The sequence below is a fragment of the Lepeophtheirus salmonis genome, chromosome 5 (assembly GCF_016086655.4).
Source record: "Lepeophtheirus salmonis chromosome 5, UVic_Lsal_1.4, whole genome shotgun sequence".
Lineage (NCBI taxonomy): Eukaryota > Metazoa > Arthropoda > Copepoda > Siphonostomatoida > Caligidae > Lepeophtheirus > Lepeophtheirus salmonis.
This window is the reverse complement of record NC_052135.2, coordinates 38,936,430-39,080,608: the sequence shown is the minus strand read 5'-3', so window position 1 is coordinate 39,080,608 and position 144,179 is coordinate 38,936,430. Positions and strand designations below refer to the sequence as shown.

Here is a 144,179-nt window from a genome sequence, read left to right as displayed (position 1 = left end):
AAAACAAATTATATTTATTTATGTATGAAGAAAACAAAAAAAACTTGGACCTTATAGCCAAATACTCGTAAATCCATGTAGTCTATGTGTAATATAAATTAACATGGGAGAGCTCCTCAACAAATCATGCAAGCTGGCTTTTCCCTCCTTTTCCTTGCTATTATAAATTGTAGTCTAGTTGTATCAACTGTCAATTCCTACTTCTCGCTTGATACGTCATGGTTATTTCCTAATTTATTATATTTGATAAGTAAAAAAAGTAATAAGTTATTTTATACTTATGTTCCGTTTTCAAAAGGTCACGAATACAATTTCTTGTGAATCCTTCGTCCTCTATATAATACAGGGCTCGGAAGGAAAACATGAACAACAACAGGTGGTGTTGGGTCCTTTTTTAAGAGGACAGTGCCAAGTCTTCCTTCACAGTCCATCTGATTGTCCCCTCGTCTACGTCAAACTTATTAGAGAGGGGATTTATAGATTTTGTGGGGTCATCCTTGATCTTCCTCTTCAGGTCCCCCAAAAACTCAGAATCCCTTTTTAAGTTGTATCCCCTCCCCCCTTCTTTCCTTAAGAAATCTTTCCTCTTTTTTATCTTGCCCCCCCCCTGAAAATGACATTCACAATGTCCATAATGTCTACCACTTCAATTTTTGCATCCAGAAGGTCTGAGATCCTTTGCCTTTTTGCTTCCGAACCCTGTATATACTGGCCATTTCATTATTTTTAGGAAGAACTTTGGACCATAATACACAAATACTAATGTAACACTACTCTTTTAATAAAATATTATAATACAGTATCGAATAAAATACTATGTAGATTTTAGTAATATATAATTCATAAAAATGGTGAAGAAGTCATATAACAGTAACAGTCTGGGAGTACATAGGATATAAATGGTACATGGTATGATTCACTTATTTTGCTAACTACCAAATGATTTCGGGGCCTCTTTCTGTTTCTTTATGGAAGAAAGGTTGGGTGATACAATACAGGTAACGACGTGCTATGTATAGGTCCTTGCTGGAAAAGAAAAGGAAAACCTTAGCATTTTTAAGCAGCAAGTTTTGTTGTTGTTGGCAACATGAACAATGTTTTTTTATTTTCTCGAGCTGTTATCATTACTATTTCATTCTTAAGGAAGAAATGTCTAAATATTGAGTAACTACATATGTATGAGTGTAATCAAGAAAAAACGTAGTGTATCAGTTAGGATTTCTTGGGGAGTTATCTTCTATATTATTAAAGCAAAATGTGTCTGTGCATTGACACCTAATAACTACGGGGAATGCTGGTTATTACCGCCAGTCTAAGTATAATCGCTTGTGTATGAAAGACCAATCATTTGTTGCTGAGTTACAAGTGTAAGTCTTTTTTTAAATCAGAGTATAATTGGGGATCAAAATTGGAGTAATTCATTTCTATGCCCTTCCTTCAACAGACTTGGACTTGTGTTTATTTCCTTCCTATCAGGGCTCCTTGTAGTTGATTAAATAAAACGTCATGACAGCTAAGCTACTCTCCTTCCAAACATTTTCAAGTTGTCAGGGTTACCACGTTCCTTTCTGTTTCTGTTTTCTTTACAAAACGGTAAGTCATATTTTTTTTACAACTTTGAGAATATTAATAATACATATTATGTACAGTAACTGGTAACAGATGATCAGCGTACTGTACACAGGTATTGCAAATTGCTAAGGCTTAATATCTCTTTTAAAATCATTTTTATTTGAATTTTATACTATAATAATTATTATCCGATTTAATATTCTTAGACAAGTATTTCTTTACACTTATTCAAAAGCAAGGCACTTATTTCTATCGAAAATGCACATTTATCTTTGATTTAAGATTCCCTAACAAGGGCAATGTCTATCGTCTGTTTTTGGATAACGCTTTCCGAAGGGTTGTGAAAATTATTGTGGCACCATGGTAGGTAGAATTATAAAATACTATTTTATTTCCGCCACTTTTTCTGAAGATGCACAATACTAGTATTCCGGCAAAACTCCATTAGATTTTAAACGATAATAGAGAGAAATAAGAGATAAAAACAAAGACAAAGAAGAAGAAAAGAGATAGAAACAAAGAGAGAGAAAAAGAAAAAATATATAATACAATTTGTTATAACATTAAGACTCATGTCTCAAACTGTATAAATAAATTGTTTCAAGCTTCGTGGACACATACCCATAGTATGTGAGGGGTTCCAAAAAACGGATATTCAAGGTAGTCATCCGAGCGCATAATTTTTCTTTCTCTCTCTCCTTTGTTTCTATCTCTTTTCTTCTTTTCTGTCTTTGTATCTATCTCTTGTATTTGGGGGATACGAATACTTATGCACCTTTATTATGAGATCCATTCAAAAATGTGTTTTTTCCTTGAAATTTTGTCGTGTCCTTATCTCAAATTGACAACGATATAGAGCGTTTTTGGGAAGGCTCTTTTAAAAAAATTAATGTTCATACTTTTAGCTATTCAATGCAATACTTTTAAACTTTTTGAATCTATTCGTCTTGAAGCTATGAGCCTCTGATAAAAAAACCCCTATTTTCCACTTTAAACAAAAATAACTTGAGTTATAAGTATGATTCAGACATTTTAAAATTTTTTAACATTCGGCTTTAAAATATATTCATATAATTTATATCTATCTCCAACACCAAGGGCTTAAAACAGCTTTGAACCTTAAAAATAGCCAAAAGCAACAAAAAAAATATATGTCCTTTTTCTGCAGACCACGAGACTATGAGAGAAAAAATAAGGCCAGATTTGGAGTCAGGGGATCAAATTGTACTAAGTTGAGTATAAGCTGTTCTTGTGCATACAACAAATTTTGATTTTGTTGGATAGCGTTATTATAGAAACCACTATGAATTGTAAAAACATAAAAGATAAATGACCTTTTCTAAAAAATAAATGTTATTTAAGAAAGTAGAAGAGGATAGTTTATAAAAAAAACGTTCTTTAATGAAATATGAACACAATTGATAGAAAAGGGACATAAAAAGGATTGGCCTTTACATGGATTACATGTTAAGTAATCCATGGCCTTTAAAAACTGTTGTTCGATGAAATATACATAACATATAAAAAAGGTCACTTAAATAAGAGAGGACTCACGTGTATTTTCTAAAAAGACTTGAATTATTTAAAAGAAATATCAAAAAATGAAAGGAAAAAAAAGTAAGTTTGCTCCGAGCTCCGTTCTACCAAACCTTATAGTAGGAGCAGTGCTTGAATTTTAGGAGGTTGGGGGGATATCATTCTCCCTCAATAAAAAAGGTTCAAAATCAACCTCTCTAAAATAGGCATCCCTTCACCCAGCATTTTGTATAATTTAAACAAAAAATATGAACTCTGCTTCTATATTAAAACTTCGTCAAATTTTCTTAGGGGAGAAACCCCTGAATCCCCCAATAATCCAAATTCATCACTGACCATTCCCTTGGTTTGATTTTACAACTCGACCAACAGATTAAGATATATATTGAAGAAACCTTGACCTATTATACTACATCCCTTCTTTCTTACTGCTATTAAATGTAAACAATATTATATATAATTCCATTGATTATTATGACATATGTATTTAATGAAGCGTAATGTGTAGCCACAAATCACGTGATGTTAATTTTGGATGGAAAACTTATATTAAAATGGCTTTTAAAGAGCAACAAAGAATAGTGATATTTTTATTATTGTATTTACAAAGATTTTTTAATAAAAAAGATCACATTCAAAGGTCAAATATGCCTTATGATTATGAAGAACCACGCACAGACAATAAGAAAAAAATTTATGGAAACAATTTTAAGATATGAACTACTTTGAATTTAAAAATGATTGAAAATGTATCACAGCTATTGAAAGTTGACCCAATTATTAATTATTATTTATTTCATGTAAAATAGAACTCTGATAGTTTATAAATTTATGTGGACCTATTGGAAATTAGTTCAAGCTTATTTCGTTATATAATGGATCTTTGAAAGCAGCAGGCATTAAAAGTATTAGGATAATACGACGTTATCTCATTTCCATAGATTTTTATACATATTATTGTGGCCCCACAAACGTAATACAATTACTTATATAAACAAGTTTATTTTATATATCTACATACAGAGGGTGTTCACGTTGCAGGTCTGAATAGAGGGGAATTTTTCAAATTTTTTTCTATAAATGTTAATTATTTAATATTTTTTCAAAAAATTTAATTTTGGGATACTATTTTTTTAATTCCAAAAAGCAAGGCCTTCCCAACCTGATAATAGTTCCATTGTTGGAATTAATTGACCAACGAACAACTGATTGTGTCTCTCTATTTTTGTTTCAATTTTGAGGAATGGTTGCGTAATATATTAAAGATCACATGTGTACAGACCGTATAACCGGGTAGAGGAGAACATAGATCCACAGTGGTAAACCAAAAAATTAGATCCACATTATAGATTGAAATATCACCCCAAATCAGAATTAATCACCCAACCGAAAAAAAACCTGTATCAGAGCAAGTTTCAAGCCTAGTACTATTGTCCAATGGCTTGGTCGATAAAATTATCTGAGAATTACAAGAAGTTTGATAATAATTGGTAATCGGGCAATTATTATTTTCCCATTATTTTTAGCTATATTTTAATACTTAAAATTTAATAAAGATTTGTATTATGGAGAAAAATTCTAGCAATAGTGACGTCATAGACCATAAGTGGTTGCGTGTTTTGTCAAAATCTGCCTGCCTTACCCAGCAGTCGGTACAATACATCAAATTGAAAATTCTAGCAAGTCCGATTACATGATGGTCTAACCTTATATTTCTATTAACCTTGTATACGTGTAATTGTTTAATTGTAAACTGATCTATACGATCATTTTGGATTCCATGTGTGATAACACCAAAAACAGACTTATAAATATATACACTATATGGTTTTTTTTTCTGTAGGGGGATGGGGGGGGGAGTTCAGAACCTTTTAAGGGGGCTCAAGATCCCCTCCTCCCCTAGAAAGGGATAACGACTCTAGTGTATATTATATTTTTTGTGATAGGTAGATTAATCTACAATTCGTTCCTCTTATTAGTATTCTAAACTTTGATTCTTTCAATTTGAATTAACTATAATTAAGCTGTGATCAATTCTTTACTATTAAATGAAGAATAATCATAAAGTAATTACCAACTTATTTTAGGCTATTTTTATTTAGGTTTCCACTTGGAGGAAAGGTTGCAATATACAATAAAGAACACATCAAGTACTCCTGTTTGATGTTCAAGAACAGTCACTAAGGCCCCCTATATCCAATCAAAACATGGCAGGATCTCAAATTTTAAACACAAAGAAAAAGTCGAATTTCGGTCAAAAAATTCAAATTACTCCTGGTCATCATTTTTTATGATCTAAACTTTTCTTTTGCTTAGATTTTTCACATTTCATAATAAGTATCTTTTAAAACCCTATTGATTTTTCCCACAATACTTGTGCCTTGCATGTGTAGATAAGTCTTTCCGGACGTCAGACAGTCCTTAAAGATAAGTTTATATTACTTCAGGGTACTAGGTGCGGCCTAAGATGCCATCAACTGCTGTATGGCCCCACCTTAGGATATACTTTTTATTATTATATATTATTTGGAAATCAAGTAATAAAGATGAGATAATCTTTTTTGTATAGATTATACAAGAATGAATACCCCAACAATTAGTGTTGTGTCGGTCCATTGTCGGTATAATTCGATCGCATGATCGACTCACTCGGTCGGTCTAAAAAAATGAACCAATAATAAAGGCCTAGTCACGGTACTTGATCCTGCATCGGTCGGTGTATTGAATACGTAGAATACACGAAAAAATAAACTTTTAAAATTATACACCGGCCTTCAGAGACATAGGAATGAATGTCTTATTTGAAATAGAAACGAAATCAATGATCATAATTCATTTATATTATTTTTAAAAGGGTATGTAACGTCACATGTTTTCTAATTTGTATCGGTTCAGACGGCGACCCATCGATTCATTCAGTTTACGCTAATGGATAGTTGGTCCGGTTCATTTAGTCCAAACCGACCCAACACTACCGACAACAGATGATGTCATCTCGAGTGGATAACAACCTCCTCAATAAAAACTTTGTCACTTTATCTATATATTCTCATTAATTCTTGCCTTTATTAGGGTTTTAAACGTTGATTTGTTGAACTTGAATTAACTCTTGTTAAACTGTGAGCATTTAATTATTTACCATTAAATGCCTAACTCACTTCTGATTTTGGGTCTTATTTCCTTTCTTTCTTTGGAGGGAAATTTAATAGATCAATGATCATATATGACTTTTTGGAACCAGTGGCACTAGAACTGGACCATTGGTACTTCCTTTTAAAAAAATAGTCAAAATGATAAGTTGGGTGATTCTGATATAATCAATAAGTGAAGTCATTTTTATTAGTATATTACGTATGAATTAGAACTAAAGAGAATAAGTAACATAATGTTTCAACATATTTCAAAATAAACTTTACACATATTTATAACCATAGACAATCATACATACAATGTACAAATACAAAAATAAGCTCATACAATGAATATTCAACTTTTTGTTGAATGTTAAGCTCTAGAAAAGGTCATCATAATAAGGGTAATCCTTTGAACGTTTCCTAATTCTGAGGACTTGACCTTTTATTTTTAGAGATCAAATGCGTGTTTGACAAACTCATCAATGCTAAGCTACAAAATATCACATTTATTTTGGTCTAATCATCTATATTAATAAAGCCAAGTTTCTCCAAACGTATGAATACAGGAAAATGAATCACTGGGTGCACTGGGTATAACACTCCATGATATAAATCAAATAAACATATTTTGATCTAAGAAATAACAATGAAGCCGTTTAATGAAATATTGTAGGCATGTGGATGTATAAGGAAAGCACTGTTTCTGCTTGTTTTTTGTGGTCTCTTATGTATAGTAATGCAATTCACGTGCCTTTTCAGTAAAAGTTAAATTAATTTTGTCTGTTTTTATTCGAAAACGTTCTATAAATTAAAAGTACTCATTTAATCATCCCAAATATCAATTTTTTTTTCTCAAACACATATTGTTATTCTTTCATTCTTGAGGAGAGAACACGTCATATGAATGGATATATGTATTGATTAGTTACGTGTGGAGGTACTCATGACAAACGAAGATTACATTGAGGATTTATGGGGGAGATATCTTCTATATTATTAAAGCAAAATTAGTCTTTTAGCCGAGCCTAAACTATTTCGGGCTATGTTGAGTACTACCGCTAGTAATTTAATAAATACATTTCAGCTTGTTTCTGTACAGGAATACAAAGTATGTATATACATATTACTACTCAGTGTTATCAATTGATATTGAGACTTGAACTGTGAAATTATTTCAAACTATCCTTACACATTTAACCAAAGCTATTATATTAGAAGTGGAGGTCGGCCAAATAAACAAACCAAGCTATCCTAATATTATAAATTTTGGTCTTTTGATAAAACTATTTCAAGCATTATTAATACAATTCATTGACGTATATTTATTAATGTATGCCCATAGCAGGAGGCTCTGCATACTGATTTTGAATGAGGGGGATAGGATGGAGGGGGGAACACGGGAGGTTTTTTTTGGAATTTATAAAACCCGCCTCCATGATGTTTAATTAGATAAGCTACAATCAGCTTTGACGAGGAGGAAGAGGGAAAATAAAATAAACAGGGACATGAAAAATAATTACTTCGATGCGGATCCTCAAATCTGCTCTGAGTCCAAAAAGGAATTATAATCATAACTCTGCAACGAATTCACAGGGTTACTCTTTGTTTTTTGGTAGGTATAATAAATGTTTCATCTGGCTTTGTATATATCAATGATAGCTTGTATAATGTATTTAGTAGAAAATAAAGCTTACGCATAAAGAATGAAATTATATTTAGAGTGGCTTAGAAAAAGAAAATTTACTCCTCAATAGAGTTGAGTAGTTGGTTATGAAAAAAATACCTTTAAAAATTAGAAAAGGAGAACAGTCGTTGCGTGTGCTCTTTTTTTTAATTATTATTATTCATTATTTAATTGGTCCTCGTGTGGTTAACTTTTCCCTCGGAAGTTTGCATTCTTGACTATCTTTGGTGTAAATTGTTTTAAAAATGCATAATACAATAAATATATCCTACATAGTATGAAAATAATGTATGTGTGCAATGTACGTTCCACTTAGAAAAACAATGATAGAAACGCATTTATTTCAAAAACAGAGACAAATTAAGACTTTAGACATATATATAATAAAAGTTGTTCCGAATTATAAGTCATTTACGTAAAGCCATGTTTTATTCTGATCAGACCAGATTCCTTGCCTCTGGAGGGCAAGTTTAATTTTTTACGAATAAATTGATTTTTTTTTATTAAACAAGATCGATTCCCCGTTTCTCAAAGTTTTTTGAAGGTATGGATTTTCGATTTGAAAATGCACCAAAAAAAATTAAAAATCCAAAAAGTAATTAGTGTATTAGTGTACACACACTCACAGCATGACCATCACCGATTTTGATGATCTTTGGTGAGCTGGCTTTTCTATATGAAATAAAAGAGTGTGTGAAATATTAGGGTTCTGTGACTCATCTGGGGCGTTCTAGGCCAACTTGAAGTTGGGCCTAATGTGTTGGACCAGCGTGGCTTAGAAGGTCATAATTCCGCTCATAGTGGCTCGATTTTAACATAAATTACGTCAAAAGATGCACAAGAACACAAACTTTTACTTAAATTTACTCATAAGCTTATTTTAATCAAAAATAAAAGTTTGGGGCTCTGGTACACCCTTCAAAATGGCGCCCCTGTCAAGCAGCAAAATCGATTTTATTTTAACTTTCGTAGAACATGTATCAGTACATGTTTTCAAACATATCTAAGATTCATAGTAGGATCTTAATGGGATCACATTCAACAAGAGCATTATGTGGAGTATATAGAGCTGCTTTTATAGGATATTGGTATGATGATTCTATATTTAAACTCGTATTATATATAATATACATATTTTCTGATGATTAATAAGTAAAATATGATTCTTATTTAAGTATAACATGATTGAAAATTTATATATTTTATAAAATAACAATAAAAATAACACTATGATATTGATAAAATCAATAAGTTAGTATTCATAACATAGAAATTACGTACTCAAAGTACTTAGTTTTATTGCGCATTAAATAATTGAAACATTGAAATGCATTATTTTACTTTAATTGATGCGTGTATTTTGAAGAAAACTATTAAGTAAAGAAGTATTATGGAACAGATCTTGGGGATGTTTCAAAGCCCCTTTTATTGGAGTTTTCTTCTTTATTAAAGGCAGGTGATATACTTTGCACTGGATGCAGGAAAACACTCCATAAAACAGATTCTCCTATATCAACAACAGAAATCAGTGTTTCTCCAATAGCAACAAAAATTGATAACATATTTACTGAGGATAAATTTTGGAGTGAAATATTAAAATGGATACCTTAAATCAGCCACTGAGCTCTTCCTTGAAAAAGCAGTCAAGCTAGCAAAACACGACTTTATTGCCAAGGTCCAACGCCATTTTTTAACAAAGAAAAAATTAAGGGGAAGAAGTTGTGGTAATTGGTGACTTTTCAGAAAATGACAGTTTTATTGTCCTGGATGCGGCTCAAGGATTTCATTGGAATAAAGCACAGGCAACAATACACCCTTGGGTATACTATTATAAGAATAATGGTAAGCTATGTCACCACTCTTGCACTATTATATCTGATAACAACCATCCCGATGTTGTAGTCGCACATTTATACCAGAAACGACCTGCAGATCATTTAAAGGAAAAATTGAGTCATATAAAAGAAAAAAACATTTCACTTTTCCGACGGTTGTGGGGGCCAATATAAAAACTGTAAAGCCTTTTTGAACCTCACGTTCCACCAAGAGGACCTTCAATTGTTTGCTGAGTGTCATTTCTTTGCCACAAGTCTCGGGTAGGAACCTTCAGATGGTGAAGGTGGCACTATGAAAAGAGAAGCTACGAAAGAGAGCCTCTGACGTCCTCATAAAAATAAAATTACAAAGACGAATGATTTATTCGAATATGCACGGGACAATATGAAAATATATTTTTGCACAGAAGAAGATTATGAAAAAGAAAAAACTATTTCAAAACAAAGGTTGCAAAAAGTACACAAAAACTTAGTTCATTTATTCACATTAGACCCATCACTAAGAGTTCGCTTGTATAGTGAATCAGAGAAGTCAAAAGTTGAATCTGTTATATAATTTAAGTTTAAAATGAAAATGATTGACTCAATCATATTTTTAATTTATAATATATATAAATTTTCAATTATATAATTCTTAAATAAGAATCATATCTTAATTTATTGATCAACAGAATATATTTTGACGTAATTTGTGTTAAAATCGAGCCACTATGAGCGGAACTATTGCTTTCTAAACAACACTGATCCAACACATTAGACCCAACTTGGAGTGGGCCTAGAACGTCCCAGGTGAGTCACAGAACCCTAATATTTCACACACTCTCTTATTTAATATAGAAAACCCAGCTCACCAAAAATCCTCAAAATCAGTGATGATGGTGCCATAAATTGCAAAAAAGTGTGTACACTTGACGTGGAATGACCCATTAACAGAAAGCATATTAAATAGGAATTAAAAAAGGGAATAGGTGAGAGGATAAACGAGTTAATCTTAGTATGTATCTTCAATCTTCATAATGGCTGAAAAAGGAACATGGCAAGTTAACAATGACAATGGCTATAAATAAATCACTGGGTAAAATATTTAATGACAATCCTCGATTCTACTCCGAGTCCAATAAGTACTTACAGTAAAACCTCGCCAGCCAAACGCTAGTATTACTCTCATGATAACTAGTAACTCGTATTACTTTATACTAAGATATTCTCTCTTCATGAATTAAATAACAGTTACTTAGATTACCAACTAAAACCAAGCGACTCCTTTCTATTCATGTCTTATACACCTTCACTTTTAACTAAGTAGCGAAACGCGACCGTTAGCTTGAGGATATATAATGGTTATTATTTTTAATACATTTCTGCAAGATGTCGCTTTTTCTAGGTTTAGTCCAAGAACATGAGAAAAGGCCGCAAAGTATCTAAAACCTGATGTTGTTCCAACAATTGTCTCTTAGTTTAAACCGGAACCTGAACATAGATATGACAAGAAATCAAAGGCCAGGGCATGCTTGAGAGGATTGTAGGATGTTGTTGAATCAAAGAGAAGGACATGGTTAGGAATAGGAAACAGGAGATGAGCCCTGGCAACAAAGCTAAACTAGGACTGCAAGGCCAGTCCTAACTTCCAAAATCGATTGTATAATGTAAGTAGGAGGCTACTTGATTTTTTATAAGTTAATCCGGATAAGGTAATCTCACATGAATAAGTTGAAGCAAATGGTGTAAGTAAATCTAAAGCTGTTTTAGCCAACAGTGGCTACTCATTCATAACAAAAAACCCAGAATTTGTCAAGTGTTAGAAATCAAAATCAGTTTTTAGTGTTTGGCCACATGAAAGTTCGGTATGTACATCTTCCAGGATGAGGTAAAATAATAAATAATGTGGTATGTCCTGCCACCCTCACTTTGGGAACCACTAAGTTAAACTATACTTAATCTCTGTTTTCAAATTGGACAGGAGCACAATTTCTTGTATATCCCTTGTAGTCGTCGTATATGTATTTATATATATATATATTGGTAATTTTATTATTTCTATAAAGAAATTTTGGCTATGATGGTATCATTGGCTTTTGGTATAGAATACAAATGTGTAGCTACACTTTTCCTAAAATATTACTAGCATTATTATAGTACAATATCGAATAAAATACTATGTAAAAATTATGAGAGATAATTCATTTTAAAAAAATGTGGAGAAATAATATGACAATGCTAGTCTAGGAGTACTTGAGAGTAATAGGTTTGGTTGCCTTATTTGTGTAACTTCCATATGATTTTGAGTCTTTTTTTTAAAGGAAAGGGATTCCGTGATTCAATAAAAGTAACGAACTGACTTATGTACATTGTACAAAGAGTACAATTATGAAATCCATGAATATTGTATATTGACGAATTAAAAACAACAACTTATGAAGTTCCATCAAATCCATATTTAAAAGTTTAAAATACAATCTCAGAGAATATGTATTTATGTAAATACGAGTATGATATAACAATATTTCAATAATTTAAATATTTATTTGATAAGGAAACATATATTGCTTTTTTCAAATCGATATTTACACGAAAATGTCATTTTTTAAGACATTTTTGGTATTATATGAATGCCATGGATAATTGGGATGGGTCATTAATTAATGAGGAGGGTGTTTCATGTACCGTATCCAACTTAGTATATTATTGGTTATAATGCGTCAGTACCCTGGTATTACTAGACAGCGTGAACCAGGGAATTGTAAATGAAACTTTGGAAATATTTCATTGACTTACTTAATAATTTACCAATTTTTTTCCGTAATATCAATTCCTATAATAATAGTAACAGACAATTCTTGTAAAATAAATTTCTTCATTAGAGGAATGCCAACGGAGATGAAGGCCAAAATAAATCTTGTGTCAGCGCTTCTTGACGCGGGAATGTGTTATGTCAAGATATCTCGCATAATACTCTTTCCAAAGAGTCTCATTACGGAGAAGCTGAAGGACAACAACAAGATCATTGTGCAGAATCCTGGAAGTGGTGGGCAAAACTGGAAAAGGGGAGTATACTTCCTGGCCGGTATTTCCATTTCCATCAAGAATTCGACACCAACAAACATGAGGAACCTTGCAAAAGGGTTCAACGTTGGAAAAATCACATGAGAACATTTAAGAGATAAGTACAAAAATGCTTTTCATTAATCTAATGTGTATCAAAATTAAATTACCACCCGGTATACAGTGTACACGTTAAAATATGTATATTCCGTAAAGCTTAATGGACTTAAAAAGTAACATGGATGAAGTTATCTATCTCCATCACAATAATTGGATGCTTCCCTAATTATAAACTTAATTAATTTAACTTATTTTACTTTTAGTGTACAAAGATTTTGCTTGTTTATTTACATCTATTTTATTTTTCAAAGATAAAAAAATAAATAATGAAGATAAATTAATTTTGTTTTCTTGTTATTTGATAAGAAAATGTTCCATGTATTGTATAGATATATCAGTATGTATGGATGTGATATTTTTCTTTACATTGTTGAGTTTCTATGAAAGACCGTATTTTGCTGACAAGTTCTAAGAGAACAAATGAATTCAAAACTTTGTTAATTAAAAAAATATATATATCTTAGACTTATATACAATGTATATGGTATCTGTGTATAAAAAAAGTAAAAATCGGTCTCATAGACAGATTTTATTGATATATTTTTGATCATGTCATGTACTAGATATACACCTATAAAATGAGGCTTTCTGCTATTAGTCCCTAGATGTCACCAGTTAGACATTATAAGCCGGTCCAAAAATATATATGTGTCAACAATATTTAATTCATTGTTTGTATAGTTTCATTCAACAACGTACTTTTTTCGCTCGTAAATTTCTAATTTTGTGTTTTCAATCTACGATGTGCAGACATAATTGATTTTCTCTTAACAATTGAAGAAAAACACTTCTCAAGCCCAGCAAATGCTTGTAGAAGCTTACAGTGGACATATTCTAGGCAGAGCATAGTGCTTCAGGTGATTTGAAAAATTCCAAAGTGGTGATTTTGACGTGAGAAATGAAGAGTGCGGTAAGCCATCGAAAAAGTTTGAAGACGCCTAAATGCAAGCACTGCTCGATGAAGATGATGGCCCAATGCAGGAAAAGCTCGCAGAAAAATCGCTACCAACAATAATTGGCTGATTTGAACCATTTTATACGGCAAAAACGCCCAAAATATGAAGCCAGGCAACACAAGGTAATTTTTATTGATAACAACACACCACTGCATCGCTTTATGGCTACCTGCCAGCTTGTTGGATCATACAAATGGAACCTCTTGCTCATGCAACTTACTCACAAGACCTGATGCCTTCCAATTATCACTTGCTTGCATCGATGGGCAACGCAGTCAATGATTTACGCTTCGATTCTCACCCTCAACTCAATAAATGGACAGATAGTTATTTTGCAGACAAAGACCAACAACTTTTTTTGGAAAGGCATCCATAAATTGTCTGAAAGACGGTGAAAATGCTTGGCTGGCGAAGACGCATACCTTGAAAATTAAATTTGTAACCATTTTTTTACAATAAACGTTCAAATTTTTTAAATGTATCATTTCATAGGCGCATATATGGTATGTTTTCAGCAAAGAAAATGTCAGAAGAACTAGCAGGGCAAAGTGTCAGCTGAATTAAAGAAGCGAGAAACAGAAAAGAAGAAAAAATTTGATAGATCAAAGTAAAATGTGAACATAAATACAAGGTTATACTAAGGAGTTAAGAGTTGTTTTTTTCATTAAATGAGTTGTGTATCATAATTTTTGATATTTTTGGATAAAATAGAATCATATTTTATGAATAGATTAAAAAAAAAGAAGAAGAATTACTATTACATGGTACAAAATTCAGAGTTCCATTTCTAAATTAGTAAATATTTTATACTTTTTACTGATAACTTTGATCGTAATTTGGTGTAGATTTCTATAAATGACATCATTACCAACATCCTCCATTAATTTAATGATGGTTCTCGGGAAGGGACGGATTTACCCGTGTATTTCTCCATAAATTTTTTGAACGTATGATGATTAGCAATAGATAAGGCTATGTTACATGCAATAAGCATCTTTGTGAGATCAGAGTCAAAGTCTGACTTGATGTATTCGTCATTAACTTGATTTTTTAGAAGAATATCCATTCTCTTGATATGAGATGAGAATAATGAGTGGCGTGTAATTCTAGATAGGAGACCAAAGGCACATTTATGTCGACAAATCTGACAAGCCATTTTTTTCTTGTCCGGTATGTATTATCAAATTCCTGGGCCCCCATTTTCAGAAATCCAGACAGAAGGAAACGTTATTTCAGCCATTTTATTCAGTTCTTTGTCAACTATTACCATATAATATTATGTTAATATTGAATAATAAAGGCGGGAATTGATAATGTTCTAGATAGAGGAAGATGTTTATTATTTAATCTATGATGCCATAAGTATTTCTTCCCTCCTCCTCGCACGCTTTTTTATTCTTACCAAAATGATCAACCTCAACTATAACCAACCTCAACTATAACGCGTGTACGACTGATGTTTGACTTCCACCACGCTTATTAATATGACGTCATAGTGTTTCAGTGTTTTGTCCAAATCTATCTTTCTTGCCGAGCAGTCGTACGATAGATCAAATTGAAAATTATAGTAATATTGACGTCATAAGCTATGATTAGCTGCGTATTTTTTTTCAAACAATTTTATATTTGAAATTTAATTTCATTGTTCAATTTTTTTCCCCATAAAATTAAATTTTTGTGAATAGCTATGAATTTTTGATTTTTTTTTAAAACAATTTTATATTGGAAATAAAATTCCAAAAAGTTTGATTTTTAATGAACAGCTGTGAATATGTGAATTTTTTTCCATAAAATATAACTTTTTGAGAATAGCTATATATTTTGAATTTTTTATCCATAAAAGCTAATCTTTTAAATTCTTTTTGAAAAAGTTTCATTTTCCCGAATCACTGGATTTTAAAATTTAAAAAAAAAATTAAATATTTGATTTTTTTTTTTTTTGATTTAATATTTGAAATTTAATTTTTCAAATTTTTTTACATCAAATTTAATTTTTCAAATTTTTTTACATCAAATTTAATTTTTCAAATTTTTTTACATCAAATTTAATTTTTCAAATTTTTTTCTAAAAATGGTAATTATGTAATATTTTTTCAAAAAATTTAATTTTGGGATTCTTTTTTTTAATTCCAAAAAGCAAGGCCTTCCCAACCTGATAATAGTTCCATTGTTGGAATTAATTGACCAACGAACAACTGATTGTGTCTCTTTATTTTTGTTTCAATTTGGAGGAATAGTTGCGTAATATATTAAAGATCACATGTGTACAGACCGTATAACCGAGTAGAGGAGAACATAGATCCATAGTGTTTAACCAAAAAATTCGATCCACATTATCACCCAACCGAAAAAAACCTGTATTAGAGCAAGTTTCAATCCTAGTACTATTATCCAATTACAAAGGCTTGGTCGAAATAGTCGATAAAATTATCTGAGAATTACAAGGAGTTTGATGATAATTGGTAATCGGGCAATTATTATTTTCTTATTATTTTTAGCTATATTTTAACACTTAAAAAATAATAAAGATTTTTTGTATTATGGATAAATGATGAATAGAAAACAATGCGATTAAAATAAAAGAAGCCTAAAAAATAATATAGTTGTATCAGATATATTCTGGGTCCAGATAGTACTAATTGTGCTGTGGAATTTAAGGAATTTAATTTATACTAGGATTGCCTTGAGTTATTAGGTGTCGACGAACATACACACTTTGCTTTAATAAAATATAAGATAATTTCCCCATAAATTCTCAGTCTTACCCTCCATTTTTCATGAGCGCACTCTCACACGGGTACTCAATACTTAGATGTTCTCTCCTCAAGAATGAAAGAATAATAGTGAAAGTAAAACCTTTTTCCTTTCGAATTGCCGTAATTAGGGGTACCCTTGATCAATCTGTGGGTTGATAACTTTTTATTGATTCATAAGATTTCACGGGCAATAAACTACAATGCCTGCTACAGCTCAATATTTTTTGCATTCATATTTTTTTTTTCTCCTACCAACTGTAAATTGAGTAGTAAATAGTATTGTGTTGGTCCTTTTTTGTTCTGTCTAGTCCAGTCCAGTCTTAAGACCGCTCTTATCGGTCCTTGGAGTACTTCCTAAGAATATATATGGTTCATTAAGCCAAATAAGAAATATGAGATAGGTATTAAAATCCTATGTTAAACGTGCTTGATTTTGAACTTTTTCGAATTTCAATATCCGGTAGAGCGAAAAAGTTGCTTAGGGGTATATAAATTACCTATACAAAATTACATTATTCTACGAGGTCATCTTTACGTCTCGATCAAATTAAGAAAAAAACAAAAACTCTTAATTACATAATTTAGTTTTGATAGACATTTTTCTAACCTATAAAAAGTAATCAAATTTGGTTTTTTTTTCTAAAATTGTCGTATTGAGAAAAAAAAGTGAAAAAAGTTAAGGAAATTTTTATAGATTAGAATAATGTATATTATCATTTATAAATGTAAAATAAGGATTATTGCTAAATTTTATTATTTATTGACAAACTAAAGTACTTTTGTCTCGTTTCAAACCTTGAACTAGATGCCCTACTTAAACAGGATATCTTAAGAAAATGAAATTTTGTATAGGTCATTATTCCCTTACAAAATCTCCACATTGGCAAACTAGCCGTAATCCAAATTTGAAAGAAGTTGAAAACAAACGAGCCTATTGCACATATCTTGCAAAAAAAATACTCATATTTTCATTAAAATACAAACATATTATTTGTCTACTTAATTATATTATTTATTTTAGTATATAACGGAATAATTTATGAAGGGAAATAACACTCTCAATGACGTTACGAGAGATCGGTATAACATTCTTTCCGGACCAACAACTGGGACTGGACTGCTGTCTTTGGTCCTAAATAAGGGGTGAAACAACACTAGCGGTAAGTCTCCCTCTATTATCGTCCCAGTCTAGAGCAAGCAGTCTTTTATTTTGAAATGACTTTTATATTGAAATGACTATATTCTCTTTACTTGCGCGACAAAATTCATTTCCATACGAAAGGGAAAATACAAAGGGAAGAGAGATAAGAGCAACCAACGACTTCCAAGAAAAAACAATTTTTTAGCTGACAGTACCGGAGTCCTATATGAAGTATGGATTTATCGCAACAGGGGATTCCTACACACAAAATCCGCTCTGTATATTGTGCGGTGACCGACTCTCTAATGAAGTCTTCAAAACTGCGTTGCCACTTAGATACTATTGATTCACGTTTATTATTTCTGTTATTTCAAACTCCTTCCCCTGTTCCGCTGTAAAATTGCCAAGCGTTGACCTGTCTGCAGTTAGAGAATGGTTGGGGACCACTGCTCTAGAGCACTGGATATACAATTTTCATAAATAAGCAATAAAACTTATCTTTTGTTAACGCATAAAATACCAAGCAAGGCTTTGTTCAACCTACACAATATATAACAGATAAAAATAGGTGTAGTTCATACAAAATGTCTTCATTTTTGTACTTGTATAGACGATAAGGTCATAGCGTCAACCTATGTAGCTTATTGTTATTTAACAACTTTGATATTTAATTTTTTTTTATGATAAACTAATTCTGTGTGTGGATATTTTGACATTATTCGTATAGGACATACAATTAGAGTAGCTGTAAATTTTTTATTAGAAATGTTGAATGGGCCTTATTCAAAAATGTTTTTGTGTGAAAAAAAGGAGGAAATATAAAGTTTAAGCCATAATGAGCATTGTTTTAATGTTGCTGATCGCTCTTAAATTTTATGTAAATTTCATAATTTTATGAAAAAAATAGTATTTTTACTTAAATATATAGGTAGTATAAGTAAAAATACTGCAAATTCCTTAACTCAATAGACAACACGTTAGAGAAAAAAAATATTTTGGATTCAATGCTTATAGGTTCGATACTCGATCGTTACTAGAGAAGGAAATATACTTAATATAGAGGGGATTTAAAGAAAGTTCTACCAATGCTATTTTAAATGTAGAAGGTTCTCCTTTTTATAACAGTAATCTATTTAAAAAGTTATTTAAGAGTTCTCCCGTAAAATGATTATTTTTGAAAAATGAAATATTAAGTTTGTTTTACGAAGGGCTGTGGATTTGCTAAAATTTCAGGGGGAATTCGAGTCCTGAGTCCTACTTGAACTTACTAATAAGAAATAAAAGAATATTACCTATTATTTTGGGAGGTTATGCGGAAAGGAGACGTTGGTTGAATGGAGGAAAAAATCGCAAACTAACAAGTTAGATGTACAAACGTTTTTTTTGTTCTAAAGAAAAAAAAACAATATAGCATTTTTAGCTATTGTTTTTGTTTTCATAAATTTGATTGGATAATTTATTTCACTGACCTACACGGATAATTAATCAAGTTGAAAATATGAATTTTCGGCGTGTAAATAAAAATGAATGAGTCACAATACACTCCCAGGCAACAAAAATGTAGTTGCGTAAATAAAAAGGGATTATTCACCGCCAGACTGGTGAGAGCCTGAATAAACTTTTATGAATAATACCAAATGAAGGACCCTGGACTTTTACTAATTTTAGACAATTCCGAATTTTAAGAAAACATAGCCAACCCGTGAGTCCACAGCTCTACCTATGCGGCCTACTTTTTTTCAACTTTATTTATAGTATAAGATCTCAACTATTCTGAAAAAGTTTTTCAAAATAAAAAAGTACTTTACAAAAAATGTATCTCTTTTGACGTCCATCTTGCTGGGTGCATTGCTCCGGTGCAGTCTATACAGAAGTACCACTTTTTTACTTTTCAAAAAAGTTTAATCATTATGTTTTACATATGGATGGAGTTTTTGTTGAGAAAAAACTCAAGATTAGAAACGGGGAAAAATTAGTTGCGTGGGATCTTTTTTATTTTTGTCTGTTTCTTAATAGATCGTCGTAATGTTAACATCTCCATCTCTCTGTAAGACGAATTCCCGCTTACTTTAGGTGTATTAAAACAAAGGAAAAATAAAATAATATTTAAATATAAAGATTAAATTTTCCCTTCACTAATGCTAATTTAAATGTATAGTTTTTCTTCCTCCAAAATCGTCTTATAAAAAGTTGATGTTAACAAGGGTGTTAATTCAGTAGTACAATAAGTTTCGGTCTCCCCTTTTCCTCGCATCTACAAAAATACCATTTCTAATTCATAAAGGAAAAAAAGTGCACGACATTTACTTGTAATTTTTCTGTAAGAAATTATCATTTTTAGGGAGAAATCGTATTACAACTTTTTTATTCATAAGCATAGGACATTTTTTCTTTAGGATATTTTGCATTAATGTATACAGGGTTCGGAAGCAAAACGTGGACTGTTAATAAATACTAAATTTGTAATTAAAGAGGTTTTGTGATTTTTCATGTATATTCCGAATTTCTTGTCCTTTCAGCATCAGGAAACAATAGAAGCAAAAAGGCAGAGCATCTCAGACTTTCTGTATGCCAAAATAAAGGTAGTAGATATTATAGACATTATGAAGTGCTCCAGGAGCCTAATTTTAAAGGTGGCCAAGATGAAAAAAGATGGAAAAGATCTCTCAAGGAAAGAAGGAAGTGGGGGACACAACTTGAAAAGGGATTCTGACTTACTGGGAGAGCTAAAGAAGAAGATCAAGGAAGACTCTACAAAATCTATGAATCGCCTCTCTAACGAGTTTGACGTGGATGGGGGACAATCAAGAGGGCTGTGAAGAAGGACTTGGGGCTGTCCTCTTACACAAGGACCCCACGCCACCTGTTGACGCGAGGTGCAAGAAAGTTCGTGCATGGATCAAGGCAAATGGGTCCATAGTAAAATAATTCTCAGGCGAGAAGATTTTCACTGTGGACCTGGTCTACAACCGTCGCAACGACCGTTGGCTTGGGGGATCACCAGAGTAGGTAGAAAATCGGCACTGATGCCTCTTACAAGGTGCTGAGGTTCACCATACTGCCATGGTTTAAGGCCACCTACCCAGAGGACAAATATGTGTGGACTCAAGTTGGTGCACCCTCACACACATCGGCCAAATGCCAGAAGTTTTCTGCCGACAACATGGCTGATTTTTGACCCAAGGGCATGTGGCCATCATCTTGACCTGATTTGAACCCGTTGGACTTTGATATGTGTGGCACTTTGGAGAAGGAGACTAACCGGACATCCAAACGTGGACTCCCTGAAGGCCGCCATTGTGAAGGAGTGAAACAACTTTTTCGATAGTTCATCATCAGCTACCGCAAGGCTTTCCACCACCATGTGGAGGCTGTGATTGCTGCTAAGGATGGCCATATTGAGTAAAAATGGTCACAAAGGTGGTGTCTCAAAGTTTTGAGACACATATTTTTTCAATTTTATTCATCAAAAAATAAAATTATTGACATTTTTCTAAAATCAGTCATTCAGTCCATGTTTTGCTTCCGAACCCTCTATATAAATAACTGAGGTTTAAACATCTTTATTGTTTATTTTTATGAAATAATTTTTTCTTACTATAAAATGTATTAAGTTTTTTTTTTTCTGTCAGATTAATAATAGATTTATGGTCATGTCTCATATTATACTTGTTCGTCAATCCATGAGTATTTTGCAATATGAATTATCCATCATGTTTAATTATAATTGGTAGCGGAAAAGGGTTCAGCACTTCTTCCAGTCAAATCGGTGTCGTATTTGTATATTTTTCTTATTATACTAATTTTATTGCCTATTTACCTGGTTCGAACTAATACATAGTAATATTTCAATAGTTTGGTGCATTGAAATTTTGTGACATAATTTCATTACAGAAAAGAACTATTGAATGCGTTTTATAGTAATAAACATGACATATTTAGATTAAAACATTCAAAGAGAATATCAATTTTAATCAAATATATGCATTTTATTTATTTATACATATATAAAGGCAAAATGTCCCATGACAAAATGGTTACAGGGAAAACTTTCTCAAAGAAAAACATTGTTAACGGTCAAAGTATCTAGCAATAAGATGAAATCCCCATTTTTTTTACTTACATATATTGACTATTTTTATTGACTAAAAGTTCAATATTTTAAAAAATTGTGAAATTTCAAAAGGGTAAGGCATTAGCTCTCAACATTGATCAATATGGCTCTAACTCTGTAGTCCCTCCTTTAATACAAATCACTCAATTTCTTACTTTTGGAATATGTTTTTCCAACATTTTGCTATTTTTTTTAAGATACCACTCTAATATATATATTCCGAAAGGTGTACCAAAATATTTTGTATTTGACGAAGTTTTCTGACCAAAACCTACACCTCAAACCCACACTTTTTTCTCCCAAAATATGTATAAAATACGATAATATTGACATATCACAGTGCAATAACTTTTCATCAGTAGGGGAAAAAATAGTACACACCTATTAGAGTTGAGTGCGGTTAGGAAATCCTTGGACAGTCTTAGACCGTTATAATTTTGTATGACTGAACTAATTTTGTTTAAATTCGATCTGAACCAGTCTGGTTGTAAAAATTCGGTATACATAATTTTTTTTTTTATAAATGACTAGTTTGTGTCAGTCCTTATTTATTCGGTGCAGTCCAGTCTTAGAACAGGGCCTACTAGTTCTTAGGGGGCACTGTTTAAAACCGTAGGTTCTTCAAACTGTCAGTACTAGACCAGATTAAAAAAAGAAATAAATAAATGTAAATGGCGTCATCAAGGAACAAACTTAATAATTTTTAGGACTGAATCGGACTGGACTGAACTGGACTAGACTGAACTGTATTCTTCAATCCTAAATAAGGACTTACACTACATTATAAATGACTTTTTTTTTTTTTTGGAATGTAAATTTTGTCTACGACTTCAATTTCTACTCATAGTTTCAGACTTCGCAATGAACGAAAATACAGAGTCATATCGTTCTAGAAAAAGTCATTTTCAACCGCAAAAAATCCGTTTCAAAACGAGTGTCAATACATCAGTACCTACAGTTAAACTATCAAACACTCCAATATTGACATAATATTACATATTTATGTATTGTTTACACAATTGGAGGTGATGGAGTTTTATAACAGGTTTGAACAAGGACACAAGAGCCTGATTCAACATGTTTTTATTACTTAAATGTACATATCTTGTTTGAAATGATAAGGATGATCAATGCAGTTCGATGTGATGGAATGAATCAACTTCTGAGGAAAAAACGGAGATAATAGAGAAAAGCAAACACGTAGAGGAGTCAATTGACAGTTGGGTATTCCAGGTAAAAAGTAAGTTTATAATACCATGTTTGCACCATAGCTATATGCCAAGAAGCAAAACATGCCTTTTAGCTTGAGTAGACTCATTGTAGGGATGCTTCGGTCTCAAAATTTTGACGTCCCATCCTGTTTTGTCCAAATTATAGGGTCGAACTTTATCTTTTGTTTTCACCTGACTGATTGAATTAGAATGAGCTCTTGTTAAGCTGTGAATACTTCGCAACAATTATTGAATAATTGTACGATAGTTGGGAAGAAAACAACCAATTAATTTTGAGCTTTTCCCCCTTATTTGTTTTTGGTATGAAATGTTGAGTGCTACATAATATAAATAATTTGAAATTCCGTGTATATGTCATGCAGCAAAATATCCAAAAGGAAAAAAAGTATGTCACAAAATTATTGGCAAACTAAAATCTTCACTAGCAAATTACAGGTCACAATCGTAGATATCAACCAGTGGCGTCATCGTCAATCATTCTTCATCAATTTTTATAACCCTAAAAACAAAATTGAATTAGTCTTAAATTAAAAATAATAACAACTATGATGAATCAGAGATTTTCGGTCTTAAGTGATTTTTTCTAGACCAATTTGGACCAAACAATCTGTCCAGACAGTAAGTAACCTATTTTTTTCAGCCTTACACTATGAACTAATTTTTTTCGGTTTCATATATTGTGGGAGACCAAATTTCTTTTTTTTTTAGATCGACCGTCATTGATTTTTCCAAAAAAATCTCTAAAGTAAACAATATCTTCTTGAACAAATACTGTATAGGTATAGTATAAATTTATTCATTCGATTATACAAGCAAATCAGTCGGGTAATACGTAATAAGTCTTATTAGTAATAAGAATATCTAAGACTTGAAACTATTAAGGAATCTGTTTACTTATAGAATTAGATAAAAGGCTTTGGATGTGAAATATATAATAAATATATGCTAATTATGTATTACTACAATATGAAATTATAACCATACAACTAAAATATATGAAAATTTGAAATTTCTATATGCTTTTAATCTGACAATTGCTAAGGCCAAAGATTATTCTTAATTAATTAAGAGCGAAAGAAGGGGACTTCTATATTCTGCAAGAGTTAGGACCAAGGACAGTTAGATGGAATCGAAGGAAACTACTTTTAACTTAATAATCTATCTCGAATTTATAATTTTGTATTCCAAGAGAGACGAGGGGATTAAAATTCATCGGAGCTATCTCTGTTTAAACTTTCTATGACATCATATGAAAATATATATGATATCATATTATTACAATTTATTTGTAAAATCGGTCTAGACCAAATTTTTTCTTTGGACCGATCTACACCAAACTTTTCCTTTGGAACAATCTAGACCGATTTTTTCTATGAGACCGTTCTAGGCCGAGCTTTTTTTTTTGACCGAAATAATTCGGTCCAAAAAAAAAAATTCTAGTCTCAGACCGTGCTAGGATTTCAAGACCGAACCCCAACACAAGACTAACGACTTAGTAGAGGAAGATACGAAGAAGAGAAGAGGTAGAAAATAGAAGATAGTCACAGTATTAACGAGTTAATAAACAGAATAGAGAGTTAATTTTTGGGATATTTAAAACCCAATGATTGGGGTTAACGTTCAGTAGTCTAAACTTATTCTTCAAAACAAGGAAATCAATCCCTATCCAATCTTAATTATTCTACCCAAGTTTTATATTCAAAGGACGTCTACTTCACAATGTCAAACTCCCATCAAAAATAACTTGTCTTTTCTATATACTTCTTTCTTTTTGTTATGCGATACCATTTCGTTAATTAAACATTTTGATTGGTTGGAGTCGAATCAGTGTAATGACAAAGAATATTTATAATTCATTTGTAATCTAAAAAAAATTATAGGACATTTAAATACGTAATGAGTTGAATAGTTTTTTCCATGTACATATATAAAAGTTAATGGTATTAAAAATCGAACACGGATGATTGCTTAGGTTAAAAGTTTCATAATAAAAAAGAATATACAAAGTCCTAATATAATTTAAAAATAAAGACATAATGCCGCATAATAGAAGCGCCCCCAAAGTTGATTTTTTAAATAAATACACACATATATATATATATATTTATAAACATTAAAACAATGGACCATCATAGGGAAATTATATTATCAATTGAAGAGAACATTTGTATTTAGAAATAAATCTATGCGGTTAACTTTTTCAAATATAGAAGAAGCTTGATTTATGTATATTCTGTAATCAAAATAATTGTAGTTACATATTTTTTAATCTTATTGTATAGTTATAATAAATTAGAATAGACTTTCAAATTGTAATAATAAGGAATCCCTTTGTTACCTTTATCGTAAAATGCAACTTTCTTCTGAAAAGAAACAGAAAAAAACTCCAAAGTAAATTGATAGTTGGAGAGTGTCTCCCCACTATTGTATTATTATTGTTTAATAGTTGTTCAGAATTATCCAGAGCAATGACAAAAGCTGATTTGAGTTCAACCAATCAACGTTCAGAACATTGATTTATGAAATGAAATGAATTATTGTCAAAATAATCTACCAAATCAATCATTAATCATTTTAAAAATTGAAATAAAATGTTTACAGACATCTTTCAAAAATACTTCCTATTGCCTTTGTAAATACATATAATATATGAATAATTATATTATTATTACAATCAACATTTTAAAAAGTGATAGAAATGCATAATTAGTATTATTTATATCTTGAAATTTATAGACAAAAATATTTGAAGCGCCCTCTATGTTGTTAACATGCAAAAGCGGTACCTCGCTAAATCTAATAATTAACGTTTATTTTGTTGTCAGCTGTCGGTGTGTCTACTCGTAATGTATGTAAAGCTCTTTAAAAAGTTGAAATAAGCTGAAATAATAATTATCACGGGGTTACCTCAATAAAATGGGAACAGTACACCTAGCCCATGGCCGACTACTCCACATACTTTTAAGCGAGCGCCCCACATCATTTTACCCTCTATTATTCCATTTCCCGAATATTCGCCCGAATACTTTATGTCTTAATAATTGACAAGTACAGCTAGTAAACGATCGAGTGTCGAAGTCATTAGTGAATGTTATGGCTGCTAGGAGCAGTTGTTAAACAATGCTACAATTAGGTTCGAATGAGATAGTAATAACTAATTATGAGGAAAAAAATTATAAATAAATATTCGATTTATTTCTAATTTTTTTCCCCTCATAATTAGTTATTAGAAAGGCTCAGGCAAAATATATCAAATATTAATTTTTTGGAAAAAAAAGTTAAAAAACCGCAGTTATTCACAAAGAAAAAAAAAATTCAGCAATTGAGTTTCAAATATTGAATTTGTTGCTCTGCTGTATAATTTGCCCGAATGATTCAACGGCCGAAGGCTTGGAGACCAATGGAATCTTTACGGTCTCTTTACTATTTATTTATAAATTAATGAGAGAATATGTGAGCCTTATTTAAATATTTGGGTGTACCTCACGAAAGCCAACACTGCTTGTTACTCTTGCCTCCACAGAGGCAAACTTTTCCATACTTAAATAGATTAAAGCATGAAGAAAAAAAATACATTGTTTGTAGCATGAATTGGATCGAAGGCTTTCCAGATACTAGATTATATATTAATAAATATTAAATAAATTGCAATGACAAGTGATGAAAAGTCTGATACATCATTAACACCTACCTTATTATGTAGATGGAGCGTGAGTGAAATACCAGAGGGTAAAAGGATGGGGAGGACAGGGGTACTTACTCGGGGGAGGGGATCCAATGATGGGGTGGGGGTTGTCTTAGGAAGTAAGATCCATAGAATCAACTAGAATAATCATTAAAACTATTCCGATTTTAAACAACGTTTCAAAATACAATAAATGAAACGACCTGTTAAAAAAAAAGAAAAAAAAAGACACATAAATTAACTGCATAATATGTATGTATGTATTTGAAAATACTTCTATTGAATAGTACGGAATACAAGTATTGTTTTAAAATATTTATTGCTAAAGACCAAGGCTGAGTCAAAGAGTATACTTACAATGCACATATAGACTAGTCAAATCTATAACAAAAGGACTACCCCTAACTGTCCACCAAAAAATCGATCTCTCTATTGCCTAATTTTATTATATATGATCCTAAATGTATTAAAAATATTGTTTTGAAATCGGTCTGTCTTGCCCAGCAGTTGGTAAGATTCATCATATTGAAAATTCTAGCAAGCTAGATTACATGATGGTTTAACCTTGTATTTAAATGACCTTGAAGTATACTCAGTTTATTGAAATGATCAAAAATGTAGTGTATTTTCCTAACAGGCGTTTTAATTACTTTTTTAGGCGTGCTTTGTTATCAAAAAAGTCGTCACATAGCCAACTACGTATACAAATATTGATGACATGATTCTCGTTTCTCAACATGGTTTATAGCTGTAGGCTGTTTATATCTCCTCTGACATGGTCGAATTCCATAATAAGGATGTTACGTTAAAACGCTCAATCTTATCAAAATAATTCACGTTCCAACTAGTTATCCCCAGAATAATCAAAAAATTATAATTATTTGATATATTGATTTGAATCCTCTTTTTTTTTATTTATAGTTTCGATAAAGTTGAAATATTTTTTTACTTTGATGTAAACTTCAAGATCTCATCTACATCACTGTCCAAAAAAATAATCAACTCTGTGAGTTATTTTTGCTTTATTTTGTCATTAATATTCTATGTTGAAATTCTTGTTCCCAATAGGCTAGAAATTTTTCGACTTCCGAGCCTGTTTAGTTGATCTGAGAAATACTGGAATATATCGGAAGTACATTTTAGTTTTTTATCTATTAAATGGTCAAATTTCATAATAATGAATTAAGTATCCACAAAAGAAAATTAAATACAAAATGATAATCTGTCCAAGTGCAAAACAGGTGGGGGGCGCACGAGTGTTACAAGTGGAGGAAGTTGACCCTATATTTACCCCCAGTCCAATTGATGAAGAGCCTGATTATCATAATTTTTTAAGTTAAATCCATTGGATTATTTTTCCATTTCTGTACCTAGAGGTTAACCTCCAAGTTAAATTAATAAAAATTAGTTTACATTTTGCAAAATTTATGTTTGTTTCAAATATGTCCTTATATTTTATAAAGTGAACATCCAATCTTAAGAAAATGGAATCTAAAGGTTAAAAAAACCAATATATTTTAAAGGTTTGGTTTTAAAGCCTGGGTTTTTCAATGTTTTTTTTTTACGTAAAAGGAGTTTACTTGAAGCATAAATAACTAGGGTTTTATTTACAATAGAATTTGATTTTAACTATACTTTTAAATCATAATATTAAAAAAACAAAAACAAATGGACAAACCTATTGAGGTTGAATTTTAATCGTCATTTTTGTGTTCTACGAATTAAATAATAATGTAGGGTTTAACTAGCGGGTGTTCCAAGACCCGAATTTTGGTTGCATTCTGTGATTGAGGATAATGCATAAATTCGAATCAATTATTCATGTTGCATGCACATGCTTTTCATTAAACCTTTGCATACATTTTTATATGTAAAATAATGTATATTTCATTAAAAATGTGTATTATGGGATCCTCATTCCGAAATTTTTCTGCTTTATTTGTACCTTGAACTACTTTAAAAAAATGCTTACATACGTCGTGCTTACCAGAGGTGGAAAAGAGTTATTGTACTAATAGTCCAAGTTGGGTCTCATTTTAACTGTATACCAGTACAAGTCCCCACATCTATTACTTACCACTTTTGTAGTAATTAGATATAAATTAAGAGTGGATAAATATTGACTAATTGTTGGGTCTATAAATATGAGCTTCCCTAAATTTTATTTTATTTTATATTTTCATTTCGTCACAAATATTCATTTTTTTGTAACTTATTAATTGAAAAAATATTTTTGATTATAAAAAAATATTCGAAGACATCATACTCTCAGAAAATCAATCCTGTGGCAATCATTGAATGTGATAGATAGTGTCTAATATAAAACATTGATTTAAATAACAAGAAAATGAGTATAAATTTAAATAAATGTCTTCATAATATGAAATAGACTACTCAACTGCTATGAGCAAAGGTCCAGTTGGACAAGTTCCAATACATAAATAAATTCGGACATTTGTATTTCCTGGAATCACAAAAAATAAAATAACTTGAAGCCTGGAATCTAAGCTCAACACTCAGAAGGTCCGGATGCGGACTACAGGCCGCTATTTGAGTAGCTTTGATCTAGAGAAGTTATTCCCAACGGTCGCTCCACGAGGTTATGTTTTTTATACAAAAAAGTCATAAAAAAATGTTATAAAAAATACTAAGCTTAAATATTCCACCTACATAAGCTAATGGCCGAGTTAATGTTGTTGAAAAGGTTGAAAATCACTGATCTTGCGTTTAAATGCTTATTCTGTCATAGATATTAATCTTCATCATTTAAAAAACAAGCACCCATTTGAAGAAGAGGCATTGTTGTTGAAGAAAAAGTCTTTCGAAATTCGAATGCGCCGAGATCGTTAATGTTGAAGATTAAAATTCAAGTAAAGATTTAGGGTACTTTATTCGTTTTATTTAAAAAAACCAAGTGTCTTCTTAGATAATTTTGGAATCTATTCACATTTTTGGAATTTTTTAAATAACGAATAATTAAAAAAATGGATTGGTTATTAACATTCTGTGGATTAATTGAAATTGTATATATATTCGAGTTGCAATAATTTTTTTATATTATGGTTAAGATATCATAATAGAAAAATCGTGTATGCTATTATCTTCTATATATATACTTGGATGTACCTGTATTATATATTTTATTTCGAATTATTTAATTAATAGTTTAAGTAACTCCAAAATTTAGTAAAACTTGTCGATAGCACATACATTAGTCAATATAATTAGAATAATCAGAAATATGTTCCTCCTTCAACCATAATGAAGATACTTACTAAATTGCAAATCCTCTTTAATAGGTATATTGACATTATACATATATGCGATCTTTAAGATATTCTAGAGTATATTAAACCTACATACGGTAATTTATTAATTATATAGGTTTAAAAAAAACATAATCACGGAACTTTTTAAAAGGAGAAATATTGGCAACCTCTTCCAATGAATTTAACGACTATTCAAAAAAAGAGATAGAAACAATATACAGTAATATAATATATGTATAGTAATTATTAAAATTAATTTATAATTAAACTGGAAATGACACTTAAATTAGCAGAAAAGGCCTCCTCATAATGAAAACAGTTGAAATGGATAGATTCTATTTCTAAGACTATGTAGGGGGCGGGGGTCAAATTAAGTTTAATAAATTGAAGGAATGTTTAAAATTATTGCTTACATTTTTGTGTAGGATATCGAATGGTTCCAGAAATTTGATTGTAAATTCACTGCAATATGTCGATGAAATATCGGGGTTCTATTATGGATGTGTATTGTACATGCTGTGTACAAGTTGTAACTTGTACACAGCAAATTGTACATGTCGCAACGAACAAATGAGAGGATTACCTCTAAATGAAGGATTTATTTAGAAATATTTTTTTATTTTTATAGATGTATGCTTGATAAAATCATTAAAAGCTTACTAAAAATAGACAAAACAATATCAAAAGCTGGCTTAAAAAACTTAGCCATCATTGATAGTATTTGACTGATGAAGTTACTGCCGATGATGATATCGATCACGAAACTAAAGAAAAAATGGTCAAACATTTGAATAATGGGAATATTTTGACACATGGGAAAATATTCATTGCAACGAATGGAGCATTTGATGCTTCTTTGTTGCGTACGTGAATGTTTTTAAATCTAGTGATCACATTATGCTCTGAGACGTCCATTCTCGATGCACGATAATTCACGACTGAACAGGAAAAGCACAGTACTGTCCAAAAAACGCTTTTAGTATAAACTCACACCTTTACAATACGAATACGAAATTACTTTTCTCCACCTAATATTATAGCGACGTTGTTACTTAAACCAACTAGACCGTAGTGAATTTTGGCAAAAAAAAAAAAAAAAAAATCGACAGACATTACAAAATATGCTTATTTAAGATATATGAAGGATATATACATCAATCATCAATAAAAATTTAAAAACCTCGAAATAAAAATTACTAGATTAATAAATAGTTCCAAAATCCTGTTGTGAAGTTGAAATCAATAAATTTGTCATTTAATTCCAAAGGCCTGCATTGCAAATGGTGAAATCATTATAAAAGTAAATAAATTCCAAAGTCTTGTTTTGCAAAAGGTGTAAACAATTGAGTTGACAATTTGATTTGGGAAGTCCAATATCCTGTTTGTCAACTGATGCATATATATATCGATTATATTATTAGTATTAAAATCTTTATTTTTGATCAATATAGTCAAATAATTTAGATTATTTGCCTCTGGGTGTAGCTTTTTAGGGTGTATCTTTAAGTCATCTATTTGATTTCATGTTATATATTCATTTCTCAATTAGAAGTGTAAGAATCGCACATTGTCTAGTCATATTTTTTAGGGTAATACTCACAACTCAGAAAAGGTTCGGAACCACTGGTCTAGAGGTTTTTAAAACACTAAACCTTTGAGACACCATTTTCAAGGTGTATTCTTTGTACCAACATCTGGCATGACATAAAAATCAATAGAGCATTAGCAAACTTAAAAAAAAAAATGATCCCCGAGGTGGTGTGACAGTCTGCATACAGTATACTTGTTGCTTGAAAGAAATGCTGCATGCTGAAAAGAAATTTTACAACAACATCTATGTGAGTACAACGCAAGAATTATATTATTTATCATATAATAATGTCCTTTATAGAGTTTTATCATTTTGCCGCTAGACGGTGCCCCTCTCTGTCACTTTGTTTACAAACTGATATAAGGAAACGACGATCATGCCCCATTCGATATACTGTCCTTATACTGATTTGCTACCAGAGGTTTTTTTTAATACACTGAGGATTTCTTGGCGAGTTATAGATATAAGTGTAAGTCCTTGTTAGAGTCAGAGTAGAATTGTGAATCAACAACGTAGTAATCCCTGCCTATATCATTGCTAGATACGGAGTGGGGTTTGTGTTTATTTCCTTCATCTGATAGCTTCTAGGAGCTAATATAATAGAACGTCATGACAGCAAAGTTGTCTTTCTCACAAACACTATTCCTATAGTACGTGTTACCATGTCGTTTTTCAATTTCTTTTATTTTTTTCCATGGATGTCTCGAGCACCTGGACAACAGACTAGAAAACGCGTACTCCAAGGGGTGGCTTAAAAGAAGTTCAAGAATATGTTATTTACTTCATAATAGGACAAATAATAAGACTTCAAGACTAAATAAGCTGCAATAAATCATCAATATAATGTAAATTAATTATTTCAAAAATGGATGCAGACACCAAAAAATGTTTGGGAACCTTTCTAGATTTGAGCTTATTTTCAGATGATCTTTTTCCGTCGGATTTTGTCATTGAGTTGACAAACCAAATTCTTGCCATCCCGTTGAAGAGGATTTGTGCAATCTTACCAAGAATGCTTGCCCATTTGTAACTTTCATCACACACAGTATCAACTATTGCTTCGATTGTAGTTTCTGATCTCTTTCTTGACTCTTTCTGTTGGATTTCTTTGATATGAGCAAAGGTAGGGTGTAATGATTATTTAACTCCGGATGGTTCAGGGAAATGCTGAAGTATTCTCGCCTCGGAAGCAATTGTAAATATTTTTTATAATTGTGTACAGGGTCGAAGAGCAGATGAACTTTTCTATTGATGTTGTTTGGGTGAGTAATTGAAGTCTGGAGCTCACCCCCACAAAGAAAAAACTACCTGTTGACTGTGTGGTTATCAACTACTAGTCTCTAAGGTAACTGTAGAAGACAGAGTTCTAAGATACTTGGTACATGGAACTGTAAGGTAATTCGACTTGAAGATTTGATCATAGAGGGCCGTCCTAACCTTTTGCCACAGAATAGAAACAGAAAGAAGGCAAAAAAGAATATTCCCTTTTGTTGGGTTTCTTTAAGAGTTACGTCATCTGTTCTATGATGAAAAACAATTTGGAAGAATGAATTGGCTCCAAGTCTGGGTATGCAAGTAGTTTGTTCAAAAAGCCCATGATGATTTCATAAGTCTTTTCATTATTCAAGAACTCTTTTGATACTAAATACGCAGGAATGTTGATTACTTCAGTTGCTGATTTGATATAATTAGCCTTTGTGGTAAGATCGAACTATTGCTTAGCGTATGATGTCCATGAAAAATTCGAAAGGTAATATCTTCTTAGATTTTGAGGCTAGCCTTAATATCAAGCACCTAACATTCAGTTGCTTCCAGCTTAAAGGCCAATTTGGGGGATCTAATGAAGATAAATCCCGACGGTAATGATTTAAGTAACAACTTATTATGCAGCTCGTTAACGGTTAGCGCCTTCTCTACAAACATTTTGAGCTCCAAGGCTTCCGGAGGCTCGTTTTCGAGCTGGAGTCGTAGGATACTAGTGGATGCTCGGGTGGGTATAGGAAGAGGCGAGGAGAAGAGAGGTAGAACTGAAGGTTTGGCTACACTCAAGGCATAGCATCTTTTTTCAGTTTCCTGAAAAGTTAAGTAATTCAATTAAGTGCATATTTGTCCTATATTTTCATTTTAAAATAACTTAGCCTTTTACCCGAAGCTAGAACCTGTTTTTGAGCTTCTTTCCATGAGAGCCCTACCTCTGTTCGAGTTGCCGATTAAGTTGACAACCACTACCCTGTCTTTGGTCTACGGAAAGGTAATATAATCCCATTTCATGAAATGGGGGTTGCACAGTTGAATATATTTTTGAATTCACTTTGAGATCCACTTTCTGTCTTTGAACAGTCCTTTACCATTTTGATTCAAGTTCCAGTTAGAAGGCACATTAAAACCAAAAAAAACAATGGTATAGGATCTTAGGAGTCTTGTAGGTGACGTCATAACCTTGACGACATCCGGGATCACAGCACTTCCATCCCATCACCTTAAACTTAATAGTAAAGATCGGAATCTTGAAGCTTTAAATATTAAGTATAGGATATTTTGCTACTGAAAAAAAGGAGTAATCAATTTTAAAAGTAAGCCATGTCTTGGAGCTTGTGCGTTTTTTTATTCATCGGCACATAGTCCATATAGATCTAAATGTCCATAATTTTTACATACCATTAAAGATGTGAAATATTGACATAAATAATTAATAGTCAACTTTTTAAATTACTTTTTCCCCCCCCATATTTTTGATAAATAAAATAGCTCAATAAGTTTTAGTTAATCATTATTAAAATGCTCATGTAGTTTGTATTCTCAAAAAATGTAATCTAGATTATATTCATTCGTCAAAATTGCATAAGAAAATCCAGCAAAAAATATTGATTAACAAAAATATACTGATTACATAACGATTACATTCAAAAGAAAAAGGAAAAAATATAATTACTGATTTAGTAGCTTTTTTTTATGAGTAACAATTATGGATGTACGGATACCAAATTTTAAGCCAATTCAAATACCGATTCCTTATTATGTATAAAGGAATTTCATAATTAAATCACTTTTTTTAATGTTTAACTTTTTACTCATTACGGACCGGAAAAAAATACATATTAATTGATCAGTCAAAATTAGTTGTTAATAAAGTCAAATTTTAAAAATTTACTTACTCTCCGTGCTCAGGAGTCAGTTAATTTCTAGTCGGCTCATATTTGAGAGTTTGACGCCCCTCTTTTGTTAGATATTTAAAGTCAGCCTTGGTCTAATTTCAACTGCTTCACCGCTAGAAAAAAATAAAAATACTTGCGACACTAACAAGTGGCTCCCGGAACAGAAATTGATGACTCGAACTTGACTCAGGAATATGTACTCTACTTCAGTTCTACTATAAACAATATCATTCAACAAACATACAAAAAAAAAGTATATATTTAGTAAAAAAGTTACTTAATGGTTTCAATGTAAACTACTCAACCCAACTCCTACGGCAACATAATTTTTTTAAGTATCATGATACAGTTAAAATGTATGGGGTACTAAAAAGGGATTATTTTCATTGTTGTAATTTGGTCTCCAAAAATTAGCTCAAATAAGTCATATGATAAATAATTAATAATTATATAGGTGGTATCTTCATTATTGAGAAAATTCCAATGACCAATTCCAATACAACAAAAAAGGCCCATTTTTACTGATTCTGATGCATTGGTACACCCTTAGTAACAATGCAATAAGTATAAATCTTATGCAGTTACCTACAAAATATATATTTTGTGATGTGTCCATAATTGTTCTTTATTCATCAGTCCTTAAGGGGGATTGGTCAAAAAAGGAATAAGCTTTATACGGATTAGCTATTCTAAAATTTTGACTTCTGGTTCGGCCCCGTCCTAAATCAAAAGGAGGCGTCCGAATTAGGCGTAAAAATTGTCACAGATAGGGTCAACGCAATGGGAGGAGAATTGAATGGCTCACGCAACCTCCTGAAGGTGAGTTCTGTTTTCTTAAGGCCTATCTACATTCAATAGATAGAAGTGAAGTTGAGAAAATATTATTCAATTATTCGGACATCAATTAATTATAACTTACTAATCCGAATTGAAGAATCGGACGTTGGTTGTTCTTAGCTCTTATTAATTTGTGACTTTCAATTCCGCAAGGACTCGATTTGAAATAGAAGAAATAAATTTCAGATTTGACTAGGACTCAATGTGAATATGAAAAACTCATAGCTCGACTAAAATTTGTCAACAACTCACGTACTCAAAAACTCACAACTTTACTTGGACTCGTATTTGGAGATATTGGACTTTACTTTTGAGACTACATTCGAGCTTATATCTCAATAATTGATATTCGACTAGTGGACATAAAAATTACTTTTGATCCTCAGAAAGTTTGTAAACATAATTTTAATATAATACTGTTTGCTTGATTTTAAGCGAATAGTATCAGCATATTTAGAAAATACTTATAATTTTACAATAAAATTATTAATCAATTAATCCAAACAATATTGTGGTTTATGAACAGTGAATGGATAATGACGATAATTAATCAATAGAATAGGTAATAATTAATGATTAGGTAATATATCATAGATATAAGTTATAACAGTAGTCTTTTAGTAACTACTAATAAGAAGATGAATAGTACATAGTTCTAAAAAAATACACGCTTGTTTTTAGCGTTCAATCCCTGTAGTAAAAGATGTCTTTGGGTTGGGACATATATTCATTAAAATGACATAGTTTTGAAATAGTCAGTAATGGCTCTAAAAAAATTCTTCAAAATAAAATATTATGCAAAATAAAAAGTCATTCGATTAAATAATTACATAGTTTAGGCAGACCTTTATCAAAAATAGTCATTATATAAAATATTATTTTCTTAACAAATTGTATTATGTTCTAAAAATATTAATAAAAGCTCTTTATTTTTGGATGAGACATTGAAATGGCCCACATTTTATATTTTAAAAAAAGGTCATTTTATAGTAGAAACGAAAAAAAGATAAAAATCCTAGGACCCGCTTGGGTCACAGAAAATAGTCTTAACGAAATATGCCATATCAGCTTGTTATGTGATCATCAATCAAATTTCATTACTTTATATCAAATTAATATATACTATACATAATTAGACATAAATAATGAATAATGGCATACTACTCTCGTGCGATTTTCTCAAGTTTTGAAGTTGATACTAAAGTTTTCGAAACATTTTTAAAACTGGGCCTTTTTCTATATCTTTTATCTCATAAATACACAAAAAGAAACATATCTATCTGCCTCCTCCGTTTTTTCTGCATAGCACCAGTTTTAGTTTTCTTCCAGTTTAAAAATAAGAAGTGAAGGGAAGGTTGTATTAGCCAGTTAATTCGTCTTCGATTGTTGCAATTCAAATGAACACTTATGAAAATTTAATACGTTCAATTAATCTATTCAATAAAGACAGTGATAGTGACATTGAATGACTAATATTTTGAAGAAATTTACGTCTCCTTTTTTGGAGAATTGTCCCTGGAACGTAAAAAGTCTCTCCTGCTTCACTGTGCTGGACCAGAGGTCCAACAATGGTTCAACACCCTACAGATTGTTGCATTGCCTGAGGAAGACGTCTTCATCTCGACGGTAAGGGCAATTCGGGATGCTTTCTCCCCAACGGAAAGTCTGTTGTTTGAACGCTTCCGGGTCTCTGAGATGAAACAGGGAGTCGGGGAGCCTGTAGATGATTACGTGACTCGGTTGCCTGGCCAGGCAAAGTTTGGTCGCTTTGCGTGTGGGAGCTGCAAAGTTTCGTTCGAAGACGAAATTATTCTCGACGTGGTAGTTAAGAACACGTCGTCCCCACAGCTCCGCCAAACTGTCTTCGAGAGAGGTAGCACAAAATTGACAGACGTGTTGCCATTAGCCAGAGCATTGGAAACCTCCATCAGCCACGCCAAAGAAATGGGATCGAGTGAAACTGTAATGGCATCCGAGTATAAGGGGTCAAAAGGTCTCCGTCGCTCCAAAGGGACGTGGTCGACGCAAAAGGCTAATCCAAAGATGGACAGAGAGAACTGCAAGTTTTGTGGAAGAAACCATGTTTTCCAGAAGACAAAATGCCCTGCGTTTGGCAAGGAGTGTTCCCGGTGTGGGAAGATGGGCCATTTTAGAGTATGCTGTCCGTCATCTGCGCCGTCTAGTTCTTCCATCTCTTTCCAGTTGAATGATGGAGTAGGGGATAGGGCCTATGCCTTCCTGAGGATAAATGGGAGAAGAGTTAAAATGTTACTCGACCTTGGATCGAACGTAAATATTTTACCGAAACATCTGGTGGATATGTCAAAGTTAATCAAGAATACGGGTCCAATAGAGGTTTTTGGTGGGGGAAAGGTCAAGACTCTGGGCTCTATCAGGTTGTTGGTTTCATTAAATGGTTCTGACCCGGTGGTTCGTAGGTTTATTGTATCTCCTATTGGGCAGCCAATCCTGGGTTTTCGTGATTGCCTAGATTTCGGGTTGGTGAAATTGAGCAATTCCATCAACGCATGTACGGCTGGCGCTTCTACAGAATCCCGTGTGGAAATTCTAAAGAAAAGTATAATATTATATTCGACGACTCCAAAGGAAGTACAATGAAACATACACAAGCAGTGATCCACCTGCAAGATAATGCTCGTCCCCGTTACATCAGAGCACGTTAAGTGCCATTCACACTCCGTGAGAAGGTCGCTGTGGAGATCCGAGAGATGGAGAAGTGCAGTACCATTTCCAAGATTGATTCGTCAGAATGGGCCTCTCCAATCGTTTCAGTCCTCAAACCAGATGGAAGTGTTCGGGTTTGTGCCGACTTTACTCAAACCATATCTCCAGTTGTCAACAAGATGTTGCACCCACTCCCTCATCCAGATGAATTGTTTGCGGACCTTGCTCAGGCCCGGTTCTTCTCCAAATTGGATTTTTCGAGGTGTTATGAACAATATGAATTGGAAGAAAAATCAAAAGAGTTTTTGGTTATAAATACACAGTTAGGACTTTATAGATATAACGTCTTACCTTATGGTCTGGCCTCGGCTCCTGCTATTGTGCAGGCAGCTCAAGAGAGGCTATTAAGTGGTATTCGGGGTGTCAAGATTTATATAGATGATGTCCTCATATTCTCCAGAAGTAAGGAGGAACACTTTCGTATTTTAAATAAAGTGTTCAGTCGAATCTCGAATGCTGGAGGTCGTCTGAAGCCCGGCAAGTGTATCCTGATGGGTGAGGAGTTAACTTATTTAGGGTTTCGCATATCCCAAAGTGGCCGATCCCTGGATCCAGAGTTGATTCGACCGGTCCTGGACTTTCCTGTTCCTGCATCGTGTACTGAGGTGAAATCGTTCTTGGGTCTTGTACAATACTATGGTCATTTTATACCACATCTATCAGAGGAAGCTTCTCCCCTCCACGAACTGTTGAAGAAGGACATTGTCTTCTCGTGGTCTGAAAAAAGACAGGTGAGTTTTCAAAATATAAAGTCTGCTATAGCTAACTCACCTGTTCTCACTCATTATGACCCGTCTCTGCCGTTGGTGTTGTCGACGGATGCCTCCCCTATTGGTCTTGGGGCCGTTCTAGCACAGTTGGAAAATGGTATGGAGCGCCCGGTGGTGTTTGCTTCAAGAAAGCTATCAAAGAGCGAAGCTAACTACTCGCAAATTGACAAAGAAGCAACAGGAATTATTTATGGGTTGAAGAAATTTGAAAGATATTTGATTGGTCGTCATTTCAAGATCAAGACGGACCACAAACCACTCCAATATATTCTCAACCCATGTAAAGACTTGCCAAGTGTTGTCTCCGCCCGTCTCGCTAGATTTTCAATGTTGTTGTCGACGTTTGATTACTCAATCGAACATGTGAGAGGCATCGACCATTCCCACGCGGATGCTTTTTCCCGCGTACCAGTCGACGATCCTCCGTGTCTGGATGATCCCACAGAATTATTACAATGTAGAGCTATCTCTAGCTCATGCTCTTCTGAATCGTCCCTCCTGTCCGCGTTACAGGAGGATCAAGAGCTTTGCAGTGCTGTGGAGGCTGCTAGAACAGGTGTATGGGACAGTACCACCCTCAGGGCCTACTCCCAAAGGAAGAATTGTTTGTCCCTCAAGAATGGCTTGTTGTTTTGGGGTATCCGCCTCATCGTCCCTCTTCCCTTGAGAAGAAAGTTTATGCAAGAGTTGCATTTGACGCATCGAGGCGTTGTTAAGATGAAATCTGTTGCTCGAAGTGTGATTTGGTGGCCCGGCTTCGATAATGATGTCGAGGATTTTGTATCGGCGTGTCGCACATGTCAGGAGAGTGCTCCAGCCCCGGCGTCACAATTCACTCCCTTTTCGCCTGCAAATGTATGGGAAAGAGTCCACGTGGATTATGGAAAGATAAAGGGCAAAGATTTTTTAATACTAATGGATGCTGGGTCCAAGTGGATAGAAGCGGCGTACATGTCAAATACTTCGTCAGAGGCTACGCTTAGGCAACTTTTTGCGTGGTTTTCGCGTTTTGGATTCCCGAAGAAAATACATTCGGACAATGGCTCACAATTCGCTAGTGATCTTTTCAAAACAAAGATGTCCGAATGGGGGGTAGCCCATTCCTTCTCTCCCCCATATCATCCGCAGTCCAATGGGCAAGCTGAAAGAGGAGTAAGAATGATTAAAAATGGAATAAAGAAGAACATAGGAGCTTCACTTGAGGAAATCTTGTTTGCCTACAGGGCAACGCCGTTAGAATGTGGGAGCACGCCGGCTGAGCTGTTGGGCGCACGCCGTATTCGTACGCGTTTGGATGGATACCTTCCGTCTCCTCCAACTCCTCCTCATCCTTCTTCTCCTTCTCCTCCTTCATCACGAAAGAAAGAATTTAAAATCAAAATGACCGTGTGGTGCCGTTGGTACGGCCTTCGCCAGCCCAAGTGGGTAGCTGGAGTGTTACAAAGAAGATTGGGGATGTGCTGTGGTCTGTTCAGACCCCTCAAGGAATGGTTAAAAGACACATTAATCAACTTCGTCCTCGAGTACAAGTTGAATGAGGGGTGGTGTTATGTATTGTCTTTTATTTACTTTTAAATCATGACGTAGGGATTTGTTTTAAATAGATAGGTAGGTACCTTGTGTTTTTACGAGTTTGTATATTTTAATAGTCATAGTATGTACATCCTTTTAAATGTAATCCCTTACAGAATATATGTTTTAGTGTATGATTGTACCCCCAATCCAAAGGTGTTCTTATTGACTTTACTCCGGTCCGTTGCTTCCGTCTGTGGGTGGTGTTCGTAGAACAAGCTACATACTGTTAGGATTGTTAGGTAGCTGATTGTTTACTATTACTGATTATTTGGATATCTTTGCAATTTTTTTTTTTTGTCTTTCTTGGGTTTTCCAATTATTGTTCTAAAATAAATTAGGTACTTTAACATTCGATTCAAATAAACAATCATAAGTTATGAATAACATTATTTATTTGATTTTTTTTGTTATTTGACCAGGTCAGCATTTTGTTTCCAAAGTCCAAATGGTTCACCGATGATATGATCTATGATCTCAATACATAGACGTTCTCTACTGAATAATTAAAAAATAGTAATAATAGCTGGAGAAAAAAAGTGACATTATGACCAATGAGCCAGGGAGTACTTTAGTCTATAGCGTTACCTGGCTGACCCATAGCTACATATACTCGATGATATGTTCATGCAAAACGTCTTCAAATTTTGTCAATGAGATTACTTTTTCATTTCTTACATCAAAATATGAATATGATATACCTCAGGGATCACTATATACAGTTCATCCTGTATACACGCTCGATGCTACATGTAAGACTCCAACAAGATTTAATCAGTATTACTACATTGTTATTCCTTAGATCAAAAATATGTATATGATATACAGCAGTGAGCACAATATACAGTGCATCCTGTATGCACACTTCACACTAAATGCACACCCTGGAATATTTAATTAATAAGACTACATTCTTATTTGGTAGATCAAAAATATATTTTCAAACATTAATACATTATTTTTTACAGTCTAGATGTGTCTTAAGTTGAATCAATGTTACTTTTTAAAGACTTTTTCACGGCAAAATAACTCAATTCAGTCAGATTGTATCAACTCAAAGAGGTCTCCAATTGTATCTCATAATTTCCTTAATATAATATCCTTTTAGATTGAAGAGAGCAAGAGTTGATGTTATTAAATATATCTAGGAGTGAAACTTTGTTTCATTAATTTAGATGGGACAACAAATTGAGAATATTAATTATTTATCATGGTAGGATCTTTATAATTCTAATCGTTTATTGCAACCTTCCACTAACTAGAGAATGAAATATAGGATCCTTAATCAGTTCTTCTTAAATGTTTAACCTTTTCATTTCATAATAGGAAATTTTACGATTCTTAATCAGACCTAATTTGAGTTCAACTAATTTATCTGTACAAAACACTAATAGGCGCACATGTGACCAATTTGCAATGTGCAAGTCACAGGTATTTGATGGTTTAAAAAAAAAGTATTATTTTAGTTTCAAGTAGTAGAGTGTTAAAATCTCAAATCCAAGTCAAGTCTGAAGTCATAAAAAACGTATCAAATCAACGTTAGTGTACTTGAGTTTCCTTTTCTGCTAATAGGGTACAAATACAGTCGAAAAATCGACCATTAACATGATAATGGAATGTAAATTTTCCTATTAGTGGAATAACACCGTGCAAATACTTAATTCAAGAACCCTTTTGACTACGTTATTTCACTAAAGTAGTTCAATCTCGTCATAAATGATTTAATTGGTTTTGGGGTTTAATTTTAATATGAATTATTATAATTAATTAATGGAAATCGTAAACGACTTAATTGTCATTTTTGATGATGAACTCTTTATTTTTCTTCATCCAAATTAACAAATGAAGTGACTATGCACATATGTACTTTCATCTGGGCTGTTAAGGTAAATACTCATCCATATTCTGGGGTTAAGTTTTTTTGAATATTTTGAATACAATATTTCAAAGACATGATATTAAAAGTAAAGGACTTTCATTATTTAAAATGAGCCAAATGATCAAATGGGATTTGAGATATATACAAGGTGGTCCAGTTCATTGAAGCTCGTAAAATTAAGAGTATTGTGCTTAGATATTTTGTTACACAATCAAAAATATTACGACAGCGTTTTGTGAAAAAAATAATTAAGATGTGCAAGAATGGTAAAAAGACAATTATGAACACTTTTGGCCTCTCTTTTCACCTGTGAATTGAGAACGTAGGGTATGGTTGAGGGGTTTTCAGTAGTAATGGGAGGATTAATCAGAATCTGGTGCTTTTCATGGGATCAGACACGGCATCGGGAAAAAATCGACTTGGAAAAAGCTCCCCGGGCAGAGGAATTGACGAAAACCGCGGAGACCATTGGCATTTCACTCCGGAGTGCTTACAACCTCAACATTAGAGTTCCATACAGACTAGAAGAACAAAAACTTATGCAGAAACAGTATGGCTGACACACTTATAGCCCTGACCTCGTAATTTAGTCATGCTACCGCTAGTTTAGACTCCCCACAATGTATATTGTGTACGTTGTAACTTGCATAAACAAATTTGTACAAGGTACTGCCTCATTACACTTTATTTAATTACAGCATTAGTCATTTTAATAACCAATTACTAATTGTACTTCGTCTTAAGTTACTGAAATGACTGGGTTATGATGCAATTATGAGTAATATAATTCCTGGGATTTGTACTTTATAATGTGCCATGGAAGATTTATCCAATAGTATTTTTTTATCCAAATGTTCAAAAATTACTCCATCAATATATATAAAGCATCCAGGGATATTTAATTATCATAAGTACCCTAAATTATTCACCTCATTTGTAGGTTGTAACTTGTACTAGTTGCTTATACTCGTACAAGTTACAACTTGTACACTACATATATAACAATCATTACTGTTTACTTCGTAGAATTAATTCAATTAGGTAATAAACTGCAGGATATTGAATTTAAATTACAGAGACGTCGGAGAAAATTAAAAAGTGGGGAGAACAGTTATGTATATAAAATGACGTCATATATTGATGACACCATAATTACATAACTTAGCAATAGTAATGTTTTGCCTCAAAAAGTGGGTAAATCAATGTTCCCCTTGTTCTAGTGCCTCTTTGAAATTTAGATCCCTTTATTTTCTAAAGTAAATGTATTTATGTTGACTGATTTGGAGAATAGTGTCGGTGTTAGGGTCCTGCGATTAATTATAAAAAAAAAAGGCTCTGTAGTTGGTTGATTTTGGAAAAAAAAATGAAGAAAACTTCCGGTTACTATATCTATTCTTAATAAAGGTCATCAAAACATTCAGGTACCTAAAAATAATAATTTGAAATATCAAAAATTAACATAAATGTCACCTTTATTAAAAGAGTCCTGCATTTATTTTCGAAAAAGGAAGGATTTGAATTTTGTTTGCTGCTAAAGAAAAACAAAATTCGTAAATAAATTTTTAGATAAAAAAGTAAAACCTGCATATTTATGTTCTAGTGTATATTCTCGGGCAAAATCAACTTTACTAGGAATACATACTCAGGGCTATCGTATTAAGAGAAGACCTAACCTGACCTGAAGCCCATGAGTCTGCCATGTTTAGAATTCTACTGATGAGTTACAACTTTATATGTTTGCCCTGATAGAGCATGCAAATCTTCTCAAACCGAAAACCTATCGTTGGGGTCATACTTCTATAGTTCCAGCGACTTTTTTTTTTTTTTTTTTTTTAATTCGGACTATCATCAAGTTCATTTTATCTGTTTCTAACGTTTGTTTTATCATTGAACATTATCATTAGATCTTATTCTTCAAATGAAAAAGAAATGGATATATGTATAATCTATTGTTTGCAAGGTGGTGGATAATAAAGGTGTATCGCTTACGACTTTTATAATTTGACAGAAGTAAGCAAGCCCAATTTCATGACGCAACAAATATATTGAAAACTCTGAGCTGTACTTGTATTTTACTCTAAGATTAAAAGGAATCTAACTCAAAATTTAAGATATGCTAAATGTAAACTGTGTATAAGGAATTTGTCCATATCTATACAAATATATCTAGGACACAATTTTATACAGAGGTCAAATTCAGTAGGGGTATGACTTTAAAATCAATTCAAAATCATACCTATGAACTTATTCAAATAAATAATCATACAACCGATTTTTCTGAACAATATTTTTGTACATATTTTTTGCATATTGTATAGACACGTATACACATTTTACATTTAAGTGCATTATGGTTGTTTTGTTTTGTTTTTTATCGGAGTTTTGATTAATTTTATGACTGTCCGAGATGTTTTAAACTCCTAATTTCCTTATTGGTCTTCAATTTAATGTTCAGAGCTTTGATTGGAATTATTATACGAGTCTTTGCATAACATTGGAAAATTTCTAAGGATATTTGACTCCAAACTTGGGATTTAGAGCTAGGCGATTTTTTAAACTACAAATGTTTAACTCATTTCTTGAGATTTGATGTCCCCACTTAGACCATTTTAGATCTTCCTGCACTGTCAAATTTTTTCTTTCCAGGATAGTGTTTTGTCTTTCAGGGAGAACATGTCACATTTAACACCAGTTCTGACATTAGAAAGTTGAACTTGAGGAATTTTACAACTTGAGGGATCATTTCACTAGAATCTAGATACTCCACTGCTACTAAGGGTTGAATAGTTTTGTAGATCCCCCTTTTCAATACCTTTTTGTTCAATCAGAAGGTATAGTCAAGCTTGAAATGCTGGAGGGGTATAATTGAGCAGATGGAACAAATCCTTTCTTAAGCCACTTTTGTGATGCTAACCCAAGTAACTCATTGCGGTGGTCCCTTTTATATCCGTCTTGGCTGAAATGGTTGCTTCAGTTTTTATATTGAACACACATCATATGCACGCATACGTGTACACACATGATAGATGTGGTAGCTCCCCTTTAGAGAGTTTTAATGGTGCTGTAAGCGTCCAACTCGCGACCTTTCTCGAGACCAACAACATTCATTGCTACATTTTCCAAAAAACCTCCATGATTATAAATCACTCTTTGAATCTAAAGGGTTATAGAGTGAGTAGTTGCTTGTATTAATATAGAAAATTAAAGCATATCTTTTTGGACAAAGGTATTTGAATCTTATGGCACCATTTTAAAGTGTGATGCATAGATTTACATAAAATAAACATTATGGCAATACACAATTGGTTTGTTAAGTCTTGCATGACACTTTCAAGTATTTTACATGAAAAGGACGACATTTTAAATATTTGAGTAGTTCAAGTTTTATGGGCAAATGTAAATATTCAAATTATATATGTGTATTTATATCTATGGTCACTACGGATCGTTATTTAATACCTTAGTTACACTCATCGTTACTTTATTTTATCACGCAATCTTTCTCCTAGAAGAAACAGAAAAAATGAAGTCAATCATAGTAAATGATTTATCACTTAAGTACTCCTTGGCTCTGATTCTTATAATATTTATCTAAAAATTTTAAAATGAATTATATATTTATAAATGCAATACTTTTTTAAAAGGCAAATCTTTTTCCTTTTTGTTGTTATTTGTCTAAAGAAACTCATCAAGGGTTGAAGCCTCTGGATCGAATAAAGCATGTGATCCATAGCAAAATCCTCCTCAACAAGCTGAATAAGAAACCACGTAATGTTGTCATCTTGTTTTCGGATGAGACCCCTTCCAGTCTTGGGGAAATTGTTATTAATGACATTGGTTATTAACAGGGTGCGTTCAGGGGTGCTCGGATAATGATGTTGTCCATGTCAGTAAGGAGAGACACTTTGAAAAACGCCAGGTGCTTCTTGTCGTTAGATCTGATGGACAGAAGTGCGACCTAATCTTTTTGAGTCCAATGAGAGGCTTAATTGTGATACGTTTAGCATGTATCTGTATGAGAAAATGTTTCCATGGGTTCGTCATACCTATGGAATGTCTTGATGGCAGCAGCAGGATGGTGCCATCTGTCGCACTTCTAACCAGACCCAGGATTTCCCCCTTGTTGAGACTCCAGGTTTTTATGACAAATACTGTTGGCCTCCACACAGTTAGGTATTTTTGGACAAATAAGAGGAAGCCTTCAGGAGTCCGATACACAGCAAAGAACCAACTGGAAGCTTACATCATCGCTGCTTGAGTCAACCTAAACCTGAGCTTTGTAAAGAACTACTGTTTAATGGTTTACACCAGGCTGGAACTGGTCATTCAGGCAAAAGAGGCCTATATTTGATTGTGAATGTAAATAAGTTGTTGCATTTTAGACTGAGAAGCCTATAGTATATATACAGTGTATATTATACACGCTTGTAAAAACATCAATTTCAGTTAAAATAGTTTCCAAAACTTTTGAAAGCTGTTTAGTGTTTCTTGATGTCAATATATATTTATCGATTCTGTAAATTAAAAAAAAAAAGTATCGGGCCGTTTTTGAGAAAATCGATATCTAATGTCGATTTTTCCAATTTTTTTATTGCCTCAACAAAAATAAGTTTGAACTTTGATCAGTCCTTAACAATTCAAAGTTATAGGAATATTTTTCAATTAAAAATGTAGTATAGCATTATTGCTAATAGATTGTAAAGTTTCAATAAAAAATATATGGAAGTGTAAATTTCATTTAAGTATGTATTTTCAAGATGATTATTTTTATAAAGTACAAGGAAGTCAAGTGAACCTTTTGAAAAAAATAAGTTATATAGAACCTCACATAATCTCTCATTAATATATTTATGTTATTCGTCAAAAATGGGTGATTACTATTCAGAAAAGGATAATAACTATGTAAGGTAGACACTGTACGTGTAGAGCGTATAGCGCGCCCATTTCTGTAGATTTCCTTACCGGAATTTTTCGAATTATAAAAAAATAAATGTGAAAGTTATTGTATTAATATAAAGTTTATACTCATTTGTGTAAAAGTATAGATATTTTCAACCTAATTTGTATTAATTTTTCAAACTTTTTCATACTTTTTCTCTCCCTTTTTGAGAATGGACCAATCTATTTCAAATTGATTTTTTTCACCAGTTCCGTTTGATACTGTGTTTTAAATTATATTTTATATCAATTGATAATATTTTTTATCACAACATCCTTTATTTTAATATACAATTATTTATTAGAGAAGCAAGGAAATTATCCTGATGAATTTTTTAATAAATACTTTTTTAATATAATGATAAATATAGCATATTTATTTATATAAATGCAAAGCATTATAGATAATTAAGAAACCCAAAAAAACTTTTCACTTTTTCAGGAAACTTTGGAACATTTATTTGTTATTAAAATTCAGTCAAATCTTTACCAAAAGATTAAAATGCTTGCTCTGAGCACAGTCCCCATGGTCCATACTCATTGCAAAAAATCAATTAGATGATACATAATGATGTGACGATTTGAAGTATTTTTTGTGTTTGTTAGAGAAGTTTTACAAGTCCTCAAGGGCATTCTCCCTCTTTATGACTACACACAAATCTCCAATCAGGTTATAAATATAAGTTTACTATTCAGGGGTGAAATAATAATGATATAAGTTGAAGAAAAGAATATTCATTCTTCAGATTACCGATTTCAAACAAAATGTATACATACCATTACATCTTTTTATACACTAGGGTTTTTCATTTCCCAGAAATTTTCTTTTAGGAGGATCACATTAAATAAATTTTCAAATTTTAGGATGACAGGAAATATCGGCATACCCTTACGGAAAAAAGGAACTAGAAATACAAGATTGTCACAGTAAATCCCGGAAAAATAGGATCTCTTGACTGAAATTCTAGTTTACAACATGGTAACCTTGATGTACAGTTTATGTAGATATTTAATATGGAAATCACTAATTCTTCCAGTCCCTAGGTAGTTTTAAACACTATAATAATTAATGATTATCTACCTCACGAAAAACAAAGATAGTAATTACATGCTTTAAATTCTCTGATCTCTTTATTGCTCTCAATGCCCTTACTCTAAAAGAATATGTGGACACACACTCCCTGAAAATCCCTATTCAATTTAAAATAAGCCACTCCTCCTTTCATTGCACAACAAAATTTAATCCTTATTATAATTATTGTGTTAAAACACCCCTTAAAGAGTCGGTCCTAAAAAGGTATACAAAATATTTATATTGTAGAAAATCTTTGAACTAACAATTCCATTTTAAATCAGACGTGAGCAATCGGCAATATGGTGTGACTCTATTCAGGTTGTTGTTTAAATAAATAGTGCATTCTGTGAGCGCACTTCTATGTGAGTAACATACATCTGTTTATTTTATAATAAATAATATTGTCATTGAAGGAGTTGTGTTAATTCCTTCCAAGACTGTATTGCTCTCTCTCTCGCTTTGTTTAATATTAGTAAACAACGCATGCATTGGAATGAAAAGCAGTGGCTAACAGTTTTTTCTGGTCATCCTTGTAAAAATGCAAGCTCCATTTGCCAACTGAAAGTACACTGATGCAAGAACAGTTTCCATTCAAACATTTCTCTGAAACGGATCAAACTTGATGAGTTAGATTAAAATTAGTTGAAAAAAAGAAAAAAATTGTATTTAATAAACTATATTAGATTCCATGCTTTCCTTTCATTTTTGAGTATGTAAACGGTAAAAAACAAAAAAAAAAAGAACAATTAACGGGAAGAAATATTTGAATTGCACTCATTTCTCCATTCCTTTTTTATTCTTCTCCAAAAACATATTTTACCCTAGGAACAAAGCTAAAACTAAGTGGGGAAATTTCGTCCACATGGTCAATTTTTCTCCAAATTTAATTTTCGGCAAGAATACCTTGCATCAATACATGGAGCGTTGAGTGTTTCATGAACTACTCTATAAGTAACTAAGTAACCCACCAAATAATCAAAAAGTTAGTTCTTGGGGTATAAATAACAAACGTTACGAGGAAAAATGATTAAGTAACGTTGTCTATGCTACCTCAAAATTGATACCATGCAAAGAAAAAAGTGATTTCCCACCCAAAAATTGGTTAAGTAGTCTCCGTTTCGTTTTTAAGAAATAAATGAAAGGAAAGAAATTAACAAATGAGCGACTAAACATTTTTTTTTTTAAATAAATGGATGAATGAACGGGAAAAGTTTGAACGGGTCCACACTTGATCCTATCTTCATCCAGATTTTTATTTTTATCCACAGGAAAAATTATTGAAACCTTTTTACTCTGGATTTCCCGAGATGTATTTATTTTTTCTTATATATTTATATACTAGCGATAGTAGACGGCATTACACGGGGTTATTAGTCGTCGTTTAAGATGTAAAAACTTATAAAATTTCCATGAAAAATATAGAAGATAACCAAGAAATATCCAAATTTCCAAGAAATCTTCATTGTTATTCACCATTTTTCATGAGCACATTACTACGTAATTATTCAATAAATAGATGCTAGATGTTATCTCCTCAAGAATGAAATAATAATAACTTGCCAAAAAAAAATAAGAATATGACATTATGACTCATGAGCCAGGAAGTACTTTAGTTTCTATAGATCTACCTGGTTGAGCTGTAGCTACACACGTCCTTTCATACATACTGCACAAAACGCCTACGAGATTTCATTAAAATGACTTATATGAATTGCTATTTCTTAGATCAAAAATATGTATAAGAATGTGATATATTTTCAATCAATCAAACACTATTTAATACGCTCAAGATGGTTCATAAGTGTAATCAATTTGTTACTTTTTAAAAGGCTTTTAAAGGACAATTGGCAAGATTTTTTTTTGTTGTTGCAAAAGAACAAATATTTGACTCAGTTCAGTCAAATTGGATCAACTCACCGAGTACTCAAATTTTATCTCATGTTGACATTATGAAAAGCCATAATTCCCTTAATGGAACATCCTTTTAGATTGAAGGAAGTAAAAGTTAATTAATTAATCAAGAAAAAGATTCACTTGATCAAATTATCAATATAGAAGGAATCTTTAAAGATTGAAATAGACAAGCCTTAAAAACCACCATAAATATATGATGATAAAAACCAATTCATGTTTTGTCACAAATACTTGATGACTCAGCCAAGCTCATCCTACTTTTGTAATGCTACAATTTTCCGATTTAATGCATGTATGCCCTGTTTTGTTTGATAACTTGTTGGCATCGATAATTCAACTATATAATGTCCTTCTTGTAGGAACCTCTGTCCCATTGGCAAAACACCCGGACAACCAATTTTCATATACCTTGATTTTATCGACTTCCTCATTCACCTCCACAACACCAGAACGGAAACCATGATGGGAAATACTAAATTAAATTCACCCAACCTATTACATAGCAGAGTACAACACTTAGTGCCATTGTATTTTATAAATTGTGCAAAACCACAAAGAAAAACCGATTGAATTGGGAGTTTCAGTATGTAAAATGTACGTACATATAACTGGAATTCTAATGATTTTTTTAGATTACTCATAGTCAAGGAACTCCTGTAAAAATAGGTATCTTAATCATTATTTTATTTAAATAAATTAATGATTTTGAAGGCAAAGTTATAGAGAGAAGTAAGGGAGACTTGGGCAGTTTCAAGACTATTTTTACTCAACTACTCCAAGCGGGTTTGACTAAGACTTGCCAAATTTTAACACACCATACTCTCATAATATGTCTAGTAGTGCTTTTATTGATTTTAATATTATACCAGGAAATAGTTTTTTTCACAAATTGCAAATGCTGGAACTGTTCATAAATATCGAATTTGAGTCAGAAATTAACTGCAACTGCCAAAGTCTCTCTTACCTACATTAGCCAAAAGGATAATATATTGTATACCGTTATTCTTATAGAACCTACAAAGAAGATTCTTAATTAAATATTTAGAATTTATTTTGATAAATTATCAATTAAGGAAACATTTAACGACGTCTTCGCCCATCATTCAAACACAAAAACTAGTTATAAGTATCGTTTTTTTGCAATTTTAATCATTTTGGACTAACCAGCAATTGACAGCAGCAATTACTTACTTTTCAAAAATATAGCTTGTCCAAACTTCATCTGTCAAAAGATATAAAACAATTGACGAATCTCCCTGTTAGCTTGAGTAGATTCTTTGTCTCTGTGAAATCTTTTACGTATTCCCAAAAATGTCAATATTTATGAAATCACAGATGACGACACTTCATTATCATTTTCCTTCTTGACGTATGCAATTTTTTATTACCTTTGCAGAATTAATATTATTAGTATGAAGTTTAATTGGTTAGTGATGATAATAGATTAATATTCAAGTATACTCGACATCCACAGCAGACAAAAAAGATTCACATACTCCCTTACTTTAGACGTATAGTGATCGCGTAGTCTTTGTTTCACTACTTGGTTTATGACGGCATTATCTCACTAACATAAAAATGTACATTATATTTTGTTGTCAGCTGTCCATTTTTTTATTTATCTTTCCCTTATCAGTGTTGTTCTGTACGTTGAATTCAAATTAACTTTTGTTAAGATATTACAAAACATGGTTTGTCAATAATTATACAATTGACAGTTAGCTACCTACTGACAACTGATTTTCGACCTTTTTTCCCGTTTAATCGATAAGAGTCTGTGAGATACAATAAATGTAACGAGTTGACATTATTGCAGGGAAAAACTACGTTCAGAAATTAGAAAATTAAGAACGTCTGTTGCATGTCTTCTTTTTTGTACTCTGTACTTAGTAAGTCACCGTGATGTTAACTTTTCACTCTGAAGTAAGCATTCTCGCCTCTCTTTGGTGTCAATTGTTTTAAAAATGCATTATGAAATAAACATTCTTGAATTTAAATATAGTTATGGTATTTCCCCTTCATTAATGTCATACTCTGAATGGCACTATTTCATTTTCTCTCCCCCGAAACAAACCAGAACAACATGTAATAGGCAGTTGATATAGACCAAGTTCTTAATTCAGTAGTTTTATATGCATCACTCCTGCCTTCATCTTGCGCTTTATTTTACAGAAATGTCACCTCTACTCATGCAATCACGGCCCCAAAATCAATCATAATTGCCTGTTTTTAATTTCTTAAGACCAGTAACACCGTTTGGTATAAATATTTTGTTCATATCCTTCACAAATATCCAATTTCGTAAGGATTTGTGTCTCTTATCACAAGCATTTGAATAAAATATATTGAAAGTATCGCTCAAAAGGTTCTCAAAAAACAAGAAAAACAACTTATTACATATAGAGTCAGTGGATTTGCTTGAGGTAAAAACAATGGTTGAAATTTTATATAGTACCATTTTTCTTTTCTTATGATCCTACTATGTGGGAATCCCTAAGCTTAGTCTTACATATCTATTTATGTACATTATTTGCATATGTTTAATTATGTAATACATTCGGAGGGAGTACAATTTGCAATCCGTACATCATCATATGGTTGCAAATCATTTTAAGTACTCAACAATGTTGTTGAACAGGAAGTACGGAGGCTGGAAACATATGCCCTGTTATTCTTTTTTAGTTTATTTACTGACTCAATTATCATATAAACAACTAATCTCATCAACGATTCACATACCTTTGAATCTCTACGACAGAGCTTGAGTCAGCACGTTAACTCCCAAAAGAATTTGCTAGTTGAAATATTCCTATTAATATAAATAAGTCAAGGGGTTTTTTTTAGAATTCCGTTCTTTTCATACTCAGCCATTGAACATTACATTGATATAATTATTCAATCAATATAAACTGTCTCCACGAACCCTTGTTAAAAAAGAAAAATATGTTTTTTAATGCTATAAGTCAGGTAAATGATTCCCAAAGTGGAGATTGCAGCCCCTATGGGAGTGACAGGAAATAACGAAAGGGTCGCAAGATTATTTCCAAAAAAAGAAGGATATCATTGAAATTGCCATTACTTTTAATGGCATCAAAATTTAAATAACTTATTTTTTATTAGTATCTTCTGAATTTTTTTATAAAGTATTTTCCAGAAGATAGAACTCCAAGAAAACATACCTGGAAACGCCCTTATACCACCACAGCTGTCGTCTGAAATGGAAGATGCGCTTTTCAAACTTTCATGAGACCAAATACTAAAAGTAGAATTCTATTCTAAAACATTTGACGATTTCTGGAATTCTGTGATGAATGGGCACCGACTACTGTGGTCTACTGTAGTTTTCTACATAATAGGTTCGGGGAAAAGTAATTTCGTATTTTTTGCTTCATAATAAGTGTTACAATCATCCAATTTAATCCAAGTATCCCATCTGTTCTATAACTTGTTGCCAACGAGAATCCAACTTCATAATGCCCTCTTTGTAGAAGGGCTTGTCCCTATTAGTAAAGACATCGGACAACCAATTTTTACAGGCTTCTATTGAGGCAAAATTTATAATCCCATTTGCGATGGACATAGGCAGGAAAAGGTGTTAGTCACCTAGTGACAGGTTCGAACTGTAGGGTGGATGTCTAAGAATTTCCCATTCGAGCTCTTGGAGCTTCTGGCGCGTCATCAAAGATGTATAAGGCCTGGTGTTGTCTTATTGTCTCAAAATTCACCAATCTACCCACTTCTGTAAGATCGCCAGCTTTCACCATTCCCATTTGTTCGCAGTAGGAGACAGAATTTAGCGTAAAAAACCGCTCGAGCCACTTTTTTTGCAACATATGCCAAAAGAGTATCGTCACTGTATACTTTAAAAAAATTGGTCGTTTTTGACCTTATTTTCCCTTTCAAGTGATACAAATGTAAAATATGGGGAATTTCTTCCTTCGAGATCTCCATAAAAAGGCGATTAATACGAAATTACTTTTTCTCCAACCTATTTTTATAGCGACTTTGTTTCGTAAACCAACTAGATCGGAGTGAACTTTGGCAAAAAGAAAAGAAATCGGAAGACATTACAAAATATGCTTATTTAATGTGCCCTTTTTAAAAGAAATGAAGATATAGGAAGTATATATACCCGGATAATCAATCAATATTTAAGAGCCTCGAAATATTACTTAACAAGTTGAATAAATAATTAATAATTCCAAGATCCTGATGTAAAGGTGAAATCAATACAATTGCCAATTAATTCCAAAGTTCTGTTTTGCAAAGGTGTAAATAATTGAAGTTGGCAATTTGATATGGGGAATTCCAATATCCTGCTTGTCAACGGATGTATATTTATGTCGATGATATTATTAGAATTAAAATCTCTATTTTTGATCAATATAGTCAAATAATTTATATTATTTGTCTCTGGGTTTAACTTTATAAGGTTGATATATGGTCTTTAAGTCATCTATTTGCATAAAATTAACTCCAAAATTTATATTCCTTTCTCAATTAGAAGTGTAAGAATCTCACGTTGTCTAGCCTCATATTTTCATGGTCAAACTCCAAAAAGTTTAGGAACCACTGAGTTTGGTGACCAACCGCTCTCATTTTTCCTGGAAATCCTGTTCAGAGTGTCCGGATGACTTTTTTATACATTCATGAAATAGTCTGGTTTTTTTATGGATTAAGTTAATTTTCTGGATGTTAAAAATTTTCGTGCAAAAGGGACATTTAATTAAAAGTTAATGAAAAAATAAAGACGAATCAAATTTCAGATATCTTTTAATTAAACAAGAATCAAAATTAAATCTTAAGTTCTACTAACATGTACTTTTTTGAGAATGCAAAATATGGACACCCTATCTTTATCATAATAGTACATTCTTAAAAAGTGAGGTGGCCATTGTCCCCTGTTGCGTAGCCCCTGGTAAAAAATAATTACTAGTTGGAAAAAACAAACACTATTGGCGTTGATATATCATCAAATAATCAGAAGAAGCTGCTGTGTACTCTAACTAGAGCCCAAAATTTCTATACTTATTTCATACCAGCTTAGAAAAATGAGCAATATCCACATAAAAAAGTGCAAATGAGGATTTTTTCCAAAAAAAGGTCAAATTGAGCAATTTTTGTCCGATCGCTAACAAATCCTTAGTCTACTCATAAGTAATTTAAGTCAAATAATCTGTGCTTATGATGGCTATTTTTAATTAATGGAGGCTTGGACATTGAGCGGAAAAGGTGCACCGTTTCTTTCTTTTCGTTCATTTTTGAAGGCCCAAAAATAAAAAAATGGAAAGATGCATAAAAAAATTTTTTTGACAGCATTCATTTTTTCTTTTCTTCAAAAATTTGTATTATCCCGGATCAAATGTAAAACCAAGTGACAAAACGAGGATCACGTGTTCAATTTTTGTTTCAATTGGAATACTTTTTGTGCATTAAGAGCGCTTAGGGTATTAAAAAAATGGAGCATAGCAAATGATTAAGTGACGTCATCTGTTTTACGTTAAAATTGGGATTTCAGAACATACTTTTTATTGTAACCAAAACTAAATTTGGACAAATAAATAAAGACTAACACAACTCTACTTGCGAGTATTAAAATACCCCGTTCTACACGAATTCAATGTACCATTTCTAATCGATTCGAAAAAAATACCTGAAACCCATTCTTAGTGTCTCCCTTATTGCAGATTTTTATTTTGTGAATTTCCCAGCTTAACCATAAATGGATTCATATATCTTTTTTTGGGGATCTACGTTCATAATTATAGATTTTTTCATGTGTAAACATAATACCTATCTAGCTTCGCAAAACTGGAAAGACATTAACTACAAATCTATTTGAAGAAATAATATGTATATTTTGATATTATGTAATTATGATTAAAATTCATAGCAAATACTCGTCAATCTATCAAAAATAAATTTGTGGTCTGACAACAACCAATAATTAATTAATTAACATTTTTTCTCTTATTTTTTTCAATTGTAGACAGATTTTCATGGGTGTTTAATGTTTATGGGTCTTTTTCCACGTAGATTTTTGGATTTATACATTTCATATGATGTATTAATGTTGTTCGGTACTATAAGTTGTTTCGGAATACTGACACGTTTTAAACGGTACTATCCTGCAGTTATCCTAAATCATAAAAAAGTCCTGGCCAATAATGTAACTAGTGACAGGACGATTAATCGGAAGCTGAGAATCGTATTTTTTTTTTTTATTGGAATCGGGATCGGCACCGGAATTGGTATCAGGAAAATAATATTTGATTAACGATTTATTTCTGGTATTTTTTATCTATTGATTCTTTTCTAAGTTATGAAAAAAACAAAAAACGTCCCTCCCAATTGATGAATTTTTGTTTTTACCTAGAAAATTTAATATATGAAGTGTAATTAAATTTTTCAATTTTTTTCAATCAAAATTAATTTTCTGTGAATGACTATGTATTTTTGAAATATTTTTCCAAAAAATTTTATTTTTCAATTTTTCTTCAAAAACATATTAATTTCTGGATTTTTTTTTTTTCAAAAAAGTTCCAAATACCAAGCTTGTATTTTTTAAATATTATTGAAAATATTAAATAATCGGAATTGGCATAAGAATTTTTTAGTAGAATCGCATTGGATTTGGTATTTGGATTTTTTATAATCGGTACCTCACTAAATGTAAACCTTCAAATTTCTGACACTAAGAAACAAAACTCATGACAACACTAGTATGTATATCAATTATGATTCCATCAATTTTGCAGTCTTTTCTATTGATTCCTAGGGATTTTTGAGGTTTACTTAAGGATTTCAAATTTATTCTCCCGTCCAATTTAGTTGTTATAATTTATTCTCATCTGTGGATTCCTTCGTCTAACTTGATACGTCTTGGCTATTTCATATGTTATTATTTATGATTAATAAAGGAAGTATACTTTTTGTACGTTTCCAAAATGACAAGAATACCATTTTTTGTTGATCCCTCGTAGTTGTCGTATATTTATTGGATATTTTATTATTTCTATTAATAAATTTTGTCTATCATATACAAATATAAATGTATAGCTAAGTTTTTAATTAAATATCAATAAGCAATATTATAATACAGTATCGTATAAAATACTATGTTATGTGGCATTTTAATAGTATAAAATGTCTATGTGTATGAATATATCTAATTCAGTTCAAAAATTGTGTAGGTATAATATCACAATTATAGTCTGGGAGTACTAAAGAGATAATAGCAGATGGTATATCGAACTTGTTTGGCCAATTACTAGATGATTTTGGGCCTTCTTTGTTTATTTTTGTAGGAAAAGTTGCGTGGTACAATAAAGGTAAGGATGTGAACAAGAGCTCATTTGAGTTTAGTTCATCAAGGCTAAAAAGAACACTGATTAAGGGATAAGAAGCAAAAACATTTACAGGAAACAAAAAAAATACTGCTTAATGCCGTGACATAAGTAAAGATAAATCCTTTGTCCATATTTGATAATGACCTTTATTCAACTTTGTCAACAATTGATATTTTTATGTCCAGGTTAAGTTTTTTTTTTAACTTATGTACACAGGCAATGTACTACTTGGCAATACAACATTTTATCATCTTTCTTAGTTATTTATATGTACGGCATTTAACAACTGTGCCTACGTGATATACATGTCAAAAATACACGCAGGTACGAGGGAATGAAATTTAGGGAATGGTTAAGAGTTTTATTAGTGGTGAGACTCGATCCGAGACCAAATTTTGTTTTTCACTTGGTCTTAATCGATCTCAGATCGTAGACTAAAATTTGAACGTTATTAAATCATGTATCGAGTTTTTTGGTCTCTATGCATAGACCGATTTCTTCGATTTCAACCCATGGAATGATTTTCTCTCTTGTCCAGATTTATTTCTTGTACAAATATGATTTATACAACGTATTTAACTTCCTATGGCGTCATTATTAGTCGATGCTCACAATTTGAAAACACACATTACGTCATCAATAGACTTAGGACTTGTGAGGGATCGCTCAAAAAATTACTCACTTTGACCTTCTTGGGGAAAACTGCTAATTTTGTACTTTTTGGTGTGAATATTGCTCATTTTCTACCCTTTTATGAAATAAATAGCGAACATTTGGGTTCTAGTTAGACTACAAAATAGATGTTAATGATCCTTTGATGATATTTTTCGAGGGAAAATCCTCCTGGAAAACCCTTCTCCATCAGGCTCACTTTTTAGAATTAAAATATGTATATGATGAAATTAATATTATAATTTCATCATCAGATATGTGAGGGAGCCATATTTCGATAGTAGCCAATGAGATGAAGGATATATCTGGCACAAAATTGACTGTTGAATAATCCCTCTTGAATCTTGCAACAAATAATAAATACTTTTGCGTCAAATGTGGAATCCTAATATTCCATTTTTGAAAAAGGTTAGACGTAAAATCATTGGTGGTGGTGATGATAAAATTCCTGCATCTGACAAGAATCTTGAAGATCACACCAACTTCAATGTTGCTCCAAATACTAATGTGGTCGTAAAACGGTCTTTTACTATGTTTAAAACTACCAATTTGGATCCAAGGGAAAAATTAAAGGAAGAAAATATTTATAAAATATTGATTAGTCATTATAATATAGGCAAATTTACGAATAAATTATGGTGAATATAAAGTAAGAATAATTGTTTTAAATAATGTACAGAAATGACATTTTCAGTCTTTAAGTAACTATGCAACCTCCATAAATTTACATTTTTAAATGGAACTAAAAATATGAATTCAGCGAAGGGCAAAAAAAGTTGCATACATAATGAAAGAAAAGGATAAAGTAACATCATTAGTGTTATCATAAAAAACGACGTCATATGGTGGGAGAAAATTACATAAGAAAATAAATCTTTTCAAGCAAACGACGACTTGATTTAATCGACACTTACAGAAGTTATAAAAAATATATATTTCTATAACAAAAGGTTTAAAGACTCGTTAACATTTGAAAATTATTGAATGGATGACGTTGAAGTAATAGACTAAATGAGCAAGTTATTTAATGTTTGAAAAGCATAGGTTTTATCAAGGTTAATGGAAATTCAAATTTATGCCATCATGTAATCGGGTTAACTAGAATTTTCAATTTGATGTAACGTACCAACTGCTGGGCAAGACAGACAGATATGACGTCGTAGAGTTAGATGTACAAAAAATATCAGTCTTGATCCGGTCCCACAAAAAAATAAGATAAGAAACATGAAAAAAATTATAAGGAAAATTTCGACCCGATTGATGCCCACTAGTGCTATGTCCGTTCTTATTTATTCGGTCCAGTTCAGTCTTAGAACCAGTCCTTAGGACTTTCAGTACTAAAACTGAATAAACAAAGAAAAAATTAATTGGAGTGACGTCATCAAGGACCGAAATTTATAAGTTTTTAGGACAAATATACAGGACTGAACTGGACCGGACTAGAAGAGACTGCAGTCTTCAGTCCTAAATAAGGACGGACGTACACTATTACGTAGCCAATTCTTTTCAACTATTGACTTTTTATTTAATAACATTTGGGTATTGCTTCGAGTATTCGAGCACCTTAAAAAGAGCTAATTCGAATTCCATGAATCAATGCTCAGAGCAACACAAAACATGTGGAGAAAAGTAGAAAAATAGACAACCGATAATAAAATACACTGTATATTTTTATGTTTGTGAGGTAGAAGGATTTTAGGCTTAAGTATGTATATCCAAAAACTAGGTGTATACGCCTTTTAAAAGGTCAACTCCTTTTGTGTACATAATTCAGACATCAAAGTATAAATAGATATCTATTAGGTACCAAACGTATTAATAAACACACCTTACAACTCATAAACAATAGAACATTAAAAAAAATATGAACCAAAGACCCTTCCTGAGAATGACACAAACAAATAAATATATTTATGTATTCGGGCATCATTAATCAGTAAATCTGAAACACGGCCGGTATTCACATGTATTTTTTATTAAATATATAACAATTCCAATAAGAAACTTTTAGAGGGAGTCAAATTCTAAAAGGTCATATTAAATTATTTTGTTGAAATATATATATATATATTTTTTTTTAAACATAAACCTTTTCGTTTGAAAGATAATATTCATTTTATATCTTTAGCACGATATTTATTGAGCCTTTAAAGGTTTGTAACATATTAGCATAGATTTATTTTATTCATTTGCCAATTTTATGAGGCCCTATTGTTTTAAAAAGTATGCTTGTAGAATAGATAAAGATACTAGTGTTGGGCTTCGGTCTGAGAGACCGAACAATGTTCGGTCTGGACTAGTCAAATTGTTCTTGCTCGATCCCATGATAGGGACTCAAAAGCAAGAGACAACAAACATATCAATGGGTAAAAAATTATTACCTTATTTTACTGTACTATGTTCATTTGTTGTCTCACATCATTTTTAAGGATGTAATTTTCGAAGGTAAACATTACAGTTTTATTCTTCTCGCGCTGTACAAAACTCATTTCTTGATGGAGGAATGAGTGAACAATATTTATATATATGTTTTTTTGTTCATTATTATTTAAACAATCTTGTCACTTCTTTAGGTCCATGATTTTTTTTAGAAAATAAATTTGATAGTAAAATCACCTTTTTTAATTATTTAGAAAAAAAAAAATGTTTACGACTGAAAAATCGTCCAAGATCGATTTAGACGAAAATACTATAGGACCAAAAAAAAAAAATGATATCGGACTGAGTCTCAATACTTATAGATACATGTATAAGTGCCAACAAATAAGCATAATATTTTGCAAATAAATCATACCAAAAACTTTTTCTTTTGTGAGAACATTTAATACATTTATCTCTGAATTCCTTGATAATGATTTATAAAGTGCTCTAAACTACTGTTTCAAAGAGCAAAGAGGAAAAATAATAGTTGATTAATTAACTTTTCTTTATTTACGTATCAAATTTCCTTTAAGTAAATTATATATCACATTTTTCAAGCCTGGAGAGTGAACGAAAATGAGGGCCGATTTTCGTCACTTTTGAGCGCGGGAAAGGAAGAAATTGAACGATTCATGGGGAAAATATTTCTATTGCGTTCATTTCTTCACTCCTTCTTATCCTTGTTCTCCAAAAACATCACTAGAATCATAGCTGAAACCGCAGGGCGAAAAATGACTACATGATCATTTTTTGTACAAATTTAATTCCCTACAATAATACTTTTTTTGTACACTAGGGACCACTGAGTGTATCATGAATTCCTTTATTCTACTAACCGTGCAACCTACATAAATTCATAAAGGGAATTATGTGGAAGGGTGATAAAATTGCCTACGTCATGATTAACTAATGCCATTTGTAGTATCTCAAAAGTGACATCTCGTATTGGAATAAATGTTTTTGTAGCCAACTAAATTTGAACAAAAATTGATCTCGTTATCGTCGTTTTGTTTACAAAATGCATGAGCAAATGAGCCCCTGAATGAATAATATATATTTTTTTTTCAAAAAAGAATGAATGAACATAGAAAATTGAGCCCAAAGAAAATATATAAAGAATGAGAAGTACAACAAGTCAGCTGAATAAAAACAGTGAGCAACATAAAATAATAAGAGATTACATATTTTAATATTTATTTATAATGGGTTATTTACCTGAATTTCAGCTCTTTAACGTACAACAAAACAAGGCTACCAATTTTTCTGAAATGACCACATTGCACTTTTAGTTCTATATAGCTAGATATCGATCCTCAATTCTATTCTGAGTCCATCAAGGACTTACAATCTACAACAAATCCTCACACTCCGTCTTTTATGAGCATTCATGAATATTTGGTTTTGAATATAATTGAATCTATTGAGGACAAGAAGTTCAATACTCAGGAATTAAATAATCATGACAATTTCTTCTTCAGATTACCAATTCCAAAATATTCGGCCAGCTACAAAAATAACTCAATTTACATCACTATATTTTATTTTTATAAGTTCTTCGGTCCAGCCTGACATTATTATTTATTCTTAATTAATCTGTATTAATAAAACAATATGCGTCTGTTTGTTGAAACCTAATAACTCTGAGTAATATTACTCCCGCTAGTATTATATAATTTAATTTCCTAATATCATTTCTAAGAGCCTTTAGTGTATCTTACTATAAATCAAATCAATTTATTTTGAATTTGATATGAAAAAACAAAAGCAAAACACAAAATAGAAGAATGTAAAGCATTCATAAATAATTATTTTTCAAGGTTCATTTCCAAAAAACAACAATTTTAATTAATCCAAGAAGCACATGCTTGCAAATTCCTATGACATATTGTTTTATGCATATCAAGTTTTTGTAAGTAGTTCAAATTGAGTTAGATGTGTATGATTAAATCGTGGTTATTGACGACTATGTGTAACATGAGTAATTTTTATTTAATAATACATCATGTCTGAATTTGAATGCCGGGAGTTTATCTTTTTTTTATCATATCTGAGTAAATATTTGAATACTTTGCATTCAAATTTGAAGATAAGTTGATGTGTGCTTTGTACAATATTTGTTTGAAAAAGAACTATACTATCTAGTAACGAGCCCTCTATTTTCTTATGTTCTATACAGTAAGTATATTTCTAACAAAATTTAATTTCAATTTTGTGTGTTTCTAAAAAAAATTAAATTCAATTTTGCTTCCTTTTAATAAATAATGGTAAAAAAGAAGTTTTGATAAGAAAATCATGTCTCTAGCTTGAATTTTAAGGAAGTTATGACCATTTTGTCATCAGAATTATACAGTTTATGTTATAATCTACACCAAAATCTGTGATCTAATAAAATATGATATTCAAATAAAACAATACAACTTTCTTAAACATCAATAGAATTAAATGAAATTTTCAGGAATCACTTTTAAGTACCTGCAATTGAATTGTATAATATGAAATTAGAGCATATGAATATCTTCCCACGCTCTCCAGACAATAAATATTAACTATTGAAAAGAAGGAGGTTAAAAATTAAGACTAAATACTTTCATATTGTGGAGTAATAAAGATTGAAGGTGCTAATGTCGGATTAAAATTTATGCACTTTGCAGGGCCAAATTAGTTGAAAACTTTACAAAATGCTAGTTATATACATTTTGTAACGTCCATTATAATTCTCATTTGATTCATTATACTTTAATTGTAATTTTGAAGACTACCTTGAGATGACTTATTTTACATCAAATAGTGAAATGTAACAATGCAATGGATTGATTTTTTCTTAGAATGGATGAAAGAATCAAAATATATCTAAATTAAATATAAATGAGGTGAAATTGAGTTTTAAATAATGAAAATCCGACATTTTTATAGAAATCTCCAAAACACTTATAGCCTATTGTAAGTTTTTTTCTCTCCGTAAATCGGCATTTTCTAACATTTTATATACAGCACTTTCACTGACGTCATAAATTGCATCATAATTAAAGAGGATGCCATTTGGAGTGCTCTTATTCTTACCATATAATATTAACAATTTTAGAATAAATCTTGATGAAACATAATTAAATGGCTTTGAAAATAAAAAATGACTTATCACTTACATTGAATACTACTTGATTCAAATTATAAACAGTGTTATTTGAATTAAATCAAAGTAATTAAAACCCCCTTGAGGTAGCTAGATTTATACAAATTTTTTTAAATCGATTAAGGACGAGAATAATTAGAAGAAAACATATTTTGACTATATATTATATTAGGTTGGAACATTTAATAAAACTATGCAATATAGCTGTGGATATTTTTGATACACAGAAAGGCTTAAGAAATATATTTGTTGGTCTCAGTTTAGCATCCAAAAAAACAGTAATAGTTCCCTATTTTCCTTAGTATTAATAAAATAGGGTTTCATTCTTATAAAACTTGATTGTTTTCGCCCATAGACAAAGCTTGTAGGGGGGCCGCTCCCCTGATCCTCAAGATTTAATGAATGAACATATATATTTGGGCCGACTGGAACAAGTTTAATACACTTTGCCCCCCTCCCAATACTAATCCAAAATGAAAGTTTCTAACATTAAACGTGAAACTCGACATAACCATCATAAAAGTTTTGCTCCTGTCATCCACAAATATTTCCCCTGATATAGAAAAAATATCACAAAAGAAGCAAAAACAAGTGTCTTATTAAATAATTAAAAGTTTTTACGACTTTCGTTTTTTTTAATATTAAAATATAGGGGTTTTTTTTTAATTGTGTTTAAATTTCATTTCTTTAGTATAATTCCTGTAGTAAAAAATAAGGTTATTGTTTAAATACAATTATATTGAATCCTTGTTTTCTCTAAACACCCAGAAAATCAACTACATGATTCATTAACATGTGTTTCCACCATGACTCTGCAACAATAGCTGTCTGACCCTCTGCCATGACACTAAATAGCTGTTTGGCCCCTACTCTTCAAAATTTTGCTGACCCATGCTCTATTAGTCTAAAAAGGAAAGTAATTGTGATCTGCAAAGATGATGTATTTAATGTGGATAGTATCTAAAATGAGAATTATTTAAAATAACCAAAAGTTATTTGGTACTAAAAAGATAGTCTAAGAATAATAGGTAATAAGAAACCTACTACCTAATAGTGGTGTGGGTTTTTCTGTTATCAAAATGCCTTTACCGTAATTCTCTTGGATGACGATCCTCAAACGCTCAGGTATTTGATATCAATGGACAATGGTTTTAAACGGCAAAAAGTGTTGCAGGAGTAGGGAGTGAGGCGTTTGCGTAATATCGCATATCTTCAACTAAGGAGCAGTAGAAAAGTTTGGAATATTTCCAAACGAGCACACGCTTTTGCATTCTCGTCTGCTGATTGTTGACATTCGATTACATATTATTTTCAAATCTTATTGACTCAGTTATAATATGAATAGTAGCGGAGTATGACGAAAGTAATTCAGTTCCCTGTTCTTTATTTGCTTTGTGGGTGTTGAAATAAATTATTGAATTTATTATTATAAAAATATTATTTCTTATTTTTCAACGTTATAGTCATCCTACTCAGTGTCCACTCATTTTCGTATCATAGTCATGAAGATCTTGTTGAATCCATACTGTCCGCTGAAAAAAAATGTCCACAAATCATTCAATCCTTCAATTTATCTGAAAATTCAAGGGAGGGTAGAGCTCTCATGGGGGCTAAGTTAACACTTCATAAGGAAAGGCCCTTACTTGGTTAGTCCCTATTCTTTTTGGGATTCTTAATGTTCAATCAATACTCTATTTTCATAGTTCCGATGGTCAAATTGATAGGAAATATGCATGGAAACGAGCCTGTGAGTCGGGAGGTCCTTTTAGGACTTATTCACAAACTATGTAATTGGTATCAGGAAGAAAATCCTAGAATATTGAAAATGTTAAAAGAAACGGAGCTTTATATCCTTCCTTCCATGAATCCTGATGGATTTGCTCGATCCAGGGAAGGGGATTGTATTAGCATTCGTGGACGAACGAATGCACGAAGAAAAGATCTTAATCGGAACTTTCCATCTGTGAATGAAAGCGTAATTTAGAGTGTTAATATTAATTGGCTTTTCCATTTTGAAATAAGTTGTCTTTTATTTTCAGATAACTGAGGATGATATCATGTATCTTGAACCAGAAACCAAAGGACTTGTACGATGGATACTTAGTAAACCTTTTGTGTTATCAGCCAATTTTCATGGAGGGGCTTTAGTTGTTAATTACCCATTTGATCGTAGCGATCTACCTCTAGGAGCTCCATTTATAACAGAAGATGATGAAGGTAAATTACTCATGTTCTCATAACACTTATATCGAGAAGAGATGCTTTTTATAACAAGACATTTGACTTATTCACTAAAAAATACTATATTATATTGTTTGAATAACTGTATAAAAAATAGGTCACATATTATAATAATATGATTCAGTTATGTTGAACGGAAGTTCACAATTATTCTGGATAATATATATTATATTGGAAAAAAAAACTTCCTCATTTTTTCTCTTCGTAATTAAAAGTAAATATTTATTTGTAATTCCTTAATATATATTTTATTAATTTATATTTCCAGAGTTCAAATATATTTCCAAAGTGTACTCCTTTAATCATCCAACAATGCATAAAGGCTTTGATAGTATCTGTCCTGGTGGAGTATTTGAAGATGGAATAACAAATGGGGCTGAATGGTATTCATTTGAAGGAGGGATGCAGGACTTTAATTACCTTTATACGAATTGCATGGAAGTCACTGTAGAGATGTCCTGTTGCAAATATCCAAAAGCTGTAAGCCCCACATAACTATTAGTGATGGGAGTCGGTCCGATACCGTTTTTTCCCCACGGTTTCTACAAAGATTTGGATCCATAGTGAAATATCTGACCGTATAAAATAAATTTAATTATACATATCTTGGACTGATTTTTTCCGTTCTCACTCTTTCAACCGATTTTTCACCCTACTTTGATTTACGATTTGCACACATGTCAGAGAGGTAACTCCGTGATGAGTTACCTCTCTGACATTCAAATATAGATTGTATTTTGTGGTCTATTTTTCTGCAACTTTTTTCTTCATATCAATGTTTAGAACGTTGATTGATTAAGTTTGAATTCGCTCTGGCTCAGAACAATTTTGGGCCTCTTTTTCTGTTCCTTTTCAGAGGACGCATTACAATATATATTAAAAGGTAATGACCTGATATAAAATGCTTTAAAGTTCATATGACACCAATGTTCACAATTTGGAAACAGATTTGACTTCATTAACTATTTATTTATGAAACTGGTTCAAAATAACTGTAAATGAAACCAATCAAAACCGGTTTTTTTTTGGTGGTACCAATCTAGGCCATATTCGTCTTTGTTACCGATTAATAACGTTTTTTTCTTCGATAAAACCCCTTGAGACTCAACTTCTTTAAAGAACCGAACAAATTCAGTCCAACCAAAATTATAATGGTCTCAGACCGGTCTAGAATTTTTAGACCGATACCTATCACTATTAGTATTTAATACATAAGTTCTAATAATAATAATAATAATTAATTTCATTTATTATAAGGTGAGTCTTGAACAACACATGGATGACAATCAAGAGCCTCTACTTAGTTATATTGAAGCAGTTCATATTGGTGTCAAGGGTATAGTAAAAGATACTGATGGACATCCTTATCAATACAGTGTCATCAGAGTTGAAGGACGGAACAAAATACTCTTTACCACAGAGTTGGGAGAATATTGGAGACTTTTACATTCGGGCGACACATATCGAATAAGAGCTGAGAGTAACGACGAACATAAACTCAGATCGAATTGGGCAGACGTTTCATTAACTTCCAATGTTGTCGTGATCTTAAATTTTACTTTATCTGTGTATGATGAGACATTAAGCATTCGTGAAAGACTCTTTTTAAATCAGCCTAAATCAGAGAAATATTCTGAGCGAACAACAGAAAAAACCTTAGAGAGTCTAAATAATATAGGAGGTTCAGTCAGTTGCGTTCTTCTTGATACATCCATTGCTATCTTTGTTAGTTTCAATTTTATGTTAGGATATTTATGACAAAGTATAGATTCTAGTTCAAATTTTATTTATATTACATATTGATTCAATAAATCTATAACAAAACCTTATTCCTCAGTCAACTTAGGCTTATGTTTTACGGTTGTTAACTCATTACTTAATTTTATAATTATTTTGTACTGATTTAAAAAAAGTTTTTTTATGAAGTATTTCATTTGGTAAGAAAAGTGTGCATGAATAAATTAAAAAGGTCTAAATCCCGGTGAGTGGAAAACCATGGCTGAGAAAACGTTATAAAAATATACATACTAGTACTAGATTTTGTAGTTGTTGACCCTAGTATTTTTATTTTCTAAATATTTCACTCTTCAGGAGAAAACATCTATTTAGAAAGTGTAACCACCAGTGGGTTTGTTCATAAAAGATGGAGAGTAACACTGAAGGTTTGTTGGGAAGTTATAAGCAGTGATACTAAAGGGAATCATATTTTAGCTCGCCCTATATTTTTTTTATAAGTTGGCAACCTGAATATTGAATTTTACTTTCCAAAGCTGTCGTCATTATTACTTAATAGCTGAGGAGTGAACTTCCTTTTCTACTACATAAAAGTTATCATTGATGTATATCATATACAAAACCGGATTGAACATTCGAGTGTGCTCATAAAAGACTGAAATTAACCTTAAGGGCTTGTAGCAGAGTTGTGAAAATACATAAGTCCTTGTTGGACTCAGGTAAGAATTATTCCAATGTCGATCCTCAATTGTATTTTATGTCCTGAGAGGTATACAGAGTCTATATTGAAAATAAACCAGATTTCATTTTTGTTCTCGACGACTCCGAGAGAAATATTCGAATTAAACTAAAATCACTTTTACAATCATTAACAAAGTTGATTTATTTGCATCAATATAAAAGTATAAACAATTCTACATTACTAAAATGTACTTCTAAAGATTTTTTTATAACTTAAAATGTTACTAAATTTTTTCAAAACTAAAGAGATATGTTTGATTTTTCCTTAGTGTTATTTTCTTAAGATCTTTAGTCAAGAGAGTCCTGTGGCTCTTTGAATTTCCCCTTTTTAAAATATAAATTTTCCAAAATGTACGTTCTTTGCGACTATTTCTCAGCTCGTTGATTCCAAGAAGTCTCTCACCAAGGTATGTTGACTTTGTATGTACTCTATTGGGAAAAGGAGAAGAAATAATATGCTGATTACCTCAGAGAAAATTATTACTTAAAAGTTTGTGGATTATTTTGTGAGTAGTCCAACAAGGCATCATAGAGCGAGGTCCTTCCCTTGGATTTTAATGAAATCCGAAACCGAATAGACTGATGAGTATACACGCCATCATTTATTTTAAAGAAAACAAAGTCCTGACTTTCTACCAATGCTCTGGCTTTGTACTTGTGATCACATGCAATTTGGATCTGATCTGTGGTGAATGAAGAAAATGCAGAGATTACAGACGTTGTTATTCGAACAGATCGTCCAAAACTTCCATTCGGTTGTCGATCCTTCAATAAATACATTTTGCTCATTGTGAAGCGAGATTCATCTTTAAGCTTTTTTGGTGATGTATTGTACAGAGCAACTGAGGCGAGTGAGGTTTGAAATAAATTTTTACCAAAATCTCCAGACAATGTATTTTCAACAGAGTCTAAATATTTGCGATTCTTGTATATGTACTTTGATATTTTTTGCCTGATAATGAAAAGAACAAAATGATTATTTTGAAAAATTTATGAATTTTAATATTACTGCTGTTCGCCTTCCGCATTCTTGATCAAGCATAAAAGAGCCTGGAGACGAACCGAAGATACTTCCACGCAAAAAGGGCACAATTTTCCTAATATATAAAAGTTATCGAGACCTTCAATGGCTTCTTCCAAGTTTAAGCCTTCCAGTTCGTTACACAACACAAGAGTCAACGCTCCGAAAGCAGGGGATGTTGGCGGTGTATGTTTTAGACGATGCATCATAATGGAGATTAAATCCATGCCATTCACATTTCTAAGATTATAGCAGCCCGCTAGAAATGCTCCTCCAAACGCAGCAAGATTTGCAGAGTCAATTTCTTTTAATGAAGAATCCCTGCAAGTAAGAATGGTTTAGTATAAAGATTATGGACAAATGGATAGAGTCTGTACCCAATAGCTTCCGAGAGGAACTCCACTTCAAGTTGTTTGAAAGAAAGGCTATGAGATACGTTATTCCATGTGGGACGAGCCGACAGTAAACCTAAGAATAAAGTATGATGAGTAATGGCTATAAGAATGGAACAATGGATCCATTATGTACATAAATTATAGCCCCTATTATACTGAAAATAAATGAAGACATCTTACCTAGTAAAGCAATAGGAGTTTGTCCATCTCTCCATCCCTGTGTAAAATTATCTTTTTGGGACATGATGAAATCAAAGGCTCCATTCTTTATCTCATAGACTGAAATAGAGTTATGATATGAAAATGTAAAGTAAAATCCATATATTACATACCTTTACGTTCTGATAACTCCTCCTGAGCCAATGACTCGCAACTCAAGCTCAATATTAATAGAAAAGCCGCAAATGCACTCATGATCCAGGGTGATGGGAGTTTAATGTGCACTACAATTCCTTATTGCAAAGGAAATAAATTATACATCAGATCAGACAATCTTGTTTTATGGTAAATAATCAGGGTACATTTAGCCATTATATTTTGTTGTTCTAAATCCAGGTGATTAATTTTTTTAAGAAGATAAAATAGGTACTTTATTATTGTTATATCAATTGAATTATTACTTCCCTTAGATAATAAAAAAACTCTTTTTAATAGGCATCCTAGTTCTAACTACATAATTATTATAATCAAAGTCGATTCTTAAAAGGAATTGATAATAGCTCATAAAAAATAGATGAATAAAAAAAATCCAATGTAAAAATATGTTTTTTTTTATGTTCTTTGTACAATTAATAAAGTTTATTTTCTGCACTTTCAAAACTATATTTTGTAAATTTGTATAGCCTCTTAAGGTTATGTAGTGTTATGTAGTAACGTGCTAGTTAGTAATATAATAACATTACTTTTCTAGTAACTAATAGTGTAACGGGATTACTTTGCTAAAGAAATCATATGTAATATAATAACTGTTTAATTCAGTAATGTAATAACTTATTATTAGAGATGGGATTTGAGAGTAAGAGTTCAAGGAGAATTTGGGAGCGAGACAAACGGTATTACTCAAGGTTAATAGAAATACAATTCTACACCATCAGGTAATGGGACTTGCTAGAATTTTCAATCTGATGTATTGTACCGACTGCTTGGCAAAACAGACAGATTTGGACAGAACACGCAACCATTCATCTACTATGACGTCAATATTAAAAGTGTGGTGGAAGTCAAACATCAGTCCTGCACGCGTTATGGTATAACCTTGTATTTCTATTAACCTTGGTATTACTGAATTAAGACCATTGTTGATATAAGCTGCCTGTTATATGACTTTGAGTGAGAAAATGAATTACTACTATAAAGAGGAGAGGCTTCTACATTTAAAATAGCATTAGTGAATATAAGAGAGTAAAATTAATATAAATTAAATATAAATATTAAATTTTTTTACATACATGAAGGTAAAATATTATAATTATATTTCAATTCATATATATTTATCATATATAATGTATATTTAAATCAATTTACACCATAACAGGCGATACTTCTTCTTTTAGATATATATGTTAACAAGTGCTTTATTTCAATGCTTTATAAGAAAAGTTACAATCATCCAATTTAAGCCAAATATGCCCTGTTCTGTTTGATAACTTGTTGCCAACAAGAATCCAACTTCATAATGTCCTTTTTGTAGAAGCCCTTGTCCCCATCGAAAAACAAACAAACTCTGGCAACCAATTTTCACAGCCCTCTATTGAGGCAAAATTTGTACCCAGATGCGCATTGGCCATAGACAGGACCAGGTGCCAGATACGGAATTAGAGTGAATGTATAAGAACTTACCATCCGAGCTGCCTTGAACCGAAAGACCCCTGTATATATCGTTAATTTTCTTGGTCGTTTTCGCCTCATTTTCCCCTTCAGCTAGTAAAAATATAAAATAAGGCGTATTTCTTCCTTGGAGGTCTCCATACTCGACACACAATAATTCACGACTGAATTGGCCAAGCGCAATACTGTCAAACATGCGCTTGTACACTTACACCTTTACAATTTTTACAATTATGAGAACAGTAATGAACAAAATTTTATTCCATTTCAATTATATTGCGGCATTCAAGAGACCAAAAAGTCAATCATATGGAGGCCTTGTTCAGCTTGGGATTGTTTTGTCAAAAAGGAACAATAAGGTCATCATTGATCTGTCCTGCAATCCAAAAAAGGAGTGTCGATCAGTATCTCCAATAGTTCAGTCTATAAATACATCACGATTAGAACAGATCTATCAAATCCTGCAGTATGTGCATTGTCTCCTTCTTGGAGGGCTTCTCAAAAAATAATATGTCGATTATCTCCAACGTTAAACTTGGGATTAGTGGGGTTGCTTTCAAACCATTTGAAATCCCATATTTTATTCGGTATTCCTATGCAAAGTAATTCCAGCCCTGAAATCCGTGCAGTAAATTATGCCTTAATAAGTTTTGAAGCTCTTATAGAAAGTTGACTTACTTCCGGCAATGAAATACGATTTTGGGAAATTATTGTATCTGCAGCAAGATATGTCACTTTTCCTTGCATATTCCTCGGGATAATTTCTAGAATTGGGACTTTACCTTGTATTTGATTCGACAATTTCCTTCTTGGTCAGTTAGATATTATCATACACTAAAGACTATATTGGATAGATTCCGGAAAAGTAAATAATTTTGGGTCGTTTGATATTATTATTTTGAACGTTCTTTAGATTTTTTTATAGTCGTACTGTATGTGTATTTTTGATTTTGAAAGTAATTTTAATCAATATGTGTTGTTTTAGCTCTCCCAATGTTTCCATATTTTTTATGATTTTTTTTTAGTGTTTTATATTTAAAGGAATAAAAATGGGATGGTGGATTTTAATTGAAGGATAATTTTAAACTAGAATGTATTTTCGCATTCCCTGTTAATTTATTTTTTCATGATGACATGTAAATTTGATATATATAAACTATGTCGAAGTGAATGTTGGTAACAACAAAGAAATTTAAAGACATTACAATATATGCTTATTTAATGGAACCTTTTTAAAGAAATGAAGATATAGGAAGGATATATTCGTCAATCGTGCACTGGGAAACAATTAGAGGGTCAAAATTTTCACCAATGAAAATCAGGCAATAATATAATATATCCTTGAGCGTAAAATCCAAAACCGATCTTAGTTTTTCTCTTTGTCGTCAAGTTTCAGAAATATTTGAGGTTATAGTCATTCGTAACAATTATCGTTCAGAGATATTTTACACCATTAAGACAATCACCAAATTAAAGTACCACAAATAAAACTGATGTAAAAAGGTTTTTTAGGATTACAAAGTGTTTTTATTGATTCTGTATCCTCTTCTGAACTCGACATATTTCCATTTTTAGTATGAAAAATGAGGAAAAACGACACTCTTCTTGCCCGACCATTATAACTTATTCATAGGGTTGTTGGAATCGTTAAAAAAGAACGATTTTGATTGCTTGAAAAAGATTATATAAAAGAAAGGAAGTTGGTACGCTTGCATCTTCTAAACAAATTTTCCTCAGTATTGTACTAATCATCAGTAAATCAACTTCCCCTTACTTCTCTCTTACGTGCTTAATCATCATACCGAAGAAAACGTGCCTTTTTTCGTGGGTTTCTAACAACGGAGGTACTAATGTCTGGAATTATGATTTGGAAAATAAAAGTATATCTTGCCATTTTTGCAGTTTCACGTGCCCACATCGTTCTTTATGGCAAGTAATCCGCCACTCCAAAACCTCCCAACACATCAACATATTAAAAGTCTTTAAGAAACACAAGATTCAAGGAGACGAAGGAGAATTAAACGCTTCATAGTTCAATTTGGACGTAGCAAAGTTATTTGTGTCGTGTAACATCCCTTTAAATGTTCTGGATCATCTCAAAGAGAGTATTTACTGCTTTGTACGAAATTCCCCTCCCTCTTCCATCACCAATTATAACAAGATAAGGAACTTGGTTAAAAGCAGTGGAGTACTTCTACCATCTCTTCGACGTCTTCAGAGAATATTTAACCAGCCTTGACCGTGATTTGACAGGAACCAGAACGGCACTAGAATTAATTCATAATGATACGACTTAAGAGAATAAGTCGTATTTATACAGGAAATTTTTTGTCAAATACCTTTACCAATAACTGCACTTGCGGAAAGATCGCCTCTTCTTACCAGTCTAACCATACTAGAAAATCTGACTCAAGATTTGAAGGAAGAGCCATACAAGACCAAGTTAAAAAAAAGTGCTTTAAAAGAATCCTGGCTACACAAAACTAAAGGAACTCTCAACAAGCGAAAACCTTGTATACAAAAATACTCCAATTGTGAGGCTGAGAGAGTCTTTAGTAAGATGAATATCATCAATACAAAAAAGAGGTTCAAACTAAGTACTAAGAAATTGAGGGAATTGTTGATCACGAAATGGAATGAATGTTTTGTTATCATTTAATTGTCAACACGTAAATATGAAAAATATTTTTTTAAATAATCTGTTACTTTATTGCATCATTTCTATTCTTTAGATTTCGTGCCAAAGTTATCTATTCATCCTTTATGGCCAGGGGTCACATAAAAGTTACGAGTACACTTCCTGTTATGATGGGTTTTATGTTCTCTAACCAACAATATATATTTTGTCTTGTATAAATTTACAGAATATATTATACATTTATAAAGTTACATATTAAATATATACAACAATCCTCTTCCTTCATGTATAAATAAATAAATAATTTAAGTTAAATATATATAGTCTAAACGATACTCTTTTAATTGGGTTGGAATCAATATTTACTTAGAACTCTTGATCCAGCGACAGATACAATTGCACCACTGTCATATGTAGCTATTATATTTTTGAAGTAATTTCCATGGACATACATCGATGGGAATTTATTCAGTTCAATTTTTTTTAATAAAGTTGATCCAAATAGAGTTTTCTTTTAGACACCTGCATACTCTTGAATAGTGTCCTCTATTACCACATCTTGTGCATTCGTTGCTTTTTGTAAGCAAACTTTCCCATTCTTATGAGGAAATTGGAAACCACACTGTCTACACAATCTTTCTTGGCTCTTGTTCCACGAACTCCTACAGCTTTGACTTCTTCAATATATATTGAATTCACATGACTTTGTATTTGCGTTAACACCCTTTCATACTAAATCATTTAGACTATTTTGATTATACTTCGCCGTTTCTGCTATTCTCCATTAATATATACTTCACATATTTTATTTGCATCATCCAATAATCTTAATTGTGCTTCTCTATACTTACATACCAAAGTAGTATATTATGACAATTAATATTTAATACTATTTCTATCATAAAATAAATCATAACTAACATTAAGACATTTTATGGATAATATTATTTTGATTAAATAGTAACAAAGTAAAGCTATATTTTGGTGAAGGAAAGATTATATATGTAGTAAATTATCAGAAAAGTTGTAATGTTAAAAAAATCATAATTGAGATATCTTATACGTATATTCGAAATTACTCATCGCCCGTATTCATATTCATATGAATATAGGTTTGTTTATGCCCGAAAGAAAACAAAGGAACCAGACAGTTGAAGTTGTATTTGCGGGCGCGCTTGCGCAAAACCCGATTTCCACAACCCTACTTATTCATAAGGATGGTAATTTTGGTAAGGATACAAAAGTGTGCGAGGAGAAGGGAACAAATACTAATGGTATCATTGATTAAATACTATACATCTTCCTCTACCAAGAATGTTATCAATTCCCGCCTTTATTATTCAATATTAATATAATATTAGATGCTGATAGTCGATGGAGAACTGAATAAAATGCCTGAAATAACGTCGCCTTCGGTTTGGATTTCTGGAAATGGAGGCTCAGGAATTTGGAAAATACTTAACGGACGAGAAACAGATGGCTTGTTGGATTTGTCTATATATATATATGTGCCTTTAGTCCCCTGTCTAGAATTAAACGCCACCCATTATCCTCATCTCATATCAAGAGCATGTATATTCATCCAAAAAATAAAGCTAATGATCAATTCATCAAGTCAGACTTTAACTCTGATCTCACAAAGATCCTTATTGAGTGTGATATATATTCTTATCCATTGTTAATCATCCTACGTTAAAAAAATATGGAGAAATACACGGGTAAACCCGTCCCTTCTCGAGGAACCATCATTAAATTAATGGAGGATGTTGGTCATGATGTCATTTCCAAAATCAAATAAAAACTCGAAGGGAAGGATATTTTTTTATTTAAATGTAAGTATTCATTTTTTTAAATCTAATTATAAAATATGATTTTATTTTAGCTAAAAATATCAAAAATTATGATACACAACTTATTATAGGGAAAAAACAACTGCTTAAATGGTCACAACAACGGGAGTAGTAAGGTTAGATGGTTTGCAACTAGTTTGTCTGACACTAGTCTCTTCACTTAGAGACTTGGGTATGATCATTAGATTTTCCAATATTACATAGTCAATAAATATTACTTTTTTATCACTTAAGGATTAGCTATGGTTCATAAGCTTAAAAGAATGATTTTTAGAAAACTCATAAAAGGGAAAAACAACTGCTGAAATGGTCATAACAACGGGGGTAGTTGCATTGGGTGTAACATTATAATTAGCAATTGTGTGTATCCTTCATTATAATAGTATGCTGTTACACAAGCGGTTGAGATATATCTATCATGTGCATAATTGTATATAGCAACTTCCACATGAGGAAAAAGGGGTGATGATCTTTTTGATTTATCTCCACATTTGGTTTGTGTTTTGCAACCTAAAGTTATGACATATTGAACTGAATTCTGATGTCTGAACAAGAAAATATTATTTGGAACAATCTACTATTTCAATATTCTGTATTTATAATGTATTGCTATTATTATTTATATGATTCAGATTATTCAATTTTGTATATTTAACATAAATGTATGATGCTTTATTTTTTAGTATGTAGATTATATTTAATTTAAGCCTTCTTTTTTAAACTTGGAACTTCAAATATATTTCGAAATACCCTACTTTGTCGTTTCATTAGTTATTATTCTGAGAATGTGGTTCATAATGAATTACAATTTCATGGAGTGTGACGTTTTTAAATCTACTGTAACGGATAAAAAACGTCTAAGTCAATTTTAAGTAGTATATCTTTATTAAACATTTTGCATAATGTAAAAAATTTCGTTATACGCTCAAAAATCATAATAAAGCAGCCAGCTGATAATCACATGAGTATTTTAAACAATGATAACATATTCATTAGTAATCAATAATTATTTTATTTGAATTTGTGCGAAGCGTGGTAGTATGTTTATTACGGGGTATGACGTCATTATGAGGACATTGAAATTGTAAAATATATAAGATAATGTTGCATAATTGCTTCTAAGCCCCCTTAAAAAAATACCAAATCGAACTCAAGTCCTTCGAGATCCTTATTTTTTTAAATAAAAGATGGAATCTTTTTCTTTAGTATAAGCTACGTTACTCCTTATCACTATAAATAATTAATAAGTTATATTGGTCCAAAGAAGAGCGTCGTTTTTCATCAATTTTCAGACTAAAAAGGGAAATATACTGAGTTCAGAAGAGGATACATAATGAATAAAAACACTTTATAATCATACAAGACCTTTTTACATCAGTTTTATTCGTCGTACATTAATATGGTGATTGTCTTAATGGTGTAAAATGTCTCTGAACGATAATTGTTACGAATTACTATAATCTCAAGTATTTCTGAAACTTGACAACCCAGAGAAGTATATTCTCGGCTTAATTTCATTGGTGAAAATTTGGTGTTCCCCCGTGTCATCAATCAAAAGTGAAAAAAACTCGAAATAAAAATTAACAAGATTATTAAATAATTCCAAGATCCTGTTGTGAAGGTTAAATCAATAAAGTTTTCAATGAATTTCAAAGTCCTGTTTTGAAAAAGGTGAAATCAATAAATTGCAAAGTCCTGTTTTGCAAAAGGTGTAGACAATTGAGTGAACTATTTGATGTGGGGAATTCCAATATCTTGTTTGTCAATTCATGTACGAGTATATTTATATCGATGATATTATAATATGTAGAAATAAAATCTTTACTATTGATCAATGTAGTCAAATAATTGATATTATTTGCCTCTGGGTTTAATTTTATAAGGGGCTAAGTCATTTATTTGCATAAAATGAGTGCCAAATTTTATATTCATGTCTTAATTAGAAGTATAAGGGTCTAGAAACATACGAAAGTACGAAATCAAAAAAGTTTGGGAAGCACTGTATTTAATGATGTTAAATATAAATTGTTCTTTTCTACTTTTTTTGATTTTTGGTCAAGATTTTTTTATATTGACGCACCAAATATGTACTTCCTTTTTTTTTTTTTTTTTAATATGAGGCGCTGAGCTATAGCAACACTCGTTTGTCAAAATGTGTTCTCAACCGTCAGCGAGACGGACAAACTTTTCTTAATTTTAAAATAGATAGTTTAAAATTAAAGATAGAACCCTTGTTATAAGTTTTCCCTAAAAAATATAGATATTTGCGTTCTAGGACCTTTGAAGGTGAGGGGCCTGTTTATAATGAGTTAGTCTTGATAGTTTAAATTTATATGATATATTTTCTGAAACCGTATTTATCCCCTAATAATATGGCACTTCAAGTATACCAATGGGTATATTTACTAAAGAGGAAACTTTGCTGTCACTTCTCCTTTTTAACAGGTTTGGGCTCCCATGTTTTAAAAAAATCAGCCTTTTAATCAGCCAGTTAAATAAAATCGGAAGTAAAGGAACCAAAAATAAACTATGACATTAACACCTTATTTATTACGCTGTATTTGGTCCTAACATCACTGCCCTGAGGATGAGAACAAGCATTTCAGGGACCAAAAAATTGCTATTTTATACATTTATAAGCATTCCCGTGAATTTGTTAGATTTTACAGTACATTCATCTTTGTGTCTGAAATAAATTTCATAAAAATTTTATTAAAGTATTCCCTAATATAAATAAGAAAGGAATAGGTATGTAGAAAATTGAACACTAATCTATCCTGGAATACCTATTTACAGGGTTGAAAGCGTTCCGCTATTTTGACTTTCCATTCAATTTCTTTTTTCATTTAGCGTTTATCGTTCAGCCATTATTTTCTTACCGTTCCGCGTTTCAACCATAAGGTAGTAACAGGTTTGTATCCTAACCATGGAATTCTCAAGCACCAGGGCAACGGAAATAGAAAGCTCGCGCTCCAAGTACTGTCTTAGAAGTAGTTCACGAATATGGTTTTAAAAAAAAAAGAAAATATATTAATACGGTTTTTCAATACAGATTGTATGAGTTGAAATATATAAATAGTTATTCATAAGAGGACAATTGATAAGAACTAAATAAGCTGCAATAAATCATCAATATAATGTAAATTAATTATTTCAAAAATAGATGCAGACACCAAAAAATGTTTGGGAACCTTACTAGATTTGAGCTTATTTTCAGATGATCTTTTTCCGTCGGATGTTGTCATTGAGTTGAGAAACCAAATTCTTGCCATCACGTTGAAGAGGATCTGTGAAATCTGGTCAAGAATGTTTTCCCATTTGTGACCTTAATCACACACAGTATCAACTACTGCTTCGATTGTAGTTTCTGGGCTCTTTCTTGACCCTTTATGTTGGATTTCTTTGATATGAGCAAAGTTAGGGTATAATGATGATTTAAGTCCGTAACAATTCAGGGAAATACTGAAGTATTCTTGCCTCTCGAAGCAGTTATAAATATTTTTGAAATTGTGTACAGGGTCGAAGATGAGATGAACTTTTTTATTGATGTTGTGTGGGTGAGTAATTGTAGTCTGGAGCACACCACCACAAAGAAAATGAGTGAATAACTGCTTGTTGACCGGGTGGTTATCAACTAATATGGCCACAACGATAAATCCGATTTTGGTAGAGGGTTATCATTATATTTGCCATAGAGGAATTCAGCGTTTTATTTGGGAACCGGTATAAGTGCTACCACATCAATGCAGTGTCCTCCTACGGATTTGATCATAAATGTAAGGACCGTTTTAGTTGTTTGGTTGTTCTCAGAGCCTAAGAACTTACCTCTAACAAACTCAATTCTTTCTGCGTAGTAGACCTCATCGATTATAAGATTGACATTACGCTCTCTGCTGTTGAAGTGTTCGATCCTTGTTCCATAGATATTTAACTTATACGACGGTAGTCCAATCTCTACGGTAACTGCAGCAGACAGAGTTCTAAGATCCTCTGGACATGAAACGGTAAGGTAATTCAACTTGAAGATTTTATCATAGAGGGACTTACTAACATTTTGCCTTATAAGACAAACAGAGAGAAGACAAGGTGAAAATCTCTTACTATTGGTTTTCTTGAAGAATAATGAGATCTGTTCTATGATGAAATACAATTTTGGAAAATGAGTTGGCTCCAAGTCTGGGGATGCAAGTAGTTTGTTCAATAAGCCTATGATGATTTCATAAGTCTCTTCAATATTCAAGAAATCTTTTGATCCTAAATACGCAGTAATGTTGATTACTTCAGTTACTGATTTGATGTCATTAGCCTTTGATTGAACTATTGCTTAGCGTATGATGTCCATGAAAAATTCGAAAGGTAAGTTCTTCTGGGATTTCGAGGCTGTGCTTAAAACTAAGGCTCCTACCTTCAGGGGGATTTAAATACTATCAATTCTGACGCTAATGTTTCAAGTAACAACTTATACAGATCGTCAACGGTTAGCACCTCTTCTTACATTTTCAGCTCCAAGGCTTCCGGAGGCTCGTTTTCGAGCTGGAGTCGTAGGGTACTAGTGGATGCTCAGGTGGGTCCTAGGAAGAGGCAAAGGAGAAGAGAGGTAGAGTGGAAGGTTTGACCACACTCAATGCACAGTATCCTGAAAAGTTAAATAATTCAAATAAGTACATATTATGTCATTCCTTGAATTAGTTCTATATATTCATCTTAAAGTAACTTAGCCTTTTACCCAAAGCTAGAACCTGTTTTTGAGCTTCTGTCCATGAGAACCCTACCTTTGTTCCAGTTGCCGATTAAGTTGACAAACACTACCCTGTCTTTGGTCTACGGAAAGGTAATATAATCTATGGTATAGGATCTTAGGATTCTTGGGGGTTCCTTCATAACCTTGACGACATCCGGGGGGGTACAGTACTTTCCTGCTATCCCCTTAAACTTAAGAGTGACGATCGGAATCCTGAACCTATAAGTATCTTTCACTTCTGAAAACAATGACCAATCAATTTTAAAAATAAACCGTGTCTTAGAGCCGGTGCGCTATTTTATTCTTCTGCATGTAGCATGAGATTTTTATAGTACTGCTCTGTTACTGAAAAAAATGTCCCAGAAAAGTTCGATCCATATGAATAAAATACCATCTCGTAACTTTTGAATGTAAACATTGAAGGATTTTAGATTACAATAATGATTGCGTATTTGTAGTGTGTACCATCTAGTTTCTCGGAGATATTAATTGTTGTAAATATGTATTAATTATGATCCAGAGCCGAATCTCAAGTCTTTACTCACAAGTTAGTGAGGTAGCCCCGGAAAAGTATTCATTTTTTATATAATGGTATAATACTATAAACTGATATGATAATGTATTGTCAAGATGAAATATAAGTGTTATCTGTTCAAATTTTGCTTTATTTTTGTCATTGAAATAAAAAATATTTATATACACATATATTTTATTGGATATATAAGGTATAATACTGATAAGTTAATGTCCTTGAGGAATTTTTTGAGATCGATTTATGAATATACCCAGTTACGAGGAACCCATTGAGTCTCTGTAGCTAGTTTCTCCATCGAGTCCAATATTTTTTTGATTGTAGAATCGATTTCTTCAAGTTCTATTGTTTGATCGAAGTAGGTATTGTATTCTAAGGCTATTTCTTTACTTTTCCTCCGAATTGTGTTTGCACCTTCCTATAAAATTTAATAAAAAAATGTACTTTATTTTGTCATTTATTCCATATATACGTACTTTTGTTCCCTCATCGAATACTTCAATCTTGTGCACTGAAGGGGGAGTTAAGAAAATGACGTAAGGCAAAAAGTTGACAGAATTATGAAGGAGTTTTAAGGAATCCGGCTGACAATCAATGAGACAAAGCTTACTCTCTTTCATAATTTGAAGAATTGATGCAAATGTTATTCCTTCTAAATACCCGGTTGAATCTTCTTTGTTATAAAGAAATTCGTTATTTGATAGACCTTTATTAAAAAAAAAAAAAGAAATTATATGATTATTGATAATGATATTCTTAGGCTTGGATATTTATCAAAAAATAAGAACTATTCATGATTCCCTTTCATTTAGTTAATGAAAAAAAATTGAATGATTCACGGTGGTGAAAAAAATCTTTCAATGTCGTTTCTTTCTAAGTTCCTTTTTTTTTCTTTGTTCACAAAATAACATATTTGACCCTAAAACCAACTGATGAAACGAAGACCATGCGATCAATTATTGTCCATATCTTGTGGCCTACTTTAATATTCGTTAATGCGCTGAAGGTATTAGGAGTTATTCTATGACTTAAGATTAATTATGTGAAGGAAAGATTAAATTGCGTATGTGAATTGATCAAGCGGTATCATTTGTGGCATATAAGTATCACAAGAATTTTTTTAACCAACAAAATTTGGACAAAAATTGATCACATGGTCAGTGTTTATTCAGAAAAAAATTGAACGAATGAACAGAAATAAATTAACAAATGAGTTTCTTGAAGGAATTTTTTAAAGAAATGAACTGATGAACGGATAAAAGGTGAACGAGTTCAAGCATGGATAATGCTATGTCTGTGATATGTACTTACCTTCTGACATTTCTTCTTCAGTGATTCTTAGATACCTTTCTTTCTCGGACTCGCTTATGGGTCGTGTTGTTGCTAAATATATTGATGAAATTATTTAATTTTTTTTCTTCATGTTATATAAAACAATAATACCTCTCTTGGCCTCTGCAAATTTGTCTGGGTTATAATCTATGATTCGTTCAATCAATTTATTTTTACTATTTTCCAAAGCTGGATGACTCACTAATGCAAGAGTTTTCCTCTTGAAAGGAGGCATCTTTTCTACAGGCTCATATAGAAAGAGCTCAGCACGGTCAAAGTCTATATTTTGACTCACAAAGTAGTCAAAATATCGCTTATTCCGTTTAGTACCCTAAAATGATATAAAAGTTTAGGTATTTACATATTTGAGAAAAAAGCATTTATTCACTGCTGAACAACAATAGAGTTGATTATAGTCCGCATCATCAAAATGTACAAAACACTTTCTTCTCTCTTCCAAGTCTTGAGAGGGGATAAGCCCAGGAGGTTCTTTATAATTAACTTTTCTTGCTTGCCACCAACTTGGATCCGACCATTCAACGATCTACAAATACATTGTATATGAATATCATGCATACAACTTTAATACATACTTCTAAGACATCCCCGGCTTTGAATTTAAGACCAATGTCCTGACATGGAATGAGATTATCCTTTCGTGGATCATAATTAAAATTTGCCCTAATGTAATGCTACGGAGACAATTATAGAGAAAAAACATATTTCAATTTGTAGATCTTGGATTTTACAATATATGAAATACTTTTCCGTCATCATCCTTGGTACTCAGAGTATCATCTGTCATTGCTGGTTCGATTTTTAGCGTGATAAACTCATTGACATCATAAGGATTGTTATTGCCTTCGAGTTCCTCATCAAGATTAACAGAATTTAATGTTCGTTCTTTGGCTTGTGAGGGATTTGAGGCAGCACCTGAGCTTGAAACTGTAGTTATGGTGGATAATTTCCCTGAACTTCGTATTTCATCGAGATCAGATTTCCCTTCGAATATCTTTAAAAGTTCTTCAGGGGTTCGAATTTTTTTACCATTAGCCTCTAGAATCACATCTCCCACTCGGAGAAGACCTTGTCTATCTATCAAACTCTCGCTTAGTATTCTGGCGACAGTGATTCGACCATTTTCTACTCTAACTGTAAGACCCTTGTAATCAAAAGTTTAAATAGTATTTTTTTTAAAGCTATGATTGGTATTATAGGTATAAGAATGGGTTTAAATGCTTATTATGCTAATATCTACTTAATAATTATTTGATTGTTTGGTATATAAAAACATTCTTTTAATTCACTTTAAATGAAAATATTGATCAATTCTAATAGTTAAGTGTATATAAAATAAAATATAATGTCAACACAATCTCAATATGTGGTAATATAGTTATCATTTTCATATAAACAAAAATATTTATCCTACTAATTTTCGACATTTAAAACTATCAATCAGTCAATGTTTTTAGCTTCTGCTCATACATCAATCAAAAATAATGTAGAAGAGAAAGATATTATTTTTTCATGATTGAAAAAAAAAAAAAAAAAAAAATCAACGATACTTTAAAACAATCGAATACCACTAAACCTCTCGAAAAAGAACATTTCTTACCATTGTCTCTCCAACTTGTCTTCTAATTCCAACTACTCGAAACGTATCCACTCTTACTTCCTCTTCCTCTTTTTTATCATCACTACCTTTACCTTCGGGCTCGTTGAATATCAACCTTCTTTTATCATCAACACCCAATTCTTCATCATCGCAGTCGATACTGGAGACTCCATCAATATATTCTACTTCTTCTGTGTTGTTCTGTATCTGAGCAGCAACTTCATCGTGAATTTCTAGTACAGCCTTAATTAAATATATTTATAGTAAAAATTCCATATCATAATTAAAGAGTTTTTATTTCCATACGTGAAGCCATTTACTAGAGATTAGGGAAAATAATTCCTTTGCCTCGTCCAGATATATCCTTTGTTCGCAAATGGATTTTGCTTGCTCAATCAATCGGATGGAGTCATGTGTAATGGGCAACCACGACTTGGGTGCTTCATCCTGAAAGGGTAAGTTATTGTAAAACATTTAACTATTTGTACTCATGAACTATTTGATAAAGTTAATTAGCATTTATTAAGGGTCAGAAATGGTTCTGACACTTCAAGTCCTAGAGTCGTAAGACTTTATAATATATAATTTAGTCCAAGTGCCCATCTCTGGCATTTATAATGAAATATATTTGAGAGCAAGTGCTCCTCATAAACAAATAACTTATTTATAATCTTCATCCCCAACAACTTAATTAGTATACTTCATTGTATCCAAAACTGTGCCCTTATTCAAGCGGTTCCGGTTCTTGAGCCCTTAGAACCGGAACCGACAAAGTGAACAGATACCAGAACCGTGACTGCAACATAATGCCTATCGGTCTCAGTTCTGGGGCTTCTGTTCCAATATAGAATATATAAAGAAAATACAATATATATTATAAAAAATAAATTAGCTTTAATTAATAAGTCCATTTTCTGAGTTTTCTTGTGCCATTACAACGTTTTCCAATGATTTTTTACGTCGCCAAGGCGATACAATTGTATCTGATTTCCAAATAGCTAAGTGTTTCTTATGTATCTGGAAAAGTAGTTTTAAGCACCAGACGGTGTAAATAAAAGATAGAATGAATGGGGTAGATTATTGTTCCAGGTCCACTACTAAGCTTGTCGGGCCTTAAGATACTGTAGTATTTCTTAAGCTAGGATTTCCCAAACTTAACGATACCAAGGACCTTCTACACACATACATTATTAGCTGAGGCCCCTTTTATACGAAACCAAAACTGAAAAACTTTGAAACCCATTGTCTTAAGTAATCTTAGTTTTTGGGCCCCTGCTTTAACTTGGGGGACTATGCACTCTGCGTATAAGGTAGTTGCAGCCCTATGTGTATTTAGTATTATTTCCTGGGCCCGAATTTTCTAGGGACACCCCTTGTTTTTAAGTGGGTGCTACCAAACTGAGCCTGTATAAAAAGAAAACAGACCGAAGACCGGAACCAAATCCGATAAAGCTGAACCGAGACTAAGAACAAACCTGTTCAAATGAAAGAACTGAGACCGGACCATTAGAACCACTAAACCTGAATCGAGCACAAACTTGGTTGTATATTTTAACTTCTTAAAACTTTTTTTTTTGAAATTATCCAAGCTAAAGTAACCCCAGGATAGTGTGAGATACCATAAACTATCACATGATATTCAGAATTCGAGCCTATATGGTATACACTATTTTGGGCCTATGAATTACAATAAAATGACTTTTTTTTACTAGTTTCAATATTAATATAGTTTAAAAAGTCAAAAACGATTTTTCAGTCATACTGAGTCGTATGATAAATTTTAGCTAAATAAATTACAGAGAAAATAAAGCAACTTCAGAAACTTGTTGACAAAGCTAAAATATTCAGATACTAAAAATTTCAGAATGATTGAAAATTATTTACTTAGATTAAAATTTATGATGAAAAGTAGAAAACGACATCCAGTCAGTCCTTTTAGTGTTAATGTGTTTTATTTCAAAAAATAATTTATTAAATTATTGGGCCTGTTGTACCTCCATCAATCTTCATATCACATGAAATGACTTTGATAAATTAAATTTATCAAATGAAAGCCTTAAAAAAATAAAATGAAACAATCTCCAAAAAGGAGCAGATTATACCTTGAAAAAGTATTACGAATGAAGTCTAAATAAGTAATCAGCGGACGTGATCAATATTTATGCAAAGTAGTTGTCTATCAGACACTTTATTTTCCACTTGAGGTGTTAAATATTACTCTATAACTGACTTTGCAGTCTCAATGAGTTCACTCCTTTAATTGAATTAACAATGTAAATTCTGCGAAAAAACAAATTAGATTCTTTATCCAATTTGTTCTTTCAAAGTTTGGTATCGAATAAAGTGATTTTGAATATAATATTAACCAGAGGTGTTCACATGGGGTGGGCTGGAGGGGATGTAGCCCCCAAACGGAATGTCATTTTTTCAAAAAAAAAAAAAATTCTCAATGGCCATGGATTTTTAAATTTTTTCCAAAAAAATTTTAATGTTTGCAAAAATTCCAAAAATCAAGTCCCCCAAAATATAATCCTGCGGATGGCTTGTTAATATAACCCCTAATTTGTAAAGCATAGAAAAAAGCTGTATATTTTATATGCTTACAAATATGTATAATGTTCATATAAGGAACTTGTGGTGTGTCAGTAGTACCTATTCATTCGGTCCAGTCCAGTCTCAGGACCAATCCTTCCGACCGTCAGTACTAGAACGGATTAAGAAAAGAAGAAACAAAGTATATTGACATAATCAACGACCGAACTTTATAAGTTTCAGAGCTGTAACGGACCGAGAGCGAACAGGAAAGGACTGCAGTCTTCAGTCCTAATTAAGATTGACACAGCACTAGAAGAACCACTTTTAAACTATTCAAAGAGTTTGAAATCATCTTCATGTTGTAAATATGAACTTTGTAACTATTGAACACTTCACAATCCTTAGGAATTGGGTTTTTTAAACGGTACTACTTATGATGCATTTTTAATTAACTTTGTATTCTTTGAATCCTTTGCTATAAAATCTACAACCAAATGAATACATTCTATGGAAGTTAAGGAAATGAAAATACAAATATATTCAAAGAAAAGCTGTTCCACGAATAAATGTATGTCATTAAGGGGTAACTAAACAAAAATATATGCTTTAATAGGAAGAGTGTATCTTTGTTTAATTAAAAGAAAAGATTCGTATAAATACAAATAGAGAAATGTACACCTCATAAAACTTTGTTTCTTTTATTGCACTTCAAACAGTGAGATAACGAGATGACAAATGTACATCTTTGCATAAAAACGAACAATAGTGATTGGTAAAAGTTGCATTCTTATTTAGGCTTTTCAATTAATGATTTTAGTTTTGAAAAGTTGGATTAACCCAATTTCAACGATAAAGAACTCAGATCTGTTTTCACAGAACTTCATTATTCTTCGAGGGGGCGTAAACAAACTTTGTTCTAATTGGTGGGTAACCATTAATTTAAAGATACATTTGATGAAATTTCTTGTTGTTGTGTTTTTGTCGAAATGTGTTGTTCGTCAGAATAAAAACCTCTTGAATAAATATCAAGAAAATGAGAAATTCCCTAATTAAGTATACTTCTTGTTAATAAATGAATACATACGAATATTTTTCGAGCATATTTAAGTCAATAGTGGGCTTTATATTCAACATTCTCAGACTACCAGCAATAATGTTTACTATAGTTTAAAACACATCATATCATTTTTCTTCAATTACAATAGATAATTTTTGGAACCTTTACGTGTAATTTGGAGCGCTTTTAAAGGATCAATCAGTATATTTCATTAACAGAAACATAAGATAATTATTTCAGAAATAACACATCGGTCAATAATTACTGGCTCTAACTACCAGATGGCACCACCAACAACATATTTTTGGAAGCAGAAATATTCAAAGGGTTACTGTCAAAATTTCAAGACGTTTGATTTATTATTTATCGAGTTCCAGTGGTTTATGTGACGCTACTTTTGTGATTCTTAAAAACGATGTATTCAAATCAATTTCGTTTTATGATTTATCATTGCTTTTTTATGGAGAAAAACACCGTTTTAGCCCAAGCTTGGATTGTAAAATGTTATTCGGACTCTGCCTCATCGAAAACAACCATCAAACGATAGTTTGCCGATTTAAAACGTGGTCGTATGGACACCGATGATGCTGAAGGATGCCAAAGGAGGTAGTTATTCCGGAAAAAAAAATGAAAAAAAAACCCGTAAAATCGTCATGGGCAATCGCAAAGTGAGGTTGCAAGAGATATCTGACACTCTTAAATACAATTATTTATTTTAGAATCCTTTGGTCGGGGCTAATATCAAATTATTTGATTTACGTTTATTTGATCCTTGTTTGAGTCTTCTAATATTGTTGAAAATTAGTAAAAAAATAGTGATTTCCATACTACACATACAATGTCATAATTTAGGAGGATGAAGTGCATCAGGGAATCTTTGACTTACTTATTTTAATTCAGTAAGTTTGATTAACTTGATTGCAGGGAATTTTACTTACTGACACATTACAATCCTAACTTCACTTTGAGGAAAGTTCATTATTATGAATTATACAATAAAAAGACCATAATTTCTAAAAAAAATATTTGAGACATTACTTAATTAATATTTTGTTTCTTCTTTATATTTTTTAAATTATCTATTCCTTTATTTAATATTGGTTCTGTTATTTAACTAATAACAATTATTTTGTTCAAAAATACCCTTGCTAGACTTTTTCTAAAAATACAATAAATGAAACACACATAAATAATCTGTCCTGCCAAGGGAGTTTTATGGCGGTCAAGTTCCCCTTGAAGGATTTTATAGGTCTTGTCCAGTCCAATAATAAGTTCAACATGTATGCTTTCAGAAGCAATTTTTCTGACATTCATGACTGTTGCCACCGGAAGTTGATTAATCCCTCTCATAGGATTTTGGTATTCACTTTAACATTTTGATTGGGAAATAAGTTCTGCACCATAATCCCCCTATCTGTTGTCATGATTGCATCTTCTGAAGTCAGTCATTTTTTTATTTAATATGTATGATATTTTGATTATTTGGGGATTACTACAGGAGACACCCTACGCCAGATATATTAAGCTGAACACACCTCTCAGACTATTTTCTACTATAACTTATTCCGTATTACTGTTCTTGTATGAGCTCTTTGATCTGCAACATTATTTGGTTTGTTGATTTTGGCCTCAGTCGTATCTAAGATCATTCATCTATTTGGAAATTTCGAGTTAAAGTCCTCCGTGATGTAGAGGTCTATCATGTCATTGGGCAAAAACAGATCAATTTCTTTATAATTACTTGTAACTACGGGAAAAAGATGGCTGCATCTCGTTTCAGATCCCAATATGTTTTTCCTTTCTTCTCATGTATAAATTATAATAATTAAATTAATAAAATTAAACTAACTTACCATATACCAAAATGCCAATATTGCAATTTATAAAGATGAAATATTATTAATTAATAAGTAATATTAATATAAGTATAACTAATACCTATTATTAATATGTAGTATATATTACTGTTAAGCATTCATTAACTCTAAATCTTATAAGTTATTAATAGTGTAAGAATACACGGTGTGTTAACCAACAGTTTTACGTAATCTTAAGCGATTACGGGGAACAGTGTCAGTATTATTGACTTAAAAAATAATACCCTTGTTAACATTATCTTTAGGTTATATAATTTTGGAAGGAGAATTATCGGATACACAATAGCAATAGCCCATAGGTGTTTGTAAATATCACAGACGTCAAGGCGCTTACAACTTTTATAATCACCAATCAGGAGCCTTTATTGAAGGATGGCAACTGGACGTCTTTCAGCACTAATAATGAACATAGACTTGTGTTTACGGCCGTTTTTGGAGTGAGAAGGGGCCTAGGCCAAAGATAAATGCGTGGGATCTATTTATTTATTTCATTTTTTAAAGTTTTGTTATTCATTAATATTTTCACTTTTTTAGATACAAATGTTTTCTTTTATTTTTTGAATGACCTTTTTTTAAGGAAAAGGCCAAGGTCTTAGAAATATATTGTCTACATATTTGTTCTTTCCAAAATGATATATGCGCATATATACGAATAAACGCATGAAATATAGGTTATAAGGGGTGAACCACCTTATAACAGACCCTGCTGGTGTCGTCCATATTTTTGAAGTAGGTCCCAATTTGCTTTTTTCTTTTAAGTATGACTCTATGTACTTACAAAATTTAGTGAACAAATTTAAGAGCCTCATGAGAACCAAAAAGGCTGTACTTTCTTGTAATATAATTAGTTGTTTTTTGTCCATAAAGAAAATACATATTGTTCATGATACAAACATTTTTTTTAATGCGTATAAAATATATATATGTATAATGGTTTGTTTCTCCTCTAATTGGTTTAATTTAAGAAGGAAATACAAACTAATTACTATAGCACACTTACATAAGCAATTTAAAACATGCTTATTACATACAAATATACATTAGATTGCTCCGTTTTCGAGTTAATATTTTCTCCCTGTAGAAAGGGACAATCAAAAAAAAGAACTTTCCCAAAGTTGAAAGCCTCTTATGCCATTTTTGGTGTGGTACAACATGGGATTTTAGTATCGAAGTTAGCCAAAATATAATTAAAAAGGGACATTTTTTGGCGTTTTTGAATGAATGGATGAATTAAGTGCAGTTTTTAGAGTGAAGGAAGGCTTTTAAGAATATCTTAAGCAATCCCTTAGAAAAGCCCCGTTAAAATAATAAATTTGCATAATTGATATAAATTGTATATGTAGGGGTTTTGTTTCTGTAGCTATAACTTGGAAACAATAAGACCCTTGTTTTATTATTGTCTCAAGACATCGGATATTTGAAAAAAAAAGGAAGAAGAAGATTTTAACATTCAACTCACGATAATTGCTTGGTGAATTATAAATAAAAATAAAATTAATTTAACGATTAGAAATGGAAAAATGGTTGAGCGTGTGCTCTTTTTCATTTTTGGTTCATTATGTAATAATTTGTGGGCGTGTTAGCACCTCCTTCTAATAGAAGAATTATCTCCCCATTTTTGGTGTAAATTATTTTTCAAATGCATAACAAAATAAATTAATATATGTTTTCAAATAAAATTATGGTAGAACGTTCTCCTCTTTATAGCAGTAATTCCTTTTCTGTATAACGTATATATGTGTACACCTTACAGTGTACACATATATACGTTAGAGTGTCCCAAGACAAATGATATCATTTTTTTCTCAAAAATTGGAAATGCATACACTGCATTTTTTTTCTTTTTGATCTCAGCTACTCAAGGATGAAAAAAAATCATCTCTCAGAAAACGATAATATGTGCCGACAAGAGCTTCAAGTCAGTTCGATGACTTGATCGTAGGGTGGAACGGAAAATTTACATTCAAATGAAGATTACAGAAAAAGTGTATTTTAACTCGTTTGAGTATAACTATATAAATATATTTTTGTTGTGTAAAAGTTTGGGGTTGTCTAATTTGAAGTATATTTAAGTAATTCAGTAAAACGTGTTTCAACTGCTCCCGGTCTACCAAACATTATATAAAGTGATGCTGTTGAGTTTATCTCTCTGGAAAAATAAATTGTAATAACGTGTATTTCTTAGAACATGGCATAACATAATCTTCAAACTTGAACAATTTAATTACTTATTACTTTTCTAAGTTATGAAAAAAAAAAAAAAAAGCCCCCCCCCCCTCGATTAGGGAATTTTTGCTTTTTACTAGAAAATTCAATATTTGAAATTTTTTTTAATATTTGAAATTTTTTTTAATTTTTTAAATTTTTTTCCAAAAAATATAATTTTCTGTGAATAGCTTTAGATTTTTGAAATTTCTGTTCCAAAAATTTTATATTTAATTTTTTTTTCCAAAACAATTAGTTTTTAAATTTTTTTCAAAAAATTCAAAAACCCAAGCCCCTCTTCCCCCCCAATAATTTTGTGGACGCCCTTGATAGCAAAATGGTTTTTTTAATTAATATATAAAATATTACAGAATCAGAATTGTAATCAGCTAAGGTATTTTTTTGTTTTTTTTTAATCGTCCCATCACTAATTATTTCCTCTGCATATTTTATTAAGAGAATTGCTTTTAAGCATTAAATACATACTTAATCTGATAACAGTATATAAATTAAAAAATCTAGAAATTTTATTTTCCTCCAATTATATTCCAAAAATAATCAATTTTTGGAATAAGTACTTAACTTCTTTTGTTATATTGTATAAAGTTGAAATGAACTTAATTTTCAGTTTTATACCTTTTGTCTTCTTTCCTCTAAATATTAAATGAATTCTAATAGGCATATCAGGAAAATAGTCATAATAATATATATTGTTGGTAATATAAAAGTTTTAAAAGCTCTCTTCAATAGTACCACATTAGAAATTAATTATATATGTATTGTAGTTAGGGCTTGAAATGTGAAATACTGGTGCCAAAACTATGGTACAGAAAGTTTCAAGTACGTCACGATACATATATACAATTTTTCCATACACTAAACCTAACAGAAAAATATTTTCTGGAGGAATAGATAAGGCAACAACTATACCCAATGGACGCCACTGGATAGCAGTTCAATTACGTAATCAACTATATGGGGCTGCCGAGGCCCTTTTTACATTGTAAGGAATGTAAAAATTGTCAAAAATCCTATGAGTGTGAAACCACAATTGACAAAATGTCATTAAAATGTGATACCTTTGAGTGACAACATATCTGACGACTAAAATTGCTGGTTGCCATCATTTAGGATTTTGAAAACTTTTATTATTTTAAATTTGAAAGGCATGAATGAAAAGTTCGTAGTATCAATTTTATTAGTCGGACATACAGCCAATAGTTTAGACTAAAGTAAGGCCTTAAATTATGCTCTTTTAAATGCAAAAGTGATAATGGCTCACAAATTAACCAATGAAGAAGACATTCATAACAAGGACGTAAGACCAATTTTAATTTCCTCCGCCGCCCGGTATGGTGTGATCAATATGTAGATTCCTAATTTTGGCAACACTAATTGGTCATGGGCAGGTGATATCATTCGCTTCCTTGATACGGACTCTAGAATTCATTCATACACCAACCACAAGATTGTAAGAAGATATAAGAGGTTCAAATGTGGCAAAAATAGTTCTTGGCTTTCGTTTTTGTTTGTTGTTTGTTTTTTGTTTTTTTTTTCTTATTTTTTTAAAGTGTGCAGTTTTTTTCCTCTTTTATAACTTTATCGTCGCTTTCATTGTAATTTTAAAGTGTTGGTTTTAGATTTTTATAGGGATGTGTCATTAGAAATATGTATATTTTTATTATGATGTCTTTTGTCCGAAGGATTAAATTTAAAGTATAATGATTATTTATATTGTATAACAATGCAACTTCTTTGGATTTTTTATTAATACAAAAAACAAAAAAGTGATAGAATTTTTACAATTCTAGCTCCTGTAATGATCTTACCTGAAGTGCTTTTTTGGCTCGATCGCAAGCTTTATTCACAACCAGGTCCTTGAGGAAGAGTATATCTGCAGAGCGGGCAAGTTTATTCGAAAACTTTTTCGTCATTTTTCCTAGAACCTTTGCAATTCCAGACTCACGACGACTCAGAGCCGAACTAATTGAAATAGAAAGAAAATGAAATCAAATTTTTTAGTGTATGATCTTTCTTTGAATAATAATTATTTGTAGTGTAACATATCGGCTTTGAAAAAAACAAAAACAAGAAAGAAAATATAGTAAATAATTGTTATATTAATTGCATTTTTAGGCTCATGGGAAGAAGAGATTAGAACAAAGGCAGTCTTGGAATGTACATATTTCATGAAGATAAAAAAAAAACTATTATAAAACAAAAATTATTTTTTTTTATATTCGAATATAGATGAATTATTTCGTGTGTACATGTCTTTATGTTACTGCGTGATCTTAAAGTATCTTCGAATCTTTCTTCCAAAAAAGAAAGAAAAAACTGATTAATTATAGTTAGACAATTCTTCTAAATTTAATGATAGGGAGTCGTTCAGAACTTGATAAAAACTAATTTGAGTTCAACCAATCAACATTTGGGACACTATTAATAAACAGATTTAGAAAAAAAAAAATATCTGATATATTGACATTTTAGCTCATTTCGAAGCCTCATCTAAATTCTTATTCATTTATTTAAAGTTTATATAAAGTATTTCCAACCTTTTTTGATCTTTTTTAATATGAGTTGAACTAAACGCCAGCATGATTAAATTTATTTTATACTGTGCTCCGTGTACATTATACTCCCTCTATACTGTATCGGTATACATTATACATTGCACCCGGTGACGTGTTTAAAAACAACCAGAAACAGTCTTTTGACTCGCTAGATGGCTACTAAGTTTAATCAATGTAACTTTTTAAATTACTAAGGAGTAAATTTTTCTTTTTCTAAAAGAGATAACACTCAAGTTATATCATATGTTGTTGTGGTCCCTCCCTTACTAATAACATATAAAATAATAGCAGTTAGGGTTAAATACTTGATTGGCTAACTGCCAAATAATTTCGGAGCTTTTGTACTCTTTTTGGGAGAGGTTTGGGAGTTGCAATGAAAGATTAACATCGGTAATGCTGTACACTAATGTAAAATCGAAAATTTTAAGCATTCATACTTTTGCCAAATTTGTAAAACAATACATCAAATATGACTTGAATCATACTTGGTTTTGGAATTTTTTTGAAAAATAAATTGAAAAATTAAAGTTTTCAACACAAAATTTTGAATAATTATTTATTTTATGAAACAAATTTCAAATATTAAGTTGTTTAAAAAAAAATTCCAACAAACTACAGCTATTCAATTAAAGTTTTTGGGGAAAAAAAAATTATTTAAAAATCTACAGCTGTGTGGAAAAAATTTCAAAACTTTAATTTAAATTAATAAATTTTCTGGAGAAAAATTTACAACTATTAATATAAAATTAAATTTCTGGAAAACAAAATTTGAAAAATTAAATATTTTGAAATAAAAATTTAAATATTAAATATAAAAAAAAAATTCAAATACACTTTTATGTATTTATTATCAAATAGCGGGAGTACCCGACTTTCCTCAGAGCTGTTTGTGAAACTACAACACAAATTTTTTTAACACCTCTCTTGCACACATTAATTGCGCGGTCAATTGGGAAAATGTCATTTTTATCATATTTATAAGCAATTATGGCCAAGTCTTAAATTAACCATGTACTTAGATATTATAAACATCATATTTTATATATAATTTTAAAAACTTATTCAAACTTGCAAACGCAGGTACTTCTTTTAAGACAATATTTTTTATAATCTAGCATTATTCTTTAAGATAAATAAGCCCTTTAATCTATACTATCAACTTTTTTTATCATCCCGTGTATAACTAACATCATGGTCCAACAGAATCCCTCACTCACTACAGGTATGCTTCGAGTCATCTTGTGTTTGAAGTTTGAACTAATTTATTTATACAGTTTGAGACACGAGGCTTAATGTTATAACCAATTGTATAAAATATATTTTATTTTTCTCCTTTTCTCTCTCTTCGTTTCTATCTCTTTTCTCATTCTCTCTCTTTGTTTCTATCTCTTTTCTCATTCTCTCTCTTTGTTTCTATCTCTTCTATCCGGGGCATACTTAGTTCTAAAATTTGTTATATTTTATAACAGAATAACTAAAAAAAGGGGAAAATCTTTAATTATGTCACGATGGATCAATTTTACCTTTTTTAAGGACCGACAAGTGGGACTGGACTGGTATAAGGACCGACACAAAACTAATTCGCATAAACTAATAAACATTTTTTAGAAGTTTGATCCAAAATACAAATTTAATGTTTTTACTTTAAGAATAATAAATTATATTTTGTTGAGACACCAAATATAATTTATAAATAAGGATTTATTTTTTTATAATTTATATTTTCATACCAGTATTTTTAGCATTTTCAATGATATTTATGAAAGCAAAATGAATGAATTAGTGAAGAAAAAAAAAATATATATACAAAGTTTAAATGACCTCATTAATATACTTGTTCAACTGTTTTGATCATATACTTAAATATGTTTTATTTTTGGGCTGTCTTTTTTCACTGTTGACTAACTGTGTTATAAAAAGGATGTTCATACAAGGAATGTTAAAAGAAAATCCTGTTAATTTTCTATTATTTCATTTAAAAAAAAAATTTCATTGCAATTTGTGGTGTCACCAAAGAATTAATCAGAATAGTTTCTTGATGCAAATGAAGGATAATTATTAGTTAAAGAATACAATTTAATTTAGATTCAATTATTAGAAAAATCATCCGAGATTGTTTTTGTATTGAGGGGCAACATATAGCATTAATTGAAAATTAATGAAAAAGAAAAAAATAAATATTAATTCATTGCTTATTTATTTCACTCCATAGGTCCACCCTGCAAATAGGAAGTAATATAATATGTATAAGTGTTTCGAGCTTCAAATAAGTATTAAGTCTTTGAGCTCAAGTAGTAGTTAAGTGTTTAGTCAATAAAAAAAAGTCGTTTCAGGTAGTCCTTCAATCATAAACACATGGTTCTACTTGTTTGAAATAGGTACTTAGTGTTGCGTCAGTCCTTATTTATTGGTTCCTGTCCAGTCTAGTATTTGGAATGGTATTTAGACCGTCGCAGCTTCCAACTGTTAGTACTGGAACTATTTAAAAAAAGAAAAAATAAAGTTGAGAGACCTCATCAAGGACTGAAATTGACCGGAACGAGACTGGATTGGACGGGACTGCAGTTTTCAGTCCCACATAAAAGATCGCGACAATGTTATATTACTGGAAACAATATAGCAATTCTTTATTATAAATTAGCCGTTGTAGCTGGCATTGTCTGGAGTTATTATGTGTCGACCAACAGACACACTTTGTTTCATGTATATAGCAGACAACTCCCCATGAAATCCTCAGTGCTCAGCTTTGTTTTGATAAGCACACTCACACGTAGTTAATCAACACGTATATATTCTCTCCTCAATAATAAAATAAAAATAATAATAGTTCCATAGCTTTTATCTAATATGACGTGATGGAACAGGGAGTACTTTAGTCTCTATAGCACTCTCTCAATTAGCTTTAGCTACACACGCTCGATGCTAAACTTTATATTAAGTCACAGTTGTTATAGAATTGTATGAACGGATTCAATCAAATTATATCAACTTACTGAATACTCAAATTGATACACCGGTATATATTTGTACCGGAGTATTGACGCTTCTAAAGGAGCTCTGTAAAAAACTACTATTTGAAGAAGTACTTGTACCTCCACTTTGTTATATCAAAATTGATCAACCAATGATGTAAACTCTTAAAATTTTGTCCCTAACTCCCAAAAATTGTCCTATATTTACCATTCTTATGATCTTATAAAAATCCCACAAATTTCTGAGCTAGAACCCCCACTTTCCCACCTACTCCGGACAAAAACCTGCAAACAACCCTGTAATTGAATATAAATTGCCCATATTGACATTTTTGTTCAAATTTTAGTCGTAAATTTATTCAAAAGTAAAGTGGAATAGTCTTTTTAAGAATAAGTTGAAATTATTTTATGCCAATAAATATCATTCTAAAACTTCACAACCTTTATTTTTTTATTTATTTTTTTGGTACCTAAGTACAACTTTATTCTATTTCAACTTTTCTTAATTATACAATATAAAACTTCCTTCTTACACTTCATTATTAATGATTTTTTAAATCATGGAATTGTATATTTAGTGCATATCACGAATCTTATTTGCAAAATCTAAAATATCACACGATAAGGGAGTCCCCGTATTTCTAAATTTATAAAGTATGCACTCTATTTTAATTATGATAAAATTAATATCCTCTTGATGGGGGCCAATATAGATCAAACGAAAATTATTTCCTTTTAATGTAACTCAGTATTTCTTATACGATATATCTGGCAATAGACTTCTTATCCCTTCTGTATATTAAATTATGAGAAAAAATGGTCCAGGTTCACTTTTTTAATTCTATAGAAAAAACATTGTCCCTCCTCCGGTTTTCTCCCATTTGTTTCCAAAGTGTAAGAAGATATTTGTTATGGTTCTATTAATGAACCAATGCATTGAAAAGTCCAGTCCCTACAACTTATGACCTGCAATATTCCCAGAACACTCTTTCTCCCATAGACTCCTGTATGTTGTTTATTGATCTCATATATTGTGTCTTAGTAGAGGGGGTGTCTGGAGGGAGTGGGCTGGAGGCACTGTAACCCCTCCTCCCAATAAGAAATTTATGTTTTTGACTAGAATTTTACGCTCAAATAGAGGAATTTTTATTTATTGAAAGATATATATTCTACAAGGGCGTCCGCAGTACCTGTAATCTCCAAATCTGTCGATTTCCCAGTCTCCTTACAAACTTCCTCCCTTGGTTTTCCATCATTTATATTTATTCAACTAAATGTATTTAAATATCGTCAGCACAATCAAGAATATTTCTCAAAAGAAATTGACAAAAAAGAAAAAAAAATCGCTTAACATTAAAAGGAATATCATTGTCCCAAAAAATTCAAACATGAATAATTTCTGATGTATGCATTATAATTATAAAAATATATAAACATAGATGTATCAATATATATATACAAACATATATTTGATTGAAAATTCCTTTGAAAATAAAAAACGTTTAAAAGTTAAAGTTTTTTTTTAAGGTGGAAAATGACGATATTCATTAGCTTATAAAATATTCAAAACTCACTTTTGATGAATCATTACAAAATATAGTTCCATATCTTAGCTATGAAACAAAAAAAAAGATATTTTTGTTTAAAAACAAGAAATGAAATAAATATTGAATTTATTTTGATACTGGTGTTCTCGGGGTGCAAAAGAGTATGAATTAATACCTTGTTTATTTTTGAAACCGTTAGATGAAGTTTTTTATGTTATATTCGAGGGATTTTAAGAATAGGGTTACTGAGATATGGGGAAATTTTAGATCTCCTAAAATTTTGGGATAAAAAAAATAAATATATCCTTACTATGATGACAAAAAAATTCACTGCGCAGTTTCAAATCTTTGGCGAAATTTTGTTTTATAATTCTTCATGTAAGGACTCTAGAAGAACTTTTAACTCCTCCATACACACCTTCGTGGATTGCCCCAGTATTCGAATTCTAACACTATTTATTTCTTTAAACGTAAAGGGATTGGATGAACCAGAATCAAAATTCACTATAGCACTGGTGTTGTTTGGAATTTCAAAATAAAAGGGATCCCCAGGAAAGACAAAAGAGTCGGAATTAGCGTATCGAGTTCCCAAGCTCTTATTTCCAGCAAAATTACCTATTATAGACCTTAAGTTCCTGAATAAGAAAAGAGCGGTTATCATCTCAGCAATTGCAAGATATGCTTCCTTCTCTTTGATGGTTCCGGACACCTCTGGATCTAGATGAAAATATGATCCTGATGATATTAGGTATTACCTCTCGATCTCAGCAAAATATTTGGGCTCTTTGAAGTGGATATTGAGATATTAAAAACCTTTTAAAAAGAAACAGTTTTACTATGGAGACTGATGATACTTTTAATGGGGAATTGCTTCATCTATTTTATTCATATTTTTTCTTGTTTCGGTTCTTGTTATATGCTTGAATGTGTCTTTCTTCCCAATTCTGTATGTTGAGTTATTTTATTTAGTTGTTTTTCATTTATAATATGTGTATAATAATTACACAGATTTTTAGGAGAGGGAAAAACACAAATGTTTTTTTTTTTTATTTTTTTATGTGATATTTCTTCTTTCATATGATTTTATGTCATTTCCATTTATAAAATGGAAACCTCAATAAATAAAAAATCGGTTTAAAAAACAAGTGCAGTTAGCAATATTCAACCTTAGGAACACCAGTGTCCCCTGGGTGCGAAAAATTGCAAAAAACAACTTGTAGATGTTCAACAGTTTATTTTTAAAGTCTTTAGATGAAGTTTTCATTTATTTTGCAACAAATTTGCGACCTAGGTAAAATATCTAAAGAAGTCGATAGTCAATCTGTCCGATAAAAGGATTTTTCAGCAGAAAGTTGCATATGGATTTTTAAAGATAGAAATTTAGTGTATCAACACAAAACTCTTCTTGAACAAAAATAAAGGAGACAACAAATATCCAATTTATTTTATATATCATATATGGACACCTATACAGTATATATCCCAATATTTTATAAACATATTTTGGTAAACTATATGATTAGCATTCAAATTTCTGGAATAAGTTGGGATATCCAAGAACATTAACTATAGTTTTGAGCGTTTATTTGACTCTTGAAACTTAATTAGGCCCCAATATGGCCTATTTTTCAAAAAAATAATATATTCATTACTAATTCTTTCATTGTGACTATGATCCTCCCCCCTCCCTTCAAATGCAATTACAGCACCTCCTATGTATTAATGAGAATACAAGGTGCGGCGAAATAATATCTACACTTCGCCTTTGCTACATAAATCAACGTTTTTGTGAATGCTGCAAAATTGTGCGGGTCAAATAATAAAAAAAAAAAAATTAAATATACAAAAAAAAACAAGATTTTCTTAAGTGTTTTAGAAGCCAAAAAAATACCATCTGAACGTGACCAACGAATTTTGGTCATTGCACTTTTGCACTAACGGAGATTGGAAGCAATTGGGAATCTCCAGGCGACCATCTATGCCGTTATGAAGTCGGAGACTTCATCGTTTATTAGGGTACCCAAGACATCATATTAGTTATTTTTATATCATTGACAAACCCTATTACAACTGGTTGCAGAGTTACATCTTGATAAAGTTATCGATTGAAAGTGTAAAGATTTTATCGCCGCACCTAGTAATAATTTGTTAATATAAATTGACGATAATTAATTCGTCCAAGAGTAAAGATATAATCCAAATATAATTTTGAGCAAAATTAATCGAGCTTGCTTTTCTGTTGACGGTCACAATTTGTCTTAGACTCATTTTCCAACACATTTGAGTCTTTTCACAGATTATTTGGATATTTGGATCTGTCTATTGGAAAATATATTGTTGTCACGCAAAGGAAGGTTATTTCGATCATTTGTTAATAAATCTCTCCAACCTTCAAATATGAAAAATGATTTTGGAAAGACGATTTGGTATAATATAGTAAACATAAAAATCGATTAACTTTGATTAAAAAATGTGCAACTTCTAAAGCCTTAAATTTTTTGTGGGAATCATTTTGAAAAACCTATAATAATACCATACCGACAAATGATATTTTGCTGATGTAAGGGTTTATAATGAAACCATATGATCATTTTTTATACAATTCTTCTTTTTTATCTGAGCCTTTTTTTATGTCGTCACTCACATAAATAATAGCTTAAACCACAAAAGAAAGACAAAATTGCAACAAAGGAAAAAGCTTTCAACCATTGAACGAAGAAGTTTGACAGCCACTTTGTCAGCTATTTTAACATATTATTTAATATTTCCCCCTTTTTTCCCCCTTTGGATGACTGAAAAGCATGACAACACCTGAATGAGAACACCAAATTTGATTTTGAACAATACAAGAATAAAAATCATGGGTTTAATGTTAAAAGACACGAGATCACTTTTAACCCTCTCTGTCCTACATAATAATAAATGTATGTAAATGAAGATTAGTTGTTTCTTTGTGCTACATAACAACACAAACAAATGTGAACAAAGAATGGGAAAAATATCCTTTGAATTGGATCTATGTACAACAAAAAAAATATAGATAATTTTTTGTCAAAAATTATAAATTGTTATTATTCTGTAGTTTTGTTGTTTTGTACATGAATACGAACAAAAGTAGTGATGAAAATCTTGTCTATAATAGTCATGTAAAAAAACCCCGGAAACTTAACATGGTAACAATGACAATTTGAGGACAGTTTTGGAGGAGATCAGCTACAATCCGCTTGTAAAAGGAGGAGGACAGATGGAAATAAACAAGGGCATTGGGAAGAATTACTCGGATGTAGATCCCCAATTCTACTCTTAGTCCAACTAGGATTTAAAATTGTAACTCTGCAAGAAATCTTAGAGGCTACTCCTCTTCATTTATGTGCACACATGAATGTTCAATCAGGTTTTGAATATAATTGAATGTATCAGAAAAGGAAGTTCACTGCTAAGGAATGAAATAATAATGAAAATTGTTTTGTAAAAAAAAATTCATTCCTCAGATTACCAATTCCAAAAATGCGGGCCGGCTAAAAATTCTCACGATTTACATCACTACAGATAAGATTGACACTAGTACGCAAAAATTTCAACCTTCTTTTTTGCCCTTGTATTGAAATAGTGTGTTCCTAATTGATTTTACTTAGACAAACATGACAATGAAATTAATAATGCAAAATGTTGCTATAAAAGTTATTATTTAAAAAATAATTTCTTACAATATCTATAATATTTCATATTACTTTTCCCCTGTAACTATCTAAATGAGGAAAAAATTCACGAAATATAGCTTGTAGATACATGATTCCAGATTTTAAAAAATTGTATCTCTTTCTGAATCGGAGAAAATTCATATAAAAAATGACGAAAAATTTACTTTTTCTTATGAAAATTATTATTATTAAATTCCTTATTTTTGATCACAATAATAGAAAACATAAATTGTCTGAGAGTGAAGTCGTACAACTTCATAATAAAATATTCATAGCTAAAAAAGTAATAATTTAGAAGTTATTTTAGATTTGCAAATGATAAAAATATTTTTATTGTATTTGTTTAAATTATCAAGGTGTATTAGAAATGGGGCTTACTGTAGGGTACAAAATTAAAATTTTTGGTTGGTTAAGATGGTTTGAATGTTTATCAAGGTAAAAACAATCAAAAACACACCATTTTAATTCAACAGCAAGTATTTGTTGACTAGTGTTATCTAAAGAAGCAAATATACTTGTTTGTTAAACTTTGTTTCTTCAGAATCATTAGAGAAAGTAGTGGAATCCATATAAAACTGTCTTATTATATCTTTTTAATCACTTAAGTAAATAAATTAGAAATTAATATGTCAAATATTTCTTGTGTCTCTCTTTTTCGCCACAATTTATGATTGGATAAAATAATGCGGGCTTTTGAACGACAACCAACTCTATGTCCTCCCAATACCATCAAAGTAGACGGGCAATTAGGTAAATATGGATTCTTTTGACCCTATCAATAACTTAATTCAGATGAAGTATGAAAAATAGCGTTTTTTGGAAGAGTGAAATTAGTTGTTAGAGATCATATTTGTTATTCTCGTATAGAGTTATCATTCAATTTAATAATGGGAAAAAAGATAGAGTGGTGGAAATAGCTTAAATAAGTTCCTGCCCTAATACAACCAAGAATTTGCATGGTTACTCCAACAGCACATATTATGATGCTTACTATCGCTGGAAAGGATGATGTTATGTTAGAAAAGCAGCTCATAAGTAAAGATGGAAAAAAAGAGGGTCCTATTCATTATTGTTGACTTAAAATGATACAACAGGTCAAATACCATCAGTATTCTGGTCAAAAACGCAATTACAGACAATCAACTATCCCCAATACCCTCTATTTGGACTTAAATATGAAATACTTATTTACATAAAAAATTTAAGTCATCAGGGTCAAAAACGGTAGAACATTGCTCAATCGTTTAAATTACAATGGAAAATTTATAATTTTCTTCTACGATGTGATGAGCTGGATCATGAACAGTTGTTTAGAATGATCACTGTGTTGCTAAATATAGAAGATATTGCCCTCAAATGTCCATAACAAGTTTCCAGCTTTCATCATGATCCTGGGTGTCATTGACAGCCCTGCAAGTGACACTTCCATGCCATCTTTCCCATGGATGTGGTAAATGTCTATAAGTAATTTTTATCTCATATGGAGTGAATGATAGGTGCTGAAGGTGATTAAATTAAATAGGTAGTAGATTATAATTTCTGTGGATTATTTTCTATCCACATAGTTTTAAATACGTTTTTAACATAGTCTGGATTAATCTAATTCCCTCAAGATATAATTTAAAACACTCCTTTGTCGAATAAACAGGGAGAATAATAGAATCCTTAAGAAATTGCTTTTTGAAAGCGTTTGAATCATTAAAAATTACGAAATAAATGTGTCAAAAAACAAGTTGAGTCTTGTTTCTCTTTCTTTTTCTACATTTGATTCATGATTGGATAATATAATGCATTCATTTAAAAGATATCAAACCTCTTAATGCCCTTCCAATCCGATCAAAGTAGGTTGTATTCCTTCAGTGCAAAAGAAAGAATAAGGGGGAGAACGGAAAAATAACAAAAAACTAAACATATAAGTTATTGTCCTTGATAAATATGTTGACATGTCTATTATTTCGTTAAAAAGGCTATATATAGGTATATGTACACATAGTAAGCTATAGAAAATAAAGCATTTTTATGTTTTTCCCTTCTAGGGATTGGGATGGATCGTTTCTCTTATTCTTTCTTTCCCTCCTTTTAAAAAAAAAGGAAAAGAAAAGAAGAACAGGAAGACGGAAGAAAAAAATGAGAAAAAAAATCGGAAAAGGGGAATTTAATAGATATTTTTATATAAGGGCTTATAGCTTATAAGTATATATATATATTATATACCTACATAGAAAATGTGTTGAGGGCATATTTTTATTGCATGATAATTATGCGATATATATTATATATGTATATATACATAATTGATATAAATATATATATGGCAAAACTATTTAGCAATCTGTTTGATTGTATTTGTTGATTGATTCATTTTGTTAAACAAAAGATCGAGTTTTAATGTTTAAAATAAAATATTGAATTTTTTGTGATAAACAAGGTTTCGTGACTTAATTAAAACAAAAGATCCGAGAAATATTTTAGACAAAATGGAGAACAAATTTACTTAGATCAAGTCGAAGTAATCAGTTCATTTCTTCCCTTCTTTTTTAATATTCTCAAAAGATTTTTTTTTTACTACAGGTCCAAAGCTAGAGGCAAGTGGCAAGACGACGACTACAGGACTAATTTTAGTCTTAATTTAGTTGGCTAAGAAAATAATTTTAGCCGCCAGTATAGAACTAATTAATTGAACTGACAATGCAAATTCTGTAAGGAGAAGAACAAATTGCAAACGTCATGAGAGGAAACGTCATTTGATCTGGCATTTCAAAAGCAACATTTTGTAGAGAAAAAGTTTTACACACATAAGCCAAGGAAATCTCTTTCTTACTTTGTTTTCTAGCTTTGACTAAAATAATAAGATGATTAATTTGTACATTTAATCAATATAAAACTTCGACAACATAATATAATGAAAAAAATATTTTTTCTATGTCCTAGGGGAAAACATTTATTTTTTAATTAATTATATAAACATAACATAGCCAGAAAAAGTAAAAATCCAGCGATTTATTAAAGTGCTCATCTTCATTCATAAAAGTATAAGATAATTGCAGGAAACATCTTTTTATCTCAAAAACGTATTCAAAGCCCACCGCGGGACACTAAGCCCAATTTTAAATTGTTTTAATGTCCATAATTAAATTTTCCTAGTCAAAAGCGTATATAAAAAGCCTGTATTTTAAGTGAAATTCACTTTTTATAATTTCAGTTGGTAGTGAAATTCATATATACAAATGTATAAGTAAAAAATAAATTAATTCACTTTTGATCACGGTATTCCTGATATTTTAAATATTATTTGTGTGTAAGACTAAATTTTTCAAATCTGGGAGAATGCCGACAAAGTAAGTCAGTTATTGAACGCAAAAAGGAATAAAATGTACATTTTAAAAACTGCCGTAAATGTATCCATAATAAAATACAATAGTAATATCCAAAATATGATTTTTCTATATATCCCAACGTTATCCTTATTGGATATCGCATCCTTTCTTACAAAAGCAGAAAGGAAAAAAATGCCAGAAATATGTTAGCAAGACCATAATCAAAAGCTTCACAAGAACTAATTCAAGTTTGATTAATCAACGTTCAGAAAACTAATAAGAAGTGATAGGAGTAGAATATTGACAGCTGATATAAAATGTTTCTAATAGCGGGATAACATTGGGATAATTATAAAATATCTTCCTCATAAATAGCTACCAGGTTTTCTCTTTCGTTTTCTCAGGATTTCTCGAGGTTTTACAACTAAGGGACATTCTGCCTTTTATTATTTCATAATATAAACTTCATAAAATGATATATAATTAAACGTTGAATGCATATTAAAGTTTTTGCTATTTATGATTTACATATAATAGAGTATATGCATCGATAATAAATGATACCAAAGGAAGAAATTAATGGATTGAATGATATAACTTTACTAGTGCCTATTTTACCCCATACTTACAGACAGTAAAATAGATATATTGATATATAGAAACGCATCATATAATGCACATTTGATACTTTGGAAAATGAAATATGAAGTAGGAATCGTGTGAATTATTATATAAGTTTTTTAGCACGTCATAATTTCTCGTTCTATCTTTAAATTGAAGACAGCGACAGGGGATAGTTGAAATTAAATTATTGCAACCTTTTAGCAATAAGAAAATTACTCTGCAATTTGAAGAATATATTATGAGAGTAGGAGGATCAATCAATTAACATTAGTGCAATAATTTTCCACGTAGGATTATACAATCATTGGAGTTTGTACTGTTCATTACTATTTATGTAAGGTAATAGTAATTTTCTATTTCAGAAGTTAATAAATTTGAAGACATAAAAATTCTTTTCCGTTATACATATCATGTTCATCCTGTATTATACTGCAATGATTCATGGTAGATAGAAGAAAAAGTCGTAGTGGTTTACTTTAATGAGATGTGATCTCCTTCACCCTCACCCATCTCTATTACCTTCACCACCCTGGGTATATTTCATAAGAAACAAACTCAAAACTTCTTCCATATCTGCACAAAAGTTTCATATCTTGATGTATTTTTGAAGCAGTATGAGATGTTACATTGCAGATGGCGAATCGGCTCTTGTGTGTCTAATTGTCGTAACTCAAAAAATACAAATATTAATGTTATTGCTAAGAAAAGTATAATATTTATTGTGAATGTTTAAAAGCAAAGAAATGTGGATTTCTCCGATCCATTTTGTTGTAAAAACTATTCATAATGATAGAAAGGAGTTTCCAAGCTTCTGTAAAGTATCTGAGTTAAGTCAATTTGGCGATTACCCCAAGAAATATTATATATAAAAAGGTTACATATATTCTGTTGATGAACGAGTTGCATTTTAGCTCCGTGTGGGGTTGGTTATTTCACAATTATACAATCCCTTTTTCCCACTCTAAATGAGTTTCGTCATCACTTACTATTAAAGTTTTGTATTACGGGTGGGTAAAACTAAACTGTGCAATATAAATTTAATGGACAAATGAGAATATATGGATAAGTCTAAAGATACTCTGAGGAAATAATTACTTTGAATTTTGATAGGCTTAAAATATTCAAAGTTTGCTATGTCTATCTTCTGTCCCTCGTCATTGTTAGGTTTAAGCTATTTGTAAATAAGTATTACAGTTTTATTCCCGGCACACTCAACAAAAGTCCAATTCTTGTCATTTTTTGATTATAGTTGTATGAGAGAACATATTTGGGGTAGATATACATTAATATTTTAACCAGGGTGTTGTATCTTTTCTTTAGAGTATCGTTAGGTAAGACAAGTCTAAAATTTATTATTTCTTCTTAAATTATAAAAAGAAATATTTAAATTCCACGATGTTTTTTTTATTTTCTTGCCGGAACCCAGTTATTTCTGCTCACCATTTCCAGGGAAATGAGAAACCCGTGAAGCTACGGACTACGGCGAGCATCTCGTACTAAATCTTAACAAAACTTAAAATAAGTCTCAAATCTTCGCTTTCAAGTTCATATCCCCACCTCTGCTTTATAAATAATTTGACTTTTTTCTATATTAATCCTCTAACAACGACATTTCCATTGGTTAACATCGTATTAAATGACATTTAAGTTTTGCACTCTTTATTTCATGCAAGGCTTTTTAATTTTCCAATACTATAGATATATATTTCAGTGAACACATTTTTAGTGTGCTTCCCATCATAGTCAGAGTGGCACTGGAACGGTTATTTTTTATTTTATAATTGAAAATGTACTGTAACATATTATGAACAATATTTCAAATTCATATTTATTCTATAAAAAGTTAACACTTGTGGCTAATTTAAAACTATTATTATTGTCTTGACCAGATATGAAATCTAGATCTAGGCATTTAAATACTTTCAAGTATCGAATAAAATGCAAAAAAAATAACAAATGTGTAAACATTATTCTTCATTATGCAAAAAAAAAAAAAAAAAATGCTGACTATTTCTACCTTTGTCGTTAAAAGGGCAAGTTTCTAAACTTCAAACATAGTAAATGTCAAAAATATACATACATCAGTTCAATCCTGTGCATAGATGACTATGAAAATTCAAAGGTAAACTCATACAAAAAGTCCAAAACGTGAATCTTAGTTTTTATAGAAAATTAAATTATATGAAGGTTGGAACTCAAACCGAGTGCCCATTCTAGTTAAATTCTTAAATGAGAGCTGCAGTCTTTTTAGTTGATACATTGCAACTTCTAAACTTAATACTACATGCACTGAAAAATCCCTGGCTTCACACACAGATGGCGCTATTTATTACTCCCCTCATTTTTAGGTATTACCGACCTTCAAAAGACAGTTGTCAAAATTTCTTGACAATCTGGTATTCCTTTTGTGATTTATTGTGCCGAGTGTGTGTTATTTCCCAGACAATGGATCAAAACAATTTTTTGTATTAATTTTACACTACTTTTTGATGGGAAAAAGTAGCGTTTGAGCTAAGCAATGCCTTGAAAAGTGTTACTTTGATCGAAAAAGCATGTTTTCTTTGTTAAGCCCTGAACTTTTCAGCCCATGTGTTAAATGATTGAATGCGCAGATATATATGTATTGATTTCCAAGCTTCAGGGTCAGGATGAAGGAAGTTATTTGCTATGTAGTTTGTACAGAGTTTGTTTGTTTTTGGAAGGAGGAAGAAGAGAGTTTCAATTCCTCATTTTTCTTACGAATATCTTCCTTCTGATTTCTTTGAGCAGAGAAGTACATACATAGTAACATTTAGAAATAAACATAATATATGATTATATGTATAAACATAACATAACTAATGCCCCGTGCTTCCACCCAAGGATGAAGTAAACAGCAAGACTGATTTATTGTAAAAGATGGAAAGTACATTCAAGAAAGACAAGAGAGGAGCGGAGAGAAGTAACTTTGTACAATATATAATAATATATCATAGTTCTTTATGATGATTTCCATAAAGAGTACATATAATTCAAGTACATAGCCTCATTCATTCATGCAATAGATTTAGATTATATACATGTATAATGTATATATATATATTCAAAGCCAGTCAATTAATCATACATATTAGAGTAACATGGCTTTCGTGTGCATATATTATTTATTAATAATCTCATTTTTCAAAAATATGTATAAATTATAATTCAGTACATTTTTATAAACATAAATCATTTAGTTGACAATTTTATTAGTGAATTTATGGGGGTGAGAGGGATGCAGGTACGTACATATAAAACCAATATTGGGCAAAATTATGAAATAAAGAAAATCTCAAAATATTTTATTAATGCATATAACATATATATATACCTACAGCCCAATATTTCATAGACATTTTTAAGTCAATTATATACTTATTATTCAAATTGCTGGCATGATTTAATATATTCAAGAATGTTAACTATAACTTAAATCTTTCATTTGATATAAGAGACTTATATTAGCCCTGACATGACTTTTCAAAATCAATCTATCCAGTTGGCATTATTTAATTGTGACAATTAATTATGGCTGCTTTATGTGTAATTTGTAGCTCTTTAAATCATTTGTAGAAAGATTATACGTTTTAACGTTTTGTGTAACCTTGACCTTTAAACTGGACCTCTCAAATTTGATCGCCTTCTAACTGTTAGAATATATAATCTTCTTACAAAGTTTTATTAACATGTGTCTGTAACTTTTTCTGTAATCCTGCTTTCAAACAAACAAACTGAAGATAAAATATAAAACACTTTGTTGGCGTAAGTAATTACTTGTTAACCAATGATTAAGGACATAAATGGTCCTGGGCCATCGCAAGAGGTCTTCAATTAAAAAAAGAGGTACAATAGGTCTACAAAACAATACATATTAGAAATTATGTCAACAATAAAAATTTAATTGATTTTTGCTTTAATTAAAGGAATAAAAATGGATAATTATGGGCCCTGTGAGTAATAGGCTTAAAAAATCTCCTTTGATTCCTATTCTATTTTCAATTAAAGATAATAATTTAAGAAACAAATAATGTTCATATTTTCTAAAAATAGTTAGTATACTCATGTAAGAAAAGTTATTGTAAAAAAATAAATCATATATGACTACGTTTGGAAAATAATTGAATTAGAAGACACCCATTTCCGAAAGTTAAAGGTCCTTGGATGAACTTTAAGACTTTCTTCAAAGTTTAGTCTATCATCATATTTCACAAATATGCATATTTTAGGCTATGGGATCTCAATATTTATAAAAAAAGTAAGTAACGGAGGAGTTTTAAAATTAATAGAGTTGTAAATTCTAAGCACTTTTAGTAAGTAAAAACAAAAAGGAAAATGACATATTGACCCCTACAATTGTCCCCCTATCCTCAACAGCAAGGATTATATTTTCAGATATTGGATACAAATAAAAATGTAGAAAAGGAAAATAACGTTTATATAAAAACATCATTGAACATTTGTGTTCAGACCTAAAAATCAAATAAAATTAAGCTATCAATACAACATAAATACCAAGCTTATAAGAATATAAAAAATTATGAGGAAATAAACTAGTCTGAGGGCCATAAAAAAAGAGTCATATTAGAAATAAGAATGATAACAAAACAATACGATTATTTTATAACAATAATTATATGCAAGGATTTCATTATTTTTCGTACTGTTTTATGATGATATTTACGCTGTCATAGCACTCTATTAGGTTAACAACTATGAGAAAAAGGAAATAAACACAAACCTCAAACCGTATCAAGACATAATGTAGACAGGAATTACTCTGATGTCCATCCTCAATTATAATCTGTCTCCAAAAATGAGTCACACTCATAACTCCCGAAGAAATACTCAGTTTGTACTCTGTGTCTGTCATGAGCAGACTTATTCGTGGTTACTTTACATATGATCATACATGTTCTCTCTTCAAAAATGATGATAACAACTTAGAAAGAAGTAACATTCTGCTCTTTAGTGATTAAGCTACATACACGAAGTACTACGAACATGAAACTTTAATTTGAAATTATTTTATTCAGCTGTCAATTTGTCTATTCTGACTTCTAGTTAGTGGTTTGAATGTTGATCAGCTGAACTTGACATAAATTTGGTGTAAGTAGTACGCATATATCTATTATCAAATATCGAAAAGTCTTATATTTGTGGTAAATGACATGTGATTGGCTAACAAACAGTTAATTTCAGTGGACAAATTATACTAACTCAAGATTAGACAACTATGATTTACTTGCATGTTCTGGTTAATGATGAGGGATCAGTGTCTGCGTTAAGTATTACTTTGGTAGTATTTTGTTGTTAAGTCGACATTCGGTAGCTACTGCTCTCCTGAATTAGTCTTTTACTTCAAGGCTGGACTGTAAGTGTATGTGTGTATAAAAGGGGTAGCCCTTTTATCATTAATTTAAACTGCAGACCCACATTTTTCTTCCACATTTCCCTCTCTTTAATTCTCTATTCAAGAATACATAAAACTTGAGATGCATTGAAGTTATACTACATATCAATATAATAAATTGCATGTCAAGCAATTCATCATCACATTCAATGCATTTCTCACCTACCGCTCTCCCACCTCAAATATTTAAATGACTAGTTGTCGTTTAAAAAAGGAGTAGAACATAAAAAGTTGCCAAGTTTGCTAAATTATCCGGGAGGATTTGAATCTTAGCATTATTAATGGCTTTCGACATTTACAAGTATATTCCCAAGATTACCATTACAAAAGTCTTAATTGCTTTATCACCAGGCTGAATAAATCATATTTATTTACTTAGTTTTTAATGATATCTGATCAATTAAGAAGGTTACTTATTAAGGCTCGTTACAAACTGAATTATAAAAAGGAGATTATTAATAAAATATCAATATGTTAATCTAATTAATCGTATTTTGATCAAACGAGGTAGAGATTGCGTACAAATTTAATGTGTATGTTTCCCATGTTCCCTGTGTCATGTGGTGCCCATGATAATTCCATACGGCGTTACCTCACAAACACAAAAATGTACGCTGTATTCGGTTGTCCATTGTCCATGTTTCTTCTTCTTTTAGTCTATTAAATATTCTTAATATTAATTGGTTGGATTCGAATTAGTTCTTATTAATCTGGGAACATGGATCAACTGTAGTAGAATAATAATTCTACTACAGTTGAAAAAATTAGCAAAACTACCAACAGATCTTGGGCATTTTTTCTGTTTCTTTTCGGAGGAGTGGTTACGAAATACAGTATAGGTAATGACTGTCCCATGTTATTATAACAATCATTATAATATAAACTAATGATTATGTTTTAATAGTAATAACATTGTGTTATTCATTGCTTTGTAATTAGTAATCAATACAAATGTAACAATAATCCAGATATTTTTATAAATTCTGGTAAAATGTTCATAAAATTTGCAACAATATTCCGTCTAATTTTGGTTTCGGATCTGGATCTAAAAATTCAATATTTACGTCTAAAGATGTTTTAAAAGACTGACCCAGATCAAAGAAAATTAATATTCATCGTATCTTTAAATGGCTCTTTGCCCTAGTAATGCTCTAAACGTTGTTTGGTTGATCTCAATTTAGCTTTTACTACGCTGTGAACAATTCCTTAAAACATTTCAATGAATATATTAATGAGCATATATCTAACTAAAGTATGCAGATCCCTTCTTTAAAAGGTAATTTATTGATATATACTTGCTAGTGTCAAATTGCAATTGATGTTTTCTTTCTTTCTTTTTTGGAAGGCAAAGTTGAAAGATAGAATACAAAATACATCATTTTGCCCCTTCGTTTATAAACATTGATTATTTAGCTTAAGTAAAGTCCTTAGAAGTCCTATTATGATTGGTTGAGCTTTTTTCCAACAATAGTCATATAATTTCTACTATTTAAATCTCCCATAACTATTATTACGAATGAAATAACTATTTTCATTAACTCGTTACTATTTTTAACGAAATGTCAATTATATTTTTTCCCTTCAAAATTAGAAATGATGTCTGACAAAGTTATGTATGATAACAAATGACGATTTATCTAATCTTTTAAGAAAATGAATTTTTAACATGGCGTATAAGTATAGGCATACCCTTAAATAATGAATATGAGTAAATCATATGAGAGTCAATGAAGGTGCATAGGGAGAGGGGGTGGAACGATTGATAAATTATTCATAATATATCAACCTTTTACTCCAACAAATTATAATTATAATTATTTCTGTTTTTCTTCCCTCAATTTTAATGCATGGGTCTGAGATTTGGAATCCTTCCATAAACTAGTTGGTTAGGACCATAGAGAACTTACCTACAAGTAAGATTGGTGTCGATATTTCCTGTATGTGGGATAAACACTATCCTTGCAAGCTCAAAAACCTTGGGTTGATCCATTATTAATTTCGTAACATTTCATTATATTGCATTTGTCATATTTTTTTTTATTTTATTTGATCAAGAAAAGAAAATATTATTTCATTCTTAGTCAGACAAAACATTCAAAGAATTATTTCGTTTCGTCTTGTAATCGTCATACAAAAAACATTCATTGACGAATACATAGCTGACGAAATGAACATTATCCTCAATATTATATATCACGGACGTGCTATTAAACTTATTGTACGCATTACAGAACTTTAAAAAAAAACCACCTCTAACTCTCCCCAAACATCGATTCTTAGCAAAGGTTACCTCAACCACAGAACGTGACTCTGAATGCAACATCATCTACCTAAACCCAATAAATGATATCTTTAAACATACTTTTCATTATATATAATCAAAGTCTCACGCAACTGGCGTGAAACTCACACTCTCACGCCACACATTGAATTTTTCACGCATTATCGATCAAAACAGTTTTAAACATATTTAAAATCATAATGTTTTAAATGAAAGTCCCCTTCCCGCATCTTGAGGACCTAGAAACAATCCACAAGTGTCATTGAATGTTTAATCTCAAGTCAATAAATATTTTTATTTCATGCATTATTTTTCATTGCAAGAACTTATGTAAAAACTTGAATGACTTCACGTAGTCAGATTTTAAGGGATTTTTTAACAATCCTTATTTTTCTGTCTTATATATACTCATACGAAGGTGGTGTGAATAGTTTTCGACCTCAAGTTGAAAATGGCATTACTCGTTTAAAAAACTAGTCACATCTATCTAAAAATCTGTTGACAGTTACTTCCCAAATTTTGAGCCATTTTGGACGCTCCGTTGTTGTGTAACAATCTGAATTTTGGGTTATATTTTGTAACATAGTCTCTCTGTAAATCTATACACTTCTCCCAGTGAACAGAGATGGGATTTTATTTACGTTTTACAATTATCTCTAACCCTTTTAGGTTCTTTATAAAATCTTTTAATATTCTGTCCCAATATGTTTTACTTTTTATTACTTTAATATTTTTATATTCGACCTACACAAGTTTTAACTATCGCCGCTGATCGAAAAAAATAGAAATAAAATATTTTACCTGGAAATATTCTTCGTGTTTTTCTTGAGAACTAACTCCATGTTGTTTTTTGTTCGGATACCTTAAGATTCTAATTACTCAATGTATAGTAATAGCACATAGATGGAATATACTAAACTATTCACCACGTATCAAATAAAGAAAGAAAAAAAAATCTCCACCTTGGTTATAGGACGGTAATTCATAAACTAACAACTCCTCTCTCCCAAAATAATAATAATAATCATATTGGGAAGAAAAAAGCAAAGCCAAAAAAAATAAAAGCAAAACAAAACAAAAAGAATATAGAAAGAACGAAGGAAAAAAAACATTAAGTTTGCATGACAAAATGCAACTTAGAACAAGTAGAAGGTAGAAGAACCCTGAAACATTTATGTACATACGTAAGTACTGAAAAATATCATTAGAGAGCTTTCAAAGAGTATTCTGATCAGTTACTCCAGAGACACAACAAAGTACTATCATGCATTTTATCAGGGCAGGGAATCAGAACATGCGGTTCGATTTGGACTAGAGTCCATATTTTGAAAACTTCAACAATCAAAAACCTGGGACTTAACTTGTACTCGAAACATAGAATTGATTGAATTTCAGACCATTTCTTAACAAAGTTTCTTGCAATTGTTTCATTTTTCCCCCGAAGAGCTGTATACCAAGTGCTCTTCAATCTGTAAGGCACTCTCTCTCTCTATATATTTAGAAATTGTAAAAAAACTTAGAATATATTTCTTCAGAACGATGATCTCATTGTTATTTTATATTTTTGCCATAGGACATAGATCGAAGACTCGAATTGGATTTGGTGGAAATGTTGAAAGATTTGAATTGGACACTTCAAATACTCAAACTGGACTATATAATAAAATATTCAAGGACTTGGAATTGTAAGACTCGAGACTCGACTTGAGTTTGTGATATAAAGATATTTTCCTATATCTGATTATAACTACGTATGTGGCCACGTACTCTCCAGATTTGAACCCACTCCACTTTGCTGTGTGGGGCACTATGGAGGGAAAAACCGACAAAACTTATCACCAAAATCTGGACGCATTAAAAGCCGCCATAGTGGGCGCGTGAGACAGCTTGTTTTATGTAGTCATCAACTCCTGCAAGTCCTTCCGACGACGTGACCAAGAATGCAAGTGCCTTCCTTCCAAGTTCTGTTAACATTTTTTTTCTTTTTTAATATTGAAGTATTTCGAAAGTAACCTTTCGAATCCACGTTTTGCTGCGCAACTCTGTATATTTAGACAATTTTTGATCACGTGGTCTTCGTTTCCCCACTTACTTTATAGCTTAAGCAAAGTAACTCATTTGTAAATTGTAAGTCCAAGTTCGAGTTAAGTCTCAAACCTTTGAAGTTCAAGCTTGAACAAAGTCTCCGGACATTATAGTTTTAGTCTTAATTATTAAAAAACAAGTCTTATGCAGGGGTGTTTGAGAAAATGTAGAAAAAAGAGCCTAGTTTTTTTATTGTTTTTTGAACCTTGCTTATTTTTAAATATTTTTTTATTATTAGTTAAAAATTGGCGAATCGGGTTTGAGAAAATGAAATGCATCATCTTAAAAGTAAAGGATCTTTTTAAAAATCCTTTTTTTACCAAGTTCTTAAAATACTGTAGTCAAACTACTCTAAAAATATTCTGTGTTACGTGAGCTTCAAAAGAGTTATAAACATGAGTCCTTGCTCTAAGAACCCATTTTGACATTCGTAATTTTGTATTAAGCATGATTTTTTTCAATACAATTTTTTACAAATTGGGCGAATTTCTGCATAAAATTCCAACTAAACAAATACTTGCTGTATTTTAAGAAAATTGAACTAAATAAGGAGATGTTCAAAAAATGTCAAGTACTTGGATTAGAAATTGATATAAAGTAAACTAATCCTGAAATAGTTCATAGCCTTGAAAGTTTTAAAAAATTCCTGTGACAAAAATGGTCATTTTCCTCCATTATTGAAAACAGCAGAAATTATCTAATAATACCCTATTTAAAGAGGCTAAATTTATCAAAATCATTTATGATTATACAAGGAAAAGTCGATTATTTTAACGATTGTTCAAACAACCAAGACAAAAGATAGTTTTTAAAGCATTCAATTTTGATTGTATTTTAATAATCCTATTTTTATTTGTCGGTCCTTGAAACGGCTTGACATTTCAATTATTTCTTATCTTTATGTTCGTTGTGAATACATACAAAATGTTGGAAATATAAAATATCTTATAATTGTCAAAGAAAAGAAATTGTCCTGTCATATTTTAATTTCATTCACTCTGCCGTCTGTCTGACTGTAAGTTTATTTTTAAAATCTTTTAAGTGTGAACTTATCATTACTCACTGGCCAATAAAGAAAGTCCGTTACTATCTATAAAAATACTTTAGGATGTCATTAAAAGATCATAAAATTTAACGAGTTACATCTTATACATTTCCTTCAATGCCCTGTTTAAAACTGTGAACTGTCAATTAATGTGATGAGGACATACCGTGCGGTGTAAATTTAACCTTAACATACATTAGTAAATGAATTTTTAAGAGCTATGGTGAATTTCAATTCAAAAGTTACGTGAATAATAATTATTCAGCTGTAAGTGTGTTATGTGTTATAAGAAAAAGCTTATAAATATCTCAATACATTTTCGAGATTTCAAACGAAGTATCAGACATGGTGCGCCCCAAAGTGTGTAAGTACTTGGAATTGAGACTTGCAACTCAACTCCCTTTACACAATCAAAGACTCAAAACTTGCCTTGAACTCTATAGCTAAGACTTGTGGCTCAAGTCATTTTAATTTTTTTACTGGGTGTAAAATGCACTTAAGCGTATCTTTTATTTTATAAGAACTCGATGTAAATATCTAAGAACTTGGAGTTGTGACTAAATACTTGAGACTCGACTTGAACTTGCCGTTTAAGGATTTTTCTCATCACTGGAAATTTAATAGGAATTAAACGTATCCCTATCAACTGTAAGTACAGGCTCAGTCTATTCTATAATAATCACTCATAAATTTTGGAATACAAATGTTTTTTGGTTTTTTTTGGCTAAAGTACTTTTGGCATCTGTCCTTGTCTAACGTCAACCACATTGATTAAAGCATAAGAGTAAGTATAAAAACCAGGGGCCATGTTGTTAACAATACATCAAATTAGAAATTCATCGAGGAACAAATAAATGAGGAATTGATAAAACTTTTAAATAGGTGTATACGTGTTATTGAGACCAAAGGGATTCATATTAAATATTGTATGAGTTTTATGTTCTTTATGCGGGATGTCAAGTGTCTAGTAATAAACATTTCGGAGGTGAGAACAACAATATTTCATTAATCTAAAGTGTGTCATAAATCAATTTAAATCCTAAGGCTTATTGGAAAGGGTTGAATTGTTTATTTGCTCAGACCTCAATGGAGAATTGTATCATTCAATCATTATTCATTCCAAACTAACAACCAACCAACAAAGTGCACCCCCCCACACACATTTCTGTCTTTCTTAAAGCTAATTATCATTACATGCAACCATAAACTAACACATGACCAAAATAGCTATATATTTATTTCATTAGTGAGCATTTTATAGTACACTTGCATTCTAATTACCCACTTGTTATATAATTAATTCTTGTCACGGAAACAACGATATACATTAAAAACAAAGCCTTTTGTTTTCCCACTTTAAAAAAAAACCAAAAAAAACATGACTTATTCTTTTTCGCTTAGTTCCTCTGCATAAAATCCCTGGATTATATATATATAATTATGCATTTGTAAAGTTAAAATAAATTTTATGCTGCATAAATTTTAGACAACAAATTTTTGGTTCAATCATAGTAAGAATAAATAAATGTAAAATGTACTTCATACATTTGACATGTATAAAATATGACCTATGTAAAAAGAAAATCCCATTCCCTATCAAGCAAGAAGTAGGAATTACTCCTTTTTTGAACCTCAATTGTACTCTGAGGCCAACAGGAACCTAGACTCATACTCTCCAACATATTTTCAGTGTTCAATGAACACACATACTCTTAAATTTCATACTTGGATGTTTTATCCATTAAGAAAGAAATAATTAAAGGTGATAAGATGCGTGATTGATCATGGAAGGATATCTGCTGACAAAAAGGGTATATTAATAATCGGTAACTAGAGAAATGATATTAAACTCTAATGGGCCATGATGGTATAATAAAAAGTAAACAAAATTAACTTTTTATTTTGGGGGACGTTGAAATAATACTACACCCAGAGATAACATATTTAGTTTCATTTTGTTCCTGGATGAATTGGTTTTTGAAAAATAAGAAACCCAAAATTAAAATTAGTTGCAAAAAAAGTTTGAAAATTAATTTTTCGGAAAAAAATTTAAATTATTTAATTTTTGTTACAAAAATTCACAAGATATTAAATTAAATTAAAAGTATCAAATTATTTGAAAATAAAATTTTTCGAATAAAATTTTTAAAAATTAAAAATTTTACATAAAATTAAACTTTTTGGAATTTTATTTTATAAGTCCATAGCTATTTTCTAAAATTAAATTTTTTGGAAAAAAATTCAAAAAATCCAGAGCTTTTCACAAAAAATAATTTAAAAAAAAAATTAAACTTCAAATATAAATATTTTGAAAAAAAAAATCAAGTATCAAATTGTTTGGAGAAAATTTAAAAAACCTAAACCTATTCACAGAAGATTAAATTTTTTGGAAAAAATTGATTAAATTTCAAATATTAAGAATAAAATATTCCTTAATTGGGCGTGGTGCTACAACCCTTCCAGCCCTCTCGCTGCAGACGCCCCTGTTTTTAGACTCTTTGGATTAGTCTATCGATGGTTCCCTTGTTTATTCAGGAATTAAAGAATATGTAAAGATACTCTTAAGTCAAGGTGACTAACATATCACCTTGCCTTCTATTTTAAAATGATCTAAGTTAATCTTCCAGGATTTTGTTAATAAAAATCGTAGTTTTGTTCTCCGCAATCTCTTCAAAAGCTTCATCCCTAATCATTTTTTCATCGTCGGTGTATGAATGAGTGAACATAATTTTCAGACATGTTTTTTGTTCAATTATCATTAAGACCATTCTGTCTCTTTTTCCTTAGAAGTCTATTTAGGGACGTGAATATTGGATAAATTGCAGTAGACGTAAATTTAAAAGAAGAATATGTTAGCTAATTATTATTTCTTTGATATTTGGAAAGTTCTAACGTATCTGCGAGCAAGGAGTATTATAGCTCCTGATGAAAATTGTGTGTATTTGGGGCATGTTAAAAATAAATCCTTAGTAACCCCGACAATTTGGAGAAGGTTTTTAGAGGAGGGGATCTTAGCTTTCGTGTTGTTCCATTAGATCAACTACAATCAGCTGTGACAAGGGTGCAGAGGGAAAAGGAAGTAAAAAAAGACATTGACATTAATGACTTCGATGTAGATCCTCAAATCCATACGAAGTTCAACATGGACTTTTAATTATAACTCTGCTACAAATCATCAAAGTTATTTTCCATGTTTTATGAGGAGACAACAATCTTCAATCAGGTTTTGAATAGAATGGAATGTAGTAGGAAAATAAGTGTACTACTCAGGAGTTAAACAATAATGTCAACAGCTGAGAAAAAGAATATTCAATCTTCCGATTACTGATTTCAAAAAAGCAGGCCCGCTAAAAAATACACATCATTTGCCTTATTTAAGATACTTAACTCTATATTCTCATACCGAGTAGTCAATAGGAAAATGGAAAAATTGAAAAAAACAAACTTATGGTAGATAGCGGTGCCCCCCCCTCCAAATTAAGGAATTTTAGATTTTTACTAATAAATTTAACATTAGAATTTTAAGTTTAATATTTGAAATATAAATTAGTTTCTTAAATTTTTTATCCAAATTATTATTTTTTTCAAAAAATTGAATTTAAATGAATGTCAATATATTTTTAAATTTTTTCCCAAAAAATTTCAATATTTGAAAATTAATTGGTAAATTTTCTTTTCCAACATGATTAATTTTTTAATTTTTTTCCAAAAAATTTAATATAAGAAATTTAATTTTTCAATTTTTTTCTAAAAAATTTAATTTTCTATGAATAACTATAGATTTTTTAAATTTTGTATAAAAAAAAAGGTTTTAACCCAGCCCCCCCCCGAAAAAAAAAAAAAAAATCTTGCGGATGCCCCTGTTGGACTTCCATTTTTTCTTCTTGCGATTTATTATTTAGATATTATTCTAGAAAAATAGATATTTCTTTATCTTGGAATGTTATATGTTATATATACATTAAATTTTAGTCCTTGATTTATATTAATTAATATAAATCTTATGTAATATACCATTTGAATTCAAAATTTGAAAATTTGGTAAGAGTTACTTTATGAAAACAACAGACAATAAAATACAAATAACCTTTCCTTATCTAAAAAAGCTGATTGTGATAGTTAAATAATTGAAAGGTTCCGTAGAAAATTAATTGTTACCAATAATCCTCCCTTAATTCTTTCAACGTATAATTCACCTATTATATTATTTTCCATTTAATATTTACTTATGGGTTTATGTCTTCCTTGCTATTATATATGCACTGCCTGAAGCCATAAAATACAATAAGAACTCTTTTAAGTTTATAAATGTACAATTTACATCCACCCATCTAATTTAGAAGAATCCCATTTTATAAATTATATTGAGATAACTTTTAATTAAAAATATTATATAATTGATAAAAAACTTGCCAAAAAGTCTCCTTTATTCCTACAATGAAGAAATGTTAATAGCTAATATAAAATCAATATTTGTGGAAAAAATATATTATTGCATTTTCCAAAATCAGGCTTAACCTTAGGCAACAGAACCTTCAGTACCCGCAGCAGGTCCCATACTCCTAATAGTACTGGCGCTTGATTGATTATTTTTTATTGTGTCGCTAAGAAAGATCACTAAAAAAAATGATAATGTACTCCTGTCAAAAATAAAGTAAATCGATAAATATTTTCAAGAATTTAAAAAAATGCAGATGTAAAGTATTTTTTTTCTCTAAAAAAATAAGGAAGTCTTATCCTTATCCCTCCAGATATTGGATTTTAGCCTTGTGCATATATTTTTCCACTTGTCCTGTTTTTGTCGTGATCAATCTGAAAGATGAATTTTCTTTTCATTGGCTGTTTTATTATTATTTAATTCCTGATTAGTGAACATCCTTTCCTACTACATTCAATTATATTCAAAACCTGATTGAATATGCGTGTGGGATCATAAGGATTTGTCGCAGAGTTATGGTTTAAATCCTTGTTGGACTCCTAGTAGAATTGAGACTCAGTATTCTCGAGTAATTCCTACAAATATCATTGTTTATTTCCATCTTCTCCTCCTGCCTTTTCATAGCTTCTTGCAGCTGAACTAATAAAACGTCATGACAGCTAAGCTGCTCTTCTCCGAAACATTCTTCAAATTGTCCGGGTGTCCATGTTGATTTTCTGATTCTTTTTTCTTTTTTAACACACCCAAAATAACACCACAATTTTCATCACTATGGATAGGTTCCCAAAATAGCTAAGACTCGTTCTGTGTAACTTTTCATTGTTTTAAAAAAAGGGGTTTCTTCTGTTCCCTTACTCATTTTTAGGTTAAAAGATGAATTTTTAAATATTGACAGAGCTGAAGATTGGGACTCAAGTCAGTGTTACGTCTCACAAAACTGCAACTTTACACTAGACTCGAGCACAAAGGTACAAAATTCATTCTAGAATATTCAAGATTTGAGACATGAGACACATTGTTGCACCCATTAGGTATAAGTAAATACTATAGTATTGCAATTACTTTATCTGACCTAGAAATGGTCTTTGAAGTCCATATACATAATGTATATTCCCCTGTATAGAAGGGACTGTGAATCGAACCTACAAAGTTTTAACTCAAAAAAGGAGTTCTCTCGAGTGTGTTGTCCAATGAGCAACATAGTTCCAGTTAGAAAGCTTTGATTAAACAAGTAAAAAAATATCTTTTAACTTCTATATCTAATCCTTGTATTACTTTACTAGTTGATAAATAAACTATTATTATTTTTTTCGTATCAAATTTGGGGTTGAACTTTTACAATTACTTTATAGATCAAATATTATTCAAATATTAAGTGCCATTGTATAGGATAATTGAATTTAATATTTGCTGATGACTGAATTGGATCTGAGGGGGCTCGTCTCACAAATAAGACTCAAGTTGAACAACAGCATCTTTAAACTCTCTATTGACCATAGTCGAAATTATAAAGAGTAGAGCTTGAGACAAAGAGAAAGTGTGGGGTTATTTCGGTTATTCTATAACATTAACTAAATCATAATTTTTTTAAGTTGACATTATTATTATTAATTTTTTTAATGTTCCTTTAATTGGTTAGATAGAGTTGCTGTGATTAAGTATAAGTAAACATTATAGTATTAAATTTCTCTAGCAATGAACGGGGCGCTAACCTACGGCCATTAAGCTCAAAATAATAATTTCTCCCGAGCACGTTGTCTACGTCGATTTCATGTGATATTATTATTATTTTCTTTTTTGAAAGAAATTTCAAACGACTATTTTTTTTTTGTTTTTATACAAAATTTGACATATTTGATAAAAAGTTTGAATGACATTTTTTATGAGTTATTTATTTTTGAAATCATAAATTTTTTTAATCTGTTGTAACAAAATTTTATAAAGAGGGAGAACATACTCATAGTCACGAACAGTGGCGCCGGAACCATAGGGTTTAAGATCCCGTTGGCCCTCACTTTTTTAAATATGTGTAATGTTTATTTACTAAAACTGTAAAGTTACAAAACTATGACGTAACCGTTGTACAATTTGGCTCACCACTTCCAAGTATATTACGGTACTGCTGGTCCCATTACTGGGTCCTTTTTATTCACAATATGTAGACTATGCAGAGACAAGGTCAAATGACTCCTATTCTCCCTAAAACCAGAACTGATAGTGGCTCGAATCGGAATCGAGACAAAAAACCCATGGCTTGACTTGGGCTCGTGAACAGTTATGGAAATTAAGAATATAAATAATGAATACTCCATAGAAAAATGATATCATACAAAACTTATTTTTACATTCTCCTTTTTAAATACTCCCTTAGCATTTCTTTTAAAAAAACAAGACAATTTAATTTATCAATTAATTCATCCATTGAGTTGATTTAATAAGTAATGTAAACAAAACACTGCTAATCATTTACAGTAATGAATCATATTGGAGCAAACAAACTGTAGGCTCATCACTCACACATAATTTTTTTCCTATTAATTTTTATTTATTCCATGAAAAATAATAAAAGTGATGTGCTGCAAGCTGAATTTTGCTGCTAAAAGGTATTAAACTTTTTCAATCCATTTTGAGGATATACATGCTTTAATATTCTCAAAAAACAAAAAGGGGAGAAAAATAATTTTTAACGAGTTACAGTATATACTCGCATTTTAGACACACGAGCCGAGTTTTTGGTATTGCTTTTTTTTGTTTACTTCATACAAATTGAGTATCAATTTACGAGTTTTGCTCGTGAAACATCACTCATAATAACTAAGAGTTAGGTAAAACGGGTTTACTAATTTAATGTATGTCATTCCTACAACATAAAAACAATCCTGAGCTAAAATCAAGAAAAGAAGAAAATCCATTTTTTTAAAAATTAAATATACCCCAATATTTCATAGACATATTTGAGTCAACTATAAGCTGGGCATTCAAACCTTTGGATGAGTTATGATTTTTAACTAAAGTTTAAAACTTTTATTTAATATAAGATGCTTAAATTATGCCCAATAAGGCCATTTCAATCCGTACTATCAATTTCTAATGCTTTTATTTTGATGATTCATTTTGGTTATTTAAGTTGCAATTTATAGCATTTTCAAAGGATTCATTAGGATAATCCTTGTTGATAAAGATGAACGATAATTCATAGAAGAATACAAATGTAATCCACACTCCATTTTGGTAAAAATTATTTGAGATTGCTTTTGTGTTGATGAGCCAAATTTGTTTCATGGATATGTCTCAACGACCTCTGACAGATATCAGACTGTTATTTCAATTACACAAAAAATTTCATTTTTTTGGTTGTTATTTGTCAATTTGTCTACTTCTTTTTTATTTATTAGTGTTCTGAACAATGATTGGTTGAACTTGAATGAGTTTTTGTTAAGCTGCGAATAATTACCAAGAATTTTTGACTAATATTAAGAATTGGCTAACTACTACCAATTAATTTTGTGGGTTTTTTTTGTTTTTTTTATGTTTGATGTAGAAGTTGCAAGGTAAAATAAAGGTGATTACGTGATATATTGAAGTGGGAAAGAATTGAATCATTGCAGCATGAAATTTAAAAATAGATTGAATACAAATGTAGAATTTTAAAGTATTTATATTATTTCTCAAAACTATTTGCAATATTATATATTGAAGTCAAACTAAGTAGCTTGTTCAGAAATAGAAAATAATTTGTATTCTTTGACAATTCCAAATACATATCTACATATATATAACGTGACTTGAACAGCGAAAATAAATTATTTATTCATATTATCCACAAATATAAGGAAAAAATCAGTGGAATAAATTACAATAATATCAGAGTCATAAATTCCACTATGTGATATTCATAGTATTTGTATCTCTAAAACTTTTCTCCAAAAAGTAAGCAAAAACACCCAAAATCCATTGGTAGTAAGCCAAATCTTCTTCTCAAAAAGATACCCTATTGTTCAATCTTTATTTAATAATGTGGCATTGTGCATAACTTAACAACAGAGTATAAAAGTCAACCCAATCAACGTTCAGCAAGGCGTATCCTCACTACATAAAAGTTTATGCTGTACTTTGTTATCAACTGTCAATGTTTAGGCTCCTAATCTCCTATTCAGTGTTGTTCTGAACGTTAATTGATTGAGTTTGAATTGGCTCTCGTTAAGTTGTGAACAAATTCCCAACAACTGCTGCATTTGGTAATTGTTCACCCCTTAGCAACAGCTAACTCGAGTTCAACCAAAAAATATTTGGAAGAATATGTACATTGTAGAAAAATAGCAGAAAAAAACTTGATCAACTTATACTTTAAAGGCGCCATTATAAATATGAGAATTGAGGGGATCTTTAATATTTGTTGACTAAATTCTCTAGTATTGGACATTAATTGTGATCTGTTTATGTACGGAATGGGAGAGGGAAAACACAATGTAATTTAGATTTCAATAATTTACTGAATATTTGCGCGGGAACCAATCAAAATAAAGAATTCTTGAAAGAAGTATATAAGCTATTAAACGAGGAGTTATTATTATTAGTTGAATAAAGAATGTGCTCGCAGAAGATCCGGACAACATTATAAAGCGGTCTAAAGGAGAAAAGTCAGAAAAAGATGGACATACCTAAAGTTCTCCTTCTACGTCAATGCACGTAATGACAAAGTTTCGAGGACTTTGGAGCTCCGTAAGGTCTTCCAGACATTTATTCACTTCATTGAGTATTTAAAAAAGTGAGAGTTCCAATTAAATTTTCACTTTTTTTGTGCACAATAGTTAAATTGTAAAAAAAATTTATGACAAAATGATTTTCTCTCTTGATCAGCATCACAGCCATCATCAGGATCGATTGCTTTCAAAATCAAGAAAATAAGTACCAAAAGTCCCCCGCTCAAAAAAAACAACAACAAAAAACAGCCAAAATAGTGGTCATTGGAGTATTAGAGTCGGATGGAAAAGTTAAGCCCCATACTTATTTGAGATGGGAGCTAAAATTGGGACCAGGGAGTACATAGTGGTCATTGGCCATGTTGTTTTAACCTGGATTCGGGCCTTACTGCAATAGTAACTATGTGTTGCAATAGGACGGTGATCCTTGTAACAATACCGCCTATTTAAAAAAAAATATGGTACAAGTCGAAGTGGCCTCTCTCGAACTCAGACCTTAACCCCCTTGACTACTATTGTTGAAGAGTATTTGAAAGTAAGTCTAACAATACCAGATAAACAAATTTAGAAGCACTCAAATCAGCAATTTTTGAAGATTTGCTTGGTTTTCAATTAATATAAATTATGTACGTATGCCAAAGTTTCCGACCTCGTATCTTGGCTGTTGTAGAGGCCAAAGTCAATCCTGTTGAATTTATAACCCATATTTAATTAATTTATAATTTTTGTAAAATAAAATTCAATAAGTAAGGAACTCCTTAACAAAATAATTGATGTTTGTAAGGGAAAATTTGCATAAGGTTTATCATTAGGAAGATGAATAGTTCTTGTAACTCACAGGGGAGAAACTCCCTCTCTAGTATACTTTATATACATATTCATTACATATGATTTCCACTCGGATTCATCTGTTTTTTTTTCATATACTCCTAGATACTTTTCTTTCAAAGGGTGTGTTTATTTGAGTAGTGATAAATTATCCCAGAAGAGTGCTCTTACTTACAGAAGATAAAAATAGTTAATAAATGACTTCATCGAATGCTTGACTCACTCTATATGGAAAATCCTCCCGTCTGAGAAAATTCATCTGCATGATTTAACAAAATGTCTTTTTAAAATACTTTAATATTAAATTACTTACTCAAAGACGAAATTTAAAGGAGAAGCTCTCTTGGAAAATTAAATTTGAAGGACCTCATAAAATATGTAAGCTTGTAAAGCACTGATAAACTACACTATCCCTCAAAATATTTTTTTTTTTGTTGCAAAATCACAAAAATATAATTAGTTTAATAGAATTTGATCCCGAGCTTACAAATATGGCCTAAGTTTTTTGTGTAAGCCTCTTATTCCTCAGATTTTTTTTGTGCGTTTTTCCCTTTTTTAAGATTCAAAGCTTTCTTAAGCAATTGATAAAGAAGGTAAATATAAACAATATGAATATATTTCAATGCCTATACTTTAAATATTACAGAATAATTTTGATACTCTTTTCATTAGATTTATAACTCGAGTCCTCTTTTTGTAAACTAGAAAAAAATGATGTTTTCACTTTGAAGCCTCGTAGCTTCAAGAAGAAAAAATGAAGTAGAATACCCCATTCAATTGCCATTGGCTACCAAGATTGAATCACAGAGCTGCAGGACTATATCTGAGGACTCTTTTTAAATGTGGTTCTATTAAGTACAATCTATTTCAAACTTGGCACCTTTTTGCTGTTGAAAAGTGTTATGTATAAAGTCGGGACCGGTGATTTTATCCCCCCGTAAATTCATTCCTGTTTTTTCATTCCCTGTAGAATTCATCCTTGGACATTTTATTCCTACTTTGAATAGAATATTTAGTGAGGTTATACGGTTTATGTTTCTACACTAATTAGTAGTTTTTGTGTTGGGCTGTAGAGGGAGGCTTGGGGAGTGGCAATCACCATTGGAGATGAGTGATGACTAGTGATGGATAGAAGACGGATATTAATAATGTATGGTGTTTATAGACTAGAACTGACGTCATGATAAATCTTAATAGTGATTAAGAATGGAATTCCGATCCGTGGATAATATTTATTCATTGGGAAATAGAAGTAAGTCCCGGTTCTTGTTCTTCTATTTCCCAAGGTATAAACACCATAAATTATTCATATCCGTTTCCCATCTGTCACTAGTTATCGATTACTCATCTCCAGTGCCGATTGATTGCCTAGGACTTCTACTACATCCCTAAACTACTAATTAGTTTAGAAACATAAACCTTATAACGTCAATAAACATCCCTCTTCAAAGTGGGAATGAAATATCCTGGGATAAATTTACTGGGAATGAAGTTACTAGGAATCAAAAGACGGGGAATGAATTTACTGGGAATGAAATCACCTAACATTGTATAAAGTGATCTGTCACTTTTTGGGGCCTACCTTTTACTACAGTCGTAACAATTCAATTGACTTCACCAAGGGCCTTACAAAGTTGGAATAAAATTTGTTTATAAAGCTATACTGCTGTATTTCCTAAACTTTTCATAACTGCAGAGTCCCTGAGCATTTTTTCAGAGGAGCAGAAAAGTAAATTTGCCCAAATTTTGATATCTAAGATTTTGTCTATAAATATTTTTTTGTTATGTATGTTTAGAAAAACATTTTTGGATGACCTTTTTTTTTTTGAAAATACCTATTTGATGACGTTTTTATATATCAAAAAGACATTTTTTTAATATCTTGATAAGCTAACAGATCCTTAACAATCACTGTTATTCTTGATAATTTTTATATAAAATATATCTCTAGTTAACTTGTGGGATACAATCTATTTGGGTACATAATCGATGCAAATACTAATTTTCTTATAGGCAATTCCATATCAAAACGTATCAAAATTTTCATATATTTTCAACAGTTATAAATAGTCACATTTCCTGAAACGGTTGTTTAATTTCAGCTAACAATGTATAATGGAATACTAAGAATATGAATAACAATGTTATATTTGAAACTAATTTTTAGATTACTTCTGCTTCGTACAAGGACACCATATCATTTAATCTGGGTGATAAAATTTTATCCTGGTAAAATTGTAATTACTTTTTAGCTATATAAGTTATTCACAAGATATGTAAATTTAGTGTGGAGGAAAGGTTTTTTTGTTTTGTTTTGAGACATTTCGATTTGAATTATAAATTAAATGATGTGTATTTCAATCAAAAAATAAATAATTTCATATTGACCTTCTTTTTTTTTCCTTAAATATAATGAGACAAATGTTTATAATTAATATATTATGCTACCAGTATTTTATGTTTTCATTAGTAGTTATTTAATTTTTATCAACTAATTGCAGCTTTAAATGTCTTTAGATAAAAATAATATGAGGCTATTTGGTCTGCTTGAAATTAAAAGAAAAGATAGCTATTTTATAAAATTTAGATCTGACCGGATTTTCCAGCATGCAAATGTATTTAAATGACACCAAAATGATACTGTGTAGAATAGAACACAGTTAAAAAGATGCACGCCAAAAAAGTATATTGGTAAATAAATTAATTCAAATTCAGATCTGCCCAGGAAAAAAGTTGCCCTTTTTTTGAGCAATTTGACAATTAAACATAAATTTTATAAAATTGCTGAGTAAATTTAAAACTTCTTTATAAAGTCTCATTTTTTTTTCTTGAGAAAATCCAATTCGGATTTAAAACAATCAATTTTGCTATAAAGGGATTAATGAATGTTGATATCACAACTCAAAGAATACTTTAGACATGTAGCAATGAAACTTTCCTTTTTTTTTTTTTTTGGACCAACTACAGTTGAGTTTTAGAATAGATATCAAAGAGAGAATAGAATTAAAACAAGTGTTTTATGAATGTTTCATGGAATTCAAATAATTTTATAAATTAATTATTATCTTGATGACATAAAATAAACAGATCAGCCCAAAAAAATATTAAAATTCCTTCATGCATTTATTACACGATTATTTAAATTAAATATCATCTTTCATTTCATTTTAAGTGTAGTTTTACCATGGAACTTTAAATGCCCGGAATTTAAACAGCATTTTTTTTTTTACAAAAATTCATTTTTTCTTGTATTATATACAATAATATAAGGTGTGTTCAAAAAGGAAGATGACTATTCAAATTTCGCAGGCAAGGTTCATTTGGAATATTCATTTTTTTTTTTAAACTTACTACACTCGCCATGAGTATATATTTACTGTTCAGATATATAATATGATTAGTTTGTTTGTGAGAGGCATAGCGGCTACAAATATTTTGTGTGCTCGGTAATATTTTTGCTATGGCCAAACATGGATCAAATTTTGTGTAGATTGTTAAATTAAATACTTGAAAAGTTGACGGTGACACACGGTGAAACTGTACTGATTAAAAAATGTTTGCAAGTATTAGAAACTATTCCAAAATAGCAGGGTAGATGCCAATGACAAGTTTGAACGCCCTTAACACGACAACAACAGATCATTGAATCACTATCAGAGAAGTTGCTGAGAATATAAACATACTGTTTGGCACGAGACGAGTGTCAGTTTGTTCATAAACTACTTAATTTTGACCAAAATAATTGTCGCACTGTTTCGCCGAAAACAACACGACAATCATGCCTCAGCCACCATATTCACCGAATTTGACCTCATGTAATTTTTACTTGTTCCCAAAACTGAAGAGACCTATGAAAGGGCGGATATTTGCAAGGAGCGTTAGCACAAGTGTATTGTATTTGAGGGGCATTACTTTGAATCGAACAATATGATTATTGATGAATAAATAAATGTGTTTTTTTTTCTAAAAAAAATACAATGTCCCCTTACTTTTTAAATACACCTCATATATCAGAGTAAAAAAGGGCCCGAATAAATTGTATTTAATATTTTTTAAATGTCAAACTACAACTTCAGAAATGGTTTGTCTTCTTCTCATTTATTTATTACAAGTTTTAAGGTTAACAAATATTTTAGACAAAAATTGTAATTTTTATAATTTTAAATAAAAAGTATGTATAACAAATATGGTTTAAAAAGTTTATTTCCCAAGAATTGCCAACGAAGAATGTACTTAAATTTAAGTTATGTACTAAGCGTTATAAGTGTATAAAGCTAGATACTTTGGTCTTAAACAATTTTTCCTCAGGACATTTTGCGTTAAACTATTTTGCATAAAAGCCATATTGCCTCTTAAATATTTCGATTTAAAATAATATGTAAACAATAACATAATTACCCCTAAATTTCAATACATACATACCCTCAAAATCCACCATATAATGGGTTCTACCCGGAGACAAAATAGTCAATAAAATGGATATGATAATAAAAATAAACCAACAGAACAACGATTCGAACGGAAGAAGTGTTAATCCCTTTTATCATTTTACATAATGGATTATGATTTTATAGTATATATTTTCATTAATAAATTAAAAGGGAACATCGATTTCAACGAAAATAAACAATACGTATAACCTTCATTTATTTATATTTTAAGGCGAAATATCCCTGAGGCAAAGTGAGTATAAGCCGAAATGGCTGAAAGGCAAAATGTCCTGAGGCAAAATGGGTTAAGGCGAAAGTATCGGGCACTATATAAAGAAGAAGGATCTATGACTCAAGTGGGGAAAAAAGGAAGACGAATTGATGTCCATAGACTTCTATGTATCTAAAATTCCCTGGCTTGACCAACTAATAGTGAAAATGGAAAATGAAAAAAAAGTATTTAGTTTTCCTCACACAACTTAACAAATTTTCTATAAATTTAATAGAATATATCATTTGCAATAGTGTAAGACATAATTGATTTATATTAACAAAAAACAGCTATGATACATAATATGTTTAATATAAAGTAACCTTACCTATTGGTAATAATATCGAATTATTCTTCGATATATGTCATGTTTTTATTGTTACTTTAAACACATTAAGTATGCAAAAATATGAAGAAAAAAATATGGGTCATTAAGTATTCTTGATAAACAGTATGTACATACATATATCTATTTGTATATAGTATGTACAAGTCTAAAGAAAGTTTGTATAAAAACTACACTTTATATGTAACAAAATGTTTCAAGAAATTGCCAAGAAAATGACAAATATATAAATATCATAAATGTGTCACATTATATTTTTGAATGTAGGTATTTTTCCCCCCTAAAAGGTAATTTATACTTATATAATAATATTTGCTTATCTTTTAGAACCCCTGTATCAATCATCCTTTAAAACTTACTTGTAGGAGTAACAATACACTTTCTTCGCTTACCTATGCACGAACGTCTAATATTTCATATACTTATAAAGTTTCAAAGATATCTACTTATATATTAATCAACACTAAAAGACAACCGCGTTTCAATGACTGTTGTTCCATCTTAGAGATTGTATTATTTGCTTCTACTTTGTTGTATAGAGCAATGTTCCCGCTCTTTCTTTCTTTTTTTTCTTTCTGTTTACCCTAAAGAAAATGAACAACAAACCTATCTAAATAATTAATCAATCATCCCTCTTAATTATTATTAGGAATGAAAACGAAGTAATCTATCATTTTAAAAGAGCTCAAGCTCTCTTTTTCTACTCCCCCCCATCTCCTCCCTCTTGTGAGAGAGTATATTGAAAAGTTCCTTTTGGGATATCTTCCAAGAATTGCTAAAGAGCTAAAATGAAGGTAAATTAGCTTATGTTATGTTCTTATCAACACATGTATCCCTTGGATGAATCAAGACAGAGCCCTCAAACCTCCCCGACTTACACCCCTGTGATTATTATTTCTGGGTGCGTCTTGAGTCCAAAGCCTTCTTTGATGCCAATTGTAACAACAATGTGTACTTTCTAATGACCAGCATTAAAAGCGTCGCAGCAAACTTGGACAAGGCTAAGGTGGCTTCAGCTTGCAAAAAACTCAGGAACAAGATTGAAAAATGCATAAAGATGGAGCATGGACACATGGAATAGAAATTATTTCTTATTCACTCTGCTTTAATACTAAATATATATTTTTTTAAATAGCGTGACAAACTCCAACCCTTCTATCAACAATCTTATTGAAGTGGAGAAAATTCTCATTGTATGGCGTTGCCCTTTTACTTATTTTATATTAAATTTTAGGACTTTGAAAGGTTTACAAGATTGAATTGTTGGAATAACTATAGCTAGGATTCCCAACCGAAGTTCTGTAGATCCTTTTGATATGTACAGTGCATCATTTAAGACTGTCTGGCGTTATTAAAATCATTAAAAATAATCCGAGAAGGTCATTTAGAACAAAAATAGGGTCAAAATTAGCTGCAATTCACCCCCCCCCAATCCCCCATAAAATAAAATGGAAATGGGGGTGATTACGTCATCGTTAAATGAAGTAAAAAATACTTCAATCCAAAATATGATACCATTTGAAAAATTACATTATTAAAGAAACATACACAATCTGAATTTCTGAATTGCATATTTGATGAAATCTGTATGATAAACTGACAAAAGTCACAACGGATTTATATGCATTAATTGATGTAATTATAATTATCTTTATAATCTTATCGTTGTGTTTAATTATTTAACATGTCACTGGAACTATCAAAATAGTGATAGTATCTCAAAAGTCCTTGGATCACAAAAATCCCCTTTCAATAAGTTATTTATTATTTGGTTAATTCTTTAAAAGAAATGAGCAGTTTTGTGAGAAGATAAGTTTATTGTTTCTGAAAGGAAATTATCAAAGGAAGCCAATTTTGCAAACATGTCACAAACACTAACATTTTTGCAAAATTTATGTACATATCTTCTTACAATACTATTATATACACAATTAACATTTTTTCACAAAAATATCCAGGAAAAAATGTTGTTAAGATAAATAAATAGAGAGTCTTTTAGGTTATGTCCCTTGGAGTGTTCTAAAAATTTGAGGAATAGTGTTGTGTCAACTTGGTTTGTCTTGATTCAAATGGTGAGTCGATTATCAATATGAAAAAAAACCCAACAAAAAACGAACACACTTCATATTTTATTGAGTCAGCTTAATTAAAATAATAACTTAGCCTCATCAAATGTTTTGAGTTTCCTGGCACTTTTGTCTCTAAGGGATTTCCTAATTAATTACAATTTCTAATGGGACTCTCATAAACTCTGAGAAGAAAAACTAGAGATAGATATCTGACGATTTTGTAAACGGGATCTCACATTGAAGGAACATATTAGTTCATTCGTGCTCATAATGTAATACAAATCATTCGTTGCAAAAGTTCAAGAAAAGTAAATAGGCAATGCACAAGTTACCCACTGAAAGTATTCCATTGAAAAAATATGAATTAATTAATATACAGTAAGCATTTGCAGCTAGTAAATTTTTTCTGTTTATTTTTCTAATGGAATAGATCGAGCCAATCCTTAAAAATGCGATTCAAGCCAACACAAAACTAGTTTTGTTTCTGTAAATGAATGGAAAAGAGCCTTTAAGGCACACCAAAAACCTATATTTTATTTAAATTTTTCTTAGTGGTTGTATTTGAGTCAACAATAAAAAAAGTTGGCAGAAAACTTTTATCATTAAAAACTTTCAAAAATTAGTTAACTACCACTCATAAAAAAATGAATTCAAGGATATAAGTTGAAACGTATAAGAGAAAGAAAAACTACATGATTTAAAAAAAATATTTTATATTTGCAAAAGCCATAAGATGATTTTTTTAACCTTTCATTACTTCCATACAATCGAAATCCGAGTACTTCCCTTACGTAAGTAGTCACCCACACATAAAAAAGATATTTTTAGCAATACACAACTTGTCCTTTGGAGTGTTAGTTAGTTAGTCCTTAGTTGTTACATATGGCACTATTTATAAGCATCAGCGAACAAATTATAATACTTTAAACAATTAAATTTACACTTATGACCTCAATATCTAGAATATTATATTTTGTAGACTGTGGATAATATATTATTGAAAAATAAAATGATAAATTTTTATAAAACAATACATGTTCTATACAGAATAAGACATCTCTCACTGATCTTCCATAACCCATTTTTCATACTCATTGTTGGGGTAGATAAACAATAAGAACACATGGAAACAATCTTTGAAACTTGGATAATTTATTCCAGAGTTTAAAAATAACAGAAAAACTTAAGAAGTATTATTCCAAAAAGATTGGACACTGTGGTATAAGATAAATTAGGAATTTACATGGAAAGTGGAGTAAAAGCATGATATATACAAGATTCTACATGGAATAGTTCAGCCTTTGCTGTGGTGTGCATAAAAAAAACCTTCATCCCCGAAAAAAATAACGGAGGGTTCAATTCTACAATAAGTATCTATATAATTTTAATACATTTGTATTAACGATATATAAAAAATTATAAATTCTGACAGATCATTTCAGTAATCTACTTTCTTCTTCAAATAAATAAAAAAAGTTGGAATTGAAATGCATTTCCATTTTTTTAAGTTTGTAGTTCTGTGCAAAAAGTTTTTATGCCTAATTTATTTATATATATATTTTAAGTACATAGTTAGAAAAATAAAAAATAGTTAAATTAATCTTTAATTTAATTGATTCGTGATATATTTGGAGCTGCATAGAATTGCGTCTCGGTCTGGAAGTCCTAGACCTGTCTGAGATAATATAAATAATTCAATCCAACTTGGGGCTTATAGAAATTCGGTATGTATCCGGTCCCATGGTATTTTTAAGGAAATATGTTAAAGGAAAAAAATATATATACATTATTTCTTTTGTGCGACATTTTTGTTACAAAACGAGAAATTTCGGTCCACGATTTTGAATTTCTATATGGATTAAAATATCGGTCCATCACTTAAAACCAATTTGAAAAGACTTTCATCTCGGAACAAATTTCAAACAAATAGATACATCAATAGCTCATCAAAACATTCATCTTTAATTTAATCGATTCGGGAGAGATTTTGTTGTGCATAGAGTTGCGTTTCGGCCTGGAAGGCCTAGACTGTTCTGAGATTGTTATAATTTTAACTTGTTTGATCGAAATTGGTCTGCATCGTAAGTAAAATTCGGTCTACAAAAGAAACCAGTCTAGATCCGGCACCATGTCCTTTTTTAAGAACATAGATTAGGAGAAAAAATAATTCATTTATTTTTTGTGCGACCTTTTTGTAAAAAAAAGGGAAATTGCAGTGCACGATTTTGAATTTCCATATGGATTAAAATATGGGTCCACCACTTAAGATCGAATCTTAAAAAACTTTGATCTCGGACCAAGTTTTAAAAAAAACTAGATACATTAATTGCCCATCAAAGCATTTATCATTGTTTTATTCCAAGAAAGATTTCGTGATCGCCAAAGTCATGATTTCAAATTTTAATGTGGCTTGATTAATCGAATTTTTTATTTTTTTAAATAAAAATGTATAAAAAATGTTAATAATTAATCAATTTTAAATCACCTCTTCAGATGAGTACTTTAAGTATAGAAAAGCTTTCACTTCTTTTAAGTATCTAAAAAATAATATATCTAGTAATAAATGCCTATTTTTGTAAAAAAAAAATTGATTTGAATCTTTCTTACCTGGTTTATATTCGAGGCATTATTTTCTTCAATTGAGTAGAATCTTTCTCTTTTATTTATTGAATGAATGAATGCGTGCGTGTCCGTATTGTAGGAGCGCCCATGTATCACTGACCGAGGACCAAAAGAAGAAGATGTGAATCTTTGAGAGGATATTTATCGAATGGGCAAATTTGAGTCATGCAAAACCTCGCTCTTACTCTTCACTTTTTCTTCGACTTTCCTCTTTCTTCCTTTAATTCCCTTCTTCTTCTTCTAATAGTACAGTTAAGAATCTTTCTTCTCTGTGTGAATGAAGTATATATATATATATTTACTCATTTTATGTACACGCTGAGATGCTGATGATCATATAATACATATAAAACATATAATATGCAAATGGACGGATCATAAAAATATTTAAATAATCCTTCTCTCAGCGTGCCTATGTCATTCGAAAGGCACCCCGAGATGTGTTGAGCCGTTTTTATATAGCTTTATTTATAATGCTCATTTTAATTATATATAACATATCTACATTGACAATAATAATAGTAGTGATAGGACGATTAATAGAAGAATCGGGAATTGGAGAATCGTGTTTTTTTTCTAGAACCGGCATCACGAAAATAATGTATAATTTGCAATTCCAATTCTTATTTATTTCTGGTATTAAACTAATTCTTACCTTTTTAAGTAATGAAAAGAAAATCCTTTCCAAAAATATCAATTATTTAAAAATAATTTAACCTTTGAAATATTTTTTTCAAAAATTAAATCATCTGTGAATAAGTAATGATTTTTGATATTTTTATCCAAAAATGCAATTTTTTGTGAATAGATATAAATTTTTTTAAAAATTCAGAAAAATTAATATTTGAAATTTAAGTTTTCTAATTATTTCATAAAAAATTTATTTTTTGAGAATAACTGCAGGTTTTGGATAAATTACTCAGCAAAAAATTAATTTTCTGAGTATAGTTGTGTATTTTGGAAATCTTTTTCAAAAACATAGAAAATTTTAAGAACAGCTTTGGATTTTTGAAACAAAAATAATTTTTTGAGAGTAGACATGAGGTTTTTAATTTATTTTCCAAAAAATTGATTTTTTTGTGAATGGTTATAAATTTAAATATCAAATTGTATATTTGAAATTTTTTTTTCCAAAAAAATTAATATTTGGAATAAATTTTTTAAAAATTTTCCGAAACATTTTATATTTGAATGTTGTTTTTTTTTAAAGCTGAAAATTGTGTAAATCCCAGAATGTATGAGAGTATACCTATATTTAAAGTTTCAAGTTTCATATTACTATGAAAGACATAGCCAAATTTTAGGACGATTGAATGTATTTTGGAGGTTACCATTTTTATTTGAAATTTGTTTATGTATTTTTGTGGAATTTTAAATATTTTTTAAATTAATAATACAAATTAGGGTACCAGATTTTATTGTTGGATAAACTTAACTAGTATTTTTAACTTAGATTTTATATTCATACGGTTCAAATTTTGTTCATATTGAAAAAAAACTATAGCTAGAAGTCATTTTTTTTTATTTTGGGTTAAATATTGTGTTATTTTTATCTTGATATATCAAGATAAAAAAAGTATTTGAATTATTCTAACACAGTTATTAATAATTATCATAAATACCTAATAAAAATGAGTAGTGATCTTATTTAAGAAAAAGTGAACCCTTTCAAAAGAAATCAATTAAATGAAAAAATACAAATTTTAAACAGGTATATAGCGTACGGTTTAACAACTAGCTTTTATTGCCTGCAGCAGCTGTATGAGCGTAGGTTGTTTTAGCGGCTAGTTAGAAGTATTTGGAGTCAGTTAAAAAAAATGGCATCGATCAATGAAGTATTTATTACAGAGTCGTGGAAGAGGCACTGTGTCCTTGTTACGATCTCCGCTGTACGAGACAATGTTGATACTGCAAGCTTCTTAAACCTGGATAGATCCTTTGACTGGAGAGCCAGGAATTGAGATGGAAGAGTATGTAGCGGAAATGTATAAACCAAAGACCGTGCTGATTACAAGATGAGGTCAGACTGCAAGAGGGATCAGGATTTCTTTGCAAATTTGCAAAAAGTTATTGATAATAAACCATCCAAGTCAATTATGGCCATTGCTAGGATTCTAAACTATTTTGAAAGACAGATAAGAAAGTTTGTGGTATTTGCTTTACAATACATATCATACAAAATGCAAAGAGTTCAACGTTGACCTTGTTGTCGGAATTATTTTTTTGGCCTCGGTTGGACCCAGTTTTGGGCCTCTAAGCTCGCCAGACCTCAACCTCCTGGACTTCTTTGAGAGGAACGTTGTTAAGAAACACACCAAAAGATCCTCCTGAAACACAAAATCTGAGTTGATATCCAAGACTCGGGACAAATTCCAGAATCTGAATAAATTGCTAGGACAAACTTTAAGCTGAAGCATTTTTCAAAACGTTTTTAACTTTTTATTAAATGAATTATATATAATTAAATGAAGCTTATTTTATGAAATAATGAAATGCAGGAATTCCCTTAGATATAAAAATGCTAGAAATACACGGAAAGAGGGATCCTAGGATCTAGAAAGACAAATATTATTATGCACTTATCAAGCATTGAGTGTCAATTTGTGTTCACTCAAAAATTTATTGCCTATATTCGAATTATAATATTAAATTTTAATATTTAAAAAAAGAGAAATTCATATTGTTGAAATGAATTTCTCAGATCTATGTTATTGTAAAAATTGAAAAACACCATTATTTATAAGTAGTGATAGTACCCGAGATTACACGGTGTTTTAGGTGTCGCGAAGAAAATAAACTTTACATTATTAATATACAGGATAACTCTACAAAATATCCTACGGGTTACTTTCTACTTGTCATGAGTAGTGATGTCCAAATAACGCATAAATATGGAAATAAAAAACTCAAAAATGAAATAATAATGCAGAAAAAGGCCAAAAATTTGAAATAAATTTGGTAAAATAAGATTATTCTGATAGAAAACAAATATATAATTAAAATTTTCAATCTAGCAGCTCCTTAATCCATTGAATTAATGTCTGAAGCGGCGAAGCATTCTCTTCTTAGAGTACTTTTCGATGAAGTCTTTGAAATGCCTGCTGTTGATTTTAGCAAGGGTAATATTAGCAGATACCAAGGCCTTGACTAGCTCAGTATTGATGACGCCATCGCTGTTATCGTTGGAGGGTATGACGTTAATCACCTTCTGTGTAGCTTTGTCCCCCTTGTTTTTTTCAATCAACATTTTTTGAGGGGGACTGAGAGGTCTACTATCTAAGGCATACTCAATTTAAAAAGATGGCCCTTCACTTCGAATGAATGTAAATATATTGAAAATAAATTTTACTGGATGCCAATTATATTTATAGAAAAAGATTGTAAATAGTGTAAATAGCTTTGGTGGCAAGATGGATATAATATATTTTTGAATATTCGAGTACTTTTCCCTTTTTAATTTATGGCGCAAAAGGATTCCTCCTTTCCTCTTCTTCTTTTTCTTCTCTTCCTCCTCCAATTCTGACACTCAAACCTCCCTTTACTAAAGTAACTGAATATTTTTTACCTACAAATGGCGGGGAAAATGCAAATAAATGTAAAAAAATTGTATTTGTATAATTTGGATATCACTAGTCGTCAGCAATCTCAAACATACAGGAAGCGGGGATCAAATTGTACCCAAAATATTTTTCTACATAAAACAACACAAAATATACATTTTTTAACTTTTTTTATTGAAAATTAAAACTATGACGAGCATATAGGTATAGAGTAGCCATTCATTCGATATAATCACCGTTGGCATCAATAACGGCCTCAATACGGCCTCTGAACCGGCCGCAGGCTCTTCTGACCATCTCATTGTCCTTGTTGCCGAATACCTCCTTGATGGAGTCCATCAGGCTGGCCTTGGTGCTATGGGGATGTCTGTTGTTATGTCTCTCGACATAGCCTCAGACAAAATAGTCCAAAGGATTTAGGTCGGGAGAGTTAGGAGGCCACAAATCCTTGGTTACGACGTCATAGCAGTTCTCGGTTAACCACTGCTCGGAAATTTTGGACACATGGCAGGGTGCTGAGTCCTGTTGCCACATCCAGGGCCTGTCTCCGGCCACCCCTTGGATCCAGGCAGAACCACCTTCTCCATAACATCCAGGTAGACCTCTGTATTGACCTTTAGACCCGTTTCAAACATGTGGGGAGGCATAACATGACCTTCACTGCTGACCACCCTGAACACCAAGACCGTTGCAAGGAACCTTGTCTTCATTACCTTTCTCACTTGGCTGGTGCAGGTGGCTATCCACCTGTTGTTCTGCTTGTTGGCCTTCTGATTTGACAGAAATTATTTTCATCAGAGAAAAACCACAGCATCCCGGGCTGCTTTGGGTGCTTGAGCTTGTTGAGCAATTTTGTTGAGTTCATCAGCCTGTTGTCCTTTGCCTTCTGGGTGAAGATCTGGCCCACCTGCATCTTGTAGCTCCTGCAACTTAAATCCTCAGATACACAGTCCCTTATTGTTTTCTCATGGCAGCCCAGATTCCTCGTCATGGCCTTCATGGACCTGGTAGGGTCATCCTCAGCCCTCTTCTTCACCTTGTTGACAAAGTTGGTGTCCCTGACCTTCTTGTCGGCGCCCTCCTCCTTGGGTGCCCTCTTTATGGTGGCATCAACATCCCAGGTGTACTCTAGCTTCTTACAGATACGATGAACAGTCTGTAAATTGAAGCAATCGTTGAATTGGAGATTTCACCTCCATTATTAACCAATGCCATGACTACGGCAGACCTTGAAAGCTCCTCGTTCCACTTATAGCTCTTTATCTCCTTATATGATGACGGCATGATGCTAACTGAACTACGTATCGTTAGCTGATGAGAACAGCTTTCCTATTTGGTAACCGGTTTTTTATTTGATAATTTGATAAAGTACTTCCTATTTTATTTCCTTTTTAAATATGAGTTGACCAAAACGCATGCAAGGTTTCATTCATTTTGCATACCCTTTTTACACAGTTCTTAGAAATACTCTTTTTTTTCCAATTTTTTATATATGACAATTTCTAAAAAATTTAGATTGTATTGTTGTTACTTGGATCAAGTATTTACAATCAAAAATGACTATCATTTTGCCTAGACACAGATAAACTTTGCTCAATTCTGTAAAGTATATATTTGAGTGCAATTTTTAATTTGAAATTTGTAAGTCAGGTAATATATGAGTATTTATAAATAATACCAGACCTTTTAACGATTATTACCAAAGTTATTGGTATTATTATCATTATCATATTATTTTAATTCAATCTATGGGTTATAAAAATATTTAGGATATAGTTATAAACGAGTAATATAATTATTGAGGGCTCTTAAATTGTATATATGTTGAATGTGCCATCCACTGCTTATTAACTGTTTAATAACTAGTAACTTTCATTAGAAAAGTCATAAATTACAACCTTAACTTATCAGTAGAATGCAATCATTTCATTATTATGGATGATTATCAAAATTACACTAAGTTGTAAACTGAAAACTCTTCCATTGAAATAATTAATCTCTTTTTTTATTACAACTAACATCTTATGGTACTTGTATGTACAGGGTGCGCAAGCTATCCATCTCTCTCTCTTGAGCAAACACAAGGACTTAGGCAGCTGATTTTTGGTTGTTAGATAGCGTGTTCATGCTTGCATCAGTTGGAAAAAACGTAATCAATTGATGAATTTTCTATCCCAAATATTTGAAGTAGGCACGGAACCTTCCTTGGAACCCGCGTGGGAAAAGACAACAAAACAAGGGCTAGAGACCAAGATTAAGCCTTAGATTGATCTGGTTACTAATTGAGGGCTTACATGTAGCAACAGGACTCGAAGAAAAAGTCTCAAATGGAACACAGGCAATTAAGACGACTTCATATTGCCGGACTTTTGGGCTCAAAACTCCCCAGATCTTAATCTAAAGGACTTTTTTGTTTGGTCCACTATCGAATGACAAATCAATTGAACACCCTACAACAACAAAGACAAACTTACCAGTCGGATCAAGAAGGAATTCCAGGATTTACCCAGGAACCAAACGGCGGAGGCCTGCATTCGCTTTTGCGATCGTATAGAGATTATAATTGATGCTGGAGTAATTGAATGAATTGGAATCCAACAAACTCTCATAATCTGGTTTTATTTTTTTCAATCTGATAACTGGATGTAGAGAAAATTGCAAATTAAAAAAATAAATATATTCGCTACACATACAGCTTGTGCAAACTGCATATCTTTGTTTTTGGTGTTATCACACATGGAATCCAAAACGGTTGAACATATTAGTCCAAAATTTAGCAAGTAGACGTATGAAATAACCTAGCATGTTCCTATGATATTTGTTTTGCCCTCTGAGGTAATTAAGAGGCTGTTTTTGACTTAAATT

At 31.1% G+C, this 144,179-nt stretch overlaps 3 protein-coding genes and 1 long non-coding RNA gene across 7 annotated transcripts; 2 read left to right on the top strand and 2 right to left on the bottom strand.

Moving 5' to 3' along the window:
- Window positions 1-65,402: 65,402 nt before the first annotated feature.
- On the top strand, window positions 65,403-68,194 carry LOC139905463 (carboxypeptidase D-like). 2 transcript variants are annotated; one of them, XM_071888661.1, is made up of 6 exons: window positions 65,403-65,518; window positions 65,588-65,770; window positions 65,828-66,099; window positions 66,164-66,341; window positions 66,634-66,845; window positions 67,623-68,194. In XM_071888661.1, exons 1-6 carry the CDS (start codon window positions 65,479-65,481, stop codon window positions 68,121-68,123), a joined length of 1,386 nt encoding a protein of 461 aa, XP_071744762.1. In that variant the 5' UTR covers window positions 65,403-65,478; the 3' UTR covers window positions 68,124-68,194. The 2 variants fall into 2 exon arrangements, with proteins under 2 accessions (XP_071744762.1, XP_071744763.1); XM_071888662.1 differs by having other exon boundaries at window positions 65,458-65,487.
- Window positions 68,195-68,956: 762 nt separating this feature from the next.
- On the bottom strand, window positions 68,957-70,798 carry LOC121118449 (uncharacterized). Its single transcript, XM_040713033.2, has 6 exons — window positions 70,589-70,798; window positions 70,437-70,535; window positions 70,239-70,329; window positions 69,850-70,182; window positions 69,325-69,792; window positions 68,957-69,269 (listed from the first exon to the last, which is right to left on the bottom strand). The coding sequence occupies exons 1-6, from the start codon at window positions 70,668-70,670 to the stop codon at window positions 69,065-69,067; spliced, it is 1,278 nt and encodes a 425-aa protein (XP_040568967.1). The 5' UTR covers window positions 70,671-70,798; the 3' UTR covers window positions 68,957-69,064.
- A 3,032-nt stretch (window positions 70,799-73,830) lies between these two features.
- LOC121118714 (uncharacterized) lies at window positions 73,831-74,985 on the top strand. The gene is made up of 3 exons (XR_005864545.2): window positions 73,831-73,927; window positions 73,986-74,752; window positions 74,816-74,985. It is a non-coding gene; the product is annotated as an uncharacterized lncRNA (long non-coding RNA).
- A 6,971-nt stretch (window positions 74,986-81,956) lies between these two features.
- Window positions 81,957-137,997, bottom strand: LOC121118033 (MAGUK p55 subfamily member vari). Of its 3 annotated transcripts, XM_040712567.2 has the most exons (12): window positions 137,740-137,997; window positions 136,167-137,669; window positions 94,298-94,451; window positions 85,101-85,241; window positions 84,795-85,037; window positions 83,940-84,338; window positions 83,770-83,868; window positions 83,565-83,720; window positions 83,288-83,507; window positions 83,156-83,227; window positions 82,321-82,550; window positions 81,957-82,262 (listed from the first exon to the last, which is right to left on the bottom strand). In XM_040712567.2, exons 3-12 carry the CDS (start codon window positions 94,400-94,402, stop codon window positions 82,086-82,088), a joined length of 1,842 nt encoding a protein of 613 aa, XP_040568501.1. In that variant the 5' UTR covers window positions 94,403-94,451; window positions 136,167-137,669; window positions 137,740-137,997; the 3' UTR covers window positions 81,957-82,085. The 3 variants fall into 3 exon arrangements, with proteins under 3 accessions (XP_040568501.1, XP_071744761.1, XP_071744760.1); XM_071888660.1 differs by lacking the exon at window positions 136,167-137,669 and having other exon boundaries at window positions 137,740-137,996; XM_071888659.1 differs by lacking the exons at window positions 136,167-137,669; window positions 137,740-137,997 and adding an exon at window positions 115,719-115,903.
- Window positions 137,998-144,179: the final 6,182 nt, after the last annotated feature.

Excerpts from the sequence above, each read along its gene's own strand:
- LOC139905463 (XM_071888661.1), top strand. The coding sequence starts at position 65,479 with ATGACGAAAGTAATTCAGTTCCCTGTTCTTTATTTGCTTT. Across the intron at positions 65,519-65,587 it reads CCCTGTTCTTTATTTGCTTT|TCATCCTACTCAGTGTCCAC; the intron begins GTGGGTGTTGAA and ends TCAACGTTATAG. Across the intron at positions 65,771-65,827 it reads TAAGGAAAGGCCCTTACTTG|TTCCGATGGTCAAATTGATA; the intron begins GTTAGTCCCTAT and ends CTATTTTCATAG.
- LOC121118449 (XM_040713033.2), bottom strand. The coding sequence starts at position 70,670 with ATGAGTGCATTTGCGGCTTTTCTATTAATATTGAGCTTGAGTTGCGAG. Across the intron at positions 70,536-70,588 it reads GGAGTTATCAGAACGTAAAG|TCTATGAGATAAAGAATGGA; the intron begins GTATGTAATATA and ends ACTCTATTTCAG. Across the intron at positions 69,270-69,324 it reads AATAATCCACAAACTTTTAA|AGTACATACAAAGTCAACAT; the intron begins GTAATAATTTTC and ends TTTTCCCAATAG.
- LOC121118033 (XM_071888659.1), bottom strand. The coding sequence starts at position 115,759 with ATGGAGTTAGTTCTCAAGAAAAACACGAAGAATATTTCCAG. Across the intron at positions 83,721-83,769 it reads AAGCCGGGGATGTCTTAGAA|ATCGTTGAATGGTCGGATCC; the intron begins GTATGTATTAAA and ends ATGTATTTGTAG. Across the intron at positions 82,263-82,320 it reads TATTCGATGAGGGAACAAAA|GAAGGTGCAAACACAATTCG; the intron begins GTACGTATATAT and ends TAAATTTTATAG.